Source organism: Microtus oregoni, unplaced genomic scaffold, assembly GCF_018167655.1.
Source record: "Microtus oregoni isolate MIOR12 unplaced genomic scaffold, Mior012 000025F_ref0000491, whole genome shotgun sequence".
NCBI classification, from domain to species: Eukaryota; Metazoa; Chordata; class Mammalia; order Rodentia; family Cricetidae; genus Microtus; species Microtus oregoni.
Window position 1 is genome coordinate 34,224,748 of NW_024543084.1, and position 137,753 is coordinate 34,362,500.

The window sequence follows — 137,753 nt, forward strand, 5'->3', positions numbered from 1 at the left end:
CCTCCAAAAGGTTGTGGACAAATGTAGAGCATGTACACAGGTGAATGCAGGAAAAGCCAAGGTGGGACAGGGGGTGCGAATTCGCGGTCATCGACCAGGAGTACAATGGGAAATTGACTTTACCGAAGTAAAACCAGGCATGTATGGATACCGGTACTTATTGGTATTTGTGGACACCTTTTCGGGATGGGTGGAAGCCTTCCCGACCAAGCATGAGACCGCAAAGATTGTGACCAAAAAGCTACTGGAAGAAATCTTCCCCAGGTATGGCATGCCCCAAATGTTGGGCACTGATAATGGGCCCGCCTTCGTCTCCCAGGTAAGTCAGTTGGTGGCCAAGCTATTGGGGATTGATTGGAAATTACATTGTGCATACAGACCCCAGAGCTCAGGACAGGTAGAAAGAATGAACAGAACTATTAAGGAGACTTTGACCAAATTAACGCTTGCAGCTGGCTCTAGAGACTGGGTACTCCTACTACCCTTGGCCCTATACAGGGCCAGAAACACTCCAGGACCCCATGGACTTACTCCCTTTGAAATACTATACGGGGCGCCCCCGCCCTTCATTAATTTCTTTGATTCCAATATTTCAGACTTTGCTAATAGTCCTTCTCTGCAAGCTCATTTGCAGGCACTCCAAATCGTGCAACGTGAGGTCTGGAAACCACTTGCTGCAGCCTACCAGGAGCAATTGGACAGACCAGTGGTGCCTCATAACTACCAGATTGGCGACACCGTGTGGGTCCGCAGGCATCAGGTTAAGAATCTGGAACCCCGCTGGAAGGGACCCTATACCGTGCTACTGACCACCCCGACCGCGCTGAAAGTTGACGGCATCGCAGCCTGGGTCCACGCGTCGCACGTCAAAGCAGCCAGCCCTCCTGACGGAACCACAACCGGGGCATCATGGAGGATCCACCGCACACAAAACCCTCTAAAGATAAGACTCTCCCGTACCTAGTCTTGATGATGCTCATAACCTCCCCCCGCGCCCTGGGAGAACGCTCAGTCTCGCCCCACATTGTGGGAAAGAGCACCTGGACCCTCCTAGTAGCCGGTACAGATGTGATTCTCAATGTTACAACCATGAAGGGGCCCAAGAATCTAGGATGCCCACCCGAAATGAAAGCCAATCTAGTCACCTTGTTCCAGGCAGTGGGAGGGCTGGTTCCCGGTAACAATGCTGATTGGTATGCCTGTCCGGGGACCCAGAGCCATAAACGATGCTCACATAGCACGGCCAACCAATATTATTGTAACGCTTGGGGCTGCGAAACCTCCTCCTGGGGATCCCTGGCTAGCTCTTGGGGAACCCCCCAGGGAAATGATCCCCTACATATAGAATACTGGGATAAGACCCCTTACCCCTCCGGCCCAAACATTCGCCTGACCTTTTCAAAATGTAAGGACCAGGCCCCTGCCCTAACAGGATCATGGGGGATCCGGAGATACGACCCCACCGGTCCAGACCATGGAGCTATAATTACTCTCACTTATGGCTTCACCCCGGATTCTCCATCCTCGTCCCTGGGCCCCAACACAGTCCTGGGCGACCAACAGGCTCCATCCCCTCCCAAACCTCCCCCAGCGCCAGCCCAACCCCCTTCAGGAAACGCCACCCCGGCACTCTCCTCAACTTCTTTAGCGGAGGGCTCGTTCCCGTCAGTGCCCGCTCCGGCGGTATCCGGAACTGGGGACAGGTTGGTCGGCCTTATACAGGGGGCATATCAAGCCTTAAACTTAACCAACCCTAACCGGACTCAAGAATGCTGGCTCTGCCTACTACCTAGGCCCCCCTATTATGAAGGGTTGGCACTCATGGGGAATTTTACCAATCAGACCTCCCCACCAGCCCAATGCTCCAATATACCACGGCACAAGCTGACGCTATCGGAGGTGTCAGGAGAGGGCCTTTGTATAGGAAAAGTCCCACCCTCACATTCACTTCTCTGCAACACCACACTAGCCCTGCCCCAGGGCACTTATTACCTAACACCTCCCAATGGCACTTACTGGGCCTGTAGCACGGGACTGACCCCCTGTGTGTCTTCCTCAGTCTTAAACATATCCTCTGATTATTGTGTGTTAATTGAGTTATGGCCGAAAATAACTTACCATGAACCAGAATATGTGTATGCTCAGTTTGAAGGAAGACCTAGATTCAGGAGAGAGCCAGTGTCCCTCACCCTAGCCCTCCTGCTTGGGGGATTGACTGTTGGAGGCATTACGGCAGGGATAGGGACCGGAGCAACAGCCCTTGCCGCCACCCAGCAGTTTAGGCAACTACAGGCAGCCATGCACACTGACATAAAAGCCTTGGAGGAATCGGTCAGTGCATTGGAAAAGTCCTTAACCTCACTGTCTGAGGTAGTCCTACAAAACAGGCGGGGACTAGACGTACTGTTCCTGCAGGAAGGAGGACTTTGTGCAGCCCTAAAGGAAGAATGCTGCTTTTATGCAGACCACACAGGATTAGTCAGAGACAACATGGCAAAGCTGAGGGAAAGACTTAAGCAGAGACAGCAGCTCTTTGAATCTGATCAAGGCTGGTTTGAGGGACTGTTCAACAGATCGCCCTGGTTCACCACCCTGATTTCCTCCATTATGGGACCCCTAATCATACTACTATTGATTCTGCTTTTCGGACCATGCATTCTCAACCGGCTAGTACAATTTATGAAGGACAGGCTGTCTGTCATCCAGGCTTTGGTCCTGACACAACAGTACCACCAACTTAGACAATTTGATCCCGAGAATAGGGATACCGCAGCTGAGTAGATAAAGGATTTTATTCGGAGAAAAAAAAAAAAAAAGGGGGGAATGAAAGACCCCCACTCACTAAGCAGCAGTAACGCCATTTTGCAAGGCTTAAACTTTGCAGCAACGCAAGTAATTAGAGCAGGGAAGTTCGACTTGAAAATGAGGGCGGAAAAGCCAGGCAAGATATCCACGGTCAGCCGGTCAGCCATCTGGCCTCAAGCGATAAGGAACCCGCAGCTGGCCTGCTCTAATGAGAACATCCCGGTTGCTTAGGGAAACAGGATGCCTATAGTCAGTATACGTGCCCAATCTAGAATATCAGTAATTCACAGAGGAGACAACTCCCCCTATGAAAGATCCCAGCTTATCTGCTGTATCGTCACTTCAAAGAGCTTTTGACGTACGACTGTAAGTGCAGAGTAAGGTCAGTGTCCCTGGCTGCAAAACAGGATCTATATATCCATAGATTAGGACAGGACATCAATTAACAGGATGTCTGTTCCCATACATCTGTGCTGGGAAAGGAAAAACCCCCTGTGCCCCTTGCCCCATTCCAACTGACCCCTAACGATGCATTTGCTTGGCTGCAAAACAGGATCTATATATCCATAGATTAGGACAGGACATCAATTAACAGGATGTCTGTTCCCATACATCTGTGCTGGGAAAGGAAAAACCCCCTGTGCCCCTTGCCCCATTCCAACTGACCCCTAACGATGCATTTGCTTCTGTAATCTGCTTCTGCTGCCCTCTTTCCTATAAAAAGACCTTCCCCCAGTCTGCAGGCGCGCTTGTCTCCCGAAAGACTAAGCCGCCCCAGGTACCTGTGTACTCAATAAAAGCCTCTTGCTGTTTGCATCCGGAGAGTGGTCTCGCTGTTCCTTGGGAGGGTCTCCCCGGTCTGAAAGACTGCCTACCACGGGGGTCTTTCAGTAGCTTCATGGAGACCGAAGAGCTTGAGTGATTTGCTGTGTTTCCACCCGGCAAAGAAATTCCACGTCTATCTCCACGTTAGAAATGATTACAAACTCCTGGACCTAGGAAAGCGTAGGGTGGGGAAAGGATGGAAAAACAGAAAGAGGAGGCAGGTTTCTTTGATCTAAATCATCTGACCTCAGATCTCTGGCGAACTCTGTTCATTCTCTCCACTCTGTCTGCCCACAACACACAAACAAGCACAACATACAGCAACTGTGGCAGCACACAAAGACGCCATCTTCTTCCTGCTTCAAGTGTGGACTTTCCACAGTTCCAGGTTATCCTAGAAGGTACTAGGCTATTGAGTAAAGCTACTCGAGATGACTCTAGCTAGGTGTATTCTCACCTGTTTCAAATTCTTTCTTGTTTTTTATTTTATTTTATTTTTGTGAGATAGGGTTTCGCTGTAATTTTTTAAAATATTTATTTACTTATTTATTATGTATACAATATTCTGTCTGTGTGTATGCCTGCAGGCCAGAGGAGGGCACTAGACCCCATTACTGATGGTTGTGAGCCACCATGCGGTTGCTGGGAACCGAACTCAGGACCTTTGGAAGAGCAGGCAATGCTCTCAACCTCTGAGCCATCTCTCCAGCCCCTTTCGCTGTAATTTTAGAGCCTGTCCTGGAACTAGCTCTTGTAGACCAGGCTGGCCTCGAATTCACAGAGATCCACCTGTCTCTGCCTCCCAAGTGCTGGGATTAAAGGCATGTGCCACCTCCCCCTCCCCGCACCTGTTTCAAATTCTGCACTAAATTTGAATAGTCTATTGTTCACCACTTCAGTATAAAAGTTATACACAGAAAAAAAAGTTATACACAGTAGATGTAAAGGTGTAGAGAACCTAATTATAGCTTTATATCTTAAAAAAATAAAGATTAAATGATTCCTTTAATTAACTGCCCAAGATCACTTAAGAATATCTGATTTATAATCACATAGATATGTGTGCATATGTGCATAAGTGCCTGCAGAGGACAGAGGCTTCAGGATCCCCTTAAAGTTAAATTACAGATGGTTGTGAGCTAACCAGCATGGGTTCTGGGAATCCGAACTCGTCCTCGTCCTAACAACTGAACCGTTTCTCTAGTCTCTCAAAATAACTTTTTTAAGGTTTTGTAGTTAAAGGAAAATTATTTGTCAACTTATGGCATCCTCAGTTAAGCAATGAGGGCTTAAATTATATAAGTAGCGTATCTGTGTACTTTGTGTGGGAAAGTTATTAATATGCTTTATTCAGTCCGAGATTCCTGAGTGAACTTCCCGCCTTCACTCAGCCTAATTCGTTCCAGTTTTACATTCTTCTTCCCACTCGGATTTCTCCCACCCTTTTTGTATCACACTCTCCCTCTGGTTCTTAGCAACTCCTGAAGCTCCGCCCCTCCTCGCTCGCCCCGCCCCCTATCCGCACCTTCAGCTAGTACCGTTTCTCTTCAGTCTTCACAAGCCTCACCCCAGTGGCCCTAACACTCTCCGACGGCCCCGCCCCTTTCCGATGCCCCGCCCAGTCCCTTTGCTCCTCCCCGATCCCGCCCAACTCGCTTCGCCCCGCCCCCAGGGGATCCGCCTACCTCTCGCTCCGCCCTCCGCCTCGCCTCCTCTCTCCTCTAGGCCCGCCCCTCTGACACCGAAGCTTCGCTCCAGTTCCTCCACTTGCGTGGGGCCCGGAGCCCCTCGCTTCCGCAGTGCCGTGACCCGCCCTTCCCCAAAGCCTCGCCCCTATCATCCCCGCTAGTCCCGCCCCGCCCTGCAGGTACCGCCCCGTTTGCACCGTTCGGCTAGCCCCGCCCCGCCGCGCCTTCCGGCTCCTCCCCTGCAGCACCTTTGCAAGTAGGCCCCTGCGCTCTGACGTCACACGCCGGCGACAGGGACGCGGGCCGTTCCTTTCTCCTCCATCCTCAGCCCCAGGGTTTTGGGGCGGCTACGTGGGGCGTCCCTACCTTGAGCCGGTGCAGTTGCCCGCAGCCCGGAATCCATGGTCACTGTGGCGAGGCGGGAGGACGCAGGCGGCATCTAGCCCCCCAGTCGCACGTGCTGCGGCCCCGCGCCCGGCCCTGCCTCCTGGCCCTGTGAAGTTGGGGGCGGTACCCAGGCACTCCCCCTGTGCCGCCGCCGTTTCCAAGGGGTCAGAAACCGCTGTGTTTGTGTCGTCCTCGGAGCCGGGCTCCGTGGTGCGGGCGTTGTGCCTGGCCGGCCGGAGGCGAGCGTGACGCATCAGCCGGAGACCCGTGCCAGGGCTGTGAGCGGCTGCTGGGGAGACAGACTCGCTTTCTCTTTCAGCATGCCTTTTTCAAAGTGCACCGTGGTGCCGCTGCCTTAAGCCCTAGGGGAAGACCCTGCTGCCTCTGGACCGGTGCTTCTGGTCGCCACTGTTATTCTGAATCAAGTACCTTGTCATTGAGGTGAGTTTCTCGTGGGGGAAGCAGTGGTAGGCAGGATGGTGAAGTCACTGGGAGCCAGGAGACTTGTGTGGACGCTCTGCAAAGTGCATGGATGCCCTCCCAAGTGTTTGCACGTGAAGCACCTTCAGCTCATTAAAATGTAAACTCGTCTCTCCAAGCAGTTCTTTGATATAAAATGACAATGCAATCTTAGTGGATGATAAGCAGTCATTTAAATGGATCTGATGCCTTTGATGTTATCTGTGTATTTTAATGAGAAAATGAATAACAGTTAACTAATTAACCTAAAAGCTAATGTATCACTTCTCTTCATGATTTGACACAATTTCCATGTGTAAAGTATTCAAATTTTTACTACTTTAAATAATTTAGTGGAACTTTGGGGAGGGTTCCTGGGGATTGGATACAGGACTTCATTTTTTCTAGGCAGGTTATCTGCCCGGTCAATTTTTTTTCTCTCCTGTAAGACCTCCGAGAAGCAGAAATATTTTTATTGCCTACATAAATCACATCAGAAATGTTTGTGAAGGCTTAAAAGCCCTAGTCCGTCTAAGCGCTAATGATGGGCTTTTCTTAAGATGCAGTAAGTAGAGATGAAGGGCTGCAGCCAAACACAAAGAGTAGTTCTTTGTTTCTAGTTTTGAGAATCTGGATGTCTGCAGTTAAAATTGTCTCTTCTAGGGAAACCCGAGTAACCTATTTTGTGGGGAAACTGGTTTTTACACAGAAAAAAAGTCTGTTAGAAATCTGATAAAAGCTGTGGAATTTCACCACAGAAGTTCTTTTGAGGTCATATTAATAATACATTAGCATTGTATCCCAAGCAGATTTTACTCTCTAGTCTGCTTTCTTTTCTAAATTATGGACATAATAGCTTTTCATGCATATTAAGTTTGTCTTTGTATGTTGGTAGTTTCTACCTCAAACTCCTTGAATGTTGCCTGAACATATTTACCAAGGAGAAAACACATACTGTGAAAAATAAATAGTAGCAATCCTCTATTTTGTTTTCTAATTTTTTCTCAGTTATGAAAAATAGAGAAGGATTTTCCTCTCTGAGAAGATACATTGACCCTTTCTACAGTTCAGGCTGTTTCTATTGTTTTGGAAGAACTGTGTGTTTAGACTGCCTGTAGGCAGTACCAGGAAATTTCTTGGCATCTGTTTTCATCTATTCCTAATGTTTCCCTTTGGAATAACCTGTCCATCAAATATCTGAAACAGCTATGCTTACTGCCAATCAGTATGTGTTTTCCTGATTGATGGAGATGCAGTTTTAAATTCATGTAATCTGACAGTTTTCACATGTGGTTCATAATATTGTGTCAAACATTGCTTATTTGTAATAGTTCTTAGAATAAAAAGGAAGATACCTAATTTGTCTAGAGCTACGGGGTTAAAAAGCAACATGATATTGTGGCAAAACTTTAAATGTTAAGGTAAAAAAGTTTGGACATTGTTTGAGGTTTTTCTCCTTCAATGTTAAGGATTAGTCCCAGGGCCTGGTGCATTCTAGGCAGGTGCTTCTGCTGCCAAGCTGTATCCCCTTTCCTGTTCAGATATTCAAGTAGGGCCAGCAAGATTGTCACCAAGCCCGATGACCTTAGATCAGTCTCCATGACCTACCTACGTGGTGGAAGAAAAGAACTGACTCCCACAAGTTGTCCCCCCCCCCCCCCAGTCTGTCTGTCTTTCTAAATACATACATTTTAAAACATTTAAAAATTAAAGTGAAAAAATTGATTTGCTCAGTGTTCTTCCTACTTGTATCAGTATACATGGCTTATTAAAAGTTTAACTTTATTATTTTGACTAGCTAATCAATTCTTATAGTTCAAAATTCAGACAATACAAAAGATCAAAGAATTCTCAACTGTTCCCTTCCCTTTTTAAAAGCAATATTACTAGTTTTTGTGTCCTTACAGAACTATTTCTTATATAAATGCGTTTGTTGCCAACTTGATACAAATCTAGACATATCTTGGAAAAGGGAGTCTCACTTGAAGGCTTGCCTCAGTCAGATTGTCCTGTACATGTCTGTGAGCATTTTCTTGATTAACGATTGGTGTGGGAGAGCTCAGTCTACTGTGGGTGGGGCCACCATTAGGCGCATGGTCCTGGTTGTGTAAGAAAGCCAGTTGATGCAGGTGGTATATGTTATTATCTTTTCTTTCACTTCATTTGAAACTGTTTTCTAGTATAATAAATTAGTTGTAAAGTCTAACAACTATGAAATAGGTAGCTTGTTTTCCTTCTGATTTACATTGACTGCAGAAAAGGAGAACTTGTCATGTGTTCCAAAACTCATTAACATGAATCTGATTGCTCAGAAAGGTACCTGTTGGTAGAGGCAGCTCGTTTGTTCCTGGTTGCCCAGACACGAAATAATCACACAGAAACTATATTATTTGCAATGCTGTTTGGCTAATAGCTTAGTTGTATTGCTAGCTAGCTCTTATATCTTAAATTAACCCATTTCTATTAATCTGTGTATCACCATGTGGTTGTGGCCTATCAGTAAGGTTTCTTCTGGCGTCTCCTGCTGTAGCTCTATGGCTTCTCCTTGACTTTGCCTCTCTCTCCTCCTCTATCTACTTGGAATTCCTGCCTTGCCCTATTCTGCTAAGCCACTGTCTGAAACAGCTTTATTTATTAACCAAGAAAAGCAACACATAGACAGGACTTCCCACACCATTGATAAACAATGTGTTTATCATTGTTTGATGGCAATTAGAATTATTTTCTTTTTACCAAGAGCAGTAAATTTGGCTTTACTGAATTAGAACCACAAAGCTCAGTATGTGGATGGCAATAGAATTACAGAATAGGAACACTAATAGGTTCTGCCTTTTTGGTATAGTATCTAGAAAGGAATTGGCAATTAAATTTGGAAAAAGAGCCAAACTGACAAATTTTGTTTTCTCCTCTCTTCGAAAAACGTCACAAAACAATGATGGTTATGAAATAACCTCATTATGTGGCTATTATTTAATGTAATTTTATTTCATGGAATTGAGTCTTCTAAGATAAGTTTATCATCTCTAAGTAGTATAAGTAATATGATACATTGAGCTTCCATGTTCTGGGAATAGCATTAAGTTTTGGCTGATTCCCAGATACCCATTATACTATGCCAGTTGATTCAATGTAGGGCATGTTTGGAATGACTTTTCCTCTCTATCCTACTGTTGATGGCTGGATTTTTATGATAATATTTTAATTCTTAGTTCTCTTAAAGTTGCTAAAAGAATTTTCATTATAGAAATTGAAATGAGATCTGATTATAATGTTTATTAATGTTGAGGAAGGTTCTTTTTTCACAAAATTTAATAAGATAATTATCAATTTTACTACAGGCTGGATTTTAACTTTTAGTTTTCAGGACTATATTATGAATTCTGTAACTTAAGAAAGTCGAACCTTTTAAGGGAAATTTAAAAATTTAGTATTGGTGGATGAGGTGGTGAACTGTGGCAGAAACTTTAAGCTTCCTGAAAGCCCATTTCCTCCTAGAAGGGAATTATACATTGGAATGTGCTTGCTGTGAATGGAAACAGAGCATCTTGGGTGAATAAAGTATTAGTTTCAGACTAAAATAGTGAATTTATGTATTCTGCAGAAGAGAAATCTTGCCCCTGGCTGTGTTGATTACTGCTTTTATGACTTTCACATGCTTCCTTTCTTAAGCTCTCATTAACTAGTGTATTTTTTCTGACTTATCCTAAAATTATAATTGTTCAAGCTATTGTATTAGTCATGATTCTCTAGAGAAACAGAATAGATGGGGGTTTATTAGAGTGGCTTACAGGCTGTGGTCTAGCTAGCCCAACAATGGCTGTGACCAGATGGAAAAGCAAAGAATCTCGTCCACAAGGTTAGTCTTCAATCCTGAAGATGAAGTTTTTAATGCCAGTGAAGGGGTGCTTCAGCAGTGGGCTTGATGAGCTTGCCCTCAGGAGTGAAGGCAAGCAGGTAAAGAGCCAAAGCATCTGCCCTCCATGGCGTGGCGGTAGGCAGGAAGGCATGGCGTAGTACTGGAGTGGTAGTTGATACCTTTATATCCTTTTATGTGGACTGTCACCAAAGATGTAGCCCAGATTTTAGGATGGGTCTTCTGATCTCAAGTGATGCAGATTTGGAGTGGGTCTTCCCACCTCAAATGATCCAGCCATGAAAATCCCTTACAGGCGTGCCCAGCTGCTTGGGTTTTAGTTGATTCCAGGTATAGTCAAGTTGACAACTAGGATTAGCCAAGCTACTAACAACTTTATCTTGGTTGGAAAATCTTTGAGGTATACTAATCAAGCCAGTTCATATTAAGCTGGGCGTGGAGGTACACACTTGTATCCCAGCATTTAGGACTGAAAAGGAGGACAGTTAGTTTGAGACCAGCCTGGATTACATTAAAAACCTGTCTCAAAAATAAAGTTTTTACTTTTATGACAGATGAATATTTCATTAAATAGTAAGGTTTTGCATACTAATAAAAGACTATGCAAGTAGAACTGGGCAGTTTACAGGAAGTACAAATGTTGAATAAATATGGAAGAAATTTTCAGATTTATCAGTAAGCAGAAGAATTGAAATGTAGCCCTGTCCATCAGAAACAGGAACACAGTGACACATGCCTTAGGTCGTTCTTGGTGTATTGCTTTAATTACCCTCACAGTGATTCTTTAAGTGCATACTGTGTTTATCACATTTATAGGTGAATAAATTGAGATACAGAAAGCATTAGTGTAAGGCAGTGGTTCTCAACAGCTCTGATACTGCACCTTTTAGTGCAGTTCCTCATGCTGTGGTGACCCCCAATCATAAAATTATTTTGTTACTACTTCACAGCTGTAGTTTTGCCACTGTAATGAATTATAATGTAAATATCTCATATGTAGCTATCTGATATGCAACCCCTATGAAGGGTAGTTCAACTGCCCAAGGGGTCGCAACCCACAGGTTGAGTACCACTGGTCTAAGGTCATGTGACAAGTAATAGAACCAGGACTTAGCTCTGTCTTAGTGTTGTGTGGAGACACAGTGACCAAGACAACTCTTACAAACGAAAGAATTTAACTAGGGACTTGCTTATGGTTTCATAGGGTTAGTTTATTATGAAGGGAGCATGGCGGCAGGCAGGAAGGCATGGCACAGTGCTGGAGTGGTAGCTGATACCTTTACATCCTGATCCACAGGCAGGTCTGCAGAGGAAAGTGGGGCACTGGGCCTGGTATGGTCATGTGAAATCTCAAATCCTACTCCCAGTGATAAACCTCCTCCAACAAGGCCACGCCTTCTAGCCTTCTAAAGAGTTCTTCACCTGGGGACTAAAAATGCAAGTATATGAGCCTGTGGGGCTGTTCTTATTCAAACCACCACAAGCTCTAGGGTCCAGTGCTCTTTTTAGACACTGAAGTTTGTTATAACTGCAAGTGCAGATGTCAGTGGGGGCATGTGTGCCATGCGCATGTGTGGAAGCCAAGCAGCAACTTTGTGGAGCTTTCTCCTTCCAGGGATCCAACTCTGCTCTCCAAACTTGCTTAGCAAGTGCCTTTAACCCACTGAGCCATCTTGCAGGCCAGCTCTTTAACTACTGCCTTTTGTTGCTTCTTTGATATCTTTATAAAGAATAGCCACTGTTGGTAAGAGTGTTTAAGAGTCAGCATTTTATACAGTATTGGTTACCGTAGTAGATGTTTACCACTCTAGTGGGTCTGTGAACCGGAGAGAGTGGGGCCTAAAGAGGAGGTGGGCCGAAGTCTCATGCGATAGCCACCTTTATTCAGAGCAGCAGAAGTTTATACTCTGAGGGCTGAGTCACATGAGTAAAGAGTACAATCACGGGAAAACATTTTTTCCACAGAGCAGATGAATGACAGCAGCTGAATTAAACACTACACCTGGATTAAGCATGACAACACATGCTGGCACAACTGGATGTCAACCTGTAGAAGAATGAAAATAGACCCATATCTATCACCATGCATAAAACTCAAGTCCAATGGATTAAAGACCTCAATATCAGTCCAAACACACTGAGCCTGATAGAAGAGAAAGTGGGAAGTACCCTACAACAGATGGGCACAGGAGATCGCTTCCTAGGTATAACCCCAGCAGCACAGACATTAAGGGCAACATTGAATAAATGGGACCTACTAAAACTGAGAAGCTTCTGTAAAGCAAAGGACACTGTCACTAAGACAAAAAGGTAACCTACTGACTGGGAGAAGATCTTCACCAACCCCGCAACAGACAAAGGTCTGATCTCCAAAATATATAGAGAACTCAAGAAACTAGACTTTTAAATGCTAATTAGCCCAATTAAAAAATGGGGCACTGAACTGAACAGAGAATTCTCAACAGAAGAAGTTCAAATGGCTAAAAGACACTTAAGGTCATGCTCAACCTCCTTAGCAATCAGGGACATGCAAATCAAAACAACTTTGAGATATCATCTTACACCTGTCAGAATGGCTAAAATCAAAAACACCAATGATAGCCTTTGCTGGAGAGGCCGTGGAGGAAGGGGTACCCTCATCCATTGCTGGTGGGAATGCAATCTTGTGCAACCACTTTGGAAATCAGTGTTTCGGTTTCTCAGGAAATTCGTGATCAACCTACCCCTGGATCCAGCCATACCACTCTTGGGAATATACCCAAGAGATGCCCTATCATATGACTAAAGCATTTGTTCAACTATGTTCATAGCAGTATTATTTGTAATAGCCAGAACCTGGAAACAACCTAGATGTCCTTCAATGGAAGAATGGATGAAGAAAGTGTGGAATATATACACAATAGAGTACTACGCTGCGGTAAAAAACAATGACTTCTCAAATTTTGCCTGCAAATGTATGGAAATAGAAAACACTATCCTGAGTGAGGTATCCCAGACCCAAAAAGATGAACATGGGATGTACTCACTCATAATTGGTTTCTAGCCATAAATAAAGCTCACTGAGTCTACAATTAGTGAACCTAAAGAAGCTAAATAAGAAGGTGAACCCAAGGAAAAACATATAGTTATCCTCTTGCCTATGGGAAGTAGACAAAATTGCGGGGAGAAAATTGGGATCTTGGGGGTGCGGTGGGTTGGGAGTAAGGGGAGATGGGGAGAGAAAAGGGAGAAGGGGAGAATGGGGGGAACTTGGGGAAACAGGATGATTGGGATAAAGGAAGGGTGGATAGGGGAGCACGGAAGCACAATTCTTAGTTAAGGGAGCCACCTTAGGGCTGGCAAGGGACTAGAGTGGCTCCCAGGAGCCCAAGGCGATGTCCCCAGTTAGTTCCTTGGGCAGCTGAGGATAGGGAACCTGAAATGACCCTATCCTATAGCCATACTGATGAATATCTTGCATATCACTATAGAACCTTCATCTGGTGATGGATGGAGATAGAGACAGAGACCCACACTAGAGCACTGGACTGAGCTCCCAAGGTCCCAATGAGGAGCGGAAGGAGGGAGAAGATGAGCAAGGAAGTCAGGACCACCAGGGGTGCACCCACCCACGGAGATAGTGGAGCTTATCTATTGGGAGCTCACCAAGGCCAGCTGGAGTCTGACTGAAAAAGCATGGGATAAAACCGGACTCTCTGAACATGGCGGACAATGAGGGCTGATGAGAAGCCAAGGACAATGGCAAGGGGTTTTGATCCTACTTCATGTTTGGCTTTGTGGGAGCCTAGCCAGTTTGGATGTTCACCTTCCTAGACATGGACGGAGTGGGGAGGACCTTGGACTTTCCACAGGGCAGGGAACCCTGACTGCTCTTTGGACTGGAGAGGGAGGGGGAGAAGAGTGGGCAGAGGGGGAGAAGGATGGCAGGAGGGGGAGGGAAATGGGAGGCTGGGAGGAGGGGGAAACTTTTTTTTTCCATTTCTCAATAAAAAAAAAAAAGAACAGTTCTGTGTTTTGATAAAACCGAGGTCACAAGACTGTGTTTTCTTTGAGTTTTCTCACAAGCACTCAGGAATTCTCACAGTTCTCACATGCCTTCATTCTTGGACCATGCTCTGACAGATTTCTGCAAGATGCTTAAGAAATATGTTTGCAAGCTTTAATTAACACCTGCATAGTCTTTGATTTCAGATTTTATCCTAAGAAAATCCTTACAATAAATAACAAAATATACTTACAGAAATTTTACCTTCAATTGTTGAAACAGCTTTGAAAAATTGTCTTACTAAGCTTTATTCTTATTAAAATAATAAAATAATGCTACTGGTTCATGTAGGAAAAAGTTTGCCTTTATGTGCCTGTGTTGTAAATATATTTACTGCTGGATACTTCAAAGCATTCTAATAAAACTGAAACATCAATATTTCTTGTTTTGTTCTAATTGTAAAGTGTAAGTTTCAGTCAAGATATTAAATATCTTTGTATTAAGACTTGCCTAATCTCTGCTAATTCTTTTGCATGTAGCTACCCTATGAAAATGCCTTAAGAAAGAGCCATGGAGAAGTATGTTAGACTACAGAAGATTGGAGAAGGCTCATTTGGAAAAGCTGTTCTTGTTAAGTCCACAGAGGATGGCAGGCATTATGTTATCAAGGAAATTAACATTTCAAGAGTAAGTACATTTTTACTTTGTTTGTAGAAGTAGTAATTTGGTCACCCTAGGATCAAATATTAAATATTTAATATTAATCAGAGAAACGCATAACCTAGTCAGGAAGAGTGCTATGATCCCATCAGAACCACTACGTCACTGGAGTCTGTGTGTCCTTTCAGATTTTTTCCTCTTTGTTCCTGTATGGTATGTAGAAACATATACTTACAGTCCTGTGACTTATGTAGATTGGGCACGCTTAATGGGCTTCACTTACGGATTCAGCTCATTCCTTTGTAACATACTGCTATAGTTTTTAATGTTTGTTATTGTTACCGTGCTGTATTAGTAGCATTTTTAACCACTCTCTTATAGGTGGACTTTTACCTTTTATTAGTGGCTTTACTATTTTCTTCCATTTAAGATGTCCGGCAAAGAACGGCAGGAATCAAGGAGAGAAGTTGCAGTGTTGGCAAACATGAAGCATCCAAATATTGTCCAATATAAAGAATCCTTTGAAGGTCAGATATATTTTGCAAACATTTAAAATAAGCTCTAAGATACTTACAACTTTTGGGTATTTTCCTTTAAGGAATTATTTTGTGAATGTATTTTCGGTAAAAATACTTTTTGTTTTTGTTGTTTCATAAATATGCATGTTAGTATTAGTTTGATTCTAGGATAGTAGTGATACCCTCATAGCTTAATATTGACTTACTGTTATTAACAATTACTTAAGAAGAAGCAATATAGTACAAAAATTTTGAGTGGGCAAAATTAATAGCAACATTTTAACCTTAAATTTCCCTATAAGTATTTCTACTGACACTGAGAAAATGTTCTGATCTTGATTTTTGTAAAAACCATTACCTTATTTTTGATGATTTCATGTATGCATATAACTTAATCATATTCCACATGCAGCCCATTGCGTTCCTCTTCCAAGCACTCCCTTCCTACTTTCATGTCTTCTCTTTTTAATAACCCACAGACTTTAACTAGGGTTGCTTGCATGTGGACAGGTATGGGGTGCTGGCTGAAGGAGTTCCCACAATGTAGTCGTGTCAAAGACTTCCATAATGGGGTTATTTCTTGGGCAGTTTACCAGTGATGACAGCCCTGAGGAAAAATGACTCGTCCTTGCCCAGTAGCCTTTAACTACCATATATCCTCTTCTAGGAGTGGGTCCTCATGGGCCCTCCCAGTCCATCCTAGAACGTGGTGAACAGGCCCATCTGCACCTAGGAGTCATCTGAATGATTCAAATGTACTTCATTTTAAGCATTACCTGTCACCATATATGTTCAGAAGGCATAGACAGGCATGACTACAAGTTCTCGGTTCTTCTAAGTTCACCTTCATTCGAACTCCCTAGGAATTAGTGTGGTTGACAGCCAGTGTTGATTCTTAGCCTGTTTTCTGTGCCTACATGACATGTGCTGTGTTAGGGAAACAAAGTGCTTGGTTTTTCTCTCTGTCCTGGCACCACAATTCTGAAGACTTCTGTAACTCAAAAGCTGTGGGAGTCTTTCCAGTAGCAAAGAAGCAGCTGTACAGTGGATAGCAGCTAGAAGCCCACTAATCCAGTCCACATCAGACACTGTCTACTTGCGGGGAGACTGGGGACAGTACTGGTCCACGCTGTCCCTATTTCAGACCCATTAGCCAGTGCAGAGCTGTGAATTTCTGCCAAATAAGCTACAATGGACTTTCCCATGACCGCCCTTCAGATCTGATCAACTTGCTCCAGCAGCTCACAGAACTCTAGGAAACACTGCACTTGAATTATAGCTAAGACATGCCATACATATATAGCACACGTATGTCTTTTATAATGAACACAAATTCACACCCAGACTGTTAGAAAACAGTAATTACAATGTCTGGGGCTTTTGGCTTCTAAACTTAGTAGTGGTAAAGGAAAGGTGCTAGAAATAGCCAAGCAGTGCGCTTGGACTGAGTTTTCTATTTCATGTCCCGTTAATGTTTCCGTTGTGCTCTTAGTTATTCTCTGTCTATGTCACTGGCTTATGTGGTTTTTGTGTTTTGTTTTGTTTCAACATCAAGCAGTTTCTAAGGTAGTAGTTTTGGGTTTTAGGGGTCCTTTAAAAGCCTGTAAGGCTATTAGTGATGAAGGGGTTTTTGTGTATCTGTAGTCCTGTTCAAATTAATCTGACAAACAGGTGGTGGTATGATGTTAGAAAGAATACAAAACAGATCATTACCCCTCTAACGAAGGAAATCCTTTTCTGTTAATGATATATTTAAGTAGGTATTGATTTAAACCTGGGCGTGGTGCCACACCTGCAATACTAGTTAGTACTAGGGAGGGAGAATCAGGAGGATTGTGAGTTTGAAGTCAGCCTGGGTAACATCTGGAGAGACCTTGACAAGCAGGCATGCAAGCAGGGGGTAGATGAGTGGGAGCACGGGGAGAGGGAGATGGGAAGGGGAGAGAGAAGGAGAGAACAAATGAAAATTTGCTCCAATAGAGAGCTGAGTAGCAGAAAATATAGCTAATTCATATACTGAATCCCCGACATTACTCAATTTTCTTTGTGTTCTGTGTAACTTCTGTAGTCTCACCTCTGTTTCCCCATCTTCCATTGCTGGAGATCAGATATGTGGCCGTTTTCATTCACATCACCATGCAGGGCCTCTGCATAGTCCTGACTGTCTGGGAACTCAACAGAGATCGGCCTGCCTCTGCTTCCTGAGTGCTGGTTTTAAAGGCATGTGCCACTGCGCCTGGCCACTTCATCTGAATTCTTACTAGAGTTTAATGAAGAGAATGAATAAGTAAATTATTTTCTCCTTATTCCCATGAGCCTTCTGCAATAGATAGTTTGTGCCCACAGTTTAACACTTTTACTTCTTTAAAGAATAAAGATTCTGAGCGCTAATACATAAGAATGTGTGTTATAGATTATTTAGATTATTAATTAACATAGATTATTATTAACATAAGTTACAGAATTACTCAAACTGTGATTTTCATCAGGAAACTTTGTTTCCTGGAACCCTTTTTTAGACATTGTGGTAGTCAGGGCGACTGTCACCGTAATAAACACCATGACCAAAGCAGCTTGGGGAGGAGAGCGCTTGTTCATCTTAACACTTCCACATCACCGCTCTTCATTAAAGGAAGTCAGGAGAGGAGCTCAATCAGGGCAGGAACCTGGGGCAGGAGCTGGTGCAGAGGCCATAGAGGGGTGCTGCTTACCAGCTTGCTCAACCTGCTTTTTTATAGAACCCAGGACTGCCTGCCCAGGGATGGCACCACTCACAAGGGGTTGGGCCCTCCCCCGTCAATCACTAATTAAGAAAATGCCTTGCAGCCTGATCTTATAGAGGCATTTTCTCAACTGAAGCTCCCTCTGTGATGGTTCTAGCCTGTGTCAAGTTGCTATAGAAGCAGCCAGTACGGTCATGGTTACATCTTCAGAGGTTGATATGACAAATAGTTGACACTTAGCAATTCTTTGTTTAATAAATCAGAAGAGAAGAGAAATTATGTTTAAATAATCATTAAAGATTTTAAGTGTGTGTTTGAAAATAGACAGTCATATAAACCAGCTTATTTAAACCAACTGAGGAAATAGCAGTTGAGTGAAGCTACACTTTTAAATATAAAGTGTCATGTATACATAAGCAGTGTGCAAATCTATAAATCAAGGCTGCTGTCCATATGATCATGTTCTGACGTACTGTGCAGTAATTCTAGTAGGGTATGCTAGTTGGCGTGTTATACTGTCAAACGCTACACAGACCATGTCTTGGAATGACAAACACGCTTTACTTCTGTGAATGTTGAAGTCAAGGCCATCGTGATGCAAAGCAGAGAGATTGGAGGCTTTATCTAATTGCAGGTGGTGGACTATGCTTCCAAGACCCACAGATGATGTGTCCCCGCATGATACTCCAGCCTTGTGTAAACAGGGAAGTAGCAGAGCAGGATGCCAGCTTACCTGGATACATGCAGAGACATGCTGAATTCAGACCAGATGCCCCTAATTGATCTCAGTTTTATAGTGCATTATATATGTCTGAGAGAGGATAGCATATGTGTCCTTCAGAGGCATGAACTAATCTCTTGTTATTACAAACCTACTCAAGCTCACATAGCTTTGGATTTCAGAAATGTCATGTGGAACTACAGTAACCATCTGGAAGGAATAGCTGAACATCATAGTAATTGGCACTTAAAGCAGTTATAGATGTTACCTAACCTACAAAATTCCTGTGATGGAAGTTTAGAGAATTTCTTTTAAATACTAGGTAAAGGACTTTAGACTTCCATCACTCATGGGGATGTAATACAGTACATTTTAGAGGTTTTTTTTCAAAGATTTATTTTTAAATGCAGGTGCCTGTGGAAGCCATAAGTGTTACATCCCGTGGAGATGGAATTACTGGTGATTATAAGCCATCTCACGTAGAGGCTGGGAATGGAACTTAGGTCTTCTGTAAAAGTAGCAGCCCCAGATTTTAAGTTTTTACAGCTAAATTTCTTATTTAAAATATTTTTATGTGGTATTTTGTAAAAAGTTGTTGATTTAAAAAAAGTTGAAGAAATGATTATTTGTAGAATGAAAATTAGACATTTTAAAATGTTACTGGGAACACTAGCAGACAGGACATTATTTCCGGACTTTATTTTTTCAGAGCATAACTTATTTTCCCTAACAAAAAAGCTACAGGAAGGTTTTTATGCCGTATTAGCCACAGTCTAAGTAGAACCTAGACAATAACTCGTTTGTCTTTCTAACTCTTCTCCACATTTAACCACCCTTGATGTTGCTATGAATTTCGCGGTTACTGGCACTGGATTGTGTGCTTGCGTGTTTGTTTCTACCTGCCATGTTTATCACGATAACTGAACAGCACATAGTAGGTATTCAGTAAATATTTATCACTTTTAAATTTGCAGTCTTTACACAATGTGTTTACATTTTTCTTAATTGTCAGCAAAAGATGCCAAATATTAAAATGTGAAAAAATTAAAGCCAGTAACTGCTGTTACTTTTTTTTATTGAGAAAAGGAGAAAAAAAAAACAAGTTTCCACCTCTTCCCAGCCTCCCATTTCCCTCCCCACCTCCCACCCTTCTCCCCCTCCTCCCACCCTTCTCCCCCTCCCCCTACTCCTTTCCCCCTCCCTCTCCAGTCCAAAGAGCAGTCAGGGTTTTCTGCCCTATGGTAAGTCCTAGGTCCTCCCCCCTCCGTCCATATCTAGGAAGGTGAACATTCAAACTGGCTAGGCTCCCACAAAGCCAGCACATTAAGCTGGATCAAAACCCCGTGCCATTGTCCTTGGCTTCTCATCAGCCCTCATTGTTCGCCATGTTCAGAGAGTCCAGTTTTATCCCATGCTTTTTCAGTCACAGTCCTGCTGGCCTTGGTGAGCTCCCAATAGATCCGCTCCACTGTCAGTGGGTGGGTGCACCCCTCGTGGTCCCGACTTCTTTGCTCATGTTCTCCCTCCTTCTGCTCCTCATTGGGACCTTGGGAGCTCAGTCCAGTGCTCCAGTGTGGGTCTCTGTCTCTATCTCCATCCATCACCAGATGAAGGCTCTATGATGATATGCATGATATTCGTCAGTATGGCTATAGGATAGGGTCATTTCAGGTTCTCTATCCTCAGCTGCCCAAGGAACTAACTGGGGACCTCGGTTTGGGCACCTGTGAGCCCCTCTAGGGTCAGGTCTCTTGCCAACCCTAAAGTGGCTCCCTTAACTAAGAATTGTGGTTCCGTGCTCCCCTGTCCCTAAGCCTGCGACATAAGAGAGACATAAGTGGATCTAATCGATATGGGAAGTAGGAAAAGACAAGATCTCCTGAGTAAATTGGGAGCATGGGACCATGGAGAGGGTAGAAGGGGAAGGGAATGAAAGGGAGGGGAGGAGAAAAAAATATAGCTCAATAAAAACAATAATAACAGAAAAAGCTATTCTTGAAATTCATGAATAAGTTGAGAAGGGCATTTGATGCTGTTTTCTTTAGTGAAATTGTTTCAATACTTATTGTAACTTCTATTTAATTATTCATACAACTATATTACTTTTTGATCCTTTTAAATCATAGTTTTCTTTGAATTTCATAAGGTAAGGTATTCGACTTGTGGATCACTGTTTCTTGTGAATTCTGTTCTAAACCTCCAGTGCACTGCCTAAACTTCAAACTCCGATTATACACAGATGAATTTTTGTTTTTGTTCTGCATTCTTAAGATCAGAAACTTGGCTTCTGCAAGTTAATGCATCAGTAATTCAGTCTAAGCTTTTGGTGCTTATGCCAAATGATCTTATTTGATAAAGGTTAAATCAATAATTGCTGTGTGCTTCACACAACTTATTTCATTTGATCTCTTCAGAAAAGAGAAAATGAGGACATCACTCTTTTGTTAGAGGAAGAAACTGAATCTCAGAGTCCAATGAAAAATCGCAAGAGTATTAAGTGTGAGTTTGAGACCTTGGGTGTAGAAGTGTCCGACTTTGACCCTGAAGGGCTGCTGAGGCTCAGGGTGCCTTGGAGGCTGCTGTCTTCAGCACCTCATCTGACTTACACACTCAGTTCTTGTTTTTTGTCTGCTGTTTCCTTCTCGTTCAGATCAGGTAGTGTTTCTCAGGAGTACAGTCAGTTACTTCCCTTTCCATTGCAGTTTGCAGCCTTTTCAAGAGAACCCTGCCTCACTCATTATGGTCTTCGTCACCTAGATTGTTTGTGCAGATAGGAACTCTCAGTTTGTTAGTAGATATCAAGACCTATGAATTTGTTGACTCAGAAAGAATCACATTAGAGTCATGTATTGAAATTCTAGGAAGTATTTCTTCAAGAAAATTGGCACAAGATTCTAGAAATGTCACTTTTTACAACCACGGTGTTTCTCAGCAGTTTCTTAATTTTGGTTTATTGGTATCTGCCCCAGTTTTTATAGAAATCACTTAAAACTTTTAATATATTCTAAAAATTTTGATGTTATGTAGGACAATTTTAGAATTTATTCTGATTCCCATAGAATTTGAGAGGCCTTTAATATACATTCTTATGTTAACAAAACAGTTTCAAATTATTAGCATATTCCTTCACAGTGAGAGTACTTGGTTGTTATGAGTTCTAGATACTTTAAAAATTTATTTCACATCTTGAAATTAGTATAATTAATAATGTTGGCCATATCAGTTGTGCAACTGTTTAAATACATAGATACTGGTATAATAAAAATTGGAAGTCTAAATATTAGAATTACCACCTTATTCATAGCTCAGTTGTGGTGCCATTTTGTTTGTGATTTTAAGAAATAAAGCTTGTCTGAAAATCAGAGTGAGGAGCTAGCCACTAATTAGCTATAAAGGCTAAGCACCATCTTTAATCCCAGCACTTGGGAGACAGAGGCAGATGGATCTCTGTGAGTTCGAGGCCACCGTGAGATTGATTCAGTGTAAAAGAGAAACAGAACCAGGAGGTGGTGGCTCTCCCCTTTAATCCCAGTACTTGAGAGTCAAATGCCTTTAGTGCCAGTGCTAGGGAGGTGGGGACAGGAAAGGATATGGCTGGGAGGAGAGAGGAATATAAGGCAGGAAGAAACAGGAGCTCAGCCCATTCAGTCTGAGGATTCTTGGGGACAGGATCTTGCCCACTTCAGTCAAGTCACTCTATTGGCTGGCTCCCTAATACCTCTCTGATCTTCCAGCGTTTGCCCCGATATTGACTCTGGGTTTTTATTATTAAGACCATTACACTCTGTAACAACTACCTGAAATATATACTTACTGAAAGTCTTCGTAATCAAGAACGATTTGTAGTTGGGAGCAACTCACTCTGTGCTACAACAGTACAGCTAATTCCACTGCCTCTATTTATTTCAGAAGTTTACTGTCTGAGAGCTGGAAAGATGGGTCAAGAGTGTTCTTGCAGAGCACCCAAGTACAGATCACAGGACCTGCTTCAAGCAGCTCTCAACTTTCTGAAACGCTAGCTCAGGGGAACCTCTGGGGTCACCTCAAATGCACAAATACAAACTATAATAGTAAAAATTTAAGCTCACAATATTTATGCTGATTAGAGTCCCAATGACTAGCACCTGATAAAAGTGCACTTGTGTCGAAATATGGGTTTCAGGCTTTAAGGAAACTACAAAATTTGGGAGAAATTTTAGAAGCATTTCTTTCTGAAATATAAAATTAATAAACTACTTTTACATTAAACATTGTATTAGATTAAAATAACATAATGGTATTAGAAATGAATATTCTATATGACTCTTACACATTGTTTATGTGTGTGTTTATTATTTTTATGGGTATGTGTGTATGCTTCTGTGAGATTATGCGCACCAAGTGTGTGCAGGAGCCCATGGAGGCCAAGAGGGCATTGGATCTCCTGGAACTGGAGTTGACAATGGTTGTGAGCTACTGTATTGGTGCTGGGAATTCAACACAGGTTCTCTGCAAGAGAAGTAAGCACTATTAACTACTGAGCATTCCTCATGACCCTTGAAGACTTTTGGCGGAATCATTTTATGAGACATTGCTCGAGCAGTGGTAGCCAGTTTTATTTAGGACTGCTTGTCAGACACGTGGCTGTGTTTACACATGCAGCTGGGGATTTCTGTGTTCACATTCTACCAGCATGTATCATAGTGTCCAGCCCAGTGAGGAATGAAGGAATTGGAAGCTATTTGTACTATGCATTAGAGATATCTTGGGGCCTTTTATTTCTCTATGAGGATATGAAATCCAGTGTTTTTAGCTGTGTATTCTGTTTCTTGCAGTTGCTGGTGAAGGTAAGGAGCTCAGATATTTCTCTACCTTTGGAGCATCAAGAAATGGGGGGTTCTCCATCAAAGCAGCAAATGAGACCTGTTATTTCTGTGACTTCGGCTTTGAAAGAAGTGGGCCTGGTAAGTTTCATAAAATTTAGAATTCCCCAAAGACTACAGATCAATTTAAGCGAAAATGAATTTAATGGATTACATTGGTTTCTAATGCCTCCTTGTTGTTTTCTAGAGTAAAAAGGTTGTCTTCTGGATTTTTTTTTTGGCTTCTTCTGAATATGGAACTTTTCTGCCCATAGATTTTTATCTAGGACTCAGTTATAGATAAATATGCCTTGAACACTCTGCTTTTGAAGATTCCCTATATACAGAGCTAATCAATTTCATATCCAAAGTGTTTGAGAAATAAAGTCATGTTTTTGCTGATGTGCTTACCCAGGCCAGTACTGATGGCCTCTGTAGTGCTGATGTTCATGCTGTTAAACCGTATCACAACTGTTTTCATAGCATATCTGTCTGTTAGGTTTTGAAACTAATTTAGAGACAGTTCGTGGTATGTGCAGGATATCATATGCTATATGCACTTAACCATTTTAAATATGTGAATTGAGCACCTGTGGATTTTGGCAAGGGAGCAGAGAGATCTTAGAACCAGTGTCTCACAGATGCATGCGTATAGAAAGGGCATTGTGTTGAAATGACTCTCTGATAAACTAATAAGATGGCTCTGTGGGGAAAGGAGCTTGCCACGATGTCTGGCAATCAGAGTTTGATCCCTGAGACTGACCCACATGGTAGAAGGAGTGAACAACTCCTACAAGTTTTCTTCTGACTTCCATGTGCATGTAATTGTAGCAGCAGCAGCAAACATACACACACACACACTAATTAAATGTAGTAAAAACATTTGAAAGCAATATACTGAAAATAATGTGGCAAACAGTTTTGTACCCTAACCCTCATGATTGGCAAGTTTTTTTTTTTTTTTTTTTTTTTTATTGAGAAAAGGAGAAAAAAAAAAAAAGTTTCCACCTCCTCCCAGCCTCCCATTTCCCTCCCCCTCCTTCCCCCCTACTCCCCCTCCTCCCAACCTTCTCCCCCTCCCCCCACTCCTTTCCCCCTCCCTCTCCAGTCCAAAGAGCAGTCAGGGTTTTCTGCCCTGTGGTAAGACCTAGGACCTCCCACCTCCGTCCATATCTAGGAAGGTGAACATCCAAACTGGCTGGGCTCCCACAAAGCCAGCACATTACGTAGGATCAAACCCCCGTGCCATTGTCCTTTGCGTCTCATCAGCCCTCATTGTTCGCCATGTTCAGAGAGTCCAGTTTTATCCCATGCTTTTTCAGTCACAGTCCAGCTGGTCTTGGTGAGCTCTCAATAGATCAGCTCCACTGTCTCAGTGGGTGGGTGCACCCCTCGTGGTCCCGACTTCTTTGCTCATGTTCTCCCTCCTTCTGCTCCTCATTGGGACTTTGGGAGCTCAGTCCAGTGCTCCAGTGTGGGTCTCTGTCTCTATCTCCATCCATCACCAGATGAAGGTTCTATGATAATATGCTAGATATTCGTCAGTATTGCTCAAGGATAGGGTCATTTCAGGTTCCCTATTCTCAACTGCCCAAGGAACTAACTGGGGACCTCAGCTTGGGCACCTGGGAGCCCCTCTAGGGTCAGGTCTCTTGCCAACCCTAAAGTGGTTCCCTTAACTAAGAATTGTGGTTCCGTGCTCCCCTGTCCAACCTTCCTTTATCCCTATCCTCCTGCTTTCCCAAGGCCCGACCTCCTTCCCTTCTAACTTTTCTCTCCCCATCTCCCCTTACCCCCAACCCACCCCACCCCAAGATCCCAATTTTCTCCCCGGCAATTTTGTCTACTTCCCTTAGCCAAGAGGATAACTATATGTTTTACCTTGGGTTCCCCTTCTTACTTAGCTTCTTTAGATTCACCTATTGTAGACTCCGTGACCCTTATTTATGGCTAGAAACCAATTATGAGTGAGTACATCCCATGTTCATCTTTTTGGGTCTGGGATACCTCACTCAGGATAGTGTTTTCTATTTCCATCCATTTGCATGCAAAATTCGAGAAGTCATTGTTTTTTACCGCAGCGTAGTACTCTAGCGTGTATATATTCCATACTTTCTTCATCCATTCTTCCATTGAAGGGCATCTAGGTTGTTTCCAGGTTCTGGCTATTACAAATAATACTGCTATGAACATAGTTGAACAAATGCTTTTGTCATATGATAGGGCATCTCTTGGGTATATTCCCAAGAGTGGTATTGCTGGGTCTAGGGGTAGGTTGATCCCGAATTTCCTAAGAAACCGAAACACTGACTTCCATAGTGGTTGCACAAGATTGCATTCCCACCAGCAATGGATGAGGGTACCCCTTCCTCCACAACCTCTCCAGCAAAGGTTATCGTTGGTGTTTTTGACTTTAGCCATTTTCACAGGTGTAAGATGATATCTCAAAGTTGTTTTGATTTGCATTTCCCTGATTGCTAAGGAAGTTGAGCATGACCTTAAGTGTCTTTTGGCCATTTGAACTTCTTCTGTTGAGAATTCTCTGTTCAGATCAGTGCCCCATTTTTTAATTGGGTTAATTAGCATTTTAAAGTCTAGTTTCTTGAGTTCTCTATATATTTTGGAGATCAGACCTTTGTCTGTTGAGGGGTTGGTGAAGATCTTCTCCCAGTCAGTAGGTTGCCTTTGTGTCTTAGTGACAGTGTCCTTTGCTTTGCAGAAGCTTCTCAGTTTTAGTAGGTCCCATTTATTCAATGTTGCTCTTAATGTCTGTGCTTCTGGGGTTATACATAGGAAGCGGTCTCCTGTGCCCATCTGTTGTAGGGTATTTCCCACTTTCTCTTCTATCCTTTTCAGTGTGTTCGGGCTGATATTGAGGTCTTTAATCCATTTGGACTTGAGTTTTGTGCACGGTGAAAGATGTGGGTCTATTTTCATTCTTCTACAGGTTGACATCCAGTTGTGCCAGCACCATTTGTTGAAGATGCTTTCTTTCTTCCATTGTATACTTTTAGCTCCTTTATCAAAAATGAGGTGTTCATAGGTTTGTGGGTTAAAATCCGGGTCTTCTATACGATTCCATTGGTCGACTTCTCTGTTTTTATGCCAGTACCACACTGTTTTCATTACTGTAGCTCTGAAATAGAGTTTGAAGTCAGGGATGGTAATGCCTCCAGAAGATCCTTTATTGTATAGGATTGTTTTGGCTATCCTGGGTTTTTTGTTTTTCCATATAAAGTTGATTATTGTCCTCTCCAGATTTGTGAAGAATTTTGATGGGATCTTGATGGGGATTGCATTGAATCTATAAATTGCCTTAGGTAGAATTTTTAAAGAATCATATCTCTTATAGTACTTAAAGTAAATAACTATAGAAATGAACTCTACACCTATTTGAAATTTTGTAACATGGGAAGTGATGTTCAATGTAATTCATTTTTTTTACCTTCTACTTCTGTCTCTGTATGCTAGCTATATAGATAATAAAACAAACAAAAATATGCGAACAAGCAAAAGTTTAAACTTGTAAGTGTGCACCAGGTTACCTGTCTAAAAAGACCGTTCTGGATGAAAGGAATGGCTCCAAATGTGGAGTGACTCCCTGGTTTAAACTGCTCTGAACACAGTCTGCTGAGCCCTACAACCTAGGAACCTCTGTTTTCCTTTCCCAGTAGCTACTGTCTGTGACTTGTATTTGTTGAGATTCTTTAGATGTTTTTCATACTGCAGAGATTATTGGTTACCTCAGAGATTTTCTGCAGCCTTTGTGCTTATCTTGAAAATAAGGCAGAGTATAAAGCTCTATGTCCCTGTTCAGAGCTTCGTGTAAGAATCTGTTCTCCCAGTAGGTTTTATCTCTTTCTGATAATGACTTGCATGTGCCGCATTGTTTACAACTTTAGATTCCTTGTGTGGTTTCCTTCCTGGTACCCAGTCTCACATCTCCAGTACCTGTCATCTCTGACTGCGTTCCTGGGTAAAATCCTCCTTGTCTCATTTACATGTGTTACTGTAATTCTGATCACTATGCTCTTGTGTTTTTCAAGTCTTAGAAATCTGTGGTAATCATGTGACTAAATCGTTTTTCTTATTGTTGTGTTTATAGAAACTGCTCATTTAAAACTTTGAAGATTATTTAGTCACACTGTTATAGCCTTCATAACAACTAATCTTTTTCTTTTAATGTATTCTTAAATATTAAGTTTTTAAGAATATCTTTATACTAATCAGACGAAAAGTAAGAATCTGTTTTTACTTAACTTCTTTCCATAGATAAGAAAGCTACTTGTTAATTGTGTTTAATGCTCTGTCTTAATGTGTATGTGTATGTAACAAATTTGTTTTCAAAATAACACAGCTTATCCTGAATTCCTTTATCTACCAACACATTCCCTGGGACTAAGACTTTAGCTCAGGTGGTAGAACACTTGCATGAGGCATTCAGTCCCCAGGATCATTTAGTTTTAGGACGTAATTATTTTATGCATTTGGGTGTTTTGCCTGCAGATATCTCTGTGCACAGTGTGTATGCCTGGTGCCCCAAGAGGCCAGAAGAGGGTGTTAAGTTCTTTAGAATTGGAGTAACGGTTGTGAGCCACCTTGTGGGTTCTGGGAATCATACCCAGGTCCTCTGCAGGAGTAGCAAATACTCTTAACCACTGAGCCATATCTCTAGCCTGAAGAACCATATTTTTTTAAAAGCAAAACATGACAACCCTTTTCCTAACTCTAATAAACAAAGTATATGAATTTCTTTTCATGCCTGTCATTGACTTTAAATTATCAAAAGTTAGATATCAAAGAAGACAGATAATTGTTAGCAGTAACCCACAAACATGACAAATAACTGAGAATTGACACACACACACACACACACACATTTAACCTATTAACTGATTGATAATGTTTAAATGTTCATCATTATTTATAATGACAGAAGCCGTGTTAACATTTCACAGCAATGAGAAAAGTTCACAGGGGTTAAATTTCAGTTAAATGAAAAACTGAAAGTAACAAAAATACCAACTGTTTCAGAGTCCTCTTACTCTTCAACCGTTTTGTGTTTAAAGGATGGAAATTTAACTGAACCCAAGAAACTTCAGAAGAAATGCAAAAGAGCAGCAATGCTGTTTCAGTAAGTACAGTTTTCAGAGACTCTGTCAGGCTCTTATTTAATAATATGCTCACTAAAGTGTAACTATTTCAGAGCAAGCGAGAAATACTGCGTAGGCTAAATGAGAATCTTAAAGCTCAGGAAGATGAAAAGGAGAATCACCATCACTCAGATTCTTGTGAGGTCGCTGGTCACAAGGATGCCAAGGAGTATGAGAAAGAAAATGCCATTTCCTCTGATCGCAAGAAGTGGGAGGTCGGAGGTCAGCTTGTGATTCCTCTGGATGAAGTGACACTGGATACATCCTTCTCTGCCTCTGCAAGTATGTATGAACATGTCCATGTCCTGTCTTGGGTTAGCACTCACGTAAACTTGTGTCCTGGCCATCCTAAGGAACCAGCATGTGGATGGGTTAAGAGAGGTAGAAGAAGTCTGTGCAACTCCCTCATGGGCATATGAAGTATCTTTCAGTACAATATAAAGACATGAAAAATGGTTTGGTTTTTACAGTAGCAAAAATTTTTCTGTAAGAGTGTAGTGAGAGGAGAACTAAAGAAATGTATTTAAATTGTACTGTTTGAACCCTTTACACCATGTCAACCTGTTACATTCTTTGTTCTTGTTGTAGTGAAAGGGGTTCCTGGTGGGTGACACAGTGTCTCAGTATGTATCCAGCACTGTCCTTGAACTCATGGTCTTCTTTTCTCTGTCTTCTCAGTGCTTAAGTTACAGATATGTGTTTCCCAGCTTCCCCACTTTTGGTTTTATGAGATAATCACTCATTGTATAAATACCAAGCTGGTCTTGAATTCATAATCCTCTTGCCTCTGCCCTCTGAAAGCTGAGTACATGCCCAACTCTATCAGTAGTTTCTAATGAAAACAAGAGCAGTGAAAGCTCAGAAGAGCCCCTTAGACATTAGGAGGAGTTCAGGAGGTTTAACTAGAAAGAATTCCTAAGCACCCACTGTGTTCTCACAGGAATCACGGCCTTCATTGTCTCCTTACAGTCTTCCCACAGGAATCATGGTCTTCGTTGTCTCCTTACCGTCTTCTCACAGGAATCACAGCCTTCATTGTCTCCTTACCCTCTTACCACAGGAATCATGGCCTTCATTGTCTCCTTTTGTCTTCTCACAGGAATCATGGCCTTCATTGTCTCCTTACCATCTTCTTACAGGAATCATGGCCTTCGTTGTCTCCTTACCATCTTCCCACAGGAATCATGGCCTTCATTGTCTCCTTACTGTCTTCTAACAGGAATCATGCCCTTCATTGTCTCCTTACCGTCTTCTCACAGGAATCACGGCCTTCATTATCTCCTTACCCTCTTCACACAGGAATCATAGCCTTCATTGTCTCCTTACCGTCTTCCCACAGGAATGACGGCCTTCATTGTCTCCTTACCGTCTTCCCACAGGAATCACGGCCTTCATTGTCTCCTTACCGTCTTCCCACAGGAATCACGGCCTTCATTGTCTCCTTACCGTCTTCCCACAGGAATCACGGCCTTCATTGTCTCCTTACCATCTTCTCACAGGAATCATGGCCTTCATTGTCTCCTTACCGTCATCCCACAGGAATCACGGCCTTCATTGTCTCCTTACCGTCTTCTCACAGGAATCACGGCCTTCATTATCTCCTTACCCTCTTCACACAGGAATCATGGCCTTCATTGTCTCCTTACCATCTTCCCACAGGAATCATGGCCTTCATTGTCTCCTTACTGTCTTCCCACAGGAATCATGGCCTTCATTGTCTCCTTACCGTCTTCCCACAGGAATCACGGCCTTCTTTGTCTCCTTACCGTCTTCTCACAGGAATCATAGCCTTCATTGTCTCCTTATTGTCTTCTCACAGGAATCATGGTCTTCATTGTCTCCTTACCGTCTTCCCACAGGAATCATGGCCTTCATTGTCTCCTTCCCGTCTTCCCACAGGAATCATGGCCTTCATTGTCTCCTTACCGTCTTCCCACAGGAATCATGGCCTTCATTGTCTCCTTACCATCTTCTCACAGGAATCACAGCCTTCATTGTCTCCTTACCATCTTCTCACAGGAATCACGGCCTTCATTGTCTCCTTACCATCTTCCCACAGGAAACATGGCCTTCATTTTGTTCCCCTGTACATGCATGACTTTTTTGGTGTGATTGCTATGACATTTTATCTCTTTATTTTTCAGAAATTTGGTATGATTTTATGTGTATGGGTGTTTTGCCCACATGTGTGTCTGTGCACCATGTGCATGCTTTGTGCCACAGAAACCCGAAGATGTCAAATCCCCTAGAAAGGGGTACCATTGTGAACTGCCATGTGTGTGCTCTTCTGCTGAACTACCTCTCCATCCTATCGATTATTATTCCTCGTTATGTCTAGTTTTGAATAGTATGGTTGTGAAGTATCTTAGTGTACTTTTCTTCCTGTTTCCTCTTCTTGGACTTAGGAAATTCTTCAATATATAGACTTAAATCTTTTGTCAAATTTGGAAAACTTCACCAAACATTAGTTTTTATTTGACATAATTTCTTTATTGATTCTTTGGAAGTTTCAAGTCATGAAACTTAATTCCACTCACCTCCCAGTCCCCCCATATCTTCCCCTCACCCCTGCAGTACCCCCCAAAGAAAAAAATTTTTAAAAATCAAAATAAAACAAGCAAACATAAACAAAATCAAACAAAACAAAAAACCCTCTTCACTCCCCCATCATTCCCACCTCTCTAGCACCTCTTTATTCATTCTGGTGGCATTAGGATCTGCAGGTGTCACCCGGTTACCCTTTTGTCCAGTCAGCTTTCCTAGCCGATGTGCATTGCAAGAGTCATTGGTCTGATCCACTGGATTCTCACTGAAGCTCCTCTGGGATCCTGTAGATATCCCACAGGACCAGTCCTTTCATGAGTGCCGGCAGGTCCCAGATGGAGTAGATGTTAGGGTGGGTCAGTCTACTAGGGCCTCTCCCGTCAGGTGAGGGGGCAGAGCCAGCTCCCCTATGCCCAGGCCATCAGGCCCAGTTCTTCCTCGTGGGTGGGGCTAACTCTCTTTCTTAAGTGTCCAAACATTTTTTAAATATTCTTTCTCCTTTCCAGTTTCAGGCTAATAAAGAGACCCTGTTTCGCAACAACACACCAAATTGGATAGCAGTACGTGAGAAGCAGTAGCCAAGGCTGTCCTTGGGTTTCACATGCAGTGCACACACGCACACTAACATGCACATGCAGAAGGGTTAGGGATATATAGAACAGAAGAAGAATATGGTTTAGCTCAAAAGGATGAGCAGAATATTTCTGAAAGAAAGATGAAAAATTGAGGACTATATTTTATCAATGTTTATCCTAGGAGAGGCATTGTGAGCTTGAGGAAATTAGTGTCATAACTATACCAAAGGAATAAAATCCATTTTAAAGGTAAATGGAAGGCAAGGAAGTACAAAAAGTATATCTGTTTTATAGGAAGTGAAATGGAACGGGTGGATGGTGTTACTAGATAGGGATGTAAAGACATTGTAACCTAAAGAGATTTGAAATTAAATTTTAGTTTTGTTTTGTTTCTCGAGACAGGGTTTCTCTGTATAACAGCCCTATATGTCCTGGAACTAGCTCTTTTAGACCAGGCTAGGCTGGCCTCGAACTCACAGAAATCCACCTGCCTCTGCCTCCCGAGTACTGGGATTAAAGGCTATGTCATCATCACCTGCCTTGAAATTAATTTTCACCAATTATGAGGAAAAAATCTATCATGTCACTCTGCTGTCTTCAAGCTGTTGATTTCCATTACAGCTAGAATACAGCCCACAGCCCTTCATGATCCGGGGACTCGGCTCACCCTCTTAGTTCTTCATGGCACTCTGTCCGTTTCCTTTGCCCCTCACTGTGAATGGCTCACCTATCGATGTGCCGCACTCTTTGTCTCCACAACTCCCCAGGATTTTTAGATGATACTTACTCCCCGCTGTCTGATTCTGAGAGCTCTCTTCATAACATACTTTTAAAGACATGTTTGTTTTTTATTCTAATTCTTCTCCTGTCCTTGCTTACCTTACTTTTTCCTATCAGTGAACAAAACTACTCAGTCACAGAAGACCTTCATATTGGTAAATTCAACAGCCTGATTTTATAGTTCTCTGTATAATCAGATACATATGTCTTTTTCTTCCCTTAATGAATAATAAACCTCATTCATTTAAGTTTTTATTTAGAATTTAAAGTAATGAGTTTTTTTTTTTTGTGGGAGTTTCATAATCTATTTTCATTGATAATCAGATTTTTTTTTTTCCCTTAAGTATGTTGTTTCCTTTTAACATATAAGCTTTTTAGCTAAGCTTGTCTGACATGTACCACATGTTCTGGGCTTTCTGTGTGTGTGTCACTCAAATTTTATACAGGAAAATAGTTAATAAATAAATAAAAGGACACACAACTCCTGTTGTGAAACGTCTGAGGTGGGAGACTATAGCCGACTTGGCTTCTGGAGCAGAGGTTCTCAACCTGTGGTTCTCAACCTGTGGTTCTGGAGCAGAAGTTCTCAACCTGTGGTTCTGGAGCAGAGGTTCTCAACCTGTGGTTCGAGGCCCCTTTGTGGCCTTGAGAAAACACAGATACTTACATTATGATTCAAAATTACATTTTTGAATTAGCAACAAAAATAATTTTATGATTTGGGGTCACCACACCATGAGGTACTGTATGAAAAGGCTCCACGCAGCATTAGGAAGGTTGAGAAGCACTGCTCTGGATTAATAATAGACCACTGCCACTGTGTAAGGTCAGTAGCGGGCCAGGGTGAGAAATACATAAGCTTCCTGGAAAGGGTTATATAGACCTGTCTGGCATGGAACCCATTGAGTTCCTGCTTCAGAACTTCTAAGTCCTAGGGTTCCAGGTGTATATATCACCATGCTCAGCTTCTCTTATTTCTTAAGAAACTGGGAAGACTGATCACAAATAAACCAAAAACACAAGAACTGGGTGATCAGTTCTGCTTCTTCTTTAGGCCTGGAACAGTACTTTCCTAAAACATGCCTTCCTGTTACCAGGTACTTGCTGACATTAGCTTGTTTATCTTTCTGAGTACATTCAGATATATGTGCTTATACATGTTTGTGTGTATATATAGATTAAATAAAGATATATTTAATGTATACACATGTATGTATATACACATATATGCACATATATCCATATATGTGTGAATGGGCGTGTTCATATATAATTCTCCCTTTATATTGCCTTATTGGTTATATGCAGTTTTATTTGCATTGTTCTAGATTTTATTTTTAAGTGTATTTTATGGACCTTATACTACTACTACATTAAAATTCTCTTTATGTTTGTATATCTCATTGTGTTATATCTAAATTCCTAGAATTTCATTATGAGAAATTTCAAACATGTAGAAGAATTTAATAATTTTGCAGTAGGTGTTATAATCATCCATTTACCTTCTACCATTAGTGCTGTCCATTGTCTCTATCCTGTACTCATCAGTCTTATTTCTGACATAACTCAGAGTCAACCGCAGACATTGGTATACTTTCCTGTACTTCACAGCATAGAGTCACCGTCAGAATTCAGTATTTATTTAGTTGTTCACCTTTTATGTTATTTTATGGATTATGATTTGTACATTTGCTGAGTTCCAGCAAATGCGTGGACGTATTTAACATTAATTACTAATAATAGATAGCGCATTACCATCACCCCAAGAAGTGTCACAGCCCTTCCTCAATCAGACTTTGACTTTTGTCTCCCAGAGACTCTTTGTCTGAAATTTCCCCACCTTATATTAGTTATTCTGTTTCTAGAATGCCATGAAGCCAGCCATATAAGTTTTGTGTTCTCTTGTTTCTGGCTTCTTTGACATATGCTTTTTGAGAGGCATCTGTATTGTGAGCTTTAATTTTTTCTTTTAAAGATTTTTTCATTTTGTTTTGGTTTTGGTTTTTGGTTTTTGAGTCAGGGTTTCTCTGTAGCTTTGGGGCTTGTTCTGGACCTAGCTCTTATAGACTAGGCTGGCCTTGAACTTACAGAGATCCACCTGTGCCTGCCTACTGAGTGCTGGGATTAAAGGTGTGCGCCAACCAACTCTTTTAAAGAATGTTTTATTGGTATAGTCATTTTTATATTCTTTTGCTCAATGTTAGATTGAGATATCTATCCCTTTCCCGCACTCAAACTGTTTATACATTTACATTTAGTGTGTGTTTGCTTTTTCAGTCCACTCCTAACACCTAATACTTTTATACTATTTGCATTCTACAAAATTTAACTGTACCACCTTGCTTTATCTGTGATTTTTTTCTCTATTTCCTCTTGCTTTCTTAGAGTTCATTACTCTGATAACTCACTATTTGATTTAGAGTCCACAGTATATACTTTTATGAACTCTATTTTCAAATGTCTTCAGTGCTTAACCTATATATAGCAAGCAGCATTATAACAGTCTTGCACTTTCTTCCTTCCTACCTTTGTGCTAGGATTGGGATGGGTGAGGTAATTGCTTTGCTTATATTTTTGCTATAAAATTCATAATCTACTTATTAGTTCTTAGGGACACGTAAGCAGTAAGTGAAGTGGTCCTATGTGTCTGCTTTGTGTTTATATTTTTAGTGCTCTCTACTGTCTGGCTCTGTTTCCTCTGCGTGTTGGCTTCCCTTTAAGACTTGCTATGCTTTAATATCACTAATGATTGGTTCCTTCAACTTGTATATGTCTGTAAAAGTTTACTGTGCCTGCCTTCACAAATATTTGTTAAGAGCTATGGAATTAGCTGATACTTTTTTCTTTCTATTCTACTTTAACAATATTTCTTCACTGCTCGCAGCGGGAAGTCGTCTGTGACTGTCAGTCTCAGCGGTTCCTCTGGATGCAGGATGTCATTGTCCTCTGGCTGCTGCTCTGGCTTTTTCTCAAAGCCCTGGTTTCAGTGAGCTTGGTGGTGACACTCCTTGTTCTCACATCCTTTTGCTAGTGTTCTTGGACTTGTGAGTCATAACTGTCACTTGTATTGGAAAATTCTTTGCCAGTATTTTTTCCTGTATTCTTTTGGACTTTTCTCCTACAAGTCCAGCACCAATCTTTTTTCCCCTCCTCCTTTTGGTAGAGGAGGTTCTAGTCCAGAGTCTCTTCATGCTGGGCAAGTACTCTGCAACTGAGCTGCACACCAGCCCAGCTTCCCTTATTTTGTCCCTCCCATGGTCAGTCTTCTTTAGTTGAACCCAAGGGAGCCCAGCTATAATAATCACTACAAATGTCCTTCCCCAGTGAGTAATCTCATCATCTCTGTCATTTGGACATTGCCTTTGGTTGGTAGACCAGATTTTACTTGATTATTTTTGCTTAGGGACAAAACACTGAATTATAATTTGTGGAAGTTTATGTAGTTTTTATATTTCTATAACTACTCTTGACCTTTGTTCTGGGATACAGTTTGGTTAGTTATGAGTATCTTGATCCTTTTAGGCCTTCTTCTTAAGTTCTGTGAAGTGGAATCAAGCAGTGTTTAGTTTATGGCTAATCTTCCCCTTTTACTGAGTCCACAACCTTTCTGAACAATCTGCCTAATGGCTTGTGAACTACAGGCTGGTGGAGATAGGAACTGGTTCTGGTCTTTGTAAACTCCAGGTCTTCCTCCTTCACTTCTGTTGGGTGCTCTCCTCTCGAGAGATAAAAGATAAAATTAACCAGCAGGATGAGTGTGCATATAGTAGAGAGTTTATAGCCTAGTTTTGAGGTTGGCAAGCTTCACTTTTCCTACAGAGTTGTGGAGTAAATATTTTAGGCTTTATGGAAACCAGGTCACAAATTGAGTTTAGAGGATAGAATGTTAGTTTTGATAGAGCTGAAGATCACTAGGGAATTGTTAAATAGTGAACCTACCCCTTTAAGAAGCTGATCTCTCTAAGAAGTCCATCCCACAGCCTGGAAAAACCAGGCCTTGCTCCCCTCAGCTCTTTCTCTGGGACATAGAGTTAAGAAGCTATCTGTGCTGTGGGTCTACCACCCCTGATTTATAGTGCTACACTGTAGCTGGCTCCTTTGTGCTCCCTGTCAGTGGGCTGTGTTGAACAAAATCATGTGATATGGAGCTTCCTACCAGCCCCTGGAAGGATATAAAGGTCATATATTTTCCTGTGTTTGTAGAATTTCTCTAAAGTTGATCCCCTCCCATTATCCTGTCCATGACAGCTGTCTCTCTGGTTCTTTAATCTGTGCCTCTTACTAAAACTCCTTTGTGGGTTCTAAGGGAAAGCTCTCCTCCATCAGGCCTTCTCCTTCCTATTGTCTGTTAGAGGGCGCTGTCCTGCCTCAGAGTGACTGCGTCTCTGTTATCTTAAGGCCGATAAAACTCTCCCAAAGGAAAACTTGTGTCAGCTTCTTTCTAGAAACAACCAACCCATTGCCACCTCCTTTTCTCCCTCTATTTAACAAGAACAGAATTACACATTAAAAGACAAAATAAAAAGGTTCTTCTATCTTAGTACATACCTTGTATGGATGACCCAAACATTCATGTGAGCAACAGATCAAAATTAGTATTTGCATGTCTCTTGTCTTTCACAATAGGGCAAAACATTAGAAATTTGTAAATAGATAAGAAAAGCATATCTGAAGTCCATGAAAAAATGTGCATGGTGTTGAATTAAGTAAGAAAGTATATGATCTCAGACAGGAAAAATAGAAGTCTCAGTGGGACTGAAGAGAGGACTCAGCAGCAAAGCACTTGCTGCACAGTTATGCAGACCGGAGTGTGAATCCCAGCACCCCATGTCTGCCATTCTGCAAGCACTCATAACTTCAGCTCGAAGGGATCTCGCTCTTTTCTAGCCTCAACATATATTATTTACACATACCTTGCATATGTCCATACATTCATGCAGACATATACATAAACATATAAATGGACAAATAGACTCTCTTTAAAGATGGCCAGAAAAATAGTTTCCTAGCTATTAATTATTTGAGGGTATAAGAAAATTGATTTAGCATACTTCTCAAGGCCATTGTAAAAGTCCAGGTAATCATATTGGTTTTCTTTTGTGTTTGTTGGAAGATTTCCAAGATTAAAGTTTCTTTACTAAATATTAATAATACAGTCTATTTTCTCATACTTGTAACAACAGGTATCTTTAGTCTTTAGTTTTGATTCCTTTATGCTGATTTACATATTGCTGTAGTTTTAATAAGGCTTATATCTTTTTTTTTTTTTGTTTTTGAGACTGGGTGTCTCCGTAGCTTTGGAGCCTGTCCTGGAACTAGCTCTTGTAGACCAGGCTGGCCTCGAACTCATAGAGATCCGCCTGCCTCTGCCTCCCCAGTGCTGGGATTAAAGGCGTGCACCACCACCGCCCGGCATATACCTTACATAATAATGAATATTGTGCACAGTACTCAAGTATTTTTGTTATACCAAAAAAATGAAAGGCCTCGTCTTTCATTTTAGGAATGACTGTGCTACAGAACTAGCCCAGAAAGCTTTAAACAGTTGATTTTCTTTAGTTAAACTAAGTGAAATAATAACTTACAGAAAGTTAGTCAGCCCATTCTCAGCAAACTTTACTCTGACATCTCCTGATCTTGCTCTGCAGAACCTGATGATTTGGAGACAGAAGTTCTCCAAGAGCCAAGTAGCACAGACACAGATGGAAGTTTGCCACGTGCTGTTAATGATGTGTGGATTAGTGAGGAAGAAGAAGCTAAGGAAACAGAGTATGTTGTCTTTTTCTTTACTTTTCAAAGGCAGGTTCCTTTGGTAAGCTCTTTAATAAGTAATGCTGTATTAACTAATGTTGTAGTTTAATAACTTCATATTGTAGTACCCCCTATAAAGTAATTTGATTTCTTAATAGATATTAGCATGGGACAGAAATAAAAAACTATATGAAGATAAGCAGTAAATGTCTTGCCAGCCTTTATTCCCATTCAACCAATTTCTGATTTTTCTCTGCAGATAATTTTTATTATATATAAACAAAATACATAGTCTTTTCAAATACAGTTGCTAATATATACAATGCTTATTAAAACCTTTTCAGCTTTTTAAAATGTGTTTGTGTGTCTTTGAAAGTGTATGCTCACATGTGTGTGCACAGATAAAATATGGAGGCAGGAAGCCACACTGAATCCCTTGGAGCTGGACCTGTAGTATTTATGAGCTGATCCGTGTGTGTGCTGGGATCCAAACGCTGGTCCTTATGAAAGAACAGTCAGTGCTCCCTCTTAACCACTGAGCAAACTCCATGCTCACTTTGTTTATAAAGTCGGTAGTCAGCAGTTAAAAAGGGCTTACTGCTCTTGCGGACCTGGGATTGGCTCCCAGCACATACATGCCAACTCATAGACCCTGTAACTCTAGTTTCAGGGTATCTGATTCCTCTTCCCTCCTTCAAGGATTCCTGTGCACATGTGATATACACACACATACACATACATATAGAACAAATACTTTTTTAAAAAGTTTGTAGTCTGGGAAATTTTCTCACATTAATTGAAAGTTCTCTATTTTATATTCTATTATATGGATATAAGAAAACTCAATAACCTACTACTTGATGAATATTCATGCTATGTATTGTGATGCTGCAATGAGTAATGTTTTACATAAAATATTTTTGCAAAATCAGGTGGTTTTTTTGAAGCAGAGATGAATTTAGATGAATTGCATTTGTAATTTAGTCATTCTTTAGAGTTTTGACCAATGTAAACTTTCAGAATGAATGAATATTAACTAATAATTAGTGATTGGTAAGAGTTTCACTTTGCTCAAAGTAGAAAACACTGTACTTAAAGAGGAAGTATTATATTAAGATTAGAAAATCATTTGGACAAGGGAGTTCAGGATGCTAGTAGATGTGGATTTCATTTTCTTTATATAAAAGGGCTTTTATTTCTAATAAAACTGCATGGTATTTATTTTGTTTGGTTTGTCTGTCTGTGGCAGGTTGGAAGATAAGGTTGCTGAGCAGCAGAGTGAGGTTTGTGAAGGCAGCATTCCAGGGAATGTGGAGCAGTCTCGTGAGGATCATATAGGTAAGTGACACTACTGGAGTCTAACTCTTTCTGGACGGCTTCTTAATACCAGCCTGTCTCATTTGGGCACCATTATAAGTCGTCATAATTCTATTTTAAAATAGGCCTAGAAACTAGGAACCTGTACTAGCTGGCCCGGGATTGTGGGAATATAAGCAGTTAACTTTTTGGTAAGTTGTATTGTTGAAAATGAAAAGAATTTACTGCTAAAACAAAGCAATATACCAAAGACACTGAGTAAACTGGTATCTTTTTAAAATACTGTTGGTCAAAATATAACACAATATAAACAATTTTTCTCCTCTATGAAAACGAACAGAAAAATTGATTTTCTAAACTGTATTTTTACATTTCTTTAGATTTCTTTATTTTAAAACTTCCAATATAATAAAGATATATATGAAATTAAAATGTTATATCTCCTTAATGGTTATTTATAAGATAGTATACAATATACTTATATGTATACTTTGATTTTGTTTACCTGGTATGAGTTTTTTTAATTCATTTTTATTTAAAAATATTTTATATGGCTGAGTGTTTTGTCTGCATATAAGTAGTATTTGTTCCACATTTGGTCATGGTACCCACAGAAGCCAGAAGAGTGTAGCATGTCAGATTCGCTGGAACTGGAGTTAAAGATGGTTGCGAGCTGCTATGGGGGTCCTAGGAGCCACACCCAGGTCTCCTGCAAGAACAGCAAGTGTTTCAGCACCAAGCCATCTCTGCAGATCTTAGGATGGGATGCGTGTTAAATATTATATGATACTTGCTGATATTTTTAGAATTTTAAGTGCTATTCTATAAATTTATGATATAATCTCTTTTTATTCCACAGAGCCTGCAGTAGATGATTCTCAGCAGTCCAGATGTGACGTAGAGAAGTCAGTACCGCCAGAACCATTCTTCCAGAAAGTGGCTCAGTCTGAGCACTTGAGCGTAGTTCAGTCAGAACCAGTTTCACTCCGATCTCGCTCTGATTCACCACCAAAAGCTAAAACCAAGAACTCCTTACTGATCAGGCTTTCAACTGGTCTATTTGATGCAAACAACCCAAAGGTAAGTGTGGTCTCATTTGGATGATGCTGTCTCTCCACTGATAGCATTGCCTAATGGCCAGTGCTGGCTTTTAATTGATTCAAAACCCAAACAAGTACAAACAAATGCAACAGAATGTCCCGACTTTACTGGATATTGGCTAAGGCTCTTTTTAGTGGTACTAACAAATAGCTTTGGAGCTCTGGTTCTCTCTCAATAAATATCCTACTTGGGGAATAAGACAGAGTTTATAGCAGGCACTCCGAGTTGCTCGTCTGAGGAATTGTTTTCTCAGCTACCATTCAATGTTACCACACATCAGGTCCCACAGCAAATGCCAATACCTGCAGCTAAAGGATGTGGCTGTTTCAGCAACCTTGATGTTCCTGTGACTCTGTTGAGACAGGCCAGAGGAGAGGTGTAAGTCCTTTCCTGATAGTTCCTTGGACTCCTGCACACCATTCTGGCTCTTGTGGTTTTCACTCTTTTATGGGCAGCTTCATTCTACAAGTAGGACTGTGTGGTGCAGAGTGGATACAGCTTCTATCTGGATTCTCTTAGCTCCTCCGCCTGCTTCCCTGCAGAGCTCTCCTCTGGATTTGTAAATTCATTTGCCTACTTTACTTATATGTAATTTTACATATGTATACCTACCAAGATATGTCATGTATATTGTTTGTGTAGCTCTTTTTATTGTGTATATTGCAATATTATAGATATTGTTTTGATTGTTTTGATATTATTAAAAATAAGTATAACTTAAAGTCTCTTTTTCCATTAATTGTTAGCATGTATATATATATATATATATATATATATACCTTAACATAGCCTGCCCAGTCTTGTCTGCTACTTGTATGTATGTTTCAGGGCTAACCTCATGGTATTGAATCACCAGTTGATGTGCTGCTCCCTGGTGAAGACTGCTTGTCTCACTCTCAGTATTCCTTAGTTGCCTGTAGTTTTTTGTGTAAGACTGAGGCCTAATAGGCCTTTCCTTCTGCTTTGGCATCTCTGTTATTGTTGTTCTTATTCATCTCATGCTTTAGCAGTCTTACTGCTAAGACATGGGTGTAGCTCCTGACATTATTACTAAGAGATGCTATCTTATAGCAAACTCCCTGATCCTCTGGCTCGTACACCTTCCTGCTCCTTCTTCTGCAATGTTCTCTGAGCATTAGCTGAAGGTTGTTTGGTAGGTGTATCCATTGGGGCAGGACTCCATAACTCTGCACTTTTGCTTGTTGTTTTCTGTGTTGGTCTCATTCTATTGCAAAGAGAAGCTTTCTTGGTAAAAAGTAAGGACTGCACTTACACTCTTAGAGTATAAAGATAAACATTTAGAATATACTTAAGGATTATCCTGGTTTAGTAAAGTGGAGGATGTAGGTTCTTCTCCAAGATCCATGACTTCCCTAGCCATGGTTAATTGGCTAGGTTTCCAGTGCCAGGTGTGATTTTTCCTCTTGTTGAGTGGGTCTTAAGTCTGATTAGCGAGTTGCTGGTTATCGTCAAGGTGGTGCCACTACTGCACCCTTAAAGTTACCGTGCCGTGCTGGTCATTGTTGTGGTTCATAGGCATCATAGCTGGGTATAACTGTTGGGTTTTCCCCTATTTTTGGAAGCTTGCATGAAACGTTCTGGTTCTATGAAAGCTAGTCATCAGAGCAGTTCTTCAGGTCAGTTCCAGCTGAGAGGCATCTGGGCCGCGCTTTAGCAATAGGCACACTCCACCTTGGGACTGGGAGGACGGTCAAGGGCTATAATGTCAGTTCCAGCTGAGAGGCATCTGGGCCGTGCTTTAGCAATAGGCACACTCCACCTTGGGACTGGGAGGACAGTCAAGGGCTATAATGTCAGTTCCAGCTGAGAGGCATCTGGGCCGTGCTTTAGCAATAGGCACACTCCACCTTGGGACTGGGAGGACAGTCAAGGGCTATAATGTCAGTTCCAGCTGAGAGGCATCTGGGCCGTGCTTTAGCAATAGGCACACTCCACCTTGGGACTGGGAGGACAGTCAAGGGCTAAAATGTTTTAGTAGTCAGTCTCTTGGAGAATCCTGACCTGGTGTTGGGAATTCTGTTAGATTACTTGTAACACATTCTTAGCAGTACATTTCTGTCATTGGACCTCTGTCTCTATTAATCCTATAATTATTTTCATAAAATAAATTTCTACAAGTAAAATCCAAAATTTATAATGGCTGAATTATTTCTATTTAAGAAATAGTTTTGTGGCTAGAGAAATTGCTCAGTTAGTAAAGTGTAAGCTTCAACACCTGAGTTTGAATGTCCAGCACCCACGTAGAGCCGGGCAGGGTAATACCCAGCTGAAATCGTAGTGCAGGAAGATCGCTGGCGTTGCTGTTGAGCCAACCTAATCAAATTGGTGAGCTCCATGTTTGGTGAGATCATGACTCAAAAAATAAGGTAGAGAGAAATGTAGGCCTCCTGTTTACACACACGTGCACATGCAAATGAACACATACACACACACAGAATAGGTTTTGTGCTATTAAAATTCATCAAAAATGAATGAAGTATATCCATTTCTCCATGTGCTAAAAAAAAGCACCTTATAATTTACTTAAAAGTATCTCTTTAACGAAAAATTGTTTGCTTAAATTCATATTTTTATATCTGAAATTGACTGTTTTGTCTATTTAATTAAATTGCCAGAATTCTTTAATCTTTAACTCTGTTTCAAAATAACATCATTTTGTTTTTCAATCTAGTTGAGTGTCCTTTTTTTTTTTTTTTTTTTTGGTTTTTCGAGACAGGGTTTCTCTGTGGCTTTTGGAGCCTGTCCTGGAACTAGCTCTGTAGACCAGGCTGGTCTCGAACTCACAGCTGGTAAAGTATTTAATTATGTTTCTCTTAAACTTAGAAATGTTAAATTCTGTTGCTTACTCTAAATAGCAGACATTAGAAGATGTAAACTACCAGAACAGTTTTATAGTCTTCAGCATTAAACCCAAAGGCATTATCAGACATAAGCGCTATCATTATTACTTATGTACTTTCTTTCTATGTGTTATTGTGCACGTGTGTCTGTAGGCACCAGTAGTCAAACTCAGGCTTTGTTCCTTAGACATTGTGCACTTTGGTTTTTGAGATAGCGCCTCTCATTGGCCTGGAGCTTCCCAGTTAGGCTAGGCTGGCTCACCACCACGCCCAGGAATCCCTGTCTCTGCCTCTCAGCACTGGGATTACAAGCACACATCACATGGTAAGCGTTTTACATGGGTGCTGGAATCAAACTCAAGTCCTCATGTTTGCTTGGCAAGCACTTTAATCGGAACCATTCGCCAGCAGCCCATGTGCTATCTGTGTAGCTGTCATTAGCCCGAGCTTTTGAATTTATTGCTATTTACTAGGCTAATATTCACATTGTGTGATGCTTTTGAATATTGGTGTCCTCTTAAACTTTAATTGAGCTTAAAAACTTCTATTTGAAGTGCTTACTCTGGAAGATTTTAGCCACAATGCAGATATCATGTATCATGTAGATTTCTGTGAGAGAAGAGGCAAGAAGGAAAACAGAAGAAACCTAGCAATCCATGGCCGTTTCAGACTAGAACAAAAGTTTTCACATCCATTCTGAGATCAGGAAAGCCGTCACTGGGCCAGTGTAGTAAACAGTTAAGATTGATAATGGTAGTCAAAACTTCATAACTGAACCATTAAAGTAAAAATTATAAGTAATCCATTAAACTAAAATAGTGTGACCTAACTTCTTACAACGATTTTCACTGCTCAATCAAGTCTTTTTGTATTAAGTTAAATTACTTGTGTCCTGTTTCTAACAAAGTCTTCTCTCACCCACTTGCCTTCTCAGGGGCTTTGCTCCATTGCTTTTCTGCTCCGGCTCATCTTTTCTATAGTGGATCATTTGTTCAGTGTCCTAAGAAATCTCATCGTAAAATGCAAGCCTGGCTTGACCACATGTCTTGTTTACTCACCCACCATCTGTTTCTCTGCTATTCATGTCTACACATCTTAAATATGCTGTAGTCTCTACACATGCATTCACTCCCAAGTACATTCTGCACGGCTTTCGACTATCCTGCTCTTGTCGAGGTCGGCAGTTGGTAGTACACTGCCATTCCTGAACCCGTTCTCTCCTTTCTTGATGCTGCTACTTTTCAGCAGCATTGTGTTTTTTTTTTCAATCTCTGGTAACATTTATTTATCATTTGGGACAGACACGCTCCTTTTCTGTCTTCTTAAGGTGGAATCTTGGGTGGCTAATCTTAAGCCTTTCTTCTTTTCCCATATGAGCATATAGAGTTGAACTTCTCTCTGACTATGGTGGTTGCTGTTCTCCAGAAACTACTTCCTCTGCTCACTGTCATTCAGGCCTTGAGACAAGTGTCTTGTTGGCTACTATAGTAGGCCAAGCTGGCTGGCCCAGAAGCTCCCAGGAAGTCTCCTATTCCCTCCCACAGGGGCTGTAAATAGTACAACCATATTGGCCTAACCTGGGTTCTGGAAATCCAAACTAAGATTTTTTTACACTTGAACAGCAAGCACTGGACCAACTGAGCCATCTACCCTGCCAAAGTCTTACTTTGTAACCAGTATGAAATCTCTTTAACATAAGCATCCATATGATGTCATCAATGTGACTGGATTTGCACCTGTGATTCTACTTGACTACTTGTTTTGTTCAAAACAGAAACAAAATAGCAAAGCTTTTATTATTTTTCCTTTATTTGGGATTCAGTGTTTTTAGGATTTCATCTACTCTTTCTACTAGTAGCTTCCTCATATACTTCTTTTAAAAAATTAAATGATCATTCTGCTTTCAAAATAAATCTTTAGCTTCTCATAAATTCTCTTCCAGTAATATTGTACAACCCTGTGTGTAATTGAGAACCTCACAGTGTTACTGCTGCTTCCATCTTTCTGCCTACCTCTGTGTACTTTTTTTCTTCCACTTTTAGAATCAACATTAACTTTGAGAATCAACATTTCTTGTCTAGGCTGTTGATAGCTTTTTTCTTTTTTCCATACTCAGTTTTAAAGAATATATCTACTAGATATAGGGTTATAGTCTTCAAGGTTACACTTGTTTTTGACAAGTTTGTCAGGGAGTAACCCTCATTCCCTTGTATTTAGTGTTCCTTTTAGTATTCAACTACTTTAGAGTACAGGTGTATGGATATCCTTCTTGGAAACTGCTTATTCATTTCCTGACTTCTCTGACCCAAATAATCACACAGAAACTATATTAATTACAGCACTGTTTGTCCAATAGCTTAGGCATATTCCTAGCTAGCTCTTACATCTTAAATTACCTTTTTCTATTAATTTGTGTATTTCCACAAGGCTGTGGCTTACTGATAAAGTTTCAGCATCTCTCTCCTTCGGCAACTACATGCCTTTGTCTTCTTTCCTCCTCTATTTCTACTTGGAATTCCCACCTTGTGTATTCTGCCCTGCCATAGGCCAAAGTAGCTTCTTTATTAGCCAATGATAATAAAGTATATTCATAGCATACAGAGGGGAATCCCCCATCAGAGTCTTTTGATAGTATAATTGTCATCAAGTCTTTAAACCTTTAGCTATTAGTTTTGTGCCTTTTCTACTGTCTTCCTGAGTCCAATTACATACATATTAGACTACTTGATACAATGTCATAAGTTACTAAACCTTCGTTCATTTTGGTTTTCCATGGAGTAGATTTTGTCATGTGTTCAAATTTGCCTGTCTTCCTTTCTATAGTAATAAGCTATTCTCATTCAATAAAAAAAGTCATTTATGTATTGCTTTAGCATACAAGTTTCTGGTTTTATCTACTGGTTTTCCTACTAGTTTAGGGTCTTTTCATCTTGCTCCTCATATGTTCTGTAATTGTTTAAAGCTGGACATCATAAATATCACATGGCGAGTATCTGGGGTCTGTTGTCATACTTTTAACATGTGTTGGGCTTTTTCAGATAGTCCATTTACCTCTCAGTCCATTTTATATTTTCAAGCTTTTTCAGCTTTACTGGAGCAGATATAAAATTATTTACCATAGAGCTAGTTCAACTTGTTACCTCTGACCTTCTGCGGCCTCCACAGCATGCCCAGATTCTCATTGAAGACACTCCTCACATCTGGTCAAAGTTCAGTCGTCTCCTCTACCTGCATGAGCCTTGAGAATTCTTCAGCCTTCTTAACCAGTCTTCCTCACTCCATTTCCATCTGTAACCTCTTGCCCCAATTCAAACCAGAGCCGTTTTTAATGTTAGGTATCATATCAAGTGGAGAGTTTCACTCTACATGTACATGTAAGACCTTGCAGGGTTTTGTATCCTTTTTGCCTAGTGGAACTCAATCTTCATTTTGTTAGTCTAGGAAGTTCACACAGACTTCAGGTATGTCCTTTTCAGACAGAAGACCAGTTTAATGGCTGGATACACCTCATTTGTTTCTGTCACCCCAGAATCACTATCTTAGTTGCATGTTGTTTAGTATCTACGTTGTTTTATCTGTTTTATCCAGTTTTCTAGTTGTTTTGTGGGAGGCTAAGTCTAGCCCTTGATAGTCTTTCACAGCAAGAACAGGAGTCCTCAGTAGATAAATGTTAGTTTGTCAAGGCCATATCTTGAGCCTTTCTGCTGGCACTGCCCCACAAATACTCTCTGACCTTAATTAAAGTGGGGACACATTTTATGAATCAAATCTTTCTGCTGTCACTTGCGTCTTTAGTCCACCCACTAGCCATGTCATCCAGTTGTTTTAACTCATCTTCCTCATTCTCTTTCTTTGCCCCAATTCAAACCTGAAGCATTTTTAATGTTAGCTATTATATCACACCAGTACTATGCTTAAGACCTGAGATTTTCTGCTGCTCTTAAATTGCATTCCTTCTTCACCATGGTCTGTAAAGTTTGACAAGACATTAACCACCTCTCTGACTCACCTCCCAGTTGCTCTCATCCTCTTTCCCCTTGGTAGTCAAACCCTTCCTATGTTAGAGACTTTGCCTTGACCCAGATTGAGCTTCTCTTTGTTCTTTTCAATTCTAACGCATTTTTCCAGTGTTTCTCTGTAGCTTTGGAGCCTGTCCTGGAACCAGCTCTTGTAGACCAGGCTGTCCTCGAACTCATAGAGATCTGCCTGCCTTTGCCTCCCGAGTGCTGGGATTAAAGGCATGTACCACCAAAGCCCAATGAATTCTAACTCATTTTTTTACTTTCAGGTATCATTTCTCAAATGTTATCTTCACAAGCCTTGAGCACAGTAATTTCCATCCAAAGTTACCTTTTTATTTATTTTATAATTCATAGAATTCATCTTATTTTTGTTTATCTTCCGCTAGAATATTATCTCCTTCAGGCTAAGAACCTTACTTACAAATTTTACACACACCAACACACACACATACACACACATATTCATAGTTATAGCCCATGCCTTAGAATATAATGAATGATAGATAAATATTTGGTAACTAAATGGATGAATAGCAGACATTTGGCCCTCCCTGCCATAGCAGACTGAAACTATGCGTCAAGATAAATAATCCCTCCCTTTAAAAAATGTACATATGAGCCAATGAAATGATTCAATGAGTATATGTAATTACCTCCAAGCCAGACAACCCAAGTTCAGTACCCAGGACCCACATGGTTAAAAAAATAAAAAAACCAACAACTCCTGCAAGTTATCCTGTTACTTCCAGTAGTGCACCATGGCACACAAATGTGTACCTACCCACATACAAACATATAATTAAAAAATTTAAGTATATACATACATGAACATAATTAAAATAGTGATGAGTGAGACTGCTGGTTCATATTCTAGCTAAAGTCTTTTAGTTGTTTAAGTGCCTTACTTAGTTTCTCATATGTAAAGTAGGGGTAATAATGGCTTGTTGCCCATAGAATACTAAAAGAGTGAGACCAAGTAAGTGAAGCACTTATGTTCTGCTTGTTTTTCTAGCTGTGTACTCAGTAAGTGTTAGATGCCGTCACCAAGGAGGATGAGAATTACAGGAACTCTTAGCAGTTGCAGGAGTTTCTAAGACAGTGATTGTGCACTGTAAGCTTTGTTTATTTCATTGACCTCAAAGTACATTCCTATAGATAATAATATACATTTTTTTTTCAAAGCTCTGAGGAAGGCATTTGGCATTTCTACTGTAATGAGGGATAAGCAGGTTGTATTTAACATGATTAAACATTACACAGGATGTACAGTCAAAATTACATGGTACCCTGTTAATATGTACAATTTTTATGTTTTCATGTATCAATAAAATCAATTTAAGAAAATAAAACTAGTTAACAAATAAACTGAAAAAAAGAAACTGAAGTACATTCTTGATTGTGCTTCATCTTTCAATATCCAGTACATATCAAAAAGTTAGTTCCTAAAAGGCATTGTGTATACTAGAAATATTCACATCAGGAATTTATTCACCTATGATAGTTACTAAATGCAAGATCTATTAGCACAAAAAGATTTGTCTTCAGTTTATGCTAATATTCCTTTGTGGCCTCGCCTTGCTTTGTGCACAGCGTGAGAAACTCTCGAGAAAACTTTATGTATTCGTCTTAAGAATGTCATTGCAAATGTTGTTTGGCACATCTCTGTGTTTCATGGTCCTAAACTGGGTTAAGTGAATCATTAGCATCAATTCAGTCGATGCTTATCAAGTGGTAGTGTATGCTAGGTGCTCTGTTTATAGTAATGATACGATGTTTGTAAACTGAGTTAAGTAAATCATTAGCATGCATTCAGTAGATGCACATCAAGCTGTACTGTACACTAGGTGCGATGTTTATAATAATGATGTGATGTTTGTAACCAAGAGAGGGAGTGAATAAGTGGAAAACAGTTGTGACAGTTCCTATAGTGGAGAAATGAAAATGGATAGTGTGCCAGCAAAGAAGAAATGCTTACGTCTGCATTAGGGTTAAGAAAGGAAGGTTTGGTGCAGAAGTTTGAAAGGTCTGGACCTTCAAGAGCATTTAAAGCAAACCAAGTTGGCATGGAGCAGCACAGTGTGCTTGAGGTACTGGGGCCTGTGAAGGAGCTGAGGCTGGAGCAGAGACTTGCCAGTTAAGAACTCTAGCTGCTCTTCTCAGCTTGATTTCCAGAACCCACATACATGGTGGCTCACTCTGTGTAACCGCAGTCCCAGGGAATCGAGGGGTCTCCACATACATGGTGGCTCACTCTGTGTAACCGCAGTCCCAGGGAATCGAGGGGTCTCCTCTGGCCTTGCAGTTACTGTACACATGTGACACATAGACTGACATGCAGGCAAGCACTCACACACATTTAAAAAAGCAAAAACCAAAACTTTGTTAAAATCTCAAAGTGTGAATAAAGTAGTTTACCAGTCATTTTTGTTCCTAATCAATAGTTTTCAAATGTGTGGCTTAGTCAGAGCTTTGTGGGGGGGACGGGTGGGGGGAGATTGTATATGTATTTTTTCCAATAAGAAACACACTTTCTGAAGAGATCAAAGTGTTTGTCGGCTCAGATTATTCCTGTCTCCTTGCTCGTCTCCTATCCTCTGCCGCACAGTTTAATAGACATATCTTCAGAAGCCTAAGAGTCAGGAAATACTAAGGCTAAGGCATACATCGAAAGTACTTTAAATAGGTTGTTTTGCAAAGCCCAAATGTAGTATTAGTTAACTGAATTGTACAGTTATGCACACACACGGATAGTAATTAGTGATTTAGTTGATCACTGTAAGACAGGTCAGGTAAGGAGAGTAATACTTTGATGGCCATTGTCCATCAGTGAGGATGTAAGTGATGGCTGAAGCAAGCACAAGTCTATTCTGCCTTTCACACTATTTCCTTATACAGTGGTCCAGACAAGTTGAAGACTATACCCAAGTACATAAATTGTGGTTAAGACTGTGTATTATCCATCAGCGAGCCATTAGCAACTGCTACAGTAGTCGCTAACATTAAGTAAAAGATTTATCTATGTCATAGTTAAAGTGAAATGAGAGTTATAAACTGTGCTGCATTTCTGAGGCTAGGAAATATGAGTGTTTAGGGGAAGCTTTTCCTGGTTTTGGCTCTGGAAAGATTTCTCTTCTGGAGGTTTCTTTGTACGGGACTCATTTTCCACCCAGGCTGCAAGCTTTCTACTTGTCTGTCTGTGCTTGCCGAGGACAGGTGTGCGTCAGCACAGCTGCTGCCTCCTTTAGATTTAGGAGTAAGTGATGGCTTCACGTCTGTTTCTTCTGCAAACAGAGAAGCACATTTCCTAAGGTAATTAAGTTCAGTGGATTGGTTTTAAACATGTGGGTATAACAGTAAATGGATAGTCTCAACAGTAAATTTCAGAAAGTCTAAATAAAGTTACACTTTCCTCAGGATCTTGCTGGATTATCAGAGGAACAAAGCCCTTGCTTTTCTAACAGGCCCATTTTACAGTGTGGCTCACAACAGTGGTTACGCCTGTGGTGTCCGGCAAGGGCATAGATATGTGGGTGGTTGACTCAGATAGCAAGTAAGGAGATGGTAAGGTTAATACTTGGATAGAGATGAACTAATTTCACCAAGACTCTAGCCTGGACAAGTAACTAGTCACTTTGTTGAAGGTGGAGGAATTTCTAGTCAAACTTCTTTATAGAATTTTGTGTTCTACCGGTAGAGTATTCATTCTAAAAAATTCTTCAATATGGAGTATTTGAGGCACAGAGTAGCCATGTGTCTGGACAGAGTTGAGAAAGATATACTTTTGGCATGCACACTTGGCCTGGCCGTTTCCTGGGCTGTTTGAATCACTTTATGTCTCCTCCTTTGCTATTCGAAATAGTAGCAGTGCTTCCAGAGAGCGTCAGGTGTGAGTCTCGATGCCTTTATGATAAGCTGTTGTTATGAATGCTTTGTCACACACAATTGCAAACAGAGAGACAACTAAAGAGCTTTAGTGGGCAGCATCCAGTCAGACTGTGACGGGGCAGCTAGTACAGTTTTGTTCTTTGCTCTCTGACAGAATGAAGTACCAGTTACGATCTTGTCCTTGCCTAGTTTGTGGGGGGAAAGATTATATTTTTGGAGTAATATGGAGTATTCTTAATTTTCTGTTGTTACTAGAACAGTCTAACTCACTAAAATTCAAGCAAATGCATATTTAGGATTAGAAAACAGCCCGTTTCCATTATCTCTTGAGTAATTCAGCCTACTTTGATTTTACGAAGATGGCTAATAAATGTATAATACTAATTATCCATATAGGATAATCAACTTTGCCAACCATGTGTGCAGTCTCCTCCGTGTTGTTTCAGCAACGGTAGCATAACAATCTCATGCTCACAATCCTGTTGTCACACATACACAAGAGCAACTTGTCCACAGTCATATAGTGAACTCCTGTAGCCAGTAGGTACCAGAGCTATTCCCCAGAGGTTTTCACCCAAGAATCCTGCTTTCATATCGCAGCAATGCCTACAAGAACTTGTAGAGAGAAAAACCTAAACTTTGTATTTGTAATGACTGTTAAGGAAAATTATTGGTGTATTTCCTCCCTAAATTACTAATGTTTTCAGGGTTAATTCATTCCATGAGAACAAAAGGAGTGCAGTAGGCAACTATGTCTTAACTCCTTTTCAAATTCTCAGCCTTAAGATTGCAAGAGAGAGACTGGGGGAGAGAGAGAAGGCACAAGAGTCAGCCAGATGACATCCACAGCACCGGTTCTCTTTCTGGTACAGCTAGAAGTGTCTGGTTCTACCGCAGTGAGCAGCCCTCGAATCAGCCGTAGGTTATGCAGCATGAGCTTCATCCGTTTGAGCTCCAGCTTCAAGACACTCTAAGTTAGACCTGCTTTTTCCTGAGTACATGTCAATCTTTTACTTTGAAATCCATTTTTAAATAATAAACATCTCTTTTAATAAAGTCAGCAGTTATTTATAAAAAATAAAGGTTCCTGAGGAAACAATGTTGAGTATTTATGGTAGTAATCAGAGGCTGAACAAAATGCCCCCAAAGCAAACTACTATATAGTATAGCTAGAGGATTACTAACTCATAGTTTATATTAAAACTTAAAAGGATTAAAAGAATTCTTTGATGTAGAATTTGATGTGCAGTCAGTAGTAACACTGACACTTAATTCATTCACTGCTTTATGTGATTCCCTTATTTTTATGGGGAAAAAGCTAATTAATACTAAAACTGAAGAAAACATAGCGTTTGAAATGTAAGCTTCCCTAAAGCCTTGCTCTTGTTTAAATTTATCACAGTGCCAAATGCACTCTGGTATGAAGAGTTGAGGGGAAATCCATACCTGAAGTAAGCGCTCAAGCAGTGCTTTGAATCACCTGTCTGTTTAGGATTTCTTTCCATTGGAGCTAAGACAATAGAATATACTGTAAGCAACATAAAAAAGCCAAGAGAATCAAAACAGAAAAATGAAGGGATCTAGGACTATACCTCAGGGGTTTAATCTGGGTTTAATGTGCTAACAGCCTTAGCACCAGCAGATGAGAACAGAAATGTTCTGATATAATGTTTTTCCTGCGGAGAAAGATGAAGATCCATTTAAAACTTAAAAGCCAGACTGCAGTGGCAGCACGTAACTGCAATCCCACGTGCTGCAGAGGGCAAGGCAGGAAGACTGTTAACTTCAGCCCAGCCCAGACAGCATCTCCACAGATGCATGCAGTGTGAAGGAGGCCTACAAGGAGTTCTGTCGACACAAAGGTGTGTCCTACAAATACACCAGGAAATGAGTATTATCCTTGAGAAGAGCTAAGGTGTCAAGTTACATGGCCCCTTGAAATACTGTCCTGATGGAATTATTTCATGATAGGATATAAAGTTATATTAATATGCGTAGTGGCACATACATGGAACTGTAGAATTTGGCCAACAGAAGCAGAAGGATTACATCCTGGGCTAAGTATTGGGGAGGTATTTTAACTACTGAAAGGTATAAACTAAAATTGAGATGTATTTCTTTGGATAAGCTAAAGTTTTCTCAGCCTAAATATATGTATGGCATTCTCAAGTATAAGTATATAATTAATTTATTCTGTTCATTTGTGTTGATTAGCAATCAATTGCAAGATGCCTACTTTATATCTTCTGGCTTAATATATATATATATATACATATATATATACACACACACACACATATATATATATATATGTATGTATATAATACGTATATCTATTTATATATCCCAAATCTCAGGAAGTCGGAAGCTGCATGTGGGTGAGATGCAGCCAGCCTCAGCACTGGGAGAGGTGCCTCAGCAGCACCGCTGATGTCACTCAGTGCTCTAGCAAGTGGGGTTTGTTTTGTTGTTTTTGTTGTTATTAACCATTTTTGCCAGTTTTACCGGTTTGTAACTGATAACCATTTTCCTTAATTGCTGTAATATATGAACTATGTCCAAATAATAGGAACATATCCTTTGTTATTCTGAAAAGGTTGCACTAATAAGATTGACCAGATATGCAAATTTCCATTAATATGTTAAGCACTGCGTTTTCTTCAAAGCCTTCCCTCTAACACCTCGTTATTTTCAGGGCCTGGTACTCAGATTCCACTGTCAGATTCCTCTAGGAACTTGTGTTTACAGTTACTTGTCTCGTGTCCTGACTGTCACATTCTCATTGTTGAAAGGCTGGCTAGTAGAGACTCTTCCTGGTGTTCCTGCTCTTGTCCAACACTGATCGAAATGTCAACACCTACACTGTATGTGATTTTTCTTAGCACAGTTGGCTGAGTTCCTTCTCAGTGTTGTTATAAATGACTCAGAGCTTGTCCTTACAGCCGTCTCTTTGACCCCACTCAGCCCTGTTCTGGGGGATGTAGTCAGGGTTGTCTTTACACTGATGGAAGGTCCCTGGTTTAACAAACCACATAGCTAGCAGCAGCTCCTAAGAGCAAGTGGTGCGCAGGTTTCCGATTGTACATGATAGTGGCTCAGCACAGTCCAGAAAATTCTCTTCTGCTTTCAGCAAGTCTGCACAGGGAGAGTTGACCCGGTAAGGTGGGCGAACTACAGGATGGGTGAGAGAGAACAAGTGGGCACGTCTCACACCGCCTGATTCCCAGCAGACTTACTTTTCCAGGCCATGTGTGTCTCTGCAGAAACCACTCTCACTCTAAAAGGTGACCGGCACGATTTCTGTGCTAAAGCCCAGTCATTACTTACAAGTTTAGTTTTCTTTGTAAAAATAATCTAAAGCTGAATTTTTAATCTAAAATTTTTTGACAATTTCTTATGAATTTGCATCATTGCCATCCCTCCATCCCTCTCCAGCTCCTTCTGTGTACTCCCACATCCTCCCAAACTCATGATCTCTTTATTATTATTATTGGCACACACAGATACATATGTGTATTTGAGTTCATTTAGTATTATTTATATGAGCCATATTTTAAGAAAATTAGTTTCTAACCTCAGGCAAGTCACCTTTGAATCCTTTAAATCTAAATACATAATTTAAATATTGTATTATCTCTGATTTTTGTCCTTCTGCTTTTAATTCTCTTCCTCCTAATAAGCAATCTGTCACCCTCTTTGTAGATGCTGAGGACATGCTCACTCCCAGATCTTTCCAAGCTGTTCAGAACCCTGATGGACGTTCCCACTGTAGGAGATGTTCATCAGGACAGTCTGGAGATAGAGGAGCTTGAAGATGAGCTCAGTAAAGATTCTGAAGACACGTGAGTACAAAGCCATTAACAAATGAGATTGCCGCTGTGATGTCTGAGCCTTTGAAGAGTCCAGAGAGCATGGCCTACAGCTGGCTTCTCATCACCCTTCAAGTTCTTACAACTTGGTCAAATACAGTCGGCCTCTTGATTCTGGATATCTGCTTCTAAATGATTACTACCTCATCTGATGCATATGAAACATTTATATTTGTGTTCACTGTCTTTTTTCCCCATTGACGCCCATCTAGTACACTGATGCGACTAGAGTAAGAGATTACTAAGTAGTGATTAAATTAATTTTCACAGGGTAATGTCTACAGTCTCCATTATACTAGGAATGAAGTGGGAAGTTGGGAAGTATTAAATGCTCCACATTTTCTCAGGAAAATGCCTGAAAGTTTCATATCTGCCTTGGACATGTTTCATTTTAGGCTGTGTCAGTGGTAAGGTAGAGTAGTTATTTTATTTGTATGATATATGTGGGAGTGGGGGGCAGGGTAACCATGAGAGAGAGAGTGTATGTTGTGTGTAACTTCATTGTTTTCACAAAATTCCTATCTTGTGATTCATGTGAATTATAGAACTCAGGAAGGAAGTGTAACGATATTTCTGAAAGTTAAGGGAAATGTTGGCCAAGCCTCTGATAAAAATCATTCTTGACCTCTTCAGTTTTAGCCTTCCAAACACGTCAGGCAAGTATCACTAACGTGGGGGAGCTAAAAGCTAAGTATCCTGTCATGAAGTGCTAGGAAAAGTGTCGTGTAGGGTCTAGTGCTGGGGATGCAGGGCTGTAGCTCTGGGGTAGAGGAGCTTAGCTCGGGCGAGGCCCAGTTTGAGGCAGGATCGCTGCACCTGGCATTGGTACTTTGCAAGTTCCTAACAAGCTGTCCGTTCTCATCAGTCCTCATAGAGACCTGTGAATGGTTGGGAGGGACCCTTTCGTCATGCTTCAGTGTGTTCACTGGTGGACACAATGTTTAGCACCTGGGTGGGTGCAAATTGCTAGGTAATGGATTTTGTGGAGGGTTTTTCCCAAATAGAACTAAAATGAACAGTTTTTAACTGAGCCAGCTGTAAACGAATTCTTCCTAAAGTACTATTCCAGATTTACTAGTTGTTTGTCATTGAAAACTGATTTTGGTTCATGTATTTATCAAGATTTTATAATGGGAAAGCAAACTAAAAACTAAATTTGGGACCAGATTTCAGATTATCTGACACAGGTTTTTGAATGCTGATTTCATAAAATATGAAATCTTCTCAGGTTTTCCTTAGGGTGGCAGTCAGGCCAATCTCACTCACTGACTCCAACATGCCTTGGCCAGTATTTACTCATGCTCACAGGTGGGGTTGCTAGTCAATAGTCAGGTCCACAAAGTCCAATGGCTAGTCAGTGTTGTACTAAGTACCAAATAAAGGTACTTCTGTGAAAATGATTGTTTTCTCTTTCCAGTAATGTAAAATGTCTTCAGGTCCTTACCTAGTGTTTGTATTGGGAGTTGAGTGTAAACTTTTGGGGAGGTCATCATGAGCATCCCTAACTTAGGTTGCATTTCTAGTAGATGAGACCTGTGTTTAGGATCCCTCAGCAGACGCCTTCACACATCCAGACTCTGACAGAACTCTGTCCTCAGAGAGCAGCCTTGAGTATGCTTCTGAGTTACTGTACAAGAGCTCAAGGTTTGTCTGCTGCGCATTGCTGAGGCTTTGAGCCATGGCATACTTTGATTTACACTTTTCATGTCTCTACCATGAGCTTCATTTGGATAAAATTTAAAAATTGGTTGAAACTGCTTAGTAAACTAATGTGCTATATAAATATAAGGTCTTACTATATGAATTAATTTTTTTTCTACATTTTAAATCTCATAAAGATAGGAATTTTATGCTTTGAAGACAAAATTCTCCTGTTAGGATTATGGTAGTTGATTTATTCTTGGGAAAATCTACTTACATGTTTAGAAATGTTTTCAAGAATATGCACAGAAGTTTCTGTTGGCTATTATATTCACTTTATACAGACACTATACTAGACCTTGACTCTTATTGCTACAAGTGCAAATGCCTTCACCGTGCCCTCCCTTCCTCTTCATCCATAATGTGGGCAAATCCTCCACCAACGTATCCTATAGGGATGCTCTTTCTAGCTTCCATTGCTTCGCAGGAAATCCTTTAAAACCATTCCCTAAGTCTTTCTAGCAGACATTTGCAGTTTCCGGCTTCTGTCCTTCCTTTACAGCATCGGTGCATGTTATGCACCAGCGGTAGTCAACACGACATTCTGTCTGCAGGCTGCAGCAGATGCTGATCTGTGACCAGATACCAGGTAGCTGTATATGGTCTTTTTTTTTTTTTATTTATTATTATTTATTTTTTTATTTTTATTTTTTTATTTTATTTTTTTATTGAGAAAAGGAAAAAAAGTTTCCCCCTCCTCCCAGCCTCCCATTTCCCTACCCCTCCTCCCACCTTTCTCCTCCTCCCCCCACTCTCTCCTCCTCCCTCTCCAGTCCAAAGAGCAGTCAGTGTTCCCTGCCCTGTGGAAAGTCCAAGGTCCTCCCCCCTCCGTCCATGCCTAGGAAGGTGAACATCCAAACTGGCTAGGCTCCCAAAAAGCCAGAACATGAAGTAGGATCAAAACCCCGTGCCATTGTTCTTGGCTTCTCATCAGCCCTCATTGTTCGCCATGTTCAGAGAGTCCGGTTTTATCCCATGCTTTTTCAGTCATAGTCCAGCTGGCTGTATGTGGTCTTGATCAAGGTTCTGAAGCAATGGGGTGGCATTTGGAAGTAAAAATACAAAACTTCCACTTGCTCCCTCCTACACACTGAACCCAGTCCAGCCAACCTGAACCAAGATAAGAGAGCACCAAGAGGGAACCGAGAACTACACAGCTCAGCGCCATGCGGGTGTGCCAGAACTCACTCCAAGAGATTAATTAGTTCTGTTGGCAGGTTGATTAAGAAAAGCTGCTAGCTGCTTGCTTTTGCTTTTTTTTTTCCTAGTGGGCAATTGTCTTTAGTTTTAATTGCTGTATTAAAATACCTAACAAAAGCAACTTAAAGGCAAAAGGGTTTGTTTGGCTCATAGTTCCAGAGGTGAAGATACTGTCCATAAGGGCAGAAAGGCATGACGGGAGCTTGCAGTCAGCCCAATCACAGTGCATTAGCAGTCTGGAACCACAGAACAGTAAGTAGAGGCAGGCTATACATCCTGAAATACCACTCCCAGTGACATGCGCCCTCCAGAAAGGTTCCAACTCCAAATGTTCTAGACATAACCTTTCCGAACAGTACCACCAGCTGGGGACCAAGTACTCAAACACTCGAGCCTAAGAGGGACATTGCACGTTCAAACAATAACAAGCCGTCAATCTGGAGACACATAATCTATCAGAGAACTAAGAATACGTCACAGCTGAATACTCAGCATAGAAAGGATGTCTGTATCACTTCTTCCAAGACTGAGGAAACATCCAGAAAGGGGGTGAAAAGGATGCAGGACCTGGAGTAAGGACTGGAGTGCTGTAGAATACTGTCTTCCTGGCATGACATGACCGTTGCACTCTAAACCCTTAGCAGTTGTGATAGCCTGCACAAGACAGCCTATCAGTGTTCCTTCAGGAGCTGGGAGGGGCCCATGAACCCCTACTCTCCTTGAGGCTCTATCGGCAGATAATGACTGCTGGGGAAAGACATTTTCTTCAGCTCTGTAGCCACTGATGAGTTACCTGTAAATAACTCTTTACACATGCTCCTGTAAACAACCTATTTAAACTCATATGGGGCACACACACATGCACACACACTCAAGTAGAAGCATAGTAAGGAAAAGGATCAACAGCAGTGGGGGAGACACAAGAAAGGATAATGGGGAATGACTATGATCAAAACGCACACATGTAAGAAAAGATCTATAATTGATATATGCTAATAAAGCATCAAAAATATCACCTCACTGTATACATAACAAATATACTCAGGTTGGTAGGTTTATTGTCCATCACTAACAGACATGTAATTCCAACCCTTCCTCTCCCAGCTTCTGGAGAAAATATTAGAGCCATTCCATAAGCAAGATGGCTGTCACCAAGCCTTTCTAGAACTTTCTATTTTATTTATAGACTGAGCATGGCTCTGTCACATGCTCTGCAGCATCACCAAACAGGATGGGAGTTAATTTGCTCTCCCACAACTATGGCACCAACACTGCCTCTGCGTTTATGCGCACGTAGATTTTAATTACCAGCATCTTCCCCAATCACTTTTCTCACAATTAAACACCTACATGAGGTCGTGTTCTTTCCTTTTCTTCTGCTGAAATGTAGTGGTAGCTTATTTGTCAGAAGATACAGCCCCTCCGGCTATTGTTTGTGCCAGGAGGGATGGTTAGTGTTGCCCGCCTCCCCCGGGTCTAGAATCACCTGGAGACATTACCAGAAGGCTTTTCTAGATTCAGCGATGCCGAAAGTACTAGACAAAATATGGTGGTTTGAATGAGAACAGCCCCCACAGACCCCATCTTAATGCTCCAAGCCCAGTTGATAGAACTGTTTGGGAAGAATTAGGACACAGGGCCTGGTCAGAAGAGGTATGTCAGTGGGGCCTGGAGGTTTCAAGACCCTATGCCCTTACCGCTACACTCACTCTCTGCCCCCTGGTGTTCATAACATGTACGCTCTCAGCTCCTGCCATGGCTGCCTACTGGCTTCATGGCTCCTACCAGGATGGTCATGGACTCACCCTCTGAAACTGTAAAGTCAATACACTCTTTCTAGCTGCCAGGGGCTAGAAAAGGAGCCAAAAGACCGAAGGAAGAAAAGAGCAAGCTGAACAGCCACATCCGTCCTCTGGGTCCTGACTGTGAGTGCAACGTAAGCCGGGGTCACAGCTTTTGTCTGCCATGCCTCTGCTGCCGTGATAGGCTGTACCCTAAGGTGTGAGCCAAAATGAGCCCTCCCTTTTCACGACGCTTTGTCATTCGGTCACAGCAATGAGACAGGTAACTAATACATAGTGTAGAACTATGTTTTCCCTACAAGAATAGAGGGCCTTTCTAGTTCTCATTGAATCCACTCACAGTTGCGCCTCTATCTGGGGTTCCGTGTTAAGGCCTTTTGGAATCTCAGGTAGCTGCTTAGAAATACAGAATACTATTTTTAGCTATAGTCACCTCATTGTGCTGAAGAACACGGAGATTTATTTCTCCTATTCAACTGTAATTTTGTGTCTGTTAACCAGCCTCTCCATCTCACCACCCACTTGCCTTCCCACACTGTAGCAGTGTCTCCAATAGTTTTCATGGTTTGCAGCCCAATCGTATGCCTAATTTTGTACAACTGGCCCTTGCAGTGAGGTAGTTACGCCTCTCATTTCGAGGCACTCCTTGTTTTAGCAAGTCTTTGTGCTTTCTGGAGCAAAGCACTGCCATCCATAAAATCATGCTTTCTGTTCATGTTTCTCACTCAAAAATTTAATGCTTTTTTTTTTTTTTTTTCATCTGAACCACTTAGAAAGCTCCGTGGGCATAGTATTGGAGTTTGAGGCACAATAGCAAAAGTAGCATGGATTTGTTTTTCTTCTTCACAGTTTCACAGACAGAAGATTCATTCTGAGCACAGATCTTAGCAACTGCAGTGGAGAGCTTTTTCTTTCTTTTTATTAAGTCAAGAAATTGTACTATTTCATTTCAAGCAAACACTTGAGCTGGGGAAATGGCTCAGAGGGAAACAACTTGTCTAGCATGCCCTAAGTTCAATTATCACTACTGTAAGAAATAATTAAAGGAAGAAGCTCTTCACGGCTTCTCTTTGGCATATTCAAACCTCCCACTCTTGTGCCTTGAAATAATTATAAAAGTAATTATTACTTAAAGAAGTATTTCAATACATTGAAAGATGGTTTGGTAACCAAGACAGTCACAAGTGACTAGTGACAGTAGCATCTATAGCGTGGACATAGTGTGCAGTGACTAATGACAGTGCATATATAGGGTGGACACAGTGTGCAGTGACTAGTGACAGTCATATACAGGGTGGACGCAGTGTGCAGTGACTAGTGACAGTCATATACAGGGTGGACGCAGTGTGCAGTGACTAATGACAGTGCATATACAGGGTGGATGCAGTGTGCAGTTACTAGTGACAGTCATATACAGGGTGGACGCAGTGTGCAGTGACTAGTGACAGTCATATACAGGGTGGACACAGTGTGCAGTGACTAGAGACAGTCATATACAGGGTGGACGCAGTGTGCAGTGACTAGTGACAGTCATATACAGGGTGGACACAGTGTGCATTGACTAGTGACAGTCATATACAGGGTGGACGCAGTGTGCAGTGACTAGTGACAGTCATATACAGGATGGACGCAGTGTGCAGTGACTAGTGACAGTCATATACAGGGTGGACACAGTGTGCAGTGACTAGTGACAGTCATATACAGGGTGGACGCAGTGTGCAGTGACTAGTGACAGTCATATACAGGGTGGACGCAGTGTGCAGTGACTAGTGACAGTAGCTTATATAGGGTGGACACAGCGCAGAGGCTGAGTCACGCACGGCCCAGGAAGGACAGAGACAGGTATACTAGGTTTGATCATGCTACTCAGAATGATGTGACATTTGAAACTTAGGAATTATTTACTTTGGGAATTTTCTTTTTAATATTTTTCAGGCCTTGGCTGACCATAAATAAGTAAAATAAGAGACCGTGGACTAAAGAATAAAATTCCATATAATTATGCATTAGTGAAATTCAAATGATAATTAGTGACATATTTTCATATTTTTCAAATCGTATCTTCTTTGAAAAAAAATTTGTTATATTTTATTTAGAGTTACAGGGGTCAGATACATCAGAGTTCCTGTGGAGGTCAGGAGGCCAGAGGACAATTTCCAAGACTTGGATTTCTTCTTTCACGATGTGGCTATCTAGGGATAGAACTCAGGTCATCAGGTTTGGAGGCAAGTGCCCGTACACACTGAGCCAACTCAGCAGTTCTAAGAGATGTGCATTCTCTTACTCTTACAATCTGTATTCTCCACGGTGGTTTTACAAATAATATATTATGAAGCAGTAAGGAGAAAAAGGAAATTAATGGAAAGGAGAAAGAAGGCACGAGATTGCTGAGAGAATTGAGGAAAATCAAAGTCAGGACTGAGGCTGGAGGATGGCTCAGCTGTAAAGAGTGCTTGCTGCTTTTGCATAGGATCCAAGTTCAGTTTTCAGCACCCATGTCAGGCAGTTGAAACCACATGAAGCTCCAATTTCAAGGGATTCCTCTTCTGGTCTTTGCAGGCACCTGCACACACACACACGCACGCACACACACACACACACACACACACACACACACACACTAAAATAAATCAAAAGCAATGGAACAAGTTTTAAAGGGGGAAAATACAATTCTGTGTACCCAAAGCACTCGTTTTTATTTTGTTTTGTTTTAGTTTTATTTTTGTTTTTGTTTTTCAAGACGGTTTTGCTGTAGCTTTGGAGCCTGTCCTGGAACTAGCCTTATAGTCCAGGCTGGCCTCAAACTCACAGAAACCAAAGTACTCTTGAGAAAAAGAATAGTGCTGGCGATATGGTAATATGTGACTTCAAATAATACTACAAAGTTATCCTGACACATACAACATGTTATTAGCACAGAAGAAAATAAAACAGAATATCTAGAAGTAAGCCCATGTGTGATTCTTGACAAAAGGCTTCAAAACTATACATCGGGGAAACAGCTTTTTCATGCTGGGTAAGCTGGCTATCCACGGGTGCAATTCTTTTTATTTTATTTTATTTTATTTTATTTTATTTATTTATTTATTTATGGTTTTTTTGAGACAGGGTTTCTCTGTGGTTTTGGAGCCTGTCCTGGAACTAGCTCTTGTAGACCAGGCTGGTCTTGAACTCACAGAGATCCGCCTGCCTCTGCCTCCTGAGTGCTGGGATTAAAGGCGTGTGCCACCGCCGCCCAGCTCACCTGTGGAATTCTAAAACTAGATCACAACACTGTTCCTGAGCAAAGCATCTCAGTATCTCAGTAAAAAAACAAAAAACAAAAAACAAAAAAAAACAGCAAGAATTAAACACAGAATTAAGTTAAATTCAAAAGCTTCTATACAGTCAAAGAAACAATTACAGGAGTAAAAAGACAGCCTACAGAATGGGAAAAAGTCTTCCGCAGATATCCATGCAACAGAGGATTCATCTGCAGAATATATAACAAAAACCTCAAAGGCTTAACTGACAAGGGAGAAAACAATACAATCAATAAATGGGATGACAAATGAACACTTGTGTAATGAAGTACAAATGGCCAATGGAAACATATTCAATATCTGTAACTGTCAGGAAAATATAAATAAATCAAACTACACTGAGATCCTATCTTACTGCATTTAGAATCATTATCAACAAAACAAAACCAAACAACCCCCAGCAGATGTTTGCAAGGATGTGGAGGAAACAAACCCTTATAAACTTTTGGCAGTAATATAAATTAGACCCACTAATGGGGACATCAGTATGAACTTCTATTAAAAATAGAACTTCCCTGGTTCAGCTGTGTTATTCCTGAGTTGATACACAGAAGAGCCCATGTCACCACGCCCTAGGGAAACCTACACACTATATTTGTCCCTTCACCTTTTCCTGTGGTCTGGTTGTGGAACAGCCCAGGTGCCTGTCAGTAGATGAGCAGGTAATGAAAAATGCACAGAGAGACAATGGCTAACCACAAAGAAAAGTGAAATTATATTGTTTGAAAAATGTGGGTGGGACTGGAGGTCATAATGTGAAGCAAAATGTATCCAAGACAAATATCCTCACACGTGGAGTCAATAGGAGGAAGGACAGAAGGTCACAGAGGCCTCTAGGTCTGGGAAGGAGAAGAGGGATAGGAAAGAGCAGAGAGTGGAATAAATATGACCAGAATCTCTCTATGCAAAGCTCCTCACTTCGAAGAGCATATCCTAATCAAATATTTAAGCTCCAAAGAAACAAGATTATGATAACAAAGCAAGAGAGGTATTTCTTTGGTAATAGCTAGAAAGTAAGGCACCTAGTGGTAGAGTCTGTCTGTGGATTAAATGTCCCACCTTGGAAGGAATACCAATTGTCTGCCTGGAACCCTAGGAATTTCCTTTTCCATGGAATGAAATATATAGGTGTCAGATTAATGTTCCAAGAGCTGCTAGGGAGGCAGGCGCACAGGATACCTTGTGAAGACAGGGTGGGTAGTTTCTCCTTTGGGTGGTGGTAAACAGATGATTGGGGAGTGTAGTGGAGGGTGCTGGTGCCTGCCCAATTGAATTCCTCAGCAGTTCTGGATTTCTCTGAAAGAGACTATGAAGAAAGTGCCCGGTTGAGGAATATGGCTTAGGATGACAGAGACAGGCTAAGAGTAAGTTTTGGGGAGGAGTAGCCTTTTAACCTGATGTCCAGGGAAGCTCTGTCAAATTATCCGCACTCATGGCAAAGGACGGTGGCATCCATACTCCAATATTTATCAGGGACTGGTTAGTCGCCAGCTTCAGAACATAAATTTCCATTAATTCAAGGGCAGCTAGTTGGTCAAAGAAGTCACAGTGTTGAAAGTTGAAAGGGAAAGGAGACAGAAGCCTAGGACACATGTACAACATATAGAAGTATGTTTTCCACGTGTGTGGTATATGTTTGTGAACATGTATATAGGGGTGTACACGCTGGTATTTGGAGGCCAAAGTTGGATTACAGGCATCTTTGTCTCTCTCCAAGTTACACTTTGAGACATGGTCTCTCACTGGTGTAGGAGATTCTTCTTCATGTGTTGCTTTCATTGGTTAATGAATAAAGAAACTGCTTTGGGCCTGGTAGGGCAGAATTTAGTTAGGCAGATAAGACAGAACTGAATGCTGGGAAGAAGGGCAGAGTGAGAGACATCATGGATCTCCTGCCTGAGACGGACGCTGGTTATAATCTTGCCGGTGAGCCCCAGTCACATGGCGATACACAGATTAATAGAAATGGGTTAAATTAAGATGTAAGAATTAGCCAATAAGAAACTAGAGCTAATGGGCCAAGCAGTGTTTTAATGAATACAGTTTCTGTGTGGTTATTTCGGGTGTAAGCTAGCCCGGCAGCAGGGATAAACAAGGGGCTCATTGACTGCCTGTCCCTGTCCCCTCCCCGCCCCTAACACCAGGGATACAAAGGCACAGCGCCATGCTTGGCTGTTTTACATGGGTGCTGGGGAGCAAACCCCAGGTGCCCACGCTTGTGAGTAAGCACACATTGTCAACTGAACCATCTCCTCAGCCTCAGAAAGGTCTTCTGAAAGGGAATACTTCTCACAGAGAATAAATGTCATTAGAAAAGCACGATTAGCATACTGAAAACTGAACTTGATCTTTTGGAGTTAGTTGTGTTAAAGAATAATGTCAGCCACAGCTGGTAGTGCAATCCTTTGGTCAGGAGGCAGAGGCAGGAGGATCTCTGTGAGTTTAAGGTCCACCAGGGATATGTGGTAAGATGTCTCAAAAGCAACAACGAACAAAGAAGAAGAATTTCAAGTGAATAGTGATATAAATGACATGTGTAGGTAGGGTATAAAGTAATGGTGTGAGAGGGACAGCAGAAGGGAGTGGAGGAGGGAGGAGAAACTGTGTTCAAGATGTAAAATAAATAAATGTACAACTAAATAAAAAAATTATTGATGTACTGTAAAGATGGCTGATGGTTGGTACATTATGGTTTCTATTGTAGAATATTAAGGTATGTTACTTTTGTCTATGCTGTGGAACATTTGCTTAATGATGTAAAGATATATTGTTTTTGTTTATGCTGCATTTGTTTAACTCTGTGAAGCTGCGATTCTTTGCCTGCCTAAAACACCTGATGGTCTAATAAAGTGCTGAACGGCCAATAGTGAGGCAGGAGAGCAAGGATAGGCGGGGCTGGCAGGCAAAGAGATTAAATAGGAGGAGAAACCTGGAATAGGGAGGAAGGAGAGAACAAGGAGAGGAGGGTGCCAGGGACCAACCACACACTCATCCAGTCAGCCACGGAGCAAGAGTGAAAGTAAGATGTGGGAGTATAAAAAGACAAAAATCCAGAGGCAAAGGTAGATGGCACAATTTAAGTTAAGAAAAGTTGGCTGTAGAAACAAAAGAAGCTAAGGACAGGCATTTATAAGTAATAATAAGCTTCCATGTATTTTTTGGGGGGCTGCCCCCCCCAAAAGAGTAAAGAGTAGAAAACAACCAAAATTTTGGTGTTTCAACGTGGGACCAGAGTAACAAACAAACAAACAGCTACAAGTTCCCGTATTTTACACCGCACCTTACCATGTGGCCACTTGGGCTTTGACACTCTCCGTTTTCAAAGTTCTACGACCCCAGGAGGGCGCTCCCTTTTCCTATGGGCCCCTCAATGGTTTATCTACACTGTAAACTTTGCCATTCTTACATTTCATGAAGTTTTTATTGATAGTTTTAGTTTTTTATTTTACTTATTTCTATATACTTTGGGTGGCAGGAGTCGGAGGTATGTATGAGCACCACATGGATGCAGGTGCCTGCAGATGCTGAGAGAGGTCATGCCATCCCCTGGAACTAGAGTTGCGGGCTGTTGTAATGCTGCATACATGTGGGTGGGTGTAAGAGCAGCGAGCACTCCCTCCAGCCCCTAAGAAAGTTTGGATTTGACATTTCTTCTCTAATGACTTAGTGAAGCTAGCCCATAGACGGTCTTACTCAACTTCGCGTTTCTAGCATCTGGCCTGGTGCCTGGGTGATAGTAGGTATTTGATCAAGGCTCATTAACTTGATGAATAAAGAAATCCTTTACAGCCTTGGAAATTCTGGAAAAGAAAATATCTTCAGTATAAGGTTTGTGTCTTTTAATAATTAGGCAAAAGCAATCAAAATGATACATTCCTCCAAACTCGCCAATAAAAGTTATTGAGCCTCATCAGATAACTTTCCCATTTGGCACAGAATGTTTCTCGCCCAGAAAGCGAAACTTAAAGCTTCAGTTGGAAATGGCTTTCTTGATTGAGAGTGCTTGATTAAAAGGAACTCGTGAGTGAAAAGCAATACTATTTTCAAAAAAACCCAGCTCCCTTTATCTTCCGTGGTTTCAGCTCAAGCTTCAGCAGACTGCACCCTATGGCAGTCACGGCTCCTGGCACTGCCAAACGCAGTTATCCATCCGTGACTCCGGTGATGCCCTGCATAACTTCCTGACGTCACTCCGAAAGAGGTCGTCTGCCAATCAACAGCATTCGCAGGTCACCATGATTGCGTCCGAGCCCCGGGAAGTCACAAAGACTTTTTACTAGGGAATTGTACTATTCCTTTTTAAATTTTTTTTCTTGAGAGCACAAAAGTGCTTCCTAGAACAGTAAAACTTGGGACAGTTGTCGTGAAACAATTTAAATTAAAAGTGACCTGCAAATAGGAAAACAGATGGGGGCAGCCGTCCAGTTTTCGCTAGAATGGACGTGGAATACTTCCTTGGAGTTAAGCTACTTCTTTGCCTCGGACTTCCCCACTAGACGGCTGCCCTTCTTAGACTTAATGCTTATTATTTCATCACACAGGAGTCGAGCTTGGCTTCCAGGCCCCTGGTTTCACATCTCCAAAGTGTTTCTCTGAATAGTCACAGCCCAGCCATTAATCTGCCCCCAAACAGGGTGCCACTCACAACTACAAGGGGCCTTGTATATTCGGTTTCCTTTCTTAACTTTCATTATTATTATTATTATTATTATTATTATTATTATTATTACGAGGAGAGGGAGGGGGTTGTTGCTGGAGACTCAATTCCAGAGACTCTCACAATAAAGAAACACCCCAGCGCTCAGCCTCGGCTGCGGCCCTCAGGCTGGGTTCGTTACTTATGAAGATCACCCAATAAATTTGGTATGCCATCTGCATGTAGGTAAATCTGTCAAGGATCAGCCTTTCTTAAGTTGTCCTAACGTTTCTCCAAGAGAGCAAGTCTGTAGCAAGTCAGTAGCTTTCATGCCCTGGTGCAAACACACAGCTGGGGTAGGGGTGGAAGGGCCCCCAAACGCAACATGAATGTTTAGGGCACGTGCCTTATGTCATAGTCTCCGTTTCCTAGCTGGGAATCATTTCCCAGTGCAGAGCTGATTTTAGAGACTTAAAATTCAAAAATGAATCAGTGAACTCATTATTTTAGTCAAAGGCCATGACAAAACACAATATAGTCTTTAAAATAAATGAGAAAACATGGAACGAAGGCTTGAGTTATAAATGCAGCAATTTGGAACAAACATTTATTGGAAATATGCACTTACCTAATCAAAACATCACAGAGAGAAACAGCACTGAGCTGTTGGGCAACAGACTATATGCTTTGAAGAGAATAGGAGTGTGTGTGTGTGTGTGTGTGTGTGTGTGTGTGTGTGTGTGTGTGAAAAATAAAATTAAAATAAAAGCAAAACACTGAAACTCCTTGTCCATTTCCTTTCACAAAATGATAGAGAATTTTCTTGTTTTTATTTTCACCCCAAAAGTATGTCCATCAAGGTTTCTTGTATATCTTGAAATTTTATGGATTAGATTATAAGTAGTCTGTTCTTATGTCAATACCAGGCTGTTTTCAGTACTGTAGCTCTGTAGTAGAGTTTGAAGTCAGGATTTGTGATGCCTCCAGAAATTCTTTTATTGTACAGGATATTTTGGCTATCCTGGGTTTTTTGCTTTTCCATATGAAGTTGAGTACCATTCTTTAAGGTCTGTGAAGAATTTCCTGGGAATTTGATGGGCACTGCATTGAATCTGTAGATTGTTTTTGGTAAGATTGCCAATTTTACTATGTTAATTCTACCTGCATAAGAGCATGGGAGATCTTTCCACTTTCTGGTGTCTTCTTCAGTTTCTTTCTTCAAAGATTTAAAGTTCTTCTCATACAAGTTTTCCACTTGCTTGGTTAGAGTTACTTGGAGATATTTTATGCTACTTATGGCTATTGTGAAGGGTGATGTTTCTCTTATTTCTTTCTCAGCCTCTTTATTGTCTGTGCAAAGGAGGCTACTGATTTTTTTGAGTTAATCTTGTATCCTGTTACATTACTGAAATTGTTTATGAGTTGTAGAAGTTTCTTGGTAGAATTTTTGGGGTCGCTTATGTAAACTATTGTATCATCAGCAAATAATGAGAATTTGATTTATTATTTTCCGTTTTGTATCCCCTTGATCTTTTTTTTTGTTGTTGTTGTTGTTGTCTTATTGCTCTAGCTATGACCTCAAGAACTATATTGAATGGATATGGAGAGAGTAGACAACCTTTTCTTGTTCCCAATTTCAGTGAGATCACTGGGAGATTCTCTCCATTTAGTTTGATGTTGGCTGTTTGCTTGCTGTTTATTACCTTTATTATGTTGAGCTATGTTCTTTGTATTCCTGCTCTCTCTTCCTTTATCATGAAGGAATGTTGTATTTTATCAAAAGATTTTTCAGCATCTAATGAGATGATCATGTGTTTTTTTTATTTTTCAATTTGTTTATATGGTGGATTACGGTGGCAGATTTTCGTATGCTGAACCATTCCTGCATCTCTGGGATGAAGTCGACTTGATCATTTTGGATGATGGTTCTGATGTGTTCTTGGATTTGATTTGTCAGTATTTTATTCAGTATTTTTGCATCAATGTTCACGAGTGAGATTGGTCTTTAATTCTCTTTTTTAGTAATGTCTTTCTGTAGTTGGGGTATCAAGGTAATTGTAGCCTCCTAAAAAGAGTTTCATGTTTCTTCTGTTTGTATTGTGTCAAACAATTTGAGGCGTATTGGTACTAGTTCTTCTTTGAAAATCTTGTAAAATTCTGAGCTGAAACCATCTGGTCCTAGGATATTTTGGGTGGGAAACTTTTGATGACTGTTTCTATTTCTTTAGCAGTTATAGGTCCATTTAATTTGTTTATCTTGTCTTGATTTAATTTTTGGTAAGTTATATTTATCCAGAAAGTTTTTCATTTCCTTTAAGTTTGCAATTTTGTGGATACAGCTTTTCAAAATATGACCTGATGATTCTCTGTATTTTCTCTGTGTCTGTTGTTATGGCTCCCTTTTCCTTTATGATTTTGTTAATTTGGATATTCTCTCTTTGTCTTTTTGTTAAGTTTTGATAAAGGTTTGTCTATTTTGTTAATTTCTTGAAGAATTAACTCTTTGTCTCATTGATTCTTTGTATTGTTTTCTTTGTTTCTATTTTGTTGATTTCAGTTCTCAATTTGATTATTTCCTGCCTTCTACTTCTCTTTGGTGAATTTGTTTCTTTTTGTTCTAAAGTTTTCAAATGTTCTGTTAATTCACTAGTGTGTTATTTTTCCAGCTCCTTATGTGGGCATTTAGTGTTATGAACTTTTTTCTTAACACTGCTTTAAAAGTGTCCCATAAATTTGGGTATGTTGTGTGGTCATTTTCATTGAATTTTAGGAAGTCTTTAATTTCTCCCTTTATTTTTTCTTTGACCCATTGATGATTCAGGTGAGCATTGTTTAAATCATGTGTTTGTGTGTTTTCTGGAATTAGTATTGCTGTTGAATTCTAGCTTTAAGCCATAGTGATCCAATAAGAAACATGGGGTTTTTCCTTTTTTTTTTTTTTTTTTTTTTTTTTTATCTGTTGAGGTTTGTTTTGTTACCAAGTATGTGGTCAATTTTTGAGAAGGTTCTAGTGTGGGAGAATTGTCTGTATTCTGTCAATCATATTTTGAATAAACGCTGATTGGCCAGACAGGAAGTATAGGTGGGTCAACCAGACAGGAAATAGAGGCAGGGCAATGAGAACAGGAGAATTCTAGGAAGGAGGAAGCCCATTCCTCCCACTCCTGCCCAGACTCTGAAGAAGCAAGATGTGATCTGCCCCACTGAGAAAGGTACTGAGCCATGTGGCTAACATAGATAAGAATAATGGGTTAATATAAGCTACAAGAGCTAATAAGAAGCCTGAGCTAATGGGCCAATCAATTTATAATCTTATGGAGTCCTTTGTGTGATTTTCTTTGGCCCTTGCCCACTGTGGGGTACTGGGCAGGACAGAAACCCCAACAAGCTGGCTCTTCATGTTACAAGGTTCCATGAGGTGCTGAGAAGAAAGTGTATTCTTTTATGTTTGGATAGAATATTCTGTAGATATCTATTAGGTCCATTTGAGTCATAACATCTGTTAGTTCCCTTATTTCTCTGTTAATTTTCTGTCTGACTGACCTGTCCAGTGGTGAGAGTGGAGTGTTAAAGTCTCTCACTATTAGTGTGTGGGGTTTAATGTATGATTTAAGCTTTAGTAGTGTTTCTTTTACATATGAAGGTGCTCTTGTATTTGGGGCATGGATGTTCAATTTTGAGATTTTCTCCTGATGAATTTTTCCTATGACTAATATGAAATGTCTTGCTTTGTTTCTTTTCATTGATTTTAGTTTGAAGTCTATTTTGTTAGATATTAGGATAGCTACACCAGCTTGTTTCTTAGGTCCATTTGATTGGAAATTTTTTCCCATCCTTTTACTCTGAGGAGATGTCTGTCTTTGAGGTTGAAGTGTGTTTCTTATATGCAGCAGATGGATGGATTCTGTTTTTGTGTCCAATCTGTTAGCCTGTGAGTTGAGTCTATTTATATTATATTTAATATTATTATATTATATTTTACTATATATATGTCTATTTATATATGCTCAGACTGAATCCTCAGACTGTATCTGAACTCCTGTCTCTTCCTGGTTTATATTCCTCTCTCTACCCAGCCATATACCTCCCTGTTTCACCTCCCTAATTCTGGGATTAAAGGCGTGTGACTCCCAAGTACTAGAATTAAAGGTGTGAGCCATCACCACCTGGCTCGGTTTCTCTTTGAGACTGGGTCAATCTAGTGTAGCCCAGGGTGGCTTTGAACTCACAGAGATCCATCAGCCTCTGCCTCCCAAGCCAGGATTAATGGTGTGTGCCACCACTGCCTGGCCTCTATAGCTAACTAGTATGATTAGCACTTCACTCTGATCTTCAGGCAAGCTTTGTTAGATTACAAGCAAAATATTACAGGATGCTTAACCAAAATACACAATAAGAACATGCATTTAGCCTCTGCTTGTTGGAATCCAACTCAAAGCCCTGTCAATCACCACAGACAGCTTCAGTCTTCCTTAGGGAAAGCATTAATGATAATCTATAACCTATTTATATTTCACAGTCAATGACACACCTTATATTAAATAATGTAGAAAGAGGAGAATGGTGTTTCAACTTCATTGAAATAAATATATTCATGCAGTTAAAAGGCAAAGAGGCACTATTCAGCCCATGCATTCCTTAGAAAACCATCAATCACATAAGAAATGCTGATCCATATAGAACCTTTGTATTCTATCAAAATGTACACACATAAAAACAAATCCCCAAGCTGTTTATTTCCTGATTATCGTTCAGGTGAAAATTCAAATATGGCTATAATTTTATAATTATGATATATAGCTTTCTCTTGAGAGAATGTTGCTTATTGTGATTTATGAACTAATTATTTTAATGCTATTTAATTATATAGTATTGGCTACATTTTGTATATAGCAGTTCAATAAGCAGACCTTTTATAGTCTTAATATAGTCTTAAGGGTTCAAATGCGTCATAGATAAAATAACAGTAAAATGTTGGGAAATATTATCTTAAAGTGTGTTGCTTTTGTTTATACTGCATTTGTTTAACTCTGTGAAGCTGTGATTCGTTGCCTGTCTACAACACCTGAAGGTCTAATAAAGAGCTAAATGGCCAATAGCAAGGCAGGAGCAAAGATAGGTGGGGCCGGCAGGCAAGGAGAATAAATAGGAGAAACAAAGAAGGAGAGAAGAGAACAAGGGGAGGAGGACATGAGGGGCCAGCCACCCAGCTGCACAGCAAGCCATGGAGAAAGAAAGAAAGAAAGAAAGAAAGAAAGGAAAGAAAGGAATACAGGAATAGAGAAAGATAAAAGCCCAGAGGTAAAAGGCAGTTGAGAAAATTTAAGAAAAGCTGGCAAGAAAAAAGGCAAGCTAAGGCCAGGTATCCATAAACTATGAACAAGCCTCCATGTGTGATTATTTGGGAGCCAGGTGGTGAGTTCCTTAAAAAGCAAAAAGAGTAAAACATTACACAACACTAAAAGCCACATGAATGAAATTTATATTTAAGGTAACTAGCTACTTTGAATACAATAGAAACATTCTTCTTTAAAGGAAAAAAATTGGAATTTCTTGAAAATTCTCCCCAGGACTGAGTACCGAGTTTGTGGCTTCCTGTAAGCTATTGGAATCCCCATGTTTCTATATCTTCCTCTAGAAAATTTTTATCAGAAACATTTATTTTTTCCATTATGAGCAAAACCACTGAATTAGAAACTCTAAAGGTCAAATAAGGAATAGATAGACCCTTGGGGTATATGTCCTGGCCCAAGAACACGTGCTTTTGGCCTTGAAGATGGCAACAAAGATCAATAGTGAGATGGGCCATCGTTCCTTACAGATCTTATGATACACAGCTCTAGAAATCACTGTCAGTGATGATAATGGTTGACACAGGTTTGAGGTCACACAATTCCTCCATGAAGAATCTCGGCATCGCACCTTCCTCCGTCCAACTACAGCTCCATCTTTTAGGAAACACTGCAGTCTTTGGATACTGCGAACTAAATGCCAACAACATAAGCAATGCCTTCTTTTCGAATACTGCCTACTGCTTTATTCTGAGGTGTTCCTAGCTGAATGGTGCCTCCTAGTTCTCAACCTTGGTGGTAGAGTGTATTCACCTGGGGAGTGCTAAAAATTGCTGATGCGATTTAACCAAGCAGCATTTGATTGAGTTGGTCTCAGGTGTGGTTTGGGCAATATTATGTTTTTAAATCATACCTAGGTCATTCTGGTGCTCTGTGAACCTTGGGGATTCCTGGTCCAGTCCAATGACTGCCACCGTCTTCATCCACATCTTTTCGCAGAAAAAGCCAGACTTGGAAAGCTTATGGCCTGCTCCTCATCAGCAGCTGGTCCATGACATTTAGCACAAAACATCCACTTGGCCAGTTTCCTTCTGAGGACTGAGACCAGTCAGTGTAACTTGAGACGTTGGACAGCAGAATTCCTCTAGGATGAATCTGAGTGCTGGGAAGCCTCATTGTTGAATCAGAATCCCTCTGTCGTGTTGGCACAGATAATTTCCACTTTGTAGACGTTAAAACTGATGTTCAGATAGCTTTTGATAATAAGGTCACATATTTATAGCTTCAGGATTGTAAACAGAATCTTAGTACAGCTGTCTCTACATCCAAATTATTTTATTTTTAGAATCATTTCTCCTATTTTCACACTTAAAAATGAACCGAATTCCAGCCTCACTCATGAATTCAGTGAAGGAAATCGTTCTTAGAATAAACAGTGAGAAGTACGGTTTCCATGGCGGGGTATATAGTTCTGCCCTCATGGCTATATGGAGTTAGCCAGCTTCTTTTTTATACCGGTAAGTTACATAATGGTGTTCATGTAAGAGAATTTTACTTATAGTAAGATCTCCTAAGAAACAGAGAGTCTCTTGGGAAATCTTCATTAGTCAGAGTAAAGGGCATCAGATTGTGTGTGAAATGACTGTATATAAATAACCATATTTATCGGTCCTGTTCTGAGAGTGGGAGGTAATTGCTGTTTCCCTGGGAAGGCTTGTTTGACTGAGTATTGATCAGTCAGCCCACTGGCTGGCAGAAGAAAGGCTGTTGGCAGAAGTCCCCCGGCAGCCCCAGGTTTGTGGGTCGAGGCTGGCCCCGGGAGGAGTGACTGGGCTAATGGCACGTGAGTACATTAAAGGAGTTACCCCTGGACTCCCTGGTTCATGGGACAGGTGTTCTGAACTCTGAGGTCCAAGTCAGATATATCACAGTTACACATAAAAACTTTTTTGTCATTAATCAAATGATGGTTGGAAATATACCTCCACACAACATGCATTTCTCCACCTCTTCAGAGTCCTTTCAATTACTGCCTGAACATTTGCTCCTTGTTCAACTAAAGCAAAAGTTCCTGGCCATGTACCTACTGATGGAGTTCCTTGATACCCACCCTGCAAAGTGAGTACCATCATTACAGCCAGGGAGATCTGAAGACATGCCCATAAGAATTTACTGCTGCATCCATTGTCTTCTTGTTCAACTAAAGCAAAAGTTCCTGGCCATGTACCTACTGATGGAGTTCCCTGACACCCATCCTGCAAAATGAGTACCATCGTTATAGCCAGGGAGATCTGACGAGATACCCATAAGAATTCACTACTGCATCCATTGTCTCCTGACCATCAATCAAGGTGAGAGAAAAGTGGTGTAAGAACTTCTGTGTTTCCAGTGATGCTATTGACCTCAAGATTGTCAGTGTCCTCGTCCATTCTCAATTGCTATAATGGATACTGCACAGACTGGTTCATGTATAAAGAATAAAAGTTTATTGGACTAGCGGTTTTGTGTTCTGAGAACTGGAACCTGTGCCTGGCCATTGTCTCTATTGCCAGCGAGGGCCTTCAGAGTCTCAAATCAAATAAGAGCATACTAGTCTGGGTCTTTATTCCTCTTCTTAGAGAGCCGCAGCTCTAGAATGGGGGGGTGTAGCTCAGTGGGTACAGACCTAGCATGCTGAAGGCCTTGCATTTGACTCTTAGCACTACCAGTCACAAAGTAAATAGAAAAAGAAAGAAAAGTCGTGGTCCCAGTTGGATTAGCCTCTTTTTACTTCATTTTACTTTAATTATCTCTCCAAACTCACAGCTCTAGTCTGAATTTCCACCTTAACCCAAATTTCAACATGAGTTTTGGTGAGAAAATTCAAGCCATAACTGTAATGAAATCAATGTCAATGTCTTGTTTTTCCTTCTTAGCCAAGAGTAATGATATGATAGTTAATTTACCCCCAAATTCCTTAATCCTGTACATTCTAAATATTCTATAATGAGGTATTTTACTCCTATTTATAAAAAAGCATATAGAATCCTTTCCTGTTAGGGCTATAACCATCCTGTCCTCTCCATCCAAAGTAATCTAATTACCTAAGTGTTGATTTACCTTAAAGCCGACAGATGGGTTCCTTAGGACTCTGTTTCTTCACAGATTAAGGGAAGGTTGGAGTAGCCAAGAAAACATATTTAAAGAGTCCCAGGAAGGTTTAAAAGATATCACTGGCTATAAACAGCACCTGGTGGTGGTGAGAATGTTCTGTGTCGTGACTACCTTCATGTTTATGCCCTGACTCTGAATTTGTGCAGTGGTTTTGCAAGACTGGGGAAAGCTACATAAGTTAAACACTGGGCTCTCTGCCGTTTCTCACAACCATATGTGAATCTTTCATTACCTCAAAATGAAGCTTTAATTTTTAAAATAATTTTAAGATTTATTATTATTATTATTATTATTATTATTATTATTATTATTATTATGTGTATTGGTGTGAGGGTAAGATGCCCTGGAACTGGAGTTACAGATAGTTGTGAACTGCCATGTGGGTGCTGGGAACTGAACTTAGGACCTCTGGAAGAGCAACCAGTGCTCTTAATCTCTGAGCCATCTCTCCAGCCCCAGAAGCTTTAATTTTTTAATTTGTATTCATTTCAGTGCTGGAGGTCAAACCCAGGACTTCACCTAAGCAGTGGTGCAAGTGTTATGCCCCTGAGCTCCATCCCTAGCTTTCAGAAGTTTAACTTGGTTGCCTTGTAGGTAGTTATGTGTATACCCACAGACCTGGGCGGCTCTTAACCTGGATCAGAGAAACCTCTTTTGGCAGAGGGCAGCAGTCATCACAGAGGCAAACAATCGTTCAAGTTGATGAGAATAAGAGACTGAATGCTTAGCCCTAAGTGGGACGTCCTTATCAGTCCCTTACCCACACATTTTCATTCCTACCAAGGCTGACAGTCATCAAGGCAACAAAGTGTAAAACCAGATAATGGGGAGAAATGATGGGAAATGCCATGTCATGCCATGACTCGGTTATCACATTTAAAAATTCACAGAAGTTACACACCGAGTGCCAAACAAGCCGAAATTTGACATAGATGGGGAGGTGGTCTCTAGGCCCTGCAATTTTGCCTTCAAGACTAAGTTCAATTCATTCCTTAAGACCCACAATGAGGGTTAAGGGAGGGAATGGACTCCCCAAAACTGTCCTCTGACATCTACATTCAGACTGTGGCAAGTGTGTGTTTTCACACACAGAGAACAAACAGACATGGAAATAAATATGAAAGAATGATTTTAATTTTAACTACCTCTGAAGCTGTCTATTCTGCAAACAGTCCTAACTGCAGAACAGGCTATGTGTACTAACTTCTTTAGTTCCATAACTTGTGTGTGTGTGTGAGAGAAAAATCTCCTAAACACAAATTTTAGAGCTCTTGTAAGCATGAAGAACTTGAGTTCAGTTTCGAAGTTAGCTGGTCATGGTAGACATAGAGGGCACAGAAGGCACAGTGAGCATTGTGGCCATAGTGGCATGGAGGATGTGTAATGGCTGTGGAGGGAATGATGGGCATGGTGGCATGGTGGGCATGGAGGGCATGGTGACATGCTCTCGAAATTCCATCACTGAGGAGACAGAGACAGGTGGATCCTAGGGCCTACTGGTCAACCACTATAGTTTTAAGATTTCAAGCCGCTAAGAGACACTGTCTCAAAAGGAAAAACAATTTTCTTTCATTTATTAGATGTAGTATTGACAGAAAGGCTTCACTATTAATCTCTATCAAAGCCATTATAGAGGCCAATATTTAACATTCTCTCCTAAGAGTTTTTTCCAGGAAAATTTTTGTTGCATTGCCTTTGGTATTTGCATTTGTCTTTTTTTAATGTCTCAAAATTACTTATTGAAATTATTGTAAACAATGGGCCCAGAATTCTGTGCATGAAAAAATGTGTGTTTCGGGAGAAAGTACAAACTGGAGAGTGAGGCTGACTGCTTTCATATCTGGACTAACTTTTCAGAGATGGGTGTGAGCACCCTTAAAAGATAGACTGTCCCTTTCAGAAGTAAAGGTAGGCCATGTCACTGTCTGTTTAGAAACTATTGGCTTACCCAGACTCACATACCCATGGTATGTGCTGGTATCTCCCTTGCCTATTGTGTCAAGGAACTTGATCACAGGGAATCCCAGGGGGGCAATGTTCTCCTTCTGTTGTTTTCAATAACAACTTGTCTCCTGTCTCTGACCAGAGTCTCATGTTTCCTAACAGCATCTATCTAGCTAAACCAGCCTAACTTGCTAACCTGTGACAGGGTAAGAGCAGATCCTTCCAAGTTCCCTAAAGAATCTTGGTGATAGAGATGTGATGTCCTGTGGAAGGAAGGAGAAGAGCCTAAATGAGCCAGCTCATGTGGTTTACAAGAAGCATGTTGTCTAAACTTTAGAGTGATCAGTGCAATACATGGGCGTCCCAGGTATTGCCTGTGAATCAGGAGAAACTACTGAGTAATTTCAGGTGGGTTCAAAGACCCAAATAGATAACCATCCTCTGGATGGGGACTTGCTTGCAAACCTGGCAATAATCTTGGGTCCATTAACAATTTAATGACCAAGGTTTGTCCTGTAGGTCCCACCTCCACCCCCTGCACCAAAGCCATGCTGCTGTAATACTGTTAAACTCATTGCTTCATCAAATCAGACTTGACTGAAATCTTTTCTTTGGTCCGTCATTCGTGCTGTATATGGGGTGAATAGATAGTGCCTCCCTAAGGAAAGTTCACAGAACAAGAAAGTATCTTGCTAAGCCAAACAGAGTATTGTGAAAGCCAAAAACACTAGAAGCTTGTTGACTTGAGTGGTGACCCATGCCATTTACAACTACGAGCAAACACAAGTCCTTTAACAGACAAAGCCTCTGTCTTCCTTTATCCCAAATCCTTCCTTCTGCTGCTCCTGCCTCAACCATGTTCAAGAGGAAAAGAGAAGCTATAATCTTCCTGTACACAAGAAGCATTTAAAGCTCTGTTATCCTGCCAGTACAAACACTTACATGTTTATGGCTCTATTAAATATAGATACTAAAGTCACCGTCCTATCTAGTATTTTGGGAGGAAGGGGCTCCCAGAGCAACTCTTGGGATTGGACAGGGTTTGAAGTGGGAACAGGAGACAGAATTGATCTTGTGCCAGGACATTTGTGCCAATTTATTGTACTGGTGTCAACTGTACTGCTAACATCTAATTGCTATTGACACTAATTGTTTCGTATATTTGAATTGCAAATGTTCATTGAGTCCAGATGGAGAGTCACAGACGTGTGACTCCTGCCATAAGCTGACCTCTTTGTCTTGTGGCAATGGAGGCCACACTCCATGCTGAGTCACCTCTGTAAACACCTGGGGGATGACATCCTCTAGGAGCTCTGTGACTTCTCACCATTGTTGACACTTGGGGCACAGTGCTCTTCCGCATTCTGAACTTCTGGCTCGACCCATATCGCTGCAGCTCTTTAAACAGCTGTGGCAAGCTTTTGGCTTTCTCGGGAACTTGTAGTCCGGCGATGACATGCCCGTGGACGTCTCCAGTCGACAAGCCCCAGCCATTCAAAACTGAGGAAATGGCCTCGTCAAAACCAAACTCGAGAATATATAGCACTCAACCTCCCCTACCTTGTCCGGCTTCCATTTAGGCTATCACTGGATGTGACTGTCACCAGAAAGTGGTCACCACTTGGTTGGTTTCTAGGAGCATATTAGAAATGAGAGGCGGCCTTCTGTTTCAATTTTCTTTGTTTTATTTTTTCCTTTTATTGAAAATAGATTTTTCTCACACAATATATTCAGACTACAGTTTCCTCTCCCTCCTCCCCATTCCTCTCAACCTCTTCTATCCAGATCCACCCCCTTTCTGCCTCCCATTAGAAGACAGGTTTCTATGGGATGGTTATAAAATACAATAAATCATAATACAATAAAATATAATAACATAAATCAAAAAGTGACACATTGAAGTTGTACAAACAACCAGAAGGAAAAGAGCCCAAGAGAAGGCCTAAGAAACAGAGACTCACTCATTAGCACACTTAGGAATCGCATAAAAACACTGAATGAAACCATAATATATGCACAAAAGACCTATAGGGTAAAAGAGAGAAGAAAAAACATGTGAATAAAATAAAAATTAAAAAATAATATAATTTTTAAAAAGAAAGAAAAAAATCTCTGATACAATATGAGACAAGGAGCCTCCAACAATGCCAATGAGTCTGTTCTCCTGTTGGCCTTCCATTGCTGGGCACGCAGCCTGCCTTATGAGTTATTTGCTTTCCCACTGAAACTCCCTTGGAGAAAGCTAAATTTTTGTTTGCAAATAATAATCAATGGGAGGTTGCTTCTGGGTTAGGGATGGGGACCTGTGCCCACTTCTTTCCCCACGAGGACCCATCTTGTGCAGACCCACGCAGGTCCTGGGTGCTGCCTCAGTCTCTGTGAGCTTAGTATGTTCATCAGTCCCATTGTGTCTAGAAGGCCTTGTTTTTTTGGTGTCCACCATCCCCTCTGGCTCTGACACTCTTTCCTACGACTCTTCTACAGGGTTCTCTGAGGACAGGCACTGATGAGGACATCCCATTTAGGAATGAGTACTCGGAGGTCTCTTGCTTTCTGCATAATGTCTGACTATGGGTATTTGTTCCCATCTGTTGCAGGAGAAAGCCTCTATGATTATGGCTGAACAAGGCATTGTTCATATACCACTGAGCATACCAAAATGTTTTTAGAAGTTACTATGTTATTTGTTTAGAACAAATAGTATATTGGTTTTACCCCAGTGTCTGGGCTATCTAGTCTCAGATTCTTGGTCACCCAAGTAGTGTTGGCTAGGAGTTCTGATTTATGGAGTGGGTCTAAATCAGTCATTGGTTGATTATGCCCACCAAACTGCACTAGCAGTTTCAGGCAGTTCACCATTGGAGAGAAAATGTTCTGTGGCTGGGTTGGTGCTTATGTTTCTCTTTGGTAGGATGTAGAGTACTTTTCCGTAGCTAAGATGCTAGGACATAGGGGTGAGGACCCTATGTGGGCCCTAGCTTGATTTCTCCATGTTGACTGAGTTGTGTGGGTGTTGTTTGAAGCAATGGGGCCATGCCTTTCATTTGTGGAGAACAACCTATAGTCTTGGCAAGAGCCTGGGTTATTTGGGTATTCCCATGAGCTCTGTCTCTCCTGTCATTTGGTGATTTCATTTAGATCACCTTCATATATGTATATATTTCAGAAAACTTCTATTGTGTAAGGTTCCCATACTACTACTCAAAAGTCCCTTAATTTTAGCCGTCTCTCCCCATATTCTGTCCCTCATCATACTCTTCTGTCCTACCCTGGTTCCATTCACCACCCTGTCTATTCAGAACTATTCTATTTCCCTTTCCTAGGGAGATCTATCTGCCCCACCTCACCACCAGCCCATCACTCTATAGCCAGTCTCTGTGGTTCTATGGATTATAGGGTGATTATCATTGACTTAACAGCAAAAGCCCAATAGAAGAAAATACATACCACACTTGTCTTTCTGGGTCTGGGTTACCTCACTCAGGATGACTTTTTCCAGTTCCATCCATTTTTCTACAAATTTCATGATTTCATTTTTTTAACTGCTAAGTAGGATCCCATAATGTACCACATTTTCTTTATCCCTGCTTTTGTTGAGGGACATTTATGCTGCTTCCAATTTCTGGCTACTATGTACAGAAAATCAGTGAACATGGTCAAGCAAGTAACTCTGTGGTAGAATAGAGTGTCCTTTGGCTATTTGCCCAAGAGTGGTATAACTGGATCTTGAGGTAGATTGATTCTCATCTTTCCGTGGAGCCACCACACTAATTTCCAGAGTGACTGTACCTGTTTTCACTCCCAATTTCGATGGATGACCATTACCCTTACTCTACTTGCTCCCCGGCGTGAGCTATCACTTGTTAATTGATCTTAGTCATTCTGGTGGGTATAACTTGAAATTTCATAGTAGTTTTAATTTGTATTTCCCTGACGACTAAGGATGTTAAACATTTTTTAAAAAATAAAGAACATTTATTTGTTATGTATACAGTGTTCTGCAGGCCTGTATGCCTGCACACCAGAAGAGAGCACCAGATCTCATTATAGATGGTTGTAAGCCACCATGTGGATGCTGGGAATTGAACTGAGGACCTCTGGAAGAGCAGTCAGTGCTCTTAACGACTGAGCCATCTCTCCAGCCCCTATGTTAAATATTTTTTCAAGTGTTTCTCAGCCATTTGAGTTTCCTCTTTTGAGATTTATTTAGATTTCTCTACTCTGTTTTCAATTGGTTTGTTTTCTTCATGTCTAGTTTTTAAAAATTCTTTATATGTTTTGAATATTAGCACTCTATTGGGTGGATGTGTATTTGCTAAAAATTCTTTCCCCATTTTATAGCCCTCCACTTTGTCTGAAAGTCAGTGTCCTTTGCCATGCAAAAGTGTTTCAGTTTTATGAGGTTTCATTTATTAATCATTTCATCTTAGTGTCTGTGCTAAAGGCATGCTTTCCAGAAAGTCTAATTCTGTGCCAATATGTTCAAGGCAATTCTCTACTTTCTCTTCTACCAGGTTCAGTGTAACTGATTTTATGTTGATGTCTTTGATCCATTTGGAGTCAAGTTGATTTATTGGTAGTGTTGTTATATAATCTCTTCTTCTCTAAATTTTGTTAATTTGGATGTTTTCTTCCTGCCTCTTAGTTTATTTGGATAAGAACTTGTTTATTGATTTTTTCAAAGAACCAACTCTTTGTTTCATTGATTCTTTGTATTTTTTTTGTTTTCTATTTCATTGATTTCAGCCCTCAGTTTATTTCCTGCCTTCTACTCCTTTTGAGTTTGATATCATTTTGTTCTAGAGCTTTCAGGTGTGCTGTTTGAGATTTGTCCATCTTTATGTAGGTTTTAGTGCTTTGAACTTGCCTCTTAGAGACACCTTCATTGTGTCCCATAAGTTTGAATATGTTGTGTACTAATTTTCATTCAATTATAGAAAGTCTTTAATGTCTTTCTTAGTTAGTTTCATGTTTTCATTAGGATACATATTAATTACATATAATAATGATTTGTTATGAGATGTATTGTAGTGTATTTTTGTCTTATTCATTTGCTATAGTCAGATTGTCCCACTCCCACCGAACCCCTTCCTCTTCCCAACTTTTCCCCTTCAACTTTAATATCTGTTTTTTAAACAACTCTGTGTATGTGTCTTTGAGTAGTGTATATGTGTGGTGTATATACACATGTTAGGGTTAAACATGTTTATGCATGAACATAAACAAAAGAACTTCACATGTCTTGATTTATCACACTCTGCCTTATTCCCTTGAGATAGGATCTCGCATTGAACGTGGAGCACACATGAACACGTGTGCACACACACAGACACATATACACACATACACACCCTACACACAAAAGTCATTAAAGTCAGCAGTTCCACTTCCCTTGAACTCCTAATTATACCTTATAAGTTGGCAGGTGATTTTGTCTGAGGCAGTGCCAACCTGTGGTCCACAGCTAATTTTGGTGCCGCTTGGAGAACACCAACAATTTTAAACAACTTTTCCCAGCAGGGCACCTTTGTATCAGGGATCATACTAATGTGGAAGCTGGGTCTTGACTACCTCCTTCTGGAAATTGTGACATGCACGTTATTTAAAGTCACGAAAAATGTCTCTTGTGCTTAAGAAAGCAAAGCTTCAGGTTTTGAAGGCGTTCAGATGATTTCAGCTCACTGGCCAGGATTCTAATGGATGACAGCATCCATGAAGATTTCCTCTGGGGCAGTTGCTTGTATTGTTTGCTGTACCTGCAGCAATAACCACTAGTCAAAAACCAAAACAGGAAAGCAACCTGATGGATTTCTAGAGTGGACCCTGAGAGGGTATAGGATTGGTTTCAACTTGATCTAGGAAGAGTAGAGGGAGGTTATGATTGATTGAGTCCAACGTTATAATTTTGTTCTGTCCTTAGAGTCCTGTGAATAGTAGATTTAATTAAACTTATATCAGACAGGTTGAATAGATTTGGTCTTAGCCCCTCTTAAATAATAAGAATGATTAATGAAGTATTCATTGGAAATGTACTAGAAGCTCAGGTAATTGGGTTGACCAGTGACCTTCAAAAGAGATATCTATGATGAGCCTTTCTCTGTCCCACCAACCAGCTCCCAAATACAAATAAATACAAAGACTTATTAGTAATTCTGGAAGCTCAGCCTATAGCTTAGGCTTGTCTCTAACTAGCTCTTATAACTTAAATTAACCCACTTTTATTTTTTAATTTTCTTTCCTTTTATTTATTCTTTGTATTTTTTACATCATGAATCTCCATCCCATGTGTTTCCCTGTCCCTTTGTATCAACCCTCTGCCCTTGCAACCTTCCCCCAACATAAACTAAAATAAAATTTAAGAGAAAAAAAAGAGAAGGAAAAATCAATCTTGTCATGGAAGCTGTGGTATGACACAGTGAACGGTTTTGCCCATGTATCTTTACTTACAAGTGTTTATTACAGGGTCATTGCTCTGGTTTGAGGCCTCTGGTTTCTGCTCCACTATTTTTTTTTTATTTATTAAAGGTTTCTGTCTCTTCCCCGCCACCGCCTCCCATTTCCCTCCCCTCCCCCAATCAAGTCGCCCTCCCTCCTCAGCCCAAAGAGCAATCAGGGTTCCCTGCCCTGTGGGAAGTCCAAGGACCACCCACCTCCATCCAGGTCTAGTAAGGTGAGCATCCAAACTGCCTAGGCTCCCACAAAGCCAGTACGTGCAGTAGGATCAAAAACCCATTGCCATTGTTCTTGAGTTCTCAGTAGTCCTCATTGTCCGCTATGTTCAGCAAGTCCGGTTTTATCCCAGGCTTTTTCAGACCCAGGCCAGCTGGCCTTGGTGAGTTCCCGATAGAACATCCCCATTGTCTCAGTGTGTGGGTGCACCCCTCGCGGTCCTGAGTTCCTTGCTCGTGCTCTCTCTCCTTCTGCTCCTGATTTGGACCTTGAGATTTCTGTCCTGTGCTTCAATGTGGGTCTCTGTCTCTGTGTCCTTTCATTGCCTGATGAAGGTTAATATTCAGGAGGATGCCTATATGTTTTTCTTTGGGTTCTCCTTCTTCTTTAGCTTCTCTAGGATCACTAATTATAGGCTCTGCTCTACTATTGATGCTGGTCCTTCACTGGACCTCCTCTTGGCTATCCTGCTGTTGCCCTGTGTTGTGGAGATCCTGAAGCTTTGGATCTGCAGGACTGGTCCCTTCATGTGCTCCAGCAGATCACAGATGGCTGGGCCAACTCAACCCTGGCTCTGGGCCTGGGTAGTTGCAGGTTGGTCAGCCCACCAGCTGTCCCTTGTCCTTACCACCAGAGTGATCTCTGCTGCACTGTCCTGGCCAGTTCACCCCTTGCAGTGATGGGCACCGGTCGGGGCTGGTTCTCATGCTTTTGTGTCCTCAGGTTTGGATCTCCCACACATACATCTTCAGGGCCAGCTCTACTGTGTTGTCCAGGCCTGGTGTAGGGGCCACCTTCCTGAGTGCTCCTGCTGAGGAGGAGCAGGGGTACCACTCCCACTCTCCTGACCTCAGGGCTAGCTTTTCCACCTGCCTCAGGCATTGATGGGCTGGGGTGTGTATGTGTGGCATCTCTCTCCTGCCCATGCTGACACCTAACAGATGAGTCCTGTTGGCACAGGTAGTCATCCCATGCTCACAATATCGGGGCTGGCTCACCCATACCTCTGCCAGTGGGGTTGGCCCTATTCTGCTGCCCACATGAAGTGCAAGGTCTCCTCTCCCAAGTGTTGCGGTCGGTGGACAGGAGCAGATCTGCTCTCATGCTCCACATGACAGGTGACTAATGTAACCCATTTCTATTAATCTACATTTGACCACGTGGCTTTTTACCTTTCATTTTGTATGTTTAACTCCGTTCATATCTCGTTGCCATCTCCTGCATGCCTAGATTCTAGATTCATCCTCCTCCTTTCTCTCCCTGGAAATCAAGTCTATACCATTCTTTTTTTTTTCTTTTTTTTTCTTTTTGGTTTTTCTACAAAGGGGTTCTCTATAGTTTTGGAGCCTGTCCTGGAACTAGCTCTTATAGACCAGGCTGGCCTTGAACTCACAGAGATCCACCTGCCTCTGCCTCTTGAGTGCTGAGATTAAAGGCATGTGCTACCCCTGCCTGGCTTAACCATTCAGTTTTTGATTACACCAATCACAGCAATGTATCTTCATACCATGTACAAATTTCCCACAACAGATATTTCTCTGTGTTAATGCTCCGACCCTGGAATGTGACCCTAATTAGAAATGGGGGGAGGGAGGTCCTTCATCAGATTCTTTATCTCAAGAGAGATCACCATGAATTATCTAGAGAGCCCCTAAATCCAACAAGATGTTTTCCTGAGAGACACATGGAGGAGAGGCATAAGAAAGAAGATGAGGTGGTCATTGAAGATGGAGGGAGAAGTTTAAATGATGCAGCTACAAACCAGAAGATGCCTGGACCACCAGGGTATGGAAGGAGCAGGGAACAGGGAGCAGGGAACCTAACCAAGCCCTGAAAAACTGCAAGCAAATAGCTAGGGTTCTTCCTCCACACAAACACACTAGTAGAATTTTGTCATGCTCAGGAAGCAAATGAAAGGAGTACTGGCTAGTGCTTGGAGAAACTTCCTCCAAGATATCTCATGCTCCTGAACAGCTTTCAAGCAACAACCTGGGAACTGCTCTCCAATCTGGATTATCTTTTTGAGGACAATTGTTTTGTGAATGGGCTTGGAAGATGCAGTGTTTCTCTGCAGAGCAAAGGGCGTGTAAGGCTATTGGCTCTTTAAAAGACACAGGGTTTCCTCCCAAAGACCTGGACAAGACGTAGTCATCCAGAGTCCCAGTGTAGATGGAGAAGGGCTCGTGGAACACCACACCTAATGGAGGAGCTAGTGGCAGTTTATGACTACTTGGGGTAGAAAAGTCACTTTTCTTCAGGGATGCAACCCTAGTAGGTGACATAACACTCATACACATGTGGGCTGCACAGTGTGGACTCAGTAAACTAAGAACACAAGGAGTTTAAAGGATGAAGTGATGGGAAAAATGGGAGGATTTGGAGGGGATGAAATGGGGATACATTCGATCAAAACACATTGTATACATGTATAAAATCCTCAAATCATTTAATATAAATATTCCTCTAAGCGCAGATTCTTTCCCCATAAATGTGTTTGTCATCCACATCATAACACCTTGTGGGGACTAGGGCTTTGGGAACGGACATAAATTTGTTGATACTGGGGAGTTATGGATATAGCCAAGTTGAGGAATGCCTGCCTAGTGCAACAGGGGTTCAGTCCCCGGGCAGGTGGGCAATAAAGCACCTTCGTCTTGAAACCTGGGACTCTATTGTCCTCTGTCCATAGAACTGTGGAGAGGGTCCTTTAGAATGGCGACTGTATGTTAAGCCTCCGACTCGCCACAGTTAATTGCAGATATTATCCCTAAATCTTCTATAACAAGGCTGTTAAGTGTCACTTAGCTCGCCCCTCTCTTCCTGGAAATGCCTAATTTAATTTTATGCCTTCCCTACAATCCTCTAAGATTATCTCAGCGTTATTGGCAGAAGAGGCATATTGTAAAGAGATTGACCTGTCACGCTGCTTTACATGTTCAACACGAGGGAAAAGAAGGAGGAAGAGAGGAATTTTACTTCTGAAAAGGAAAAGCATCCAAATAAGAGCAAAGACCTTGATGAACATAACAACATGGACAGCCTTTAATATCCTCAGAAAGGTATATGAAGTCAGGAATGCCGCTCTTAGAATGTATCATTTCTGTTCAAGAGCAAAGACGTTGATAAACGTAACAACACAGACAGCATTTGCTATCCTTAGGCAGTTATGTGGGATCAGGAACGCCATGCTTAGAATGTTTCACCCCAGCCCGCCAGCTTGAATTAGACGTAGAGACCACTTGCTGATAACTTTTCTTCAGGCAGTAGATACATGGTGCAGGAGAATTGTCTGAATTCTGTTAATCATGTTTTAAATAAACGCTGATTGGCCAGGCAGGAAGTATAGGCAGGTCAACCAGACAGGAAGTAGAGGCGGGGTGATGAGAACAGGAGAATTTTAGGAAGGAGGAAGCCCATTCCTCCCGATTCCTGCCCAGATCACCAAAGAAGCAGGATATGACCTGCCCCTCTGAAAAAGGTACTGAGCCATGTGGCTAACATAGATAAGCGTGCCTTGATGGGTTCTGTTTCCATCTGCTATTGGAGTTCCGGCTCTGGCTTTCCTCAGTGATGGACTGGGACCTAAAACGGAAGCCATGTAGAACCCCTCCTCCCCTAAACTGCTCTAGTTCACAATGTCTTTTTACAGCCACAGAAGGGGACCAACAGAAGTCTTCCTTGGTTTGGGTATGGAAGGGTATTAACCAGAGGACAAGATAGCCACTCTACACTCTAGATCTCTTCTTCCTTGGTTTGGGTATGAGGGGGTGTTAACCAGACAGAGAACTAGATGGCCACTCCACACTCTAGAACTCCTCTTAGCCACAGAAAGCATCACCTTCCTGAAGGACTCTTCTCACTATACTCATCCCATGACTTCGCTTTCTATGGGCACGTGGTTGCAGGGGAGAGGGTGCTTCTGGCATCCGGAAAGCCTTAAAGGCAATGGCGTCTGGACTCGTGAATGCAATCTTTGTCTGTCTGTCCCTCCTAAAACAGATAAATTTACCAACCGTTAATGAAAGGAGTAACTGTTGTTCTTATCAAGACTCCTTCGGTTATGATGGAACAAACCCCAACCAAAATAGCATTACTAAAAATAGACTTACTGACTCAGTCAGCCAAAGTCCAGAGGTGCCTGGAGTACACATCAGAGACCCAGAACACTGCAGCAACGCCAGCAGGTGTCCCCCCCCCCCCCCAGCCTCTGACTCTCCCACCTCTGCTGTCCTCCTTCAGCCTCCTTTCTCACTGCTTATGAGCATGTTTTTTTTGAACGGCATTAGAGTGGTTTTGGCTTCTGCTGCCTGGCTTTCTAACTCTAATGAGAAAAGGGACTCCCTCCAAGAGCTCACAGAGAGAACGCTCAGGTCCATCTTGGGACACGTGAACTTTTAAGGGATCACTTTCCGAATGAAAGCAGGCAGACTTGGGTCAAGTATCAAAACCTGTGCAGTTGAGACCCTCAGCGCTTCTCCACATCGTGAGGAAGGCTAAGCTTCCCCACAGTAAGGAGAGATGGAGCGTGGGGAACAGAGGCCCTAGCCTGCCAATTAGGGGCCCCACTGAGGGCTTGTACTGGCACAGGTCTCATAGGGTTGTTCCTCAGTTACACAGGTATGAATGCACAGTCTAGATATAAAACCCCAAGGCCCACCTCAGGGACTCACTTCCTCTACTGAGACTCCACCTCTTAAATGTTCCACAACTATCCAAAACATTGCCACCATCTGGACACAAATAGTCAAACATATGACCCTGTGTAGGACCTTTGGCACCGAAACCACAGCAGGTTGGGTGCTAGGTGTGTGTTATGATTGTAATTATAGTTATGCTGGCCTGCCCTGTTCCCTGGGTGCCCTGTCCCTTTAAGAGACAAGGTCTGCCCATTCCCAATCTTCCCCTTCCTGCCAAGGCAAGCTGGTCTCCATTCTCCACTTGCTCTCTCTGCCTCCCTCCTCCTGCCTCCTTTTCCCTCTCTTTCTCTCTTTTCCCCATACCACCCTACTCTATACCCTCCCAATACCCACGAAATAAGCTCTCCATACCCACATTCTCTCTGCGTGGAGCATCTGTCTGTCCCTTACCCACCGCAGCAGGAGGACCTGCCGGGATCACTGTGCCATAAATTTTTCACTGTGTACACACCTGCTCAGAGCTACACTTAGGCAAATGGCCACTTCATCACTTTCTGGGCCTGGATTCAGGCTGCCAATCAGCCAGCACTCTCAGCCTGCTTCGGATCACTAGTGTTGTCATTTGACTAGGAAGCACACCATTTCCTATGTGTTGAAGACTTGGCCTCCGGTTAGAGGTGCTCCTGGGAGGTAGAAGTGAGTCCCTCAGATGTGCCAACACCCTTTCTATGCTGATTACTATTGATTTTCACGTTGTGTTTCCTAGCTAGTGACAGTCGTTAGTACAGGGGCAGCAAATATGCCCTGTGCATTCTGCATCTCTCCGTTCATATCCTCCGAGGGGATGTAACTAATTAGTCAGCGTGTGGTCCTGCTCACTGAGAAGAAACGGCAGCAGAGTCAATAAACTTGTTCAGGCACGCAACAACCCCAGCCAAGCAAAGTTGGAGTAGGTGTGTGAAATGAGGCCTGTTATCTCAATTATACGGTCATACACCTGTTAATTCTCTCTCGCTCCCCTTCCCTCTTGTCCTCCCTTCCTTGGTGGCCAACGAACACAAGGATGACCTGTGGAAAATTCTTATGGTACTAGAAGGATATTGCAGAACAAGGAGGACTTGTGTAAGATTCTCGGGGTACTGAAAGGTTACTGCTATCATTCGGAGCTGGAATTTACCCCCAGAGGCCCCTGATTTAAAGACTTGATCCTCTGCTTGGTACTACGAGAAAGTGATAGCTGGGTATGGTGGCACACTCCTTCAGTCCAGCACTTGGAAGGCAGAGGCAGGTGGATCTCTGTGAGTTCAAGGGCAGCCTGGTCTACATAGTGAGTTCCAGGACAGTCAAGGCTACATGGAGAAACTCTGTCTCAAAACACCAGCAACAACAACAACAAAAGGAGTCTTCAGAGGGCCAGGCTTAGCATAGTAGTAATTTTTCTCTTGTGGTAAAATCCGATGACCAAAGTAATTCATATAATGCATCATGGCAGGGAGGCAGAGCAGCAAGCCCCAGGCATGCAGCTGAGCAGGAAGCTGAGAGCTCGCATCCCTTACTGCAAGCACAAAGCAGAAAGAGCAAACAGGAAGTGGGATCAGACTATAGACCCTAAATCTCACCCACCAGTGACATTCTTCTTCTGTCAAGGCCATGCAGCTTAGACCTCGGAACTGGGGACACTAAATATTCAAATACCAGAGTCTATAGGGGACATTTCTCCTTTAAATTGCCACACTGCGTGAGACATTTTATGTCAGGTGCTTGCTTCTCAACGAAGCTGTGAGATGCCAGTCTCTTTTTCTCTCTATTTTACTTCATTGCTACCAGAAGGTGAGAACCAAAGTTCGGCCTCACGAGAGGCCTGAAACCATGAACCCAGATTAACCTTTCTTCTTATTGTCTTGCTTCTCTCTGGCATCTCATTACAGTGACAGAAAACTGGCTAACATGCATAGGCACATTTTCTATTGCTTACGAGTAATAGACATCCAGATATCTGCCAAGTAACCCTTCTAACTTTCCTTGTTGAAGAATAAAGAAACTGAATTGCAGTGTGGTCATCAGGAACATTGAAGAGAAGGGGAAAAAAGGGAAAGTATAGCTCCAAAGATCTAAAACAAATGCACACTTAAGCTGTTTTACAAGATAAATATGGAAATCACCTTTGGAAAAAGCTATGGTAATAGGGAGCTTGGGGTGGTGGTGCAAATTTGTCGTCCTAGCTACCAGGGATGCTGACGTGGAGGTGGGGCTGTTAGTTCAAGGTCAATCTGGGCAGCACAGCAACACAGTTCTCATTTTTAAAAAGAAATCACGTAGATAAGTGTGGTGCCTCATTCCTGTAGTTTCAGTACCTAAAGGCTAAGGCAAGCAGAATGCCAAGAGCTGGAGGCCGGCTTGGTCTATGTAACAAGTTCCAGGTAAGCATGAACCTTGAAATGAGGCCCTGTCTCCAAAAACAGCAGGAACGGGGCGCTACAGAAACCAGACAATGTAGTGAACTGAATCTGAAAAGCAAAAGGCAAATTAAGAGTCCCTGAAGAACCACAGAGGTGGCAGGAAAGGCACGGGCACATGGAGCCAGTCAATGACGAGTCTTTGGTAATGGAAGCCAGTACCTGCGCAGGCCCATATTGTTGTGTGCGTTAGTTCTTCCGATGCTTAGGGAGCAGACTGTTGTTACCGCTGTTCACCCTGTCCTAGAGAAGATGTGAGAGAGAACGCTCTCCACTCATCAGAGGAAACTGTAAGTGCTCTCCCTATCTGAGCCAGGCAAGGAAGCAATAGAAAACTATGTATGGGTCAGTTTTACTTATAGACAGACTTAGTTATACTAACTGGAGTGAGTAGACCAAATTGTCATTGTGCTAATAATACAACACAATGAATTTCAAGGAAGCAAGGATATTTTAATATTTTAATATTCAACAAACATAAATCACATAGATGGAAGAAAACACCATTTGCTCAAGTCATAAAATAGGAATTTTGGTAATCTGAGATTGGAGGGTAATTTCTTTAAATCGATGAAGAGTAACAGTCAAAAAACCTCATCACACATGATACTCAATGCTAAAATGCTATTTTTTTTAAAAATCAGGTCCAAGGCTTCACATGGTGGTATACTCCTGTGATCCTAGAACTCAGGAGAAAGTTAGCCTAGGCTACATGGAATTTGCCCCAAAAATAAACAAACAAGAAAACAAAAACAAAAACCTGAGAATAAATATTATAAACCTGATTTGTAATCAGTACAAAGGGGTATGAATATGTGAATTCAGTGTTGGTCTAAAATCACAGCTACACAGGGAGACACGTTAAAGATCAAAGGGGTATGATTAAGATAAAGAAAGGAGCTAGGCACAGTGACACATACCCTTAATCCTAGTTCTTAGAAGACTGAGGCAGGAGGATTACCAAAAGTTTGAGACCAACCTGAGCTACAAAGCAAGTATCATTCAGCCAGGGCTACATAGCCCCATCTAAAACAAGCGAAATTAAAGGCTTACTTCTCACAGATAATACTGATTCTCACATATAAGACAACCTAAGAGACATTTATAATTTATTAAACATTTTGTATGGCATAGATTGTTGTATTGTGGAATACACAATTCACAGGCGTTTAAAGACTACTGAAGCCGGGCAGTGGTGGCGCACGCCTTTAATCCCAGCACTCAGGAGGCAGAGGCAGGGGAATCTCTGTGAGTTCGAGGGCACCTTGGTCTACAAGAGCTAGTTCCAGGACAGGAACCAAAAGCTACTTAGAAACCCTGTCTCAAAATTTAAAAAAAAAAAAAGAAAAAGACTACTGAAGGCATTCCAGACTTCGGTCAATTTGTAGAGTACAACTTGGTAAGAAGAGATAAGGATCCTGCCTTCAAAGTTCACAATCTGGTGGAGGAGATAGGCAGTTAAAATGATATCACAGTGAGATTAGTGTCACTACAGGGGGACTGGCAGCAGCTCCAGAAGTCTCTGATCTTGGGAAGATACAGAAAGAAGGTTCTCCAAAGCTTCCCAAAGGACCTGGGACACCATTGAGGGTTGAAGGCTGAAGAGTGGTCATGCCGAGATCCCAAAGAAGACTCTGGCTGAATGAGTGCCCCTTGGGGTGTGAGAGGCAGGGGAGCTTGAAGGCTTGACAGGAGAGGAAGAGGTGGGAGGCAGGAAAGGAAGGGCCTTGAAAGCCTAGCTAAGTAGTTCGAGTGCTCTCCCAAGGACCTGCAAGCCCTCCGAGGCGGTGAAGCAGCTTAAACATTAGAAAAACAGCCTTGTCTGCAGTGTAGGTGTGAGTGTGGAGAGCAGCAGCCAGGTTGGAGAGCAGGGAAATCTGTGGAGAGATGAGGATGGCCAACAGAAGGCTGGGAGGAAGCAAGAGAGCTTGTGATACAGAGGGAGGGAGGTGGGCTAGGACAGCATAAGTGGGATGCCCGAGAGAGCAATGGTAGCCGCTCTGTACATGACACCAAAGACTGGGAGGAAATGGGCCGGGCTGTTGAAATCCTCTCTTAGCTGTAAAATTATGCCTGCTTTTGTTTCCTCATCTTTTTTTTTTTTTTTAAGTTTTCTATTAAGTAGAGTGCTTTCAGTACCAGGAAATAAATTACTGTTTTATTTCTCCTAACATTATTCTCCAGAGCTTGGCTCTCAGTGAGAACAGCTTATTACAGCCCATGCTAACAGCATATTCTCTTAGGGAAAATGTTGTGCTCTTCACTGGTGGCTTTGGATGGCAACGTGCAATCCTCTAGGGTCTTGGTGTTTGAGAAGCTGACAAATCACATGAAAAGGCAGGGAAAGCTCAGGCTTTGCAGAAGCAGGGACCTTGATTGCTAACACTTAGCAGGCGTGAAAAGCCTCTTAATCTCTTTAGAAATACTATCAGTCTCTCAGTGCCAAGTGGAATAAAGCTCCTCAAACCCATGCTGATGTCAGCGGTCACGTGGTGCTACCAGCGGGCGAAGACAGAAAAGCCTTTCCTGGCATTTGTGAACCTCAAGGTCTACTCTAAATCAACCCTCCATTGCTGTCTTTTCCACATATCGTTGTTCTTTTAAACACTCCAGTCAGGGCTTGGAGAGATGGCTCAGTCCTTAAGAGCACTTGATGCTCTTGAAAAGATCCAAGTTCTGTTCCTGACGCCCAGCTCAGGCTGCGCAGAAGTGCCTGTATCTGCAAATGCAGGGCTGTTGACACCCTCTGGCCTCTGCAGCCACCTGTTCTGTCTACACAGAGGCACACGTGTATGCAAAAGTAAAAATAAGGTATTTTTTTAAGGCAACCTGCTCAGACACTCTGGTGATGTTTAATTTCAAATCTCACCCTGATTGGATTTGTTCTGGGTCTAGGGCATGCGTCCGGCTTACCCTCTCATGTGTCCATGAGGAAGTTTCCAAACAGGATTAACTGAGAGGGCCAAACTCCCCTGAAACACAAACACCACCCCTGAATGCAAAGGGAAGCCCCAGAGAGCCAGCTGAGCATCAGCATTTCCACTTTTCTACTTAGTCGTCTCTCTAGACACTAGACACGAACAAGCTGCCCCTCCCTCCCCTGCCGTACTTCTGTTCCTGAAATGCGACCCCAATAAACCTTCTAACCTGTAAGGTGTTTCTACTCAGGTATTTGATTACAGCAATAAGAAAAAAAACACAGTTGTCTTTCTCAACAAGCTGTACCCTTGACTATCTGCAAAGGAAGAGAGAGCGTCTGGACAAATTTCCAAGATGCCTTTAGAAGATGCCTGATGAGCCTACTTCGCCTGAATTGTACTCTCATCCGGGATAACTGTGACCTGTGTTATATTCACCTTCAGGAATCCCAGGCCTACTGGATTTGATAAAGCTCAATGAATTTTGGGTCCCACAGGGCTCAGATCTTGCACAAATCATCCCATTGGGGGCTGTTTTCTATTAATTTGGTCATTTTTTTATTCTTAAGAAAACAAACAAAACATGAACTTTATTTTGTTTTGTTGTTTTCAGTACTAGGTATTCAATCTAGGCCCCCATACACGTTAGGTGAGCACTCCAACTCTGATTTATGTGCTTACATCCCAAACTCTCGAGTTGTTCCTCCTGCCTCAGCCTCCCAAGTATCTGGAATGACAAGTCTGTGCCCATAGGCTTGACTAAAAATACAGTATTTTCATTCACATAACCAACTTTCCAATGATGCAGACATCCAGGCCCATGCTGAAAATCCACTTTGCGTCCGCGTTTCTCTCCAGATGAGCTGTCTAATTCTTACAAGAATGGGAATATTGAAACTCTAAAGTGCAGCCATTCAGGCAGCGTGAGCAACGCCCCAGATCTTTGGCATCTAGAGAATAAATTATCTCAGAAACAACTGCAACTCCTCATATCACTTCCTCCTCTTAAACCATTTTCTGAAGTTCAAAGTAGACTTCTCAGCTGTGGCCAGACAAAGCTTCGAAGCTTGGTGAGGAAAGGTGAGGTTTCAGAAGGTAAACAATCAGAGCAACGTCTACACCCCCTCCCCAGCCTTCATCCCTTCCTGCCGCAGGATGACGAACAATTTCAATGACTACGCCCCCTGGAAAGTAGGGAATAAAAAGGCCAAGTGCGCACAAATTGAAAAGTCGGAATACAATTGCCGTTCACTCTTTCAAACATCGAGACTGTGAAGAGGGACTCCGAGCCTGCAGAAGCAGCTTCCTTCCTTGGGATAAGTAAGTCGTAGCAATGGCGACAACCTCTGGCTTCAAAGAGCTGGGCTGAGATAAGGCCCAGTGGTGTCCCAGACTCTAGCAGCCTGTCATCAGAAGACCTGTGACTGCCTCTCACAGCAGAAGGTTGAAGGCTGGACTTTTGGGGCAATAGGACACTTTTCAACCAACCCTTGGAGGAAGAAAGTATCCTGTTGGCCTTATCCAAGCCCAGGGAAGTGAAATTCCACTGTCCCGAGGAATTCTCTCTGTTTGCTGTGAACCTCTGTGGAGCCTGTTCTGTGGGTACCAGATCAAGAGGAAAAGGACTTTGCAGGCCATTGTGATATGAGAGAAACCCAACCAAGGAACCCAGGCTGGACACAATTGTTCTGGCCAAAGTTAAAATAGCCCTGTGAATTCCCCCCTCTGAGATGGTAGAGCTTTATCTTTCGGCAGAACAATTCCTTCCTTTATCATTGTTTGGACAGCCCTGTGAAAACAGGTCAAAGAGAAAAACATCAATTGTTGGCATCACTATACCCATCTTACCCTTTTATCACATGAGGTCTTACACTCCCGTGTAGCCTGAACTGCCCCTAAGTGAAGACCGTCTGATCCCAGCCTCCTCAGCACTGAGATTCTAAACCTGTACCACCACACTCAGCTTCCTTTGCATACTCTCTGATGTGTTCCTTAAATGTTTAAGAAACCATTTATTTATGCACGGGAGTGACTTGAAAGTAGCGCTTTTCCTAGAGGGAAAGTCTTCCAGGATGGGATGTAAACTAAAATACTGGACGTGTTATTTTCCAGTGATGAATGGAGTTTCAATGTTTGGAAGACTTCTTATGGAACTTTCAAGACCCTCCAAAGAGTGACTTCCTCTCACATCTATTTGTAGAGACAGAAGGGTGAAGACACTTGGACGCTCAAGTGTAAAGAAATGAAATGAGATTCTTGAGAATCGGATGTCAGTGGGTCTTTGGTGTAGGAGGTTCTTCTTTTCAGTGGTTAAATAATGAAATTGCCTTGGCCTTTTGATAGAGCAAAACTTAGATAGGTGGGAAAAAGAGAACTGAATGCTGGGAGAAAGAAGGCAGGCAGGGAGAGCCGCCATGAAGTCACCACAGTCAGACACGCTGAATCTTTCCCGGGAAGCCACGACATCGTGGTGAGCACAGATTAATAGAAATGGGTTAGATCAAGATGTGAGAGTGGGCCAGGGAGTAATTTAATTAATACAATTTCTGTGTGGTTATTTGGGGGGGTGTTAAGCTAGCCGGGTGGAGGATGCAGCCGGCTCCTCCTACAACAGGGCTTGGGGTGAATACAGGATGCAGGACAAACACTTGCCCCACCTGTCACATGCTCAGTGTCATCGAGTCATTAGGCAAGCATAGAACACAGTACAAACATGTACCCACCCACCTGTCACATGTTCATGCCAGGAGTCTAGGCCACTTGGCTGCAAATTCAAGAGAGCATGATGCTGGCCTAGAGCCAGAATTGGGGGCTGCAGAAACGCACTTTGGGCTGCCTGGAAAGGCCCAGTTGTTCCTGGAGCATGCTCATACTCCCGTAGAATCACATAACTCCTAGCTGATCTCTATACTCCATTCCTTCTCTAGTTGGTAAACATAGGCATAGTCCCATTTCCATAGTCTAGTTTTCAACAGAAACCCGGGACAATGTCTATCTTCTCATACTTCACTTACAGGTAGTATCTGATGGATTGTATTAATTTATGAGCTGAAAACCCCCGGGCCCTGCTTCATAGCTCCCTGAATGAGATGTGAAGTACAGGGATAAATAGCACTTCGCATGCATTAGAAGCGTGATGTGCAAATCTTTCTGTTTCACCATGCCATTGTTATGCCCAGTCTGTGGTGACCCCAAAAGACCACCAGGGAGACCAACTCACCAAAATGCAAAAGCAAGGTTTATTGTGTGCACAATACAAGCTGGCAGGGACCTCGTCAAAGTAACTGGTGCAGCACAGCAAGTTACTTTAAAGGCAAAACTCAGAAAAGTCACATTAGCAGGGTGTGAGGTGACAGGTTTAATCCTGATTGGCTTGTGTCCTCGCCTGTTGCTTGTCAAGTTTAGTTATCCATTGACCTTCAGGTGGGGGCGTTCGGTGGTTACTTGTACTTTCCACTTGGCTACCCTGGTACTCTTGCCCCTAGCCATTTCTGAGGACTAGAATGTTTTATGGGAAATAGCTTACACAAGACACAAGATGGAGGCGGAGGACAAAATGGAGGACCTTTTGTTCTTCAGTCATGAAGGGGCAGGACATTTGATGCCTTCGGCAGCAGAAGCAAATCGTTGCTTACCTGCGCTGGGATGTCTGAGAAGCTGCTTGCTTTTGTTGCGTTGATCAGTGTTGAGGATAATGACCCTTCAGGTAACAGTACCTGGTAGGAAGCCAGGATATAGTAGGTTCTTTTGGCAACCCCAAATTTGACCCAATGATTCTGGAATATGTTTCTGCAACACATTCATTAAGCGTGAGAAAAGAACCATGGGCTGGAGAGATGGCTCAGTGATTAAACTCTCTGACTGTAAGGCAGGTGCAGGGGATCAAGTTCATGATAGGGGAACCCACAGAGACAGCTGACCTGAACTCCTGGGAGCTCGTGAACTCTGTATCTACAGCTAAGGGGGTCTGTAGCCTGCATGGGCCCAACCTAAGCCTGCTGCATGTATGTGACAAATGCATGCAAAATTTGGCCTGTTTGTGGGGCTCCTAGCAGTGGAATCAGGACCTGTCCCTGGCTCTTTAGCTGGCTGGCTTTTGGGAACCTATTCTCCATGCTGGGTTGCCTAGCCCAGCCTTGATGCAGGGGGAGGAGCTTGGTCCTGCCTCAACTTGATATGCCATACTTTGTTGACTTCCATGGGAGGCCTGCCCCTTTCTGAATGGAGTGGGGGAGGGTGGATGTAGAGGGTGGTAGATGAAAGATGGGTGGAGGAAACAGGAGGAGAGGAAGGAGGGGAAACTGTGCCTGGTATGTAAAATAAATGAGAAATTAAAAAATTAAAAATACAGTTTTCTGGCTGCTTTTCCACGGGACCCAGGTTCAATTCCTAGCACCTACGTGGTGGCTAACAACAGTCTTTAACTCTGGTTCCACGGCATCTGATTCTGGCTTCTGTGTGCACACTAAGCAGAGACATACATGCAGGCAAAATGCCCACACACATAAAAACGAGTAAATAAAAAGTTAAAAACCCAATCCACGTTGTCTTTGAGAATACTAGAAATAGTTACGAACATCTATCTGTCATGCATTCAGCACTTGCTACAATAGGGAATATTTTTAAAACCATGAAATTTTAACCTGCTATTTAAAAAGTCAGATTGTTCAGAATATAGAATGAACTCCTACAAGCTAACAACAAAAATACCAACAACCACATTAAAACCTGGCCAAAAGATAGGAATAAAATTCCTACAAAGAAGATGACTAGGGTCTAGGGAGATGGCTTGGGAACTAAGAGTATTAGCTCCTCCTGGAGAGGACCTGAGTTCAGTTCCGAGCAATAGGCTGTATCTCCAGAAAATCCAACACTGTCTTCCAGCCTTCTCCAGTACCTACACAAGTGTGACATACACACAGACACATGCACATGTTTGTAGTAAAAAGGGCGGACTGCATTCCGCCGCCCATTCAGCTTAACCCCTGAAATAACCACACAGAAATTGTATTAATTAAATTACTGCTTGGCCAATTAGTTCTAGCCTCTTATTGGCTAACTCTCACATCTTGATCAACCCATTTCTAATAATCTATATGTCACCACAAGGTCATGGCTCACCGGGAAAGATTCAGCCTGTCTGACCTGGTGACTGGCTCCATGGCAGCAATCTCTGACCCTGCTTTCTTTCTCCCAGAATTCAGTTCTGTTTAACCCGCCTACCTATGTTCTGCCCTGTCAGGCCAAGCAGTTTTTTTTATTAATTAACCAATGAAAGCAACAATTCATTAAAATGTTTGAAAGAAGATAGACAGAAATACATTCGTAATAGGGCAGGTCCTAGCTACTCAAGAGACTTAGGCGGAAAGACCCCAAGTTCAAAACCCACCTAGACTACAAATTGAGTTCATGGTTACCTAGGCAATTTAGTGAGAATCTCCGAAAAAGAAAATGACTGGCTGCTGAGAGGCTCAGACTGACACCTTGAACTCAATCCCTGGAATGCCCATAAAGATGGAAGGAGAAAAAGTCCCACAAAGCTGTCCTCTCACCTTCACACAGGCATCACGGTAGGTATGCACTTTCCTCTAACAATATATAACATAAATTAACTTTTTAAAGAGTTTGAAAGGGCGGGAGGTACAGTTCAGTTTCAGCATTCTGCGCATGTGCAAGGTCTCAGGTTTAATGCCACTACCACAAAACACACACACACACACACAATGTACTGAGCACCAAGGGTCATCAAGGAAATGAAAACCAGATTATAATAAACTGTCATTTTCTACCTACTAGAATGAATGTAATTTTTAAGACTGGCACTGGGGATTAAGATGACTCAGCGATGAAGAACACTTACTATTGCAGAGGCCCCAGGTTCCAGTCCCAGCATTTACATGGTAGTTTACAATCATCAGCAATTCTAGTCCCAGGGACCTGACATAGCACACATACATACACTCAGGCATATATATATGTAGGTGTGGCCTTGTTGGAGTAGGTGTGGCCTTGCTGGAGGACGTGTATCACTGGGTGATGGGCTTTGAGGTTTCGGAAACTCAAGTCAGGCCTAGTGACACTCTTCCTGCTGTCTGTGGATCCAGATGTAGAACTCTCAGCTACCTCTCCAGCACCATGTCTGCCTGCATGCTACCGTGCACACCTGACAATCATGGACTAAATTTCTGACCTGTAAGCCAGGCAATTCAATGTTTTCCTTTAAAAGAATTTCTGTGGTCATGGTGTCTCTTCACAGCAATAAAGCCCTAACTAAGACGTAAAAGAAATAACTATTTTGAAACAGTGCTGTAATGTTGGAATAGTGTTTGTGTAGCCTGAATGGGGCCCTAGCTCAGAAGTGGGGAAGATAAGAGGTGTTGGTGGCCACTTTGTACCTTCTCAAGCTGCTAGGGAGCACACAAAGGAATGGAAATGCTTCGAGACACACTGCACACTCACACAAGCTCACATACAACTCTTCAGAGCAGAATTCCCACATTAGGACACAAAGGAGAAATAGTTTAAGTGCTTCCCAACTGATGGGCACATAAACTACATATGGTGTGCCCATACCACGGAATACTAGTCAGCAGTAAAAATCCTGAAACACTCACACGCACTGCAGCAAACATGTTCTGCCTTTCAAAATAAAGCAAGCGAGGGCTCCTAGTTAGCTCTTCTCTTGTAAAGGACCCAAGTTCAGTTAGTGCCTACATCCAAATCAAGGCAGATCTGAAGCCTTTAGCCTCCATGGGTACCTGCATTCATGTGCACATCCTGTGCACACGCCCCCTCCCCCCACAATTAAAATAAAACAAACCTTTTCTTAAAAGAAACATGGAAAGTGAAAGAAGCCAGTAACAAAACACCTATAACTCTATAATTATATGCATATAAACACTATCTACAAAGCCAAAAACAATAATTTAATGGTTTACTAGGGTTAAATACTAGGGTTAGGTTGAAAGCAGGGGTTGTTGGTGTTTCCATTATGTCCCCGGGTTCCCAGAACAAAGATTCACAAACCGGACACCTCAGAAAACGGGAAATTAATTCTGCATTCTAGAGGTTAGAAACCTGAAACCCGAATGCAGGTAGGACCTTGTTCCCTCTTAACTGTCTAGGAAAGATCCTGCTGGGGCTTGCCCATGGTTTCCCTTCCACCAACTCCTCCCAGGTTCTCCCCACCCACCAAAATCCACACCTTTTCTTTCTCTCTCTAATTAGAAAACAGGAGAGAGAGAGAGAGAGAGAGCGCAAGAGAGAGCGCACAAGATATATACATATTCTCTTACACAGAAATCATATTTAAAAAAACAAACAGAAACCACGATTAGTTAGGGTTCTCTATGGTAACCAAATCTATAGAATGACTCTCTCTATATATGTCTAGAAAAGGGGTTTATTAGAATGACTTACAGACTTTGGCCCAGTTAATCCAACAATCCAACAATGGGTGCCCATGAATGGAAAGTCCAAGAATCCAGAAGTTGCTCAGTCCAGAAGGCTGATGTCTCAGCTGGTCTTCAGCAGATGCTGGAATCCTGAAGGAGTAGATTCCAATGCCAGCGGAGGAATAGACTTGCTAGCAAGGTGAGAGAGAGCAGGCCAAGAGCCACTTCCTTTTTCCAGGTCCTTACCTAGGATCCCAGCAGAAGGCATGGCCCTGATTAGATCTGGATTAAAGGTGTGTCTTCCTACCTCAAAGATCCAGATTAGAAGTGGAACCTCCCACTTCACATTCAGCACAGAGGTCCCTCACAGGTGTGCCCTGTGTTTGGGGGTTTTAATTAGTTCCAGATGTAGTTAAGTGAACAGCTAATAGCTATCCCACATGATATCTGAGCAGAAGAGACCCCACTGGAGAAAACTAGCTTTTCCTTCGCGAGTGGCTGTCAGTTAGTGACAGCTTCTGGATGGGGAATCGGGGCTTCCGTTCACTGCTCCCTCTCAGCGCTGGGACCCATCTGGCTTTGCCCTTTGTAGGCACTGTGTGTGCTGCCACAGTCTCTGAGTTTCTTATGTGCATTAGCTTTGCTGAGTCTAGAAGGCTCTGTTTCCTTAACGTTGCCCATCCCCACGGGCTCCTAGCATCTTTTTAACTCATCTTCCACAGGGTTCCCTGAGTTCTGAGGGGAATGATTTGAAGAAGGTAACTCTTTTAGAACTGAGCGTTCCTAGGTCTCTCCTCTCTGCACATTGTCCGGCTGTGGGTCTCTGTATCTTTTCCCATCGATCGAAGGAGGGAGCTTCTCTGATGGTGACTGAAGAAGGCATCAGTCTATGAGTACAGCAAACTGTTGTTATGAGTCAATTCTATTTCAATTTTTCTTCATCAGAACAGTAGTATTTGGTTTTCCCCTAGATAGTCCCAGGGCTATCTAGTCTCAAGTTCTTGGCTACCCAAGCAGCATTATGTATGGGTCCCGTCTCATGGAATGGGTCTTCAGGCAAATCAGAATCATTGGTTGCTCCCAAAAGCTTTGTGCCACTATTGCACCAGCGCATCTTTCAAGCATATCACACTTGCAAATCTCAGAGCTATAACTGGGCTGGTGTTTACCTTTCTCCTCTGGTAGTATGCAAAATACCTTCAGATACTGTAAACACTAGTCTGAAGCCATGAAGGTTCTGGGTAGGCACAAGATCAACTTCTCTGTGTTCAGGGAGTATGTAGGTATTGTCTTCAGCAATTGGATCTTTCCAACAGTTTGTGGAGCCTAATCAAAAGCATTGTCAATAGCTTGGGTTGTTGGGGTTCCCATGGAACCTTTGGCCAAAAACTCAATTATATTTAACTAATTCCTGGCTCTGGAGTTTTCATTTGGTAAAGAGAGATATCTATTTGGGGCTTTGTTTCCCCTACTATTTGGTGATCCCATTTATATTTCTTTCATATATGTTTATGTTTTAAGAAATGTCTTGTGTAGTAGGTTTCCACACAACCCCTCAATTGCCCTTAGCTGCCCTTCCTGGTATCCCCTCGCTTACCCATATATTCTCTTCTTCCCCTTTCATTTCCCCTCCCACATCCCTGTCCACTCATGACTGTTTTCCCTTTCTCAGGAGATCCTTCTGTCTCCACTAACCACTTACTCTATACCTAATCTCTGTGGTTATGTGCACTGTAGCCTTCCCATCAATGACTTAAGAACTAACATCCACATATAGGCGAATACAATCAAAATTATCTTATTGGGTCTGAGTCACCTCACTCAGGATGATTTTTTTTCTAACTCCATTCATTTACTTGTGAATTTTGTGGGTTTTTTTTTTTAAGAGTGAGCAGCATTCTGTTGTATAAACATTTTCTTTTTCCAGTTATTTGCGGATGGAGATCTAAGCTGTTTCCAGGTTCTGAATAGAGCAGCGATGAGCATAGTGACGCAAGTGTCTCTATAGAAGGATGTCGAATCTTTTGACATTTTCCCCAGAGTGGTACAGGTGGATCGTGAAGTAAATCTATTCCCAGATTCCCGAGGAAATGCCACTGTGATTCCCTCCAGCAATGGAAGTGTTTTCCCCTTACCATACATCCTCGCCAGCTTGAGCTGTCACTTGTTTGATTGATATTAGTATTGCTGACAGGTGTACGATGGAGTCTTAAAGTAGTTTTGATTTACATTTTCCTGATGGCAAAAAATGTTGAACACTTCTTTAATGTTTCTCAGACATTTGTGTTTCATCTTTTGAAAATTCTATTTAGATCTGTACTCCGTTTCTATACGGGTTATTTGTGGGTTTTTTTGTATATATTTTAGATATTAGGTATCTATTGGATGTGTATTTCGGGAAAATCTTTTCCCCTTCTGTGGGCTGCTGCTTTGACCAACTAATGTTGTCATTTGCCTTCCAGACACTTTTCGGGTTCACGAGGTCCCGTTTATTGATTGTGGTCAGTTCCTGTGCTGTCAGCGTTCTGTTCAAGAAGTTGTCTCTGTGTCAATGAGTTCAAGACTATCTCCCCACTTCCCCTTCTCTCAGAATTCATGTATCTGACTGACAATATAGAACATAGTTTAACCTGACCAATTTTTCAAAGACCGTATTTCAGTATCGGGTCAGTAATAGGTTCTTGGTATGTTGTTTGAGGAAGTGCCATTTCAGCATAGACTGTGAACAAATAGGGAATGATTGCTAATGAATGTGAAGTTTGGGGGTGGGTCATCAAAACGGTCTACGATTGTGAGAGTGGTTATCTAATTCTAAGACTCTGCTAAATGCCATGGGCTCGTAAGCTTTCTTCTTGGAAACATTTTAAAAATTCTACTTCTTTTTATTTCATGTGTCTGCATGTTTGCCTGCATACATGGAAGAACACTTCATGCATGGCATGCTTGGCACCTGCAGAGGCCAGACAAGGTTGTAGTGTCCCCTAGAGCTCAGGGCTACAGATGTTTGTGAACTGCCTGAGCGGTGCTGGAAACCAAACTTGATTTCCCTGCAAGTGCAGTAAAAATTCTTCCCCTCCCCCAAAGATTAACTTTTATTTTATGCATGTGTGTATGTGCACCCTGTGTGTGCAGGTGTCTGTGGGGGCCAGAAAAGGGTGTGAGACCCTCTAGAGCAAGGGTTACAGGTTTTTGTGAGATACCTTTGTGGATGCTGGGGACCAAACTTGAGCCCTCTGTGAGATCAGCAGATGCTCTTAACTGCTGGGCCATGTCTCTCCAGCTTCCAGCAGTGCTGTTCTTAACCCCTGCGCCCTTTCTCTAGACCAGAGCTGGATATTTCTGAAGAGTGGCTAACCGAGCTATGAATTGTATCTCAAGTGAAGCGGTGAAAATACCATCCTTGCTCTCTATGGTTAATTCTCCATTCGAGGGCATCGGCTTGCTTCTGTCAGATAAGTAAACAAGTCCTGATGTCAGGAAACTGAGCAAGGAGTGAGTGTCAGGCTGAAGAGATGGCGCAGCTGGCGAAGGTGCTCGCTGCCAGGCTTGATGACTTGCGTTCGATCCCTGCGACTGGCGTGGTGGGAGAGAACCAGCTCTCACACATATTCTCTGACCTCCACACATGCCCCATGGCGTGCACATGCGTAAACGCCCACAGGCAAAAAGAAGAAAATGCCCAATCGCGGGAACTGTTAGCAGGTGCTGTCGGTGTTTGGGGAGGAAGGACGAGGATGAGAGAGAACAGAGGGATACAGGCAAGGTGGGATTTAAATGAAACCCTGAACCACAAGTGAGATTCATTGAGCTTTCTGGGGATTTGGAATGGCTGGAAATTCACTCCGTGTCTAGTGTTCCTCTTGTCCCCAGGACTCTAAGCTTCCTTTGTCTTGACACTGATCTAGACTCCAGCTGCTCATTGCTGCACCTGGGGCATGCCCTGCTGCCCGCTGCATTCTAGTTGCAACCAGTGGTGGTGGAGTGACTTGCTTGCTGGGTGGGGTACCAGCTCCGGGCCAGCATGGAGTGGGTCTTTGTTCACGAAGAATTCTTGTGAACTCAGTAATCCTGACAAGACCAGCTGGTCAAGCTTTTAATTTACTGGTTCTCTACCTATGGGTTGTGACCTCTTTGGGGTCGAACTACCCTTTCATGGTGATCGCATATCAGATATTTACATTACAATTCATAACAGTAGCAAAATTACACTTGTGAAGTAGCAACGAAAATAATTTCAGTGGTTTACGGTCGCTGCAACGTGAGGAACTGTATTAAAGGGTCGCAGTGTTAGGAAGGTTGAGAACCACTGCTCTAGGTGCTTGTGCGGAGAGAATCGGCAAGACAGGGATACTCTCAGCAGCCCATCTTTGAGGAACAATCAGGAATCACTTTGTAGAAGCCAAAATCTAAGAGCGTTGCTGCAATTTCGAGAAAAGAGCTGAGCCGGCTGAGTACTATGGACTCTCTGGAGGCTCGCTGGCTTCGAACACAAACGATGACGTCCCCAGAGGGTGGCTCTGCTCTCATCAGTCTCTATCCTCACTGCTGCTAATAGTAAGATGTCTCCTGTGACTGGAGACCATTCCTGCAGGCTTCTTCTGGTTGCTGTGGGCAGATCCAAAGTGTCTTATTTATGTCATCTAGACCTCAAGCAACCTGAGTGCAGGATTTGGTTGTCATCCTCACAGATGGTATCTCCCCGATGGTGCATAGTTCCTGGCATGGCAACCTTCAATGAATAATGTCTGTATATATTACAGCTTACTTCTAACACCCAAAATCTCATCTCTTGGTTTATCATACCTACTTACTGTAAAGGCAGGAGGCACCTGTGAACACTGGGAACACGCATCCTGACAGAAAACTGTTTTCACGTGTTTTGTATAAAATCAAGTAAGAAACGAATGCAATGGGTAGTGGTGGCACACACCTTTAATGCCGGCACTCGGGAGGCAGAGGCAAGTGGACCTCTGTGAGTTCGAGGCCAGCCTGGTCTACAGAGTGAGCTCCAGGACAGCCTGGGCTACAAAGAGAAAACTTGTCTTAAAAAAAAAAAAAACAAAAACAAAACAGAAATAAAACAACAACAACAGCAACATAAAAAAAACGCCAACCAATTAAACAAAAAAGAAATGAAGGCAATACATTAATTATCTTAATGATGCTGATAACATTACTTGGAGGCCATCCTCATTTGATGTTTGGAAATATGTTCTTACATTGTACCATTCATCTAAATTCCATTTTCTTCCCAGAAGACTATAGATGCTTTTATAAATACAGTGCGCGAAACTGCACTAGATGGCTCAGTGGTTTGGAGAACACCATTCTTGCTTGTAATTCTAGCTCCAGGGGGCACAACAGCCTCCCGGGCTACCTGTATTCGCAGGTACACACCTTCCCACATATACATAACTATAAAAATAACAAATTAGAAACTAGCAGATGAGAAGGAGTCAGATCAAAGGGCTGAGTTTAAGTGGTGCGTGCTTAGCCATAGATGGCAGTGTTAAAGTCCTCCACCCCTAAGACCTAGGGAACATCTTGGAGGAAGGCTGGGATGAATCTAAGGGCAGGAAAAGTGTTGGGAATCCCTGTCTTCAGTACATGACTTGGCTGTGGCACAGCTCACGGCAGTTGTGGTCATATGTGCAAGACCTCCACGGGATCAAGCCAGTTCAAACTCTGCAGGGGTGGTGGTGCACATTTTTAATCCCAGCATTCCAGGCAGTGACAGGCAGATCTCTGTGAGTTTGAAGGCAGCTTGGTTTACAGAATGAGTTCTAGGCCAGTCAGAGCTACATAGTGAGACCTTACCTCAAACAGCAATGAAACAAAGCATCATCATCAACAACAACAATGAAAGAACTTCAGAATGAGCGAGGGAGCGATGCCCATGGCCCCGCTCCCAGCCGAGGAGCTATTAGTTACTTTGCGAGGGAAGGAGAGGCACTTTTCTATGGGTTTGTGTTCACTTGTGCATTGCCTGTGCCTCACTGGACATCCCCATGCACATATAGGAAGAAAAATGAATGAAATTGGGAAGGAGATATGCTGGGGTGTAGGGATGTTGAAACAGAGAATAGGGGATGGGTGAGATCAAGATACCTTGTGTACTTGTATAAAATTTTCAAATAATAATTTTTTAAGATGAGCCTGGACATGCCACCAAAAGAGAAATGTAACTCCAGGCCAGACTCAACTCCTTGTGTCCTGCCTGCAGGACGTGCTACAGCAATGGGGACACAAAGCTCATGGAAACAACCAACTCATAACCGTTTTGATTTAAGGGCCATTCCACAGATGGAATCTATACCCAATATTGTTGGGTGACCAACAACCCAGAGACCTAGAGTAAAACCAAATACAATGGTCTTAACAAATAGTGCTATCATGATTCCTAATGACATTGTACTATTCTCATCGACTAGTGCCTATGGTCTATCTAAATCCACACTCTATCTCTACTATTCACAGAGATCCTCCTGCTTCTGCCTCCAGAGCAATGGGTTTAAAGGCGTGTGCCACCACCACCTGGCTCATTATTATCTCTTAGAAACCTGTTCTTTTTTTCCTAGGTGTGCTTGTTTTTCTTGTTGTTGACTGGATGGTTTGGTGTGTTGGTTTATTTGTGTTCCTCTACCTGGCTGTAGATACACTGCTGCCTATGGCTTGCTCTTTCTGTCATGGTGTTGGTGTAGACAGCATAACATTTACTACTGCAGCCACATAGAAGACACAACACCACCCCATCAGTCATTCACACTGTTGGCAACCATTAGCATTCTCCACCTTCCCAAAGTAAAATCCAGCCCCGTTAGATATTAGCTCCACCTCTCTCCTCCCCTTCTGAATAGTCTGTGTAGAGCTGGAGGCACACATGAATTGGGCAAATGACCGAGTTTAGGCCTGGATTACTCTTCTTTCCCTCCAGACCTTTCAGAGATAGAAAAGCCGTCCAAGACCCACTGCTCAGCCGTGGGACAGGGCACAAACTCTCTACATAACAAGGAGGATTTCTAGGAAGCTGTATTTTACAATAAAGCTTAAAACTGAAGCCTGTTGGGGAGCTCGCTCCCTCATGGGTTCTCCCGATTTAGATTCTGGGACCTATTCAGTTCACGTACATTGTACTCTCTCAACTGCCAGAAACGAAGGAGAAAGATTACGTTACATGGGGGGGTCATATGACAAGGAAGTCCCAGGCTGCCGGACAGAGCCACAGGCTGGACCCTCTGTGGCCAAGACTCATCATCCCTAAGGGATGGCTCTCCGAACGCCAGATGGGCGGTCACTGGCATGGACAGGCAACAGGTGCCCCCAGCCTGTTTTCTTCTCTGACTCCAGGGAACAGCAAATCCTGTCCTCTCTGGAAACATGAACAAGGATGATAAATATTCTCAAGCATTTGAGTTATGCCAAAGGCATGTCTTAAAACCAGAAATAAATAAGCGGCTTTGAACCAAGATGAAGTCACAGAGACAATCTCACAAACATCAGACTCAGGATTTCAGGGCCCGTGTCCTCTCAAGCAGGTGGCATCAAGGTCTGTCAGCAAAAGTGTGTGTGCACGTTTGTATCTTAGCTTGTGTTTTGTGTAAGTGTATACTGTCATTTTTCTAAATACTTTTACAGTGAAATACAATGCTTTATTGGAAATCATTACCTCATTTACAGCAAATTGTTCCTAAATCAATTATTTTCCTCTTTAATTTGACATTCTTCAGAGGATTCCAAGTACACAGCAAACCTTGGTGTTTGGCTGTTTTGTAACTGCTACCACAATACAGTAGTCGTGGGATTTTCTTTTTCTTTGAGGTTGGTTGTGTAGTGGTATCATTTTCTGTGATTATGCTGACTTCACATTGCTTCCTTTTTCCAGTGTGGTGCTTCACATCACTTTCCCAATGTGCAGAGCACTGTTAGCCTCCACGAACTCGCGTGGCTGGCACTGGAATGGCGTTGAGCACGTCGAAGAGACTATCCTCCACCCTCTTCTCATTTAACGCTCCCCACGAGCCCTTAGCTTCATTTAGCAGATGAAAGAAACGAGGCAAGTAACAGTTTCAAATGCTAATTTGCATTTATGCCGAGAGATGTGGATATGTTCAAATTGGGGTTTCCCTCATTAGCCAAAATTGTTTTTAGTAGACTTATTTTTAGGCCACGTTTCGGTTCGCACAAAAACTGAATGAAAAGCGCAGAGATTTCCCATGTGTCCCTGCCCTCGTTCATGCATTCCTCCCCATTCCTAGCATCTCTCCCCACACTGGGATATTTGTTGGAAATCAGAGCCTGCATTGACATATTGCCACACAGGACTCACAGCTCACAGCAGACTTCTCTTAGAGCTGGTATGTTTAACGGCTGTGGAAATTTTGTAATGACATTTATCCATGGCAATAGTATTGCTCCGAGAGGCTTTGTTGCTTCAACTATCCTCCGTTCTCCACCTTTCTCCCTCTACCCTCCTAGCCCTCGGTCACTGCCAATTTTCTTACTGTCTTAATGTTGGTAGTTTTGCAGTTTTCAGACTGTCACACACTTCAAGTGACACAGGGTGTGGGTTTTTCAGACTGACTCCTTCAGTTAGTGGTATGCATTTTTAAGGCTTCTCTGCATATCTATTTTAAAGATTTGGTTATCTTATACTCATGTATGTGTTTTTAGGCACACATGTGTGTTTGTGGGTGTCCACAGACATGAGAAGGTGGCCATGGAGCACCTGAAGTGGGTGTCACAGGTTTGGAGTCACTTGATGCTGGTGCTGGCAATTCCAATTCTGGTCCTTCCATAGAGCAGTCAAGGCTCTCAGGCTTGGAGCCGTCTCTCCAGTCAGTCTCTGGGGAGTCCTATGTGTATTCTCTGGGTATTTGGTAGCTCATTTCTTTTAGTAGCTAAATGGTGTTTCCAGACAATGGGCATGAGTTCATTTATCTATTCAGCTGCTGAAAGACATCTTGATTTCTTATAAGCTATAGCAATCAGGAATAAGGCTGGCTATTAGGTGCAAGGTTTTGTGTGGAAATAGACTCTTTTCTCCTTTAGGTAAATTTCCAGGAGCTCAGCTGCTGGGTTGTATAGTAAGAACATCTTTAGCTTTGTAAGAGATTGCCCGACTATCTTGGCTGTACCATGTTGTATTTCCTCCAGCAGTGGATGAGAATCCCTGTGTGCGAATCTACAGTTCAACGTTATAGCGGCATTTTCTCAGTTAAGGCTCCCTCCTCTCAGGTGGCTCTAGCTTGTGTCAACTTGACATGAAACTAGCCAGCACCTAGTGTGCATTAAAGTGAAAGCCCACAAAAGTCTATTTAATCACTTATTAAGGGGTACAATGGAAAAACAAACTCACCCCAAATGTCTTCAGCTAAGTGGATCGAGCTCCCACAACATTTCCCCTTTTATTTCTAATAAAGAAGGGTCTAATCCTAGCATCAACTACATACTGCTCTTTCAGAGCACCTGCGTTTGGTTCCCAGCTCCCACACCAGGCACTCAGAGCTGCCTGTTAACTCCAGCACCAGGGGATCTGATGCCGTCTCCTGGCCTCCTCTTCTACTGTGTTGTCTTTGCCATGTCACAGACCTAAAAGAAATGCACTGAAATCCTGAGCTGGAATAACTCCCACCCTGTGTTAGGAAGCTTGTTACCAAGAGAGAAAAATGCCACGCTAACCTTCCTGGTTTTGAAGTCTGCGTTATCTGAATTAATATAGTTCTTCCTGTTTTCATTCGGCTAGTGTTCAAGCCATGCCCTTTTCTACCCTTTTCCCTCATGTCCTCTCTTCTTTCCTTCTTCCCAACCTCCTCCTTTTGAAAGAGGGTCTCAATATGTAGACATTAAGATCTTCCCACCTCATCTTCATGAATCCCGAATTACAGGTATGTGCCATTATGCCCACGTTACCTCTACATGTGTTTTATATTTTAATTGCTTTCTTATAGAAAACACGTATTTGCATCTTTTTTGATTCTTTGTTGATCTCTGTGTTGAACTGTCATAATTAGGTCATTAGTGTTAATTGTTTAGTTGATGTGTTGGACTTAGTGTGCCTCCCCACATTTACTGGGTTTTCATTGGTGTCCTTGCTCATTATCCCCATTTTGTCTTCCTCTTCTGCCTTTTGTGGTCCTAATTGATCATTTAGTATCATTTCATTTTATCCTTTTCCTTAACATATATTATGCTTTTTTTTAAAAAAAAATGTGGTTTTGTTTTACATTTGGCTACCCTTGAGTTTGCAATATGCACTTAAAATGAATCCACGCCCATTCTTAAATAATTCTAACTCATGAGGAGTGCAAGGTGGTCATAAACCCTCCTCCTGGTTCTTCATTTCACTTCCCTCTAAGTACAACTAGACATCTATAAATGAAATAAAACGTCACCATTAAAATTTCCACAGCTGTCTGTGATATCAAGTAAGTAGAACAGTAAAGAATTTTGATTTGATCTTTATTTATTCTTCCATTTTCGCACTCTTCTATTCTGTCGTGCATGTGTGTGTGTGCATGTGTGTATGTGTGTGAATGCATGCATATGAGAGAGAGAGAGAGAGAGAGAGAGAGAGAGAGAGAGAGAGAGAGAATTTGACCTGCATGAATGTGCATGCGCCATGTGTAGGTCTGGTTCCCACAGAGGCCAGAAGAGGGTTCGGGAACCCCTAGAACTGGAGTTACAGATGGTTGTGAGCCATGTTTGTGGGTGCTAGGAATCGAACCCAGGTCCTCTGCATCTCTGAAAGAGCAGCAAGTGTTTTTAATCACTGGGCCTTCTCTCTAACCCCTTTCTTTCACTGTATAGGTGTGTGTGTGTGTGTGTGTGTGTGTGTGTAGAACTTCTTTGACACGTCTTATAAAGTAACAGTGCTGCCCATGAATGAATTTCTTCAAAAGATTTGAAGCTAGATCTCACATAGCCCATGCTGGCCTTAACCTCACCTTATTGTTCAAGCGCTACGGTCACAGGCACACATCACAACACCAACTTTCTCTTTGATTTTTCTAATTTTATTTATTTTTGAGTTTTTTAGAGAGTCTCCCTTTATAGCTTGACTGTCCTGACATTCATTATGTAGCCCAGGTTGGCCTTCAGCTCACTGTGTAGTCAAGAATGAGCTTATCCTCTAAGCCCTGTGATCACAGGCATGCATCTCCACACCAGCTATCTCTCTAATTTTTTATTTTTATTTCATGTATTTTATTTTTTAATTTAATTTATTTATTTTATTTTTGAATTTCTGAGACAAAATCTTACTGTGTGGTTCTAGCTGTCCTGGAACTCACCATGTAGACCAGGCTTGCCTTAAACTCACAGAGTTCTGCCTACCTCTACTGAGAACAGGAGAATTCTAGGAAGAAGGAAGCCCATTCCTACCAGTCCTGCCCAGACCCCCGAAGAAGCAGAATGTGACATACCCTGCTAAAAAAGCTACTGAGCCATGTGGCTAACATAGATAAGAATAATGGGTTAATATAAGCTACAAGAGCTAATAAGATAAGAAGCCTGGGCTAAGGGGCTGATCAGTTTATAACCTAATGTAGACTCTCTGAGTGATTTTCTTTGGGGGCTTACTGGCTGTGGAAACCCCAACAAGCAAGCCCTCATGTTACATACCTCTACCTCCTGAGCTCGTGGGATTAAAAGTGAGCACCACCATGCCTAGCTTTCGCTTTTACTTTTGGAGTGGCTCACCACATAGAGAATTGTACCCCAGACTGTTTCAACCAACACCTTCAACATTTTATTGCCCAACTCTTTTCTTGATTTCATGATTTCTGAGGAGACATAGGTATAATTCTAGTCTTTTCTCCTCTGTAAATAGAACGTTGCTTTCCCTCTGCCGCATTTTGAAGAATTAAAGAGTAATAATTTCATTGATTCTAAACTCTAAACGCTATGCCCAGGTGTCGTTTTTCTGCTTATCCTGGTTTAGCCACTTCCTGTTTTCTAAGCTTTCCAGACCTGTAGTTTTGTGTGTGATGCTAATTTGGGGGAATTCCTCGGTCATAACTGCTCAGCTACACCCTCCAATCCTTTCATGAGTCTCCCTGTGTTCTTGGCGCATGTGCACCCCAGCCTTTGAAGTGTCCCATCTGCGCTTGGATGTTCTGCTCTGGGTTTCTCTGGCGTACTCCCCTTCCCTCATTCGCTCTTCAGCTTGGGATCTTTCAACTGAGATGCCCTCCAGCATGGAGATTCTCCCTTCTATGTTCAGTCTACTAATGAACCCATCAAAGGCATTCTTAGCATGTTACAATGTTTTTGATTTCTAGTACTTATTTGGTTCTTAGGAGTCTCACCTCTGCCTAAATTGCCCATTGATTTCCACAGAGTCTACTTTGTCTATTATGTTCCTTAGCCTATTGTTAAATGGCTTATTTATGTAACTATTGTCTTTTCTCTTGAGACTGAGTCTTACTCTGTAGTCCAGGCTGGCCTTGAAGGCACTATGTAGCCCAAGCTAGCCCAGCTCACTGTGCTTTCCCTGCCTCAGCCGGCCAAGTTCTGGCCTTAAAGCTAGGGGCCATCACAGGCAGTTTATTTGTGTTTGTTCTAAATTCTCAGTCTGATAACTTTATTGTTCATGCTTATTTGAAGCTGATTCTCACTCATGCTTGCTTTGCTTGGTCGTAATGTGCTTTTGCCGTTTCATATTTCTTAGAATTTTTTAATTGATTTTATAGAGCTCTACATTTTTCTCTGCTTCCCTTCCATCCTCTCCCCTCCCCTTCAACCCTCTCCCAAGGTCCCCATCCTCCCAATTTTCTCAGGCAATCTTGTCTTTTTCTACTTTCCATGTAGATTAGATCTATGTATGTCTCTCTTAGTGTCCTCATTGTTGTCTAGGTTCTCTGGGATTGTGATTTGTGGGCTGATTTTCTTTGCTTTATGTTTAAAAACCACTTATGAGTAAGTACATATGATAATTGTCTTTCTGGGTCTGGGTTACATGACTCAATATAATGTTTTCTAGCTCCATCCATTCGCCTGCAAATTTCAAGATGTCTTTATTTTTTCTGCTGTGTAGTACTCCATTGTGTAAATGTACCACATTTTCCTTATCCATTCTTCAGTCGAGGGGCATTTAGGCTGTTTTCAGGTTCTGGCTATGACAAACAATGCTGCTATGAACATAGTTGAGCACATGTCCTTGTGGCATGGTTGAGCATCCTTTGGATATATATACTCCAAAGTCTTATTGCTGGGTCTTGGAGAAGGTTGTTTCCTAATTTTCTGAGAAATCACCATACAGATATCCAAAGGGGTTGTACCAGCTTGCATTCCCTCCAGCAATGCAGAAGTATTCCCTTTTCCCCACAACCTCTCCAGCATAAGTTGTCTTCAGTGTTTTTGACCTTGGCCATTCTTACAGGTGTAAGATGGAATCTCAGAGTTGTTTTGATTTACATTTCTCTGATGACTGAGGATGTTGATCATTTCCTTAAGTGTCTTTCAGCCATTTTAGATTCTTCTGTTGAGAATTCTCCATTTAGTTTCGTAACCCATTTTTTAATTGGGTTATTTAGAATTTTGATGTCTAATTTCTGGAGTTCTTTATATATTTTGGAGATCAGACCTCTGTCTGATACGGGGTTGGTAAAGATCTTTTCCCATTCTGTAGGCTGTTGTTTTGTCCTCTTGAACAGAGTTGTTTTCTTTTTTTTTTTTTTCTTTTTTTTTTTTTTTTGGTTTTTCGAGACAGGGTTTCTCTGTGGTTTTGGAGCCTGTCCTGGAACTAGCTCTTGTGGACCAGGCTGGTCTCGAACTCACAGAGATCCACCTGCCTCTGCCTCCCAAGTGCTGGGATTAAAGGCATGTGCCACCACCGCCCGGCTCTTGGAAGTTTTTTTAATCACTGTATGGGTAAAAGCAACTACTGTCAGTCACTGGTCATGAGGTAGTGTGGTGTGCAGATGGGAAGGGTTCTACAGTTCTGTGATGTGACCCAGTCTTGTGACAGAGGACTTCACAGTGAACACATCACAGAGTTTACTTCTGAGCTCTCCTCACCCTTGGGCAGAACAAGATGGCTCGCGTTTCCCTTTTCCAGTCTAATCAGGCTGTAGAAAACCCCAGCTGGCCGAGCTCTCACCAGACATTCCTCCCAAGGCAGGCCTTGCTAAGAAGAGTGCGGCACTTGGGATTATTTTTGAATATTCTTTCCCTTGCCCTGCAGAAGCAGAGGGGCTTTTTCTCTGGCCTGTGAGGTGCTGACCTAAGTTTTCACTCTCTGATTTGTTCACATAGAACTCCTGGCAGTTTACCAGTTATAGCTCAGGTTTCCCTGTCCTGGTTCCGGCAGAGATAAGAGCTTGGGCATTCTCCTCACTCTCTCTAACTTGGGGTGCTGGTTTGCCTGTGACTCCACATCTCTAAGCTTGTTGCTTAGGGTAGAATGGCAATGCCAACACTTCTATGCACTAGACTGTATCTTCGTTTTGTTTGGTTTGGTTTGCTTTAGATAAGATGAGTAAAGACAGGACAAATGGGAAATCTCAAGCTTTGAAGGAGTTCTTCTGAAACCCAAGATGTCTGGATTTGAGCAGAATTTATTGTATTGATTGGCCTATTACACAGGTCCTATCTCAATTTTCAGAGACTAGTTTGATTTCCACTTGACCCAGACACTTTGGATCTGAACATGGAGGGTACATTATGAATGAGCGAGCCTGATGTGAGCAGCCATGGACAATCTAATTACATCTTAAATGGAAGCTGGCCTAAAGGGCTCAGGTTGCCTGTCTTTTACCATATTCCCAAACCATCCGTTTTCCTGAACATGGCATTCAATCCCTGGAACACTTGCTCCTGCACCTCTACACGGGTACTCCAGCTTGGCCGGACTCCTCCCGGGGCCAGGTAAACAGCCAAGACTCAGGAACCACACACAATCATTCTTAGGCTCCAAAGTCTCTTTTGTTTTACTCCCTACCTTCTCTAATCACATTACTGAGAAATTTACAGAGTTACTGTTGGCAATTACCAACTGTGAGGAGAGGCTCAGCCTATTTAGAAACAGAATTCGACTAACTAAAGGCCTCCAGGTAGATGTGGGCAGCCCTGTGAAAGTACAGCTGCGATCTGGGGAAGAGAAATTTCCAGGAGTTGTGCGCTTCAGAGGACCGTTATTAGCGGACAGGACAGTGTCGGGGATTTTCTTTGGAGTAGAATTGCTGATAAGTTTGCTAGGACATTTGAGAGAGAGAAGGAGAGAGAGAGAGCGTATGAGAAAGCGAGTGTGCGCGTGAGCGAGAGACCACGAGCACATATTTTCCCCTTTATAAGATTTGTGTTTTATGTTTGTTTGTTTTTAGTATAGTTCTCAGGATGGACCTCAGGACCCTCTGCCTCTGAGCTATAGTCCAGCCCCCAAATTTATTTAATGATAAATTGAGAGGATATAAAGACAATTCTTGAAAACTTTAAAAAGTTATCTCTTACGGTAGAAACTTACAAGTCATTATTCTGGACTTCATATCTAAGAAGATTTTAAGTTTCCTATATTAAAAGTTAACACTGCCAATTGTAATTATAAACACTTAAAAAATTGTGAACTATCTTGTGATAGTACCCACAAGATTCCCAGTTCTTAGTGTATGCTACTAAGTATAACTGTTTAGAGGTAAAATTTTTGAAGTGTGTTGCAGCAATTTCAGTTTGCTCATGCTTATTCCCGGAATGTATAAACTGCCTTGGAACTTATGTGCCGTGGCAACATATCTAAGAATTCTATATTCCAAACTGACTATTGGTTCACATTTGGACACTCTCAGGAGTAGAGAGAGGTCACGCTTTACTTGCTTCTTGATTTGACTTTTCGAGCAGTGAAATAATTAGGCTGTGACTGCCAGCTATGGTATGTACTAGCAGGATTGCCAGCTACTTAACCTACATCATGTTCTCCTAACCTGTTCCTCATCTGTGAAGTGCTTAGAGCACACATGACTTATAGTAGTTGTACGGTGGATGGCTGTAGATGGTTACAGTTTGTTCTCAGTAAATGGAGCTGATGCTGCTGTTTGGTTAAAGTTGAATGCCTGTTCATGACAAAAGTCGTGGTAGTACTATGTTGTAAATTTAATCCTCACTCTTTCTCAAAAGAATTATGATCTGAAATTATGAGTTAGTTTCATCATCAGATACAGCTTCTTTATTCTTTAAACACCCTAAACCCAACAGCAGCTCTAGTCATATTTCATATTATGGATAGAATTTAGAGTTTTTCCAAAGTAATTTCCTGAAATCCCTTTAATGGATAATCTTTTTATATCTCTTTTTAAAAAAAACTTTGAAAACTAGGAAGAACATCGTGGCCAAGGTTTCACTGATGGGGTATATCAAGAGAAACAGCTTTTTCAGTGTGATGAAGATTGTGGCGTGTTTGTGGCATTGGACAAGCTGGAGCCCATAGACGATGATGACAATGGATTGGAAAGTGATTTTGCAGCCCTAGGGGATACCATGCAGGCTGAACCTCCCCCTTTGGAAAAAAACTCCAGAGTATCTTTGAAGGTCGGAGAAAGTGTTGAATCTGGAAAAGTAATATTCTGTGATGTTTTGCCAGAAATAGAGAGTCTAGGATATTTTGTTGGTGTGGACATGGTAAGGATTTTTTGAGTTTTATTATTGTGAATATATATATTAATTTTATTATTAATTTAGGAATAAATTGAACACTTTGTATTCTTCAAATTTACAGTATTTTAAAGAAGATATTCCAGTTTGTCTTTCGTACAGAAACATTACAGTAGGAATGTGAGCAGAAACAATACATTTCCCAAATTTTTTTGTGTTTTAAGAAACTGGGATAATAATCTCAGTCTTTTAATTATCCTTATTTTAACTGACCAGTAGACAAAAACAAAAACCAAACCAAAACAATAAAACAAACTGACATTTCTCTGACTAAGTCCAAATATATTGTATGATACTGTGTTTTCCTTTAATTTAAAAATACTTTTGATACTTTTTGTATATTTGCTAACGTTTAATTAATTTTCTCATAATAATGAATGTAGAAAGTTATTAATAGAAAATACTCAGGAAAAGAATCATACTGCTTTTTGAGTTGACAGAGTATTCCCACAGGATTTTCACTGTCTAAAAACTGTTTTCTTATTGCGGCAAACTGTGTATAAGAAAGGCTCCAGTGTAACCATGGTTACACTAACAGTTCAAATCATTTGGCATATTCTCATCATGGCCTCTCCACTGTCTGTCTACAGAACTTTTTCATCATCCTGTGCTGTGCTCTGTTTCTATTAAATAAATTCTGCCCAGTTTGACCATGCCTGGTAACTACAGACTGGGTGTTTGCCTGCTGTAGGTACCTCAGAAGTGAGGTCATATGGTATAATATGACTCCTTTTGTTTGTGTCACTCATTTTATTACTGAATAACCATACTCGCTAACAATGGATGCATTCCAGTGCACATAGTGAATTAACGTGGCCCTAAGAGAATGAGGAGAAAGAAGTTGAGAACATTTTTATCTTAGACTGAAAGTATAGGCAAAAGTTCATTATGGATAAAGGAGATTCCTTCATAATTGTTCTTACCAGGGTGTGTTGGGAGAGGATTATGAGCAGCAGACTCACACAGTGAATATTTTTAATAATCATTTTTATTTATTCATAAATGCTCTACAGAGATGGTTGGGTATGAATGTTCCAATGTGTTTCTGTTGCCTTGTACTTAGAAATTGTGTAAGATGGCTCATTAGTTAGGTACAAAATAAGAATTTGCCAGACTCTCGCTATGTGAAATTAGAGCCAGAGTAAGACCCGTGGGTCTCTCAGAATCGTTAATAATTAAGAACAAGAATTCTCTAAATGAGAGTTTAGTGTTTCAGAGGAGTTGTAGACTGGGTAAAGAGAATGTTGGAGAAAGAAGGCCATTAGTTTTTGGACTTAGTCTCCCCTTGCTATAGGTTTCTTGGGCCAGGCTTTAGATGTTACAGGAACTGTTTGGGTCCTCTCCCTTCTTAATGGTGACCTAGGAGGTCATCTTATTTAGCCCAGGCAGGCTGTCTTGAGACTTGCCTGCCAGCTCCACACAAGTTCTGTCCATTGTTTGATTTATGCGAGCATCAGCTCCAAACAGTCCCGTTAGACTTCTTGATAAGAAAGTTGGTCGATCCCAACTTTACTCATGGCTGTCTGCTTCCAGGGACACGCTAACATTCCTCACTGGTTCTCAGGGCAGTTGTTTCATGACCATCTGCTTGTGCCTCACGAATAACTCCTGTGCTGGTGACACAGTAGAGAATAACTTAGAAAATCAAGACTTTCCCCATTTTTTGAGGAAAGTCTTGTATACCCACAGATAACAAGAGAATTCTGAAGTAACTGCTCTTCTGTTTATAAAAAGACACACAGTAATACAGTGAGCAAAGTGCCCAGGGGATGCAGATGTGTGATTAACTTTAAGGGTAGGTTTCTGGGTAAAATAATGCAATCCTAGTAAGTTTTCTTTTGCAGACAATGTCTCTTTAAACCTCAGCTGGTGTTATTACTGCAGATTAAAGTATGAAAAATGCTTTTGATTCATTATTTTGTGTGTTTGCTGTAAGTTGATTGTTATTATTTTTATTGTAAAATGTTGTTACTTTAGCAGATATTTCTAATACAGCCTTTCTTTTGGGCAAAATAGTTAACATTTTTCTATGAAAGATATCTTAGGTAATACTTTTGAAAGAAATGTTGGCGTTCACATTTATATTTATTGACAAAGGTATATAAAGGTTTACTTTTTTGGCATTTCAAGGATAACCCTATTGGCAACTGGGATGGACTGTTTGATGGAGTACAACTTTGTAGCTTTGCAAGTGTTGAAAGTACAATTCTTCTGCACATCAATGATATCATTCCAGGTATGTCTCCTTTATGTATTCAGAAGATAGTTTCGAACATGTATTTTGTTATGAGAATGCAAATATATACTAAAGATGGATCTTTTGAAGTTGGCTTTATATTGTAGAATTGTCATTATATAGACTAACCTTTCTTTTCTCCCGAACCAAGGCAATAAAGGTTATTTCTAAAAGTATATAAGTATAGTGAAGTTTATACATTATCTCTTACATTGTCTTCTCCTAGACATTCCAATAGAGAAAGAAATCCTGTCTTGTAATTGGAAGGTTCAAAAATACAAAAAATGCTGTCTCTTGGAGTAAGAGATGAAGCTAGAAGCTTTTAAAAAAATTGTTTATGTCATCTAAACTCCACAGAGGATTCAGGATTCTTATTAAATGATGGCTGAAATTCCTTTTTTGTTGTTTTTAATTATTTTTTCATTTATTTTACATCCTGATCTCAGTTTCCCCTCCCTCCTCTCCTCTTGTTCCCCCCCGCCCCTGGCCCTGCTTGCCTCCCCTTTGTTTCTGTTCAGAGAAGGGCAGGCCTCCCGTGGGTGTTATGTATGGCATATCAAGTTGAGGTAGGACTAAGCTCCTCCCCTTCTATTAAGACTGGGCAAGGCAACCCAATATGATGAATAGGTTCCCAAAACTTAGCTTAAGAGTTAAGGATCCCAGTGTTAGGAGTCCCACAAGTAGATCAAGCTACACAACTGTCACATATATGAAGAGGGCTTAGGTCAGTCCATGCAGGATCCTTCACTATTGGTCCAGAGTCTTTGAGCTCCTATGAGCCCAGATTAGTTGTTTCCGTGGGTTCCTTCCTTTCTTCAACAGGATACTTGGAGTTTGGCCCAGTGCTTTGGTATGGTTCTCTGCATCTGTTTCCATCAGTTACTGGATGAAGACGCTCTAATGACAATTAAGGTAGTCATCAATCTGAATATAAGAAATGTCCAGTTCAGGGACCCTCTCTACTATGGCTAGGAGTCCTCGCTGGGACCATCCTTGTGAATTCCTTGAATTTCCCTGACATGAGGTTTCTTCCTGACCCCGAAGTGCACCCTCATTGGGACAACTCTTTCATCATTCTCCCCCTCCAAGTTCTTTTTGTTTTAAGATGCTATTATGGTATATCATGCTTCATAACTGTAGTCAGAAACTATTACATAGTTTTATTATATATGTTATTCTTAGTATTTTACTACATATATTATTTATTACAAAATAATAATTAGGGCCAACAAGATGGCTCAGTGGGTAAAGGCACTTGCACGCGCGCGCGCACACTGCTGGGTATGTAACACAGAGTGTTTTACATTGGTATAATTGGTACAGTGGTAACCAAACACTTTACCATTGAGCTACAGCACAGCCCCTGAACTTAAAAAACAAATGAAACTAAAAACACCACCCAAAAATGAAAAACAAAAAACACCCCCCCCCCAAAAAAAAAACCTCAAGAACCTTTTGTTTTGCCTCAAATAAGTATTTTCTTTGGCTGCTATGAGGTGATTGACAATGGTAGTAACACCAACCAGTGCTGTTAGAATTCCCAGTGATAGGCTAGTGCATTGAAGTCAATAGAGGCATTCAGAAATAGGGATGTCCACAAGCCATAACCAGGGATGTGCCAGGCCTAGAATTAGATGGTTTATGCTATCTCTATGTCCTGAACAGATTTATAAGATAGGTCTCAATATATATATATATATATATATATATATATATATATATATATATTAAAAATACAAAACAGGGAGGTTGGAGAGATTGCTCAGTAGTTATGACACTGACTGCTTTTCCAGAGGTCCTAAGTCCAATTCTCATGGTAACTTACAGCCATCTGTAGTGGGATCTGATGCCCTCTTTTGGCATAAAGTCATACATGCAGATAGAACAGTCATATACATAAAATAAATAAATAAATATTAAGAACATATAAAGCAGAATAAACAACAAAAGCAACAAAAGCAAAACAAAATTAAAATCCTGGGGCTTAAATTATCTATGATGAAAGTGAATGGCAGAACCAAAGTCCAAAACTCATCTGATTATGAACCTGTGTTCTCTTTAGTCCCCAACAAATCCCATATCCTACGAGTACTCTTGTATTGTGAACATCTGCATAATCCTCTGTTTCTTAGTGTCACATTCTGGGGAATATTATTTCCATGGAGATGGAAATGTTGTCGTTTCTGGTTCTATAAAAGATGATTTTACCGTAACAAGAATTATAAGTGAGCAACACACTGTATTTTCTCTTCTAGTGTTTTCCCATTATTGGTAAGGTTGACAACAAAATGCTTTTGAATTTATTTCTATAGCTTATTTTAGGCCCTGAATTCTTTATTTCATAAAAACGGAAACTGAAGGCTCCTAACTGCATTCTACCCTTCCTGTCTGCCTGTTGGTGTCAAATCATAAACTGTTCTACAGTTTGAACATGCTTCCCACGCAGCTTTTAGTTTTGTAGCAGGAGGCATGAGGTTCATATGTCAGCTTTACTTCAGTTCTGCTCTGAAAAAGTCTGACACACTTTACTTTTGATTTCTTTTAAGATATATTTGTTATTGAGAATTTTCATACATGCATATATTGTATTTTGATTATATTACCCCCCAACTCCTCCTGGGTCTCCCACTCCTAATTCCCTTTCTTACTTTTTGGAAATAAATTGTTTATATTCATATGTTTTCATAAAAACATATGTGTCCTTATTTTAATTAGTTGTGTTTACTTTTCATCCATGCTTTATAGACAGCACAGTTTGGGATGTTTGTGAATTAAAATGCTTTTTTTTAATGTTATAATAAGTGCTTATTGTTTAAAATACAGCAGTGTAAAAGCACCATTAATTCAGATAGTAGAAAGCCCTCACGTAGACTTCTTTAGATGTGGATATTTAGGAGGCAAAGCACACAAGCATTCTTGGGGTTGAGACGGTAGCTCCATGGTTAGAGTACTTGAGTGAAGCTGTAAGTTCCAGCCTCAGCACTGAACAAAAGTGATGATTAGCGCTAGCAAGATGGCTCAGTGGGTAAGGGCACTTGCCCTCAAGACTGATTCCTGGAACTCACGTGGTAGGAGGAGAGAATGACTCCTGCAGATTATCATCTGATCTATGCATGAATGCTATGGCACATGGGTGCATGTGCGGACACACACACACACAGAGTGATAAATTAACTAAAAATTTTTAAAGTAAAGTAATTCCTATGTAGAACTTTCATTTAATAAGTTGAGATATAAAATGAACAGAATCTGTGGCCAGTAAGATGGTGATGAAGCCAGAGAATGGTCAAACAAGGGGTCAAGAAGATGGGGGGCTGCCCTGTCACATTCATGTGCTTCCACAGACCTCTGCAGGAGACATTTGAGCAGCACACACAAGAAATTATTTGGGAGCTGAATTAAGAAGGCCTTTTCAAAAAGTTGGAGAGTTATGTTGATTTTATAATGCTAACTTGCTGAATGGCTGGGAAGAAGCTCTTGAAATTCTTTCTTATTTATGAGTTTTTTTCACAGGAGCCAATTCAGGGTAATACTGCTTCTCTATAGTCATATCTCACTGATTTCACAATATCCCACAAATTCCACTTTAGTTAGCAAACAAGTATATTTGGTTTTTTTTAAAGGATTTCTTTTCAGGGAACTGTCCAATGGTGCTTTTGAAACCTTAAAACCTGCGACATTTTTGTGTGAATGTAATTGTCAATTTTTAGATATCTTAATTGCATTGTTTTGGGTATTGCATTTTATAGCTGAATGAAGTATGTTGTGGGATTGGGAAAATCATTGTTAGTATAACCATGCAAGAAGGAAGAAGAGGGGCTGGAGAGATGGCTCAGTGGTTAAGAGCACTGCCTACTCTTCTAAAGGTCCTGATTTCAATTCCCAACAACCACATGGTGGCTCACAACCATCAAAAATGAGATCTGATGCTCTCTTCTGGCCTGCAGGCAAACACACAGACAGAATATTGTATACATAATAAATAAATAAAATATTTAATAAAAGAAGGAAGAAGATTCCTGAGCTGTGAAGCTCAGGGATGCAGAGTTGGTTGTGTGTTTTCAGTCTTCTGTAAATTAAAGATTGATGTGTTCCCAGCTTTCTTTCTTTATATATGTATTTATGTGACTAATATATATTTATATTCCAACTCTAAATTTGTTTGAACTTTAAATTGTCTTAGATTCTGCAGTAGCACATAATAAACAGAAAAAAGAAAAGTAAAACTGTTTTGGAATTGGACTGTAATCTTTTAAGGAAAATTTTTTTAGCAGTACCCACCTTATCAATATCTTAATTATTTTCTATTTCAACACTGGTATAGAATTAAAATAACAAAAAACAAAACAAAACATGAGTTTCATGACTTGGGAGTCCCTTGTCAAGATCTTCAAGATTCCTGCTTGTCCTTGATGTTATTGCTGGTTTAGAGCAGTGGTAAGAAAGGAAGAGAATGCTTTTTTCTCTTTCATAGCTATTGATATTCATAAACCTTGAATAGTAGATAATTGAGAACGATACTGCTTTTATACACATAAATTACACGTATTTGCCAACAAAATTAAGCTTGCAAATAGACTTTTAAAAAGTAAAATTATTTAAATGAAAATTAATTTGGTAAATTTGAATAAGCCTTCATCTATATTTTGTGTCATTAACATTCTTTTCTTGAGAGGAAAAAGCGTGACAGTGTCTCCTTTAGTTCCTTAGTTTATTTATTTTTTCTTGCCCAATTACATCCATTTGTGGGACAGAATTAACATTTCTAGCACGTAGGAAAGATTGTTTTTGGAGCAGCTGAACAGTTGGTGAGATTTGGGAAGAATTCTCCCCAGTGAAATATTTCTTCCTGTTGGTATCTGGAAACCTTTGCTTCACCCCGCTGTTAAAGTGTCCCTCTTTGCACTGCTGTTTCTGATGGTCCAAAGCATTAAAGCTGCTGAGACAGCACATCCAGGTTTGTAAAGTTGCGATGAAGTATGCCAATTTGTGACACTCCCAAAGCATGCATTTCTTTGAGTATCAAAGTAATGCATTGAGCTGTGTCTGTCGTTGTGAAGCTTAAGAGTATAATGCAACTATCAACAACAACTCAGACTACACAGTATGTGCACATTCACAGAAATTTGAAAAGGAAGTCATTTAGTGGGACCCTTTCCTCCTGAGGCTGATCCCAAACTCATAATTTCTTTTTGTATCCTTCCCGATCAGTTTTTTCTTTGTGTTGCATGTCTTCATGGTTTATAACCTTTAAAAATGGTAACAATTTTGTAGCAATATAATTGATATAATTGATAATATAGCCATAGACCAGTACATCTCAACCTTAAGAAAAGCTTCTTCCTGCAGAAGATGTCAACACAGAGACCTTCAACTGGTTCAGGTGCAAGAATAAGAGACTGTGGAGTCTGCAGCCTTAAGTGGGCACGTACATTTGCATTCCTCCCACCAAGGCTCAGGGACTTTGCAGAAGAGAGAGCAGAAAGTTCTTAAGAGCCAGAGGTAGAGGTCAACTTCAAGAAAACAGAATTTTCTGGATGCAGCAGGGCAGTTGTATATATAATCTTACAGGATTTGTGATGATGTGTTCACGACCTGTGCAGCTTCAGTCCAGACAAAATCCCAGCCTGTAGGGAGTGGGGAGTAGGTATGAAACCCCACCACCAGCTGAGACTGTGGCTTCTGAAAGGAACTTGATCTACCCACACAGGGTACCACTATTTACAGTAAGATTTTAGAGAAACAGATACACTGTTTTACAGCATGATTGTATGGTGTCACATGACCACTGGAAATATATGAATGACCCAGTTTTCCACATCCTCAGCAGCATATTCTCAGATCTGTAAAGGCACCTGAGGATCAGGGTACCTTTACCTGTCAGGGATATCTAAATTAGACATATATAAGTTAAATTTGGACATATAGTTTACCCAAACAGTTACAGCTTACCAATGTTAGTAGAGGCAAGAAGATTAGAAGGAATATGTAGTTTTTTAGCTGTGGTTCTAAGACAGAGAGTATAATCCTAATCTGTAGAAGGCAGAACCAAGTTTTAACATTGTAAACAATTTAGTGTTTTAAATCAATATCAAGGGGTTTACTCTTAAGTTAAAAAATCTGACTGCTGGGGGCTGGAGAGATGGCTCAGAGGTTAAGAGCACTGACTGCTTTTCCAGAGGTCCTGAGTTCAATTCCCAGCATCCACATAGTGGCTCACAACCATCTGTAATATCCGGTGCCCTCTTCTGGCCAGCAAACATACAGAAAGATAGAGCACTATACATAATAAATAATTAAATCTTTTAAAAAAATAAAAATAAAAAATCTGACTGCTAGCAACATGTGTTCTTGTACATGAATGTAGAGGTGAAGCCTTAATATCTCAGTAAATTTGCATAGTTATAAACCTTGTTTTTTATGAACAGGACAGGAATTATACAGAAATACATTGTAAGTCAAAGCATATGGGAGAGGAATATTTCCTTGGTGGGACCAGTGCATGTGGGTACCCTTAATAAGGATGGGACTGAGGTTTTGAACTTAACCAAAATGGTGGTTATCTATGCGTTTGTACTTTTTCAGAGCAGTTGTAATCTGGAGTTACAAGTTTTACAGATTTTAAAACATGCGCACAAACGCACACAGGCACAAAGCAAGCATACTGTGACCACATTATTTACATGTATTTATTAAGAGATGAACAAAATTTTTCCAGGAAACTGTGTCAGCTGACCAACTTTAAAATCCTGGAGTAGGTTGCAGGAGCCAGGCAAGCACACAGGTGGTCCCGTTGAGGGCTAGATCAGCAGATGCTATAAGGGAGAACAGAAACCCAACATAGGACAGAACACCTATGCAAGTCAGAGTAGTAGGGCAGGGGGAACAGATCCGTGGCAGGGAGAATCCCAGCATGACCAGATCACATGCCAGGAATGAGAGACAGGAGTGCAGAGATGCAGACAAACAGCAAGAGAAGTGTGTGTGTGTGTGTGTGTTTGTGTGTGTGTGTGTGTGTGTGCGTGTGTGCGCGTGCATGCGTGCGTGCGTGCATATGCAGTGGCCAGTGTCTCCAGCAGCATGGTCAGGGCAGAACTTTCAGGATTCCGATTCCCAAATAGGCGATAATCTGCAGGTGCCATGCCCCTGGTAACTAAGACAAGTGCGGTGAGACACTGACCACTGAGGGAAGGAAGGGTGGGATTGCAGTAACCAGAAACCATGGGCATATGGGAGTTCTGTCCACTGGTCCTCATGCCGGCAAAAATTTTTAGGCATTTAGGACATTGGTGTCAGCCAGCCCCAATTTAAAAAGACTTGTAAAAGGCAGTCCAATGGTGTTTGGGGATCAGGCTTTGAATTGCAGGTGCCCATTTCGCAAGTCTATGCCGGGACCCAAAGCCGAGTGCAGTGCATCCACTCTGGTAAGCGTTGGATCAAAAATAGGGGGTGTAGGAAATTCCCTTGAACAGAACATCTTCTGAAAAAGGGGTCCCACAGGGCAAAGCAGGTTCTTGTCCCGGTAACAGGTTGGGAGCCTGGCACGGCCATGTCTTCGGCAGGATACCCTGAGAATCGCAAGAGGCCCTGGGCCTCTAAGGTAGTGACTTGGAAACGACAGCTTACCCAGTTGAAAGCTGATCTTAGCTGGCTGAGAGCAGGAGCAGGGGAGAAGGGTGTTTCTCACCACGAGGCCCCGGGCAGTGAGAAAAACAGCCCTTTGGTGGAACCTCCAGATGCAAAGTTTCTGCACCCCATAACCCTTTCCACTGACACAATAATCCAAATCAGACCAAATCAAAACGAATTAGAAAAAGCCCAGGTTTAATAGATAGCATGCTCCCGGATGGCTTTCTAGTCCTCCAGAGAGGAGGAGGGAAAGAAAGACTAGAAAACTACATGTTTGTTCTGTGGGGAGCAGTTTAAAAACCCTGTGAGAATGGTCATCTTTTGGGAGGGGTCATCATTTGATGGGCTTTCTTGGGTGGAGCCTGGTCTGAGGCAATTGGAGGGGGAGGCTCGGGGTAGAGCTTCCATCTGAACATTCCAGACTCTTTGGATATATGGATGCTAGGGGCTGGGATGAAGCTTCCATCCAAACAGACCCTATGCCTAAAGGCTTTGGTGGAGGGTAATTACAGTTTTCACACTCCTAGAACTTGGAGCATCACCTCCAGCATCACTAGCAGAGCTGGCATCATGCCTCATCCTTTTGGGGATAATTTGCTTAGCCATCTTGACAGAGTACAAAGGGAGGACCCCTGGCTGCATTTGTTATAAGACCCAACCTGTGTAATATACATATATTGTGGTATCCATATGGTTGTGCTCTCTTTTCAAATGGAGTTACAAACTCTCAGTTACAATTGACAGTGGGCATTAGTAATCTTTAGTCAGCTTATATGCTCTAATTAGGAACCTTCCTCCAGTGATGGTTATTTATCTACAAAAACTGTCATAGATAACATTTGTAAGTATCTGAATGGTAATGTCATAAAACATTTATAGTATTTCTTTCATTGTATCATTTTTGAAATTATGGTTAGTCAGTATATTTTTAATTGAAATGGTATCTCAGTATTCTATTTGATCATATTTTGAAGTGTTTAAGATATATAGTTTAATATATATTTTCCTCCTCCTCCAGTCATGATAAAAAGATATCAAGCATTATTTACATACAGTTAATTCAGTATGACTTTTATTTTGTTACCTTTTATATTTAACACATAAAAATTTTCTTATTTTTTCTTTTTGTCCTCGAAATTCCACTGTGTGTGATACTGTTTTGGCTGATAACACCTTTATCAGGTATGGGCTCAGCAATTGTATTGCACTTCATGGATGTGCTGTTAAACTTCCTGAGGGGAAGCCTTTCATCTTGACTCCTCTGTTTTTATTAGATCAGTGTTATAAGTGTCCGATGAGTGTTATCAGGTTTAAATAGTTAGAAAGATCTTTGAAATTAAAAGAAGTTTGTCAAAATTTTTTTTACCTGTGTTTTGAAGTGAAACTTGGAATGCTTCCATCAAAAAATTTAGTTCTGTATCTCTGGCTTTCTGCATTATTGATTTGTGTGTAATTCTCTGCTTTTCCTGTTTGCATTTGTTTGTATACATATCTGTTATTATTAATGCATGTTATGTTTAAAGGTGGAAACATACTTAGTACTGAGTCCATTCCTAAATCTGATTTGTCTCCTACCCAGGTTTTTATCAAGCTGTGTTCTGTGAAATACACTGATCCAGCATACTTGGGTGGCTGAGAAAGTTTTATCAAGTCAGTTTAGTGCAGCACATTGGTTAGAGGTTATCCAGACACGTGGGCATGTAAAGGCTCCGGTTTTTACAGTAAACAGATTGTCCATGTTTATCTTGGCACCCTCCATAAACGCTTGAGTGTAAAACGCTGTAATGTGTAGGGTTGTGCTGGGCATGCTGATCTGGAAAATGTAACGAAAATTATGAATAAGGTTTTCTTAAAAGCTTTTTAAAACTTCAAATAAAATTGACTGCTTCTGACTAACTTTTCAAAAATTAAAGCCTTTTGATAACTGATGATTATATTTTCTTACAGAAATTATATTTTTAAGTACAGTGTTGATTTTTTTTCACCTGAGAAAGTACCTTTCAGTACTGTGGAGTCTTTAAAGAGAATCTGTAAGACTATAAAGATTGTGCTTTTTTTGTTGGAAAGAATTTCTTTGTTTTTTATGCTAAACTATGTTTCTTCCATATATATTTAAAAAGTATGTTTACTATTTCAGAGAGCATGACACCGGAAAGGAGGCCTCCCAAACTTGCCTTTATGTCAAGAGGTGTTGGTGACAAAGGTTCAACTAGTCATAATAAACCAAAGGTTACAGGTATGGAGCCCATTCTTGGTAGTTTACAATATGATAATATGATTCTCCAAGATGTTAAATAAGCTATATGTTATTGTTTTTGTGTGTGTATATGTATATATATGTATACATATAATTTGTTCCTACACTTTATGTAAACTAAAATTTTATGTACATGATTTTAAGTGAGGATGTAATAAAGAAACCACCAAAATGGCCAGCCTATGAGCTGTGGAGGGAGCTTTTTATTTGGATAAGAGAGAGAACAGCTGGCGGTGTTACACGCCTTCACTCCCAGCTCTCAGGAGGCAAAGGCAGGTGATCTCTGTGTTTGAGGCCAGCATGGTTGACAGAGCAAGTTCCAGTGAAAAACACTAGAGGGGAAGGGAGAGAGAAGTAGGAAGGGAGCTTCAAATACACACCAGAAAAAGTTTCAGCCTGTGTTCTGCTTGTTCTGCTGAGCTTTGTCTAAATGAACCTTTAGGAGCTGACTGCCATGCATTCACACGGAGTATCCACCGTTTCACTTGGGAAGAACAAGTCCCCAAGGATGGTGTCATGTACAGCTGCCAGGGTGCAGCTTTTGGTGCTTTTGCTTATTTTTTTGTACAGCTTTTCTGAGTTGGCTTGGGCAGAATCTTCTTTGAGCAGTGAAGACTGCATGCTTGCCACTAAACTTTTTCTCTAATTCATGAACCATCCGGACTTGGATTTTCTGGAAAGATTTCTTCTGAGAAACTGGTGCTAAAATAAGGATTGCTTTCTGACCATCACCAGCTTCAGTTTCCTTGGCTGTGGTGGGTGATACTGAGTTTCCAAGCTGTGCCTTGAGATCTGAGTTCATCTCCAGCTCAAGCAGTGCATGAGAGATGCTAGACTCGAAATCATGTCTTCTTGTCGTCATCAGGCTTCCTAGTCTTGGTGCTTGAGGTGATCCTGGCCTTCTCCTGAAAGGAGGAAAGTACCCCTGGTCATATGGGTCGTGGGCTGCATTGTCAGGCCATTGACAGGCACAGGCCGAATATTCCACCACATCCCTAATGAGGGCACAGAGCCTCGGAGGTCCATCCTCCTAAACTACAAAGAACAAGAAATTGTGTTAATAAAATTCTAAGATGTTTATATTGTAAATCTAAAAAAATATATTATTTCTTTTGTAATGTTGGGGATCAAAGTCAACAGAACCTTATAAGCTAGGTAAGTACTTTTTTACTCAGGTATTGTTCCAGACACTGAGATTACTTTTTTATTTTTATTTTTTGGTGCTTGCTTCAAATCTTGCATCTTACACAAACTAAAATAGGACTCTACTCCTGATCCATATATCCACCCAAAACCTGAATGTTTTTTAACTTAATTTGTTCATCAGCTTGTATGATCACATTTGAAGTTTATGAAGGGAAATTATAATGATGAGCCACTTATTAATGGGATGAGTTCTGAGAAGTGCATCATTCGGCAGTTTTTTTTTTTTTGTGTGTGTGTGTGTGTGTGTGTGTGTGTGACTTTTTAATGAGACCTCTTGTTTGTTCCCAGCTGCTCAGCCCCAAAATAATCACACAGAAACCATATTATTTGCAATACTGTTTGGCCAATAGCTTAAGCATATTTCTGGCTAACTCATCTTAAATTAACCCATCTCCATTAATCTATGTATTGCCACGAGGCTGTGGTCTACCGGGTAAAGTTCCGGCATCTCCTGTGGGGCTATATGGCTTCTCACTGACTCTGCCCTTCTTCCTCCCAGCATTCAGTTTTCCCCACCTAGCTCTGTTCTACTCTATCAGGCCAAGCCTATTTCTTTATTAACCAATGGTATTCACAGCATGCGGAGGAGAATCCCACATCATGTGACCATCATAGAATGCACTTCACAAACCTTGGTGAAAGAACTTTGTGTATGTCTAGGCTCTATAACACTGCTGGATGTTCTTTTGTTGACTGCAACGGGGTTTCATTCTGTGGATCGTGACCCCTTTGGGGTTTGAATGACCCTTTTATTGGGATCGTTTAAGACCATTGGAAAAGAAAGATATTTATATTACAATTCATAACAGTGGCAAAATTGCAGTAATAAAGTAACAACGAAAATAATTTTCTGGTTGGGGTTTGCCACAGTTTGAGGTATTGTATTAAAGGGTGTCAGATTTAGGAAGGTGGAAAACCACTGTTATATGGTATGAATGATAGAGGTGAAATTCGTGAGCCAGTAATTTCATCAAAGTAGAGGTGACATTGAAAAATAGACTACATGGAATGATTTTTTTTTGTCCAGATTTCTTTAGATAGTCTGTAGTGTCCTGGAACTTGCTCAATAGACCAGGATGGCCTCAAACTCAGATATGCCTGCCTCTACTAAGTGCTGGGATTAAAGGCTCGTGTCACCACTGACCACCAGAATGGTTTCTTAGAGCTTTAATATAAACGGCTAACTTTTATATTAATTTTATTACTCCTACTCTCTTCTGTGTTGACTAATTACCAAACTTTTAAAGCCGAAGACAATACAATACTATGTATATGTATATTAGTTGTGTGAGCAGTTGTTCTACCATACGCATGTTAATTTATTTATAAAATTTCTTTTTATAACATATTGGCTTTTTAAAAAAGGAACTTTTCTTGTTCCATAGGATCTACCTCAGACCCTGGAAGTAGAACCAGTTCTGAATTATTTTATACCTTAAGTGGGTCATCTGTTGACTCACAACAACAATCCAAATCCAAAAATTCATTGTATATTGATGAAGGTAATCTATAATTTTAGTCCTCTTTATAATGGTACCCTCTGTTTAATATGTAAGGGGAAATGACTTTTTCATCAATATTTGTTAATTTTGGAAACAGTGAATAGATCATAGCTAATATGACAATATTGCTGAACTAAAATATTAAACACAGTTTCAACTACACTGTTATTAGGGTTGAGGATACATTTGAAATATGTTAGCAGTCTGGGTTTTGTTTTGCTTTGTTTTTTTTACCCGAGACAGAGTTTCTCTGTATAGAAAGTCCTTGCTGTCCTAGAACTTGCATTATTGATTTGTGTGTAATTCTCTGCTTTTCCTGTTTGCATTTGTTTGTATACATATCTGTTATTCTTAATGCATGTTATGCTTAAAAGTGGAAACATACTAGTACTGAGTCCATTCCTAACTCTGATTTGTCTCCTACCCAAGATTTTATCAAGCTGTGTTCTGTGAAATGCACTGATCCAGCATACTTGGGTGGCTGAGAAAGTTTTATCAAGTCAGTTTAGTGCAGCACATTGGTTAGAGGTTATCCAGGCACGTGGGCATGTAAAGGCTCCGGTTTTTACAGTAAACAAGATTGTCCATGTTTATCTTGAAACCCTCCATAAACGCTTGAATGTAAAACACTGTAATGTGTAGGGTTGTTTTGGTCATGCTGATCTGGAAAATGTGACGAAAAGTATGAATAAGGTTTTCTTTAAAGCTTTTTAAAACTTCAAATAAAATTGACTGCTTCTGACTAACTTTTCAAAAATTAAAGCCTTTTGATAACTGATGATTATATTTTCTTACAGAAATTATATTTTTAAGTACAGTGTTGATTTTTTTTCACCTGAGAAATTACCTTTCAGTACTGTGGAGTCTTTAAAGAGAATCTGTAAGACTATAAAGATTGTGCCTTTTTTGTTGGAAAGGATTTCTTTGTTTTTTATGCTAAACTATGTTTCTTCCATATATAGTTAAAAAGTATGTTTACTATTTCAGAGAGCATGACACCGGAAAGGAGGCCTCCCAAACTTGCCTTTATGTCAAGAGATGATGGTGACAAAGGTTCATCTAGTATTAATGAACCAAAGGTTACAGGTATGGAGCCCATTCTTGGTAATTTACAATAAGATAATATGATTCTCCAAGATGTTAAATAAGCTATATGTTATTGTTTGTGTGTGTGTGTATATGTATATATATATATATATATGTATACATATAGTTTGTTCCTACACTTTATGTCAACTAAAATTTTATGTACATGATTTGAAGTGAGGATGTAGTAAAGAATCCACTGAAATGGCCAGCCTATGAGCTGTGGAGGGAGCTTTTTATTTGGATAAGAGAGAACAGCTGGCGGTGTTACACGCCTTCAATCCCAGCTCTCAGGAGGCAAAGGCACGTGGATCTCTGTGTTTGAGGACAACCTGGTTGACAGAGCAAGTTCCAGCGAAAAACACTAGAGGGGGAGAGAGAGAGAGAGAGAGAGAGGGAGGGAGGGAGCTTCTAATACACACCAGAAAAAGTTTCGACCTGTGTTCTGCTTGTTCTGCTGAGCTTTGTCTAAATGAACCTTTAGGAGCTGACTGCCATGCATTCACACGGAGTATCCACCGTTTCACTTGGGAAGAACAAGTCCCCAAGGATGGTGTCATGTACAGCTGCCAGGGTGCAGCTTTTGGTGCTTTTGCTTATTTTTTTGTACAGCTTTTCTGAGTTGGCTTGGGCAGAATCTTCTTTGAGCAGTGAAGACTGCATGCTTGCCACTAAACTTTTTCTCTAATTCATGAACCATCCGGACTTGGATTTTCTGGAAAGATTTCTTCTGAGAAACTGGTGCTAAAATAAGGATTGCTTTCTGACCATCACCAGCTTCAGTTTCCTTGGCTGTGGTGGGTGATACTGAGTTTCCAAGCTGTGCCTTGAGATCTGAGTTCATCTCCAGCTCAAGCAGTGCATGAGAGATGCTAGACTCGAAATCATGTCTTCTTGTCGTCATCAGGCTTCCTAGTCTTGGTGCTTGAGGTGATCCTGGCCTTCTCCTGAAAGGAGGAAAGTACCCCTGGTCATATGGGTCGTGGGCTGCATTGTCAGGCCATTGACAGGCACAGGCCGAATATTCCACCACATCCCTAATGAGGGCACAGAGCCTCGGAGGTCCATCCTCCTAAACTACAAAGAACAAGAAATTGTGTTAATAAAATTCTAAGATGTTTATATTGTAAATCTAAAAAAATATATTATTTCTTTTGTAATGTTGGGGATCAAAGTCAACAGAACCTTATAAGCTAGGTAAGTACTTTTTTACTCAGGTATTGTTCCAGACACTGAGATTACTTTTTTATTTTTATTTTTTGGTGCTTGCTTCAAATCTTGCATCTTACACAAACTAAAATAGGACTCTACTCCTGATCCATATATCCACCCAAAACCTGAATGTTTTTTAACTTAATTTGTTCATCAGCTTGTATGATCACATTTGAAGTTTATGAAGGGAAATTATAATGATGAGCCACTTATTAATGGGATGAGTTCTGAGAAGTGCATCATTCGGCAGTTTTTTTTTTTGTGTGTGTGTGTGTGTGTGTGTGTGACTTTTTAATGAGACCTCTTGTTTGTTCCCAGCTGCTCAGCCCCAAAATAATCACACAGAAACCATATTATTTGCAATACTGTTTGGCCAATAGCTTAAGCATATTTCTGGCTAACTCATCTTAAATTAACCCATCTCCATTAATCTATGTATTGCCACGAGGCTGTGGTCTACCGGGTAAAGTTCCGGCATCTCCTGTGGGGCTATATGGCTTCTCACTGACTCTGCCCTTCTTCCTCCCAGCATTCAGTTTTCCCCACCTAGCTCTGTTCTACTCTATCAGGCCAAGCCTATTTCTTTATTAACCAATGGTATTCACAGCATGCGGAGGAGAATCCCACATCATGTGACCATCATAGAATGCACTTCACAAACCTTGGTGAAAGAACTTTGTGTATGTCTAGGCTCTATAACACTGCTGGATGTTCTTTTGTTGACTGCAACGGGGTTTCATTCTGTGGATCGTGACCCCTTTGGGGTTTGAATGACCCTTTTATTGGGATCGTTTAAGACCATTGGAAAAGAAAGATATTTATATTACAATTCATAACAGTGGCAAAATTGCAGTAATAAAGTAACAACGAAAATAATTTTCTGGTTGGGGTTTGCCACTGTTTGAGGTATTGTATTAAAGGGTGTCAGATTTAGGAAGGTGGAAAACCACTGTTATATGGTATGAATGATAGAGGTGAAATTCGTGAGCCAGTAATTTCATCAAAGTAGAGGTGACATTGAAAAATAGACTACATGGAATGATTTTTTTTTGTCCAGATTTCTTTAGATAGTCTGTAGTGTCCTGGAACTTGCTCAATAGACCAGGATGGCCTCAAACTCAGATATGCCTGCCTCTACTAAGTGCTGGGATTAAAGGCTCGTGTCACCACTGACCACCAGAATGGTTTCTTAGAGCTTTAATATAAACGGCTAACTTTTATATTAATTTTATTACTCCTACTCTCTTCTGTGTTGACTAATTACCAAACTTTTAAAGCCGAAGACAATACAATACTATGTATATGTATATTAGTTGTGTGAGCAGTTGTTCTACCATACGCATGTTAATTTATTTATAAAATTTCTTTTTATAACATATTGGCTTTTTAAAAAAGGAACTTTTCTTGTTCCATAGGATCTACCTCAGACCCTGGAAGTAGAACCAGTTCTGAATTATTTTATACCTTAAGTGGGTCATCTGTTGACTCACAACAACAATCCAAATCCAAAAATTCATTGTATATTGATGAAGGTAAT

General features: G+C 41.3%; 2 protein-coding genes across 3 annotated transcripts in view; both read left to right on the top strand.

The window, feature by feature from the left end:
• The window catches only part of LOC121463162, a 4,982-nt gene extending 3,884 nt beyond the window's left edge, over window positions 1-1,098 (top strand). Inside the window, 1 exon segment of the mRNA XM_041675290.1 lies at window positions 624-1,098. Within this exon segment, the coding sequence (XP_041531224.1) occupies window positions 624-964 (341 nt within the window). The 3' untranslated portion in view covers window positions 965-1,098.
• Window positions 1,099-5,834: 4,736 nt separating this feature from the next.
• Window positions 5,835-121,304, top strand: LOC121462725 (serine/threonine-protein kinase Nek1-like). 2 transcript variants are annotated; one of them, XM_041674574.1, is made up of 10 exons: window positions 5,835-6,146; window positions 14,563-14,710; window positions 15,114-15,210; window positions 23,460-23,588; window positions 38,187-38,307; window positions 39,539-39,627; window positions 40,466-40,686; window positions 55,178-55,317; window positions 118,753-119,055; window positions 121,219-121,304. In XM_041674574.1, exons 2-9 carry the CDS (start codon window positions 14,594-14,596, stop codon window positions 118,862-118,864), a joined length of 1,026 nt encoding a protein of 341 aa, XP_041530508.1. In that variant the 5' UTR covers window positions 5,835-6,146; window positions 14,563-14,593; the 3' UTR covers window positions 118,865-119,055; window positions 121,219-121,304. The 2 variants fall into 2 exon arrangements, with proteins under 2 accessions (XP_041530508.1, XP_041530509.1); XM_041674575.1 differs by lacking the exons at window positions 5,835-6,146; window positions 14,563-14,710; window positions 15,114-15,210 and adding exons at window positions 28,556-28,620; window positions 28,693-28,921 and having other exon boundaries at window positions 23,485-23,588.
• Window positions 121,305-137,753: the final 16,449 nt, after the last annotated feature.

Coding starts and splice junctions, on each gene's coding strand:
- LOC121462725 (XM_041674574.1), top strand. CDS start 14,594: ATGGAGAAGTATGTTAGACTACAGAAGATTGGAGAAGGCTCATTTGGA. Junction 14,711..15,113: donor AGGAAATTAACATTTCAAGA/GTAAGTACATTT, acceptor CTTCCATTTAAG/ATGTCCGGCAAAGAACGGCA. Junction 38,308..39,538: donor GAAGAAGCTAAGGAAACAGA/GTATGTTGTCTT, acceptor TGTCTGTGGCAG/GTTGGAAGATAAGGTTGCTG.